General features: G+C 38.8%; 2 protein-coding genes across 7 annotated transcripts; one reads left to right on the top strand and one right to left on the bottom strand.

Moving 5' to 3' along the window:
• Window positions 1-11,335: 11,335 nt before the first annotated feature.
• Window positions 11,336-14,388, bottom strand: LOC137945945 (F-box protein At5g39450-like). Of its 2 annotated transcripts, XM_068792056.1 has the most exons (3): window positions 12,501-14,388; window positions 12,389-12,425; window positions 11,336-11,542 (listed from the first exon to the last, which is right to left on the bottom strand). In XM_068792056.1, exons 1-3 carry the CDS (start codon window positions 14,239-14,241, stop codon window positions 11,509-11,511), a joined length of 1,812 nt encoding a protein of 603 aa, XP_068648157.1. In that variant the 5' UTR covers window positions 14,242-14,388; the 3' UTR covers window positions 11,336-11,508. The 2 variants fall into 2 exon arrangements, with proteins under 2 accessions (XP_068648157.1, XP_068648156.1); XM_068792055.1 differs by having other exon boundaries at window positions 12,389-14,387.
• Window positions 14,389-43,244: 28,856 nt separating this feature from the next.
• Window positions 43,245-137,365, top strand: LOC137945905 (uncharacterized). Of its 5 annotated transcripts, none has more exons than XR_011111036.1 (21): window positions 43,245-43,528; window positions 43,617-43,659; window positions 44,867-44,988; window positions 45,844-45,951; window positions 51,220-51,364; window positions 51,490-51,581; window positions 72,659-72,752; window positions 72,869-73,313; window positions 73,429-73,571; window positions 89,554-89,885; window positions 98,387-98,551; window positions 104,153-104,443; window positions 113,729-113,909; window positions 114,163-114,230; window positions 114,330-114,365; window positions 114,457-114,548; window positions 126,602-126,686; window positions 126,819-126,892; window positions 136,688-136,769; window positions 136,863-137,057; window positions 137,184-137,365. XR_011111036.1 is itself a non-coding variant. In XM_068791987.1 (20 exons), exons 1-20 carry the CDS (start codon window positions 43,349-43,351, stop codon window positions 136,941-136,943), a joined length of 2,847 nt encoding a protein of 948 aa, XP_068648088.1. In that variant the 5' UTR covers window positions 43,245-43,348; the 3' UTR covers window positions 136,944-137,365. The 5 variants fall into 5 exon arrangements, 3 of the variants coding, with proteins under 3 accessions (XP_068648088.1, XP_068648087.1, XP_068648086.1); XR_011111035.1 differs by having other exon boundaries at window positions 137,178-137,365; XM_068791987.1 differs by having other exon boundaries at window positions 114,175-114,230; window positions 136,863-137,365.
• Window positions 137,366-144,179: the final 6,814 nt, after the last annotated feature.

The raw sequence follows: 144,179 nt of genomic DNA, 5'->3' as shown, positions 1-144,179 counted from the left end.
ACAATTCCATGTGTAAAGTCAATTTAATAATTAAACATGCATGCACAAGCATTTATGTCCACAAAGAACACAAATTTTATAGTGGTTCACAATCTTATCTTGGATTATTGGTCCACTCCCAAAGAGTTTTGTACCATGGAATTCTACTATATTAGGGTTGCCAAGAGACACTAACATCATGTAACCACTAAGGTCAATTACAACACTACCCATACAAGGATTTATGTCACTCAACTAGCCATAAAAACCAATTCACAATGCACACCCTCACATAGATTTGTAGCACATTGGGCATATAGCCTAGAGCCATAAAGGGATTTTCAATAGCTAACTAGGCAATCCAGCCTAGACCCACAATGGGATTTACAACAGTAGTTCACTAAGCACACAAAGCTTAGACCCACAATGTAATTTTTAGCAATAGACTCTAGGCAATCTAGCCTAGACCCAACAAATAGATTTTTACCAACCTCTGCCTTCACAAAGACTTATATCTCATAGCAGTGGCAAACATGGTCTACCAGCATCTTCCCATTACTAGAATAGCTTTCCTTAATTCTCTTGAGGTGGGGAAGAGTCTTGCCTTACCAAGGTGCAACCAAGTACACAAGGGTTACTTGCTTACTATTGAGCCCAAAGAAAATGCCTCATAGGAAGATTTCACAATTCATATGACGGATAAGCACACTATTCCTAAGTACATATTCAATACAAATTGAAACTCAAAGATCCTTAATTGAGTAGATTTTAAAATATAAGCTCAGTAAAATAGATTGGTTTTCGATTTGGGGTATTTCAAACAAAGCTACTCAACTCAAATGCGATTTAACAATATAAGCACAGGGATCTTAATTTTAGTATTCAGATTTTCTAGGCCAATACCATTCAAAATTTCAAAGTATAGCCCCTAGATCTTAGATATCATGCAATAGCCCCTTTTCAAAAGCCCAAACAATTAAATATTCTAGAAAGATATGATTAAAAGTATATGAGCAAAAATTCTAGCTTAAAGGATGCAAAGCAAACATTGATTTCAAAATATAAGCCAATAAATATTTTGCTTTTTTTTAAGATGCCCAATTTCAAAAGCCAAATTGATCTCAAAATTTGATTTTAAAGTGAGAGAGCACTTTGGAGTCATCTAGAGGCCTTAGGAGATGAGAAATGATACTGAGGCATGTCCGACTTAAATAAATAAGTCCTCAGTGCTCATGTTTTATAATGTTGGGCTTAGAAAATGAACTTTTCTCTTTTTTAAAACTCAATGAAATCTCGACTAAAATACATGAGGGAGTTCCCAAAGACATAAACAACTGCCTTACAGATTTTGGTGACCTACCTTGGACGAATCACATCTAAGAAGCATTTTCATATTTTTGTCTTCAAGCAAGTCCTCCAATTGATATTAGTTCATCTATTTGGCTTTTGTAATTGCTTCTATTTTCTTCAAGTCATCTGGTTGATTTAGTGAACAAATTGCAACAAAGGCTTTTCAAGATCCAATCGCTTGTTGGTCATTCGGTCGATATGCTAAACAAATTGCAATAGAAGCTTTTCTAGCTCTGGTTGTTTGCCTAGTTGTGCAGTCGATATGCCAAATGAGTTGCAATAGAGAGCTTTATGTTCCACGCCATCCAATTGATTTGGGGTCGTCCAATTGACCTTCATAAGTGCTACTGGCCAATGTTGTATGGGTTTGTTAATTGATTTAAATCATTCGATTGACCTTTATTATTCATGTATTATCTTCTTCTCTTCTTTCCTTTTTCCTATTTTCTCTATCACTATGGATTTTCTTTCTTTTGTCGGATTAGACAACCTTCCTAGGCCATGTGTTTAATTTCTTCTATAACTTTTCTTTCCTTTCCCTTTTTCCTATCTCCTGGCGCTTTCCTTGTTTGTTGTGATGAACACTCTAGCTTGGCCAAACAGTGTTGCTAGGCCAGTTGGTATACTTTCTATAGTGTGCTACTTACTTCCCTTTATTGTATGGGTCATTCAATTGGTCTTGTGCCGCTCAAACGAGAATGGTGCCAAAAATTTCCTTCGGGAGCTACGAGGCATTCTCAATGCATATCATTAGTAACTCAATTGTTTTTTTTTTTTATCTCAATGGGGATATTGAGCCAAACACATAAGTCCTCAACCCAATGATGGTTGCCTATGGTCTAAGTGATTATCTTATGTTAGCATGAGCCTTATAAATGTGCAAAGACCATAGAATATGTTGAAGTGAAGATATAAAAGGCTCTAGCATGACTCTCATAGGAAGAAATCTCACATAGCCAGAATTAATATGGTGGAGTCTTATAGGAGTCTCACAGAAGATTCTCAGTTTAAAGGTGTTTTAGTTATGTTAGTCTTCTATTTATGTTCAGTTGTTTAATTTTGTTAGGACTTATCTTTAAGTGTTAGACTTTGGGTGTAATTTGGACAAGGGTAGTTTAATTATAATTGGACTCTACTATTTTCGTCTATTATAAATAGGGGCTCATGTACTCAAATTAAAGTAAGTCAATAAAGTTTTTCTTTTTTTCATAAATTCAACATGGTTTCAGAGCAGGTTTTATGATGGTCAACCCACAAAGATAATGTGATCCTTTTCTGATCTATCATTTCTAGTAGTTTAGGTTTGTATTCTATTTTGTTTTCTCTTTTTAGTTCCAATACCCTTTGTTTTCTTGACGTTCACACCTCCACACTGAGATTTTAATACTACAAATTATATATTGATTAAAAAATATTCAAGTTTTTTTTTCTGGGCAAAAAGAATTTTGGAATTTGGAATTTTCTACAAAGAGAAATAGATATTTGAAGCAACCAAGATCATACTACAAGAGAGGTTTGAGCAGTAGCAGAAACCTTCAACTTTCGAGTCATTTTATGCTATCAAGAACGAGAATTTATATGGAGAATTATATATCAAAAGAAATATATGTAAGTCTATTTTCTTAAATATTCAACTAATTCTCTATCTGAGTTATTTATATGAAGATATTGATCGTGGAAGAGTCAATGGTCATACTAACAAAAGGAGGAGTACTTAGTTCAACTAGATTATAGAGACCGAAATCTATCAGATTATTTATCTCAAAATAAGTATATTTTATGACTAAAAGTTATACTTGGATGAAAGGTATCTAATTATAGTTTCATAAGGAGAATTTTATGCCAATCTGATCTATATTTAAGGATATATTCGCATTTGAAAAATCAAAGGTCATGCAGGTATCCTCTTCCAATCAAAAATTCGAATTTAAGCCATTTTTTTTGCATCACTTTTTGTGTTGCTGTAATTGATCAGCAATATCATGAAAATATCTCGCATACCCCTTTTTGTCAGTTACCTTCCTCCTACCATCCTTTTTTTACTTTTACATACCCCTTTGGGCTAACCTCTTCTACGTTGCTTCGATTTTTTTTTTTATATGTACATATGGGTGTTTTAAGTCCATTGAGATTTTTTAATGAGTACCCTTAAGTGGATTTTTATCATCGCCCTTTGAGTGATAGACGATATCCTTTTTAGTGATTATTATCACTACTTTTGTTTGGAATCCTATGAGGTGTGTTTCAAACTTTTTTATACATACATCACCCATTTTACTTTTTGAGAGTCTTTGTCCAATTGAGTTCTTATCCTCCGGACACCTTGATGAAAGAGATAATAAATACAGTAATATTTTTGTTTCAAACTCGGAATACACTGATACCTTCCCACTTGAGGGGGAGAAGTAGAAGAAGAAGTACAAGAAAGAGGTATTATATTCAATATATTGTGGTAATTTTTATGTGACAAAAATATTCTAGAAAGGGGGAGCACAAAAGATGAAATTTTTGCAGTAAAGAAAATTGAATACCAAAAATATTTTTCATTGCAAGTTGAAGTTATAAACTCCATCTTGAGGGGGAATGTTGAAGTGAAGATATAGAAGGCTCTTACATGATTCTCACATGAAGAAATCTCACAGAGCCAGAATTAATATGGAGTCTTACATGAGTCTCACAAAAGGAGGTCTTATAGAAGATTCTCAATTTAAAGGTGTTTTAGTTATGCTATTCTTCTGTTTATGTTCAATTGTTTAATTATGTTAGGATTTATCTTTAAGTGTTAGACTTTGGGTGTAATTGGGACAAGGGTAGTTTAATTGTAATTGGACTCTACTATTTTCTTTTATTATAAATAGGGGCTCATGTATTCAAATTACAACAAGTCTATAAAGTTTTTTTCTTTTCCAAAAATTCAATAGAATGTATGCAAATTGTCAAATTGATAAAAAAACAATATGGGAATCAACCTATGGTCAAAAAAACCTTCATTTAATGGTGTATGTGCTACTATGCTTCAGATTCCAGTTAAGGAATCTAACAATCAGCCAGAACTAGTGGAATGTTCAGCTATTTTCTCCCAAGGAAGGAGGAATAATGGTTATGGTAGAGGTAGAGAAAGAGGAGTAAAATCATAATGTACAGAAAGAGGAAGTGGAGAGAGTGCTCCTACCTGAAATTCTAAGTGTACTTTTTGTGGGCTCAACAATCACCTAATTAAGTGTTGAAACCTACATGGAAACCATAATATTTCAAATCTAATCAAGCATGAACATCTACCACATTCGTCACTAGTGACGTGCCCTTAGATTCTTCTAAGGGAAGAATGACACTCTAAGAAAAATATCATGAAGTGTTTTAGAAATTTAAAAGGATGATGGTTTCCCCCAACAATAATCATTCAACCACAATTTCTACAACAGGTACATATTGTTTCTCTTCATGTTTCAACACTTTACCTTGGATCATTGATTCCGGAGCTGTCTGAACATCTCATGAGTAAAATTGAAAAATTGCTTTTTGTGACACTATGCACTTTTAACCGATTTGTATCCATTACATATAGGTCCCAAACAAAGGTTCGGGGTACCCACACATCCACCATTTCACCATTTTTTTTACTTTCTAGTGTTTTGTTTGTTCCTCAAATTCCATTGAGAATTGAATTGTTTTGTTACCTTTTATTTATTGTCATGAGTTTTTCAAGATATCAAGAGGAAATAGGTGATTGATGGCGGCCATGGGAGAGGGGACATTTACTATATGGATCCTACAATTTTGACAAGAGTAGCAACCACCACAAAAGAGGAGGCATTACAATGGCATATTCAATTTGGCCATTGACAAACAAAAATTTATTAGTTCTTTTCCTTAATTCTATTTCACAATTGTCATGTGAAATTTGTGAGTTTGAAAAACCACTAAGATGTTTGGGGACCTATTAATGTCCCAAATATTTCTTAGTCTAGGTATTTATTTATATTTTTGGATGACCATATGAGAGTTGCATGGTTATACTTGATGAAAGATAAGGGTAAAGTACTCACCATTTTCACTTCTTTTTGTGTCGTGGTGGAAAATTAGTTCAAAACCAAGGTCAAAATATTTCAGTCTGATAATGCAAAAGAATATTTTTCCTCCCAATTTTAATTTTTTTCCCAACAAAATGGCATTATTCACCAATCATCTTGTGTTTATACACAACAACAAAATGGTTTATCTAAAAGGAAAAATAGACATCTTCTAGAAGTTGACCGTATTATCATGTTTTCGATGAATATCCTTCAATATTATTAGCCATATGCAGTTCTCACAACATGCTTTTTATTAACAGTATGTCCTCTAGTGTGTTAAAAGGTGAAACAACTTTTTCTAAAATGTTCTCTGATTCAACTACTTTCCCTTTGCCATCGTTTTTTACTACACCTCTTTTGTTCATAACTCAAGTCCCCATCTAAGTAACTGTATTTTCCTAGGGTAATCTAAAAACAAAAAGGGAAGTGTGTATTATTCACCAACTTTGAAAAAAATGTTTATCTCGGCAGATGTCTCCTTTGAGGATCAACCATATTTTTCAGCTAGCTCTCCACCTAGTTTTATACCATCTGTAAGGATGCCTTAGCCAATTATTTCGGTGGACCAGCCACCACAGGACTCTGTCTCACCACCTGTTGATCAGTCACCTATGGAGTCTTTAGATGATCCTGAGGTATGTTTTCCTCCTTCCTCTCTGATAGTCGATGGACCACCTTATAACACTAGACCTATTGCTCTTCATAAAAAAGCATGTACCACTACTCTTAAACCTTCATCATTCCTCATCCCATCTCCCACTATATGTCCATTCATCAATTGTCTCCAAGTTGTATTTCCTTTTATTTTTCGCAATGCATCTTCCTCTATTCCAACCAGCAATGGAGAAGCTTTAACTGATCCATGGTGGAAAACTGTCATGGATGAAGTAATCTAAGCCATGTATCAACCTTCCACTTGGTATTTGACATCTCTTCCTCACAACAAAAAGGTAGTTGGGTGCAAGTGGGTATTCTCCCTCAAGAATAATCCAGGTGGCACTATATCAAGGCACAAGGCTTTGTTGGTTGATAAGGATTAATACACAATCATATGGTATTGATTATGTTGAAACATTTTCACCCGTTGCTAAAATGAATTTTGTAAAGGTACTTATTTCTCTCGCAACAAATTTTAAGTGGGAGTTACATCAATTAGATGTGAAGAATGCATTGCTAAATGGTAATCTCTTTGAAGAAGTCTATATGAGCCAACTACCTTGTTATGTGGTTCTAGGGGAGAAGGTATGTTGACTGTACAAGGAAATGTATGGACTAAAACAATCTCCTCAAGTTTGGTTTAATAAATTTACCACTGACATAGCTTGGGTTCAAAATGTGTGAAAGTGATCACTCAGTCTTTATAAAAACCACCACTACAGGAAACATCCTTATAGTTTTATATGTTGATAACATTGTTATTAGTGGCAATGACATTAGTGGCATTCAGCAAGTTAAGAAGAACCTAAGTAAGGAGTTTCAAACAAAATACCTAGGACTTCTCAAATACTTCTTGGGTATTGAAGTCCATGACATAATTCAATCACAAAAGAACCATGTACTTGATCTCTTGAGGGAAACCAACATACTTGGATGTAAGCCAACTGCTATACCTATGGAACCTAATGTTAGGTTGTGCTCTAGAACTGGCTATGATGTTGATGTTGGCCACTTCCAACAGTATATTGGAAAGTTGATCTATCTCCTAGTCACAAGACCAAATATATCCTATTCAGTCAGTATTATCAGCCAATATATGCATCAACCACAACAATCGCATTGGGCAGCATTGGAGAGAATTATTTGGTACTTAAAGAAAAGTCTAGTCAAAGATTATTGTACAAATGCCATAGCCAAATTTAGATTTAAGGATTTGCTGATACAAACTGGGTAGGGTGTCCTTATAAGAGAAAGTCCTCCTCTAGTTACTGGACAAGTGTTGGGGGCAATTTCCTCACTTGGAGGAGCAAGAAATAAAATATTGTAGCCAGATCAAGTCAAGAAGTTGAATATCATGTTATGGCACTTACAATTAGTGAATTGTTATGGCTAAGTTCCCTCATGGCCGAAGTTGAGTTCCATATAACCAAACCTATGCAAATTCACTGTGACAATCAGACAACCATTCATATTGCAACCAACCCAGTATTTCATAAAAGAACCAAGCGTATCAAGATAGACTGCCATTTCATTCAAGAGAAACTTCAAGTTGAGATAATATCTATGCAGAATGTACCTTCAAAGAGTCAATTAGCTAACATCTTCAAGAAGGCCATTGTTGTAAGGTCATTCACATATACTTGATCCAAGTTGGGAATTTTTTATGTTTTTTCACCCTCTTGAGGGGGAGTATTGAAGAAGTTCAAGTGGCATCTTATGTAATTGTGAGGATGAGTGGCATAAATTGTGATTAGTTGAATGCTTGAGTATTTTTTCTTTCATATATATTAGGGCATTCAAACTGCACTTACATAAATAAGAAAGAGAGAGGGAGGAGGCTCATACACGAGCTCACTCCAAACCCTAAGTTTTACTCTCTCAACTCGTGCTCTAAACTTCTCTCTTCTCACATTCTCTTCTCTTCTTCTTCTTCCTTCTTCTTTTCCTTCAAACTAAGTTTCCTATGGGTTAAACCCTAGAATCTAACACATTCAATATAGACACTTCAAGACTCTTCTACTCTCCTTACATGGCTTTGTTGGAGAGAAGTCTCCTCCTCGAGTCTTACAAGTTGCACACCCTACTTAAATTGAAACACTAACTTACTATAAAAGATACTTTCTGAAAAAAAAATACTAGACTCAATCTTATTGGGCCCATGTAGGGGCAAACCTGCCTTATTCTTCCAACCGACCTCCATAGCTAGCCCAAGTTCTCCAAGATTATCTTGGGGTTCATAATAGATACTCTCTCTAGTTAGACTACTACTGCACTAGATTTTACTAAGGGATTGCATTTGTCAAACAAAAAACGGTCATCCTTGTGGCGGTTAATCGATTTAGCTGATATGCCTATTTTTTTGCCACCCATACACTTCGAAGATGGTGGCTGAATTAATTGTTGGTCATATGGCCAACCTGCATGGCACATCCCAAAGCATTGTTTTTGTCCAATACACCACTTTTTTAAGTATTTTTGCAATAATTCTTTCATCTACAAGGTATGATTCTTTCCAAGAGCAACACTTTCCATCGTTAAAAAGATGGGTAGATAAAGGTATTGAATTGTTCTCTTAAAAGTTACTAATGCTGCTTTGTCGGGCAAAAACCGACAACAAAGGCTTATCAAACACTACCTATGTGAAAGAATTCTTGCAATACTCCTAAAATATATCATTGATCACTCAATCAACAAACACTGCCTATGGGAAGTGCTATATGGCAGACCGCCAACTAACATACCATCTAATGTGGTCAATACAACTCATGTAGAAGACTAAGAGCAATAATTGCTGAAGTGTAATTAAACATTACAATGACTCAAATATCACCTTAAACACAGCCAAAACAGAATGAATCAACAATAAGACAAACACCGAAATGATAAAGAGTTTATTTTTTATGGTTGGGTCTACTTGAAGCAACAACAGTATCATCAAAATTCCATTGCAAGCTATGGAAATCAAACTTGCACCCCTTCCCTGTAGATTATTCAAAATCCTTATGTATTGCTTGCATTTATCATATTCTTCATGTATTACAACTTAAGCTCAAAATGGGAGACCAACACTCTTGTTCCCCTATCCTTCCTATTTCTTGGAGGATGGAGATGTCTCTCCTATGCCCAACACTTCCAAAGGAAAATGTCAAATTCGTGTAGGAAGCCAACTATAGATAGAAACCCTCATGCAATCGTGCCCCAAAGAAGCCACTTGGGAATAAGAAGACGAATTCCCATCTTGGTTTCTTGATTTTGAATATAGAGAACAACGTTCATTAGATGGGGGAAGGAATACTAAGAGAAATCGAAGGTATTTTAGGAATTACGAGAGATAACAAGTTCAAGGGTAATTTAAGTAATAGTAGAGATTTCCAAAAGGAGGATTCGTCCAATTATGGGAAGTACGGAGTTGGTAAGAGTGAAACTTCCTAGATGGAGAAGAGTAGTTTCCAAATAGATTAGTTGTTTATCAAGTGATCTCATAAAAGTTGTGTTTGAGCTTTTGCACAAAGGCTTTTTCTTGGCTATCCTAATTAACCATAATTTTTTCTTTAAATAGTGTTAAGAAATAATCCCACATGGATTAGTGGATACAAAAATCTTGAGTTTATTAGCAAGTAAAAACGTTTCCTAAGTGGTTAGTCATTTTAGGATAAGGCCTTGGACCCAATTTAACAAATAGATTATTACAACTTTAAGCTAGCCCTAATTCTCATTTAATGACCATACTACCCTTAAGTGTAAAGTAATTCCCTTTATGTTCTACTTACAACCAAATTACATCAATTCTTTATGAAAAAAAATTCTCTACTACCTAAAATAGTGTCTAACATTCAAACCCCTACAAGAGCCTCATCCTAGTTGTTTGGCAATGATAAATGCAGCTTATCAACCATTGTCCTAACATCCTAGAGCTTTTGGAGATGTCTCAACTAGCACTTGAGTAATAGGCCACAGGGAGTTCGAAAGAAGAGATGTCAAGAAAACCTCATGGTCACCTCCATCAGGTGAGAAGTGAATCTCAAGCACAAGTACTTTAGAAGCACCTCAATCAACCCTTTGCTAAAGGGAAGACAGTTTCAGTCCCCAAGTGTGCAAATTAGCCAGGAGTTATTTCACAATTTTAAAAAATGATAACTGGCACATTGAGAATGTTACTCCTAAATGCTGTAACTAAACTACTTCATTTCACAAAAATGCATATAATCTTAACCTCATTGGTAATATGAATTCAAACAGAAACCAACACTCACTTCTAAAAAGCTCTGAGAAGAAAGAAAATATATGAAGACTGCAGAGATGAACAAAAAGGAAATATAACTGAAAATCTTCAAAGCCATGACTGGTCCCATATGATCTTAGCAGATCCATGCTGCAAAATCTATCTTGCACAAAAAAAACAAGCTAACAGACATGCACCCCTGTTCTTACCTCCCTAGCTAGACATGAATTAGTGCAAAACAATTTCGTAAAAGACACCTCTTTTAGTTGATCTTGAAAATCGATCTAACTCTTGAGGCTTTACAGAAGGGAAAAACAAAATAATGGAAGATAACAAAGACCAAATTTTACCGACTTGGTAACCACTTAAGATGTTCAACACTTTTGTGATACAAAACCACTTTCTAACATCTGAACCGTATGATTTTATAATGATTTGCTATGCTTGTTAGTAATAAGGGAATCTCTGGTTTGCCACCCAGCATACACCACAAAACAAAGTTTTTCTATGAGGTGTGTTGCACTTAAAGCAAGTTAGATAGATAGAGAACCAGAAAGCTTCCATGGGCCAAAATTTCGAAGACTTCTAAGCTTTTCAGTGTAGTAGCAGCATCCAGATAAGAGGAATGCTTAATCAAAACCCCGAAGAATGAAGAAACTACAGATTACACAGAAACAAACTGGAAAGACAAACGGAATGTTGTTAAAAACCTGTAGACCTCGTTAGCCAATTAACTTCAGTGACAAAACCACCTATAGTAGGTGGTGAGTCAATGTCCTAAATTGCAGCAAATGAATTGATTATACCAACCAGTATGGAGAGAGAAATGACATAAGTAATGAAAAAACAGCTAAGAAAACCTGTAACTTCTGACCTCAACTAGATCAAAGCAAAAAGACACTGCGTAGACAAGTCCAGGTAATCAACCCACTATACAGTGAGCACATTAACCATGAAATAGGTCTACCAAACTGAGAAACCACCACTAAAACGGTTCAAATCTCAGCCACGTTAACTAACTTTTTAAAGTCAGAGGGTATTGTAGTGTGATCTAGGCACCAAATTTTCGTTAGATAATATTAATAATAAATAAATAAAAACTCCAAGTTCAAGCCAATGACACAATTGATGACCACAGCTACCATAACAAGGACCCACCAAAACATAAAGAGCTCAAAGTACATGTTTAGTTTCTGCATCAAAGATGCCCATGACAAGATCTTCCACTCACTGCTTCCCTGGGTACCTGTACATGTTGCACCTACATGACAAGATTAAATAATCTTAACAATGACATATCTTGAGAGGAGTAGACTGCACAATAGTCGTCAATAGAAGCTCAGTAGTGTCATGAGTGCAAAAATCAACTAAAGGCACAATGACATATATGAAAAGTTGTGGCATGTCACATAAATTTTGTATAGTTCCTATTACTAATGATTCTTCTACATTTGCTCCCTCTCAATGGTTAACAAGTCTTTGCCCCGTCTCAGGCAATCCTTCTTTGGAATCCATTGTGACTAATAAAGTACCCAATTAATGTTTCAAAGATTCTCTTTCAGGTGGAGCAGAACATACGAAGTGCCTATTAAGTTTAACATAGTCCCAATCAACTTCAAGAGATCTGCCTCCCTTGTTTATATTTTTATGGAATATGATCAATCTAGGTAGGAAGAGACAGGGAAGAGGGATATTACTCTGCATCTTACCAATTGGAAAAAGGAAATTAACATATCTACAGACCAATACTACCATTCCAAGATTCGCCATTTCATGGAAGTATAATAGAGAACGCTTTGCAGCTTGATATTGAGATACTCACATACCAACATCAAATAGATATCCTTCCATTTGTTTCATGTTTTTAATGGTATTTAAACTATCTCTGGGAAAAGAAAAGGACAGTGGACAACTAGAACTTTTACAATTTTAAAAGAAAAAAACCTATTACACAACCATTGCCAAAGTCAACAATCAAATAAATTTGATGAAATTATAATGACTTGGCCAACATCTAACAAATACACATCCTCGCACAGATCAGATATTAAACAACAAACGTAGAGAAGTGCCAAATTTAATAATATCAAAGACTTTGGTAAATCACCTTGAAGAAGCCAAATAACTAGTAGTGCTCCAGAAGCCTGTGAAAACATTAGAAAAGGACTTTGTCAAATACACAAAATTGGCAATTGGGGGTAAAGCCTGCACTCTTTCACCTTTCCTCAAGAGCTCCTCCAAATGTAATCTTTGCAAGGTTAGAACAGTTTGAGATTCCTTCCATACAAAAATCAGAAGCCCACATTGAGTTACAAATAATGAACCAGGCTTTGAGCCAGGATACCTAAAACCATACCCATTAGCTATTCCTTCCCCATTATAAGCACATTTTATCTCCATACCAGCTGAATTCGAGCCAGTACTCCAAGGAAATTGATCCCATGAAGGTTCATCCACCTTCACAATGAACATTGCAGAGCCATTTGGATGAAGAACGTAGTGTGTCCCTTCTAATATTTTAGTCCCTATAAGATTTACGTGCCCATCAGACTCATCGTAGGAAAGCAAGAGAAGGAACAAGGCTTTGCCAGGTTTATCTTCGTTGTGCTGCCCTGGAGGCCACCCAAAAGTCCCACCCCACAATCCTGCATACTCTCGGCCTGGTGAAGGATTCTGCAATGGCAATTTATACAACGCAAACTTATTGTCAACCATATTAGGCCACGCCCTGTAGGTTGTCAATTTCACCTTTGAAGCCTGTAAACTTAACCCGACTGTATCACCTAATTTAAGAAACTGACCAAGCTGGTGTTTATTATCACTACTCGATGCACCATTCTTAAGGAAAGAACTGCTACTGCTGGTGTTACTGCAACTAGTACCACCAACACTGCGACTATTATCATTCGTGAAGCTAGTTCCTCCAAGAATTTGCTTCAAACCATTTCTAAAGTACCTAGCTAAACCTCTACTCTTGGAACACTTTAAGCTCCCACTTTCCTCCCTAATCCAATTATCTGGCTGATCTAGAACCTTTTTCGTGTTGGATTCATCCAAGCCCAATTCCAGATCAATGCGAGCGAACCTACACTTGTTATGCATCTCGATAAGGGCCAACCTGCGCTCCGATAATCTGGTCACGTCTTCACTCAGCATTTCACCAGGAAACAGTGGACCAGTGAAACAACTGGGGACTTCGAAATGTACCCGACTAGCGACGATTTCTAGAAGCTTCCGGCGGTCGACGAATCCCAGCTTTCCGAAGGAAGCATCCAAGCGTGACTCAGCCATGCGGGGAATCATGGTCTCGGAGCGACGGATCGTCCGTGACTGGGGGAACCGTCCGGAATCGAACTGAATCAGGCTCGTAGTATGCAACAACCGGGCCGCCTCCTTCATTGGCTCCACCTCCAAGAGGAGGATATTACAGTTGGGATGGACGGATTTAACGGAACCTGGGTACAGGTATTCAAAGTCCTTCTCACCCCCATGGAGGAACAATAGAGGGGAGCCGTCGGAACCCGCGACGATCTCAAAGACCGGGGCCCAAAGGAGAGCACCTCCGTCGATCCCGGCAGGAGTGAGCTCCTGGGGGATGATGCGGCAGGCAGTGACAGAAGCGAAGCCAAGTAGTGCGTAGACGACGTTGCCAAGCTCGGGGTTCTGGTGGACCCAAAGACCGAGAAGGGGACGGACGAGACGGAGGAACTTGCAGACGGATTTGAAGGAGGGAAGGGCCGCGGCATGCCAGGCGAGGAGGTGCTCTCGGACACGGCCGTGGTCTGCGAGGAGACGCTCGCACTGAGGCAGCCACAGCTTGTCAGAGAAGGCGAGGGAACGGAGCTCACGGCACGCGAGGGCAAGGTTGCAGAGGTCAACCGGCGTGAGCGCCAGGGATATTAGGGCCAGCACGTCATCCGGCAGCGTCAGCAGGAAGCGCGAGCCGTCGGCGATCGCCATTGTTGCCTCTGCTAAAGGAAGATTTGTTTTTTATTTTTTTCTTTATAATCTGAAAGCTTTCTTGCCAATCAAATTTCCAAACTAGCGCAGCCGATTAAAGAAAAATTGTTCCAGTTTCGACAATCTTATTCCATCTCGATCAGCAACGAGGAAAAATCGACCGGAAAATTGACCTCTACCGTGACGTTTCAGTAACCACTCTGACACCCCCACCTATATCGTACCGCTCAGGCTGGCGAACGAAAAGAGCCTCCTTATTTTCGAGTTCGGTTTTATTTAAATATTTTAAAATTAAGCTCAAACTCATGAATTTTAACCTAGTTGAGTTCTAATTCCTGACCTGAATTTAAAACTTTGCATAAAATACATCTCAATAATTTTAACCTACTTTGCATAAAATACATTTCAATAATTTTAACCTAGTTTGAGTTGAGTTTGAGCTCCAACTGCATTTAAAATTTTGCATAAAATACATGTCAAATATATCTATAAAATGATACTCTCGAGCCTAAAATTGTAATCAAGCTCGAGTCTAATAATTTTAACCTAGTTCGAGTTCGAACTCCAACCTGTATTTAAAACTTTACATAAAATATATATCAAATATATATATATATATATATAATTATATATAATTTTTATACAAAATTGGGTACGACCTTTACATAAAATTAAGAATATCCAAGTGATAATCTTAATCTTTAAGCTTAAGTATGAGATCAATGTCAAATTTCCAAACAACAGTACACTCATATCTCATTCAACAAATAAAGATTTTGTATGCATTCATTCTCCCAAAATACTGACTCAAAACAAGTAAAATTTTGGACAAATTACAAAGATAACTATATGGAATATATCAATGACAATAAGGAGAGTGATTCCAATTGAATAACAACGGCACAAATAAGACAGCTGCAAGTTGAAATCCAAATATTTGACAAAAGCAACTGCTCTAAAAAATGTTTAATAGAAGAATAAAATCTCAAAGAAATCTTAGTCTTTGAAGTGATTAACTTAATAATAATTCAGAAATTTAATATTAGGTTTTTTGAAAACCAATATTTCTACATAAAATCGGGCTTACCTCTCTTTGACTATTCTGTCACTTTCGTCGGCGATGAAAACCAAACAATACCAACAGATAAAGATCTTACCTTTGTTTCACCACTTCCATCGGCGTTGCTCGGTTATAACGATCGATGGCAGAAGATCGGAGAAAAGAAAATAGGAGAGGAAGAAGATCAAAGAGAAATATCAAAGAAAAAGAAATTGAAATTGAAGAAAAAACCGAAACTTACAGTAGATGGCAGTTCGATTTTTTCTTGCCATCAACCCATTTTTTCCCCATCTTCTTGAGGTTCAAATCCTCATTTCCAAGATTCCTCGAAGTCCCAAACTCATGCCCCAAGTTGCCGAATCCCAACTTATACAAACTTTGAACCCTCGGGCCCTCGTTAAGTAACAAGCCAGTTTGTGATTGAACCGAACTATGGTTCGCTCAAGCTTGAGCGGGAACCGAGCCAAGATCGAGCCAATTGTGAACCGGCTCAGCTTGGTGCCACCCCTAGACGTTAGTCCATTTTCAAAGTAAAATGCAAAAAGAAAAGTGAAAGTAAAAGTAATTTTTTATTTTTTTGTGTTAATATTTTCGATGAAATGTAAAATATTTTTTTGTGTCAATACGTAGAATAGAAAATATAGTGGAAAGTAGAGAATAGGTTTTTAATAAAATGGTCTAATAAATTTAATTTTATTAATATATTTTATTTAACTTTTTAATTAATAAAATAAGATAAATACTTTAAAATTTTAATATAATATTAATTTAATTAAATATAAAAAATAATATACCTAAACAAACATGGTTACGTTTATAATGTCAAGATACTTAATCAATTCAAACAGTGACGCAAAATAAAGGGTAGAAATTCGGACTTTTCAATACAAAAGAATACCAACATGACTTTTGATTCTTCCAATGAGAATATATCTTTAAATATATATCAGATTGATATATAATTTTCTAATTCTGAAACTAGACTTAAATAAATTTCATCCAAGTATAATATCTCTTCATAAAATATAATTATCAGAACATAAATAATCTGATAGATTTCGGTCTCTGTCATGAGGCCGAACTAAGCACTGTTTTTCCTTTTTATCCAACATGACCATTGACTCTTCCAAGATTAATATCTCCTTAAAAAGAACTCAAATCTCGAATTTATTGAATAGGTAAGAAAATAGACTAACATATATTTATTTTTATATATAATTCTCCATATAAAATTTTGCATAGAATACATCTCAATAATTTTAACCTAGTTCGAGTTCGAGTTCGAGTTCCAACCTGTATTTAAAATTTTGCATAAAATACATGTCAAATATATATATAAAATTATACTCTCGAGCCTAAATTGTAATCAAATTTGAGTCTAATAATTTTAACCTAGTTCGAGTTCGAACTCCAACCTGCATTTAAAACTTTACATAAAATATATATCAAATATATATATATATATAATTATATATAATTATATATAATTTTAACACAAAAATGGGTACGACCTCTACATAAAATTGGGAATATCCAAGTGATAATCTTGCTCTTTAAGCTTAAGTACGAGATCAATGTCAAATTTCCAAAAAATAGTACACTCATATCTCAATCAACAAATAAAGATTTTGTATGCATTCATTCTCCCAAAATACTGACTCAAAACAAGTAAAATTTTGGACAAATTACAAAGATAACTATATGGAATATATCAGTGGAATCAAACTATCTTTTGGTGGAATCTCATTGTGCAAATTACTATGCATTCAAGGTTTGAATCTCAATCAAAATTTACCACAGACTAACTAGAGACATGGTGTAAAAGGAAGGTAACTTCAGAATTTACTAGAGATAAAACCAGTTTTAAGAAAATGATATGTAGAACTAAATGTAAGTCTTTAAAATGCTCATAAGTATAATAAATTAATGATTTTTTTTCTTTTCTTTGATGCTATGAAAAGGTAACTTCCAATTGCTCATGTGACAATAAGGAGAGTGATTCCAATTGAATAACAACAGCCCAAATAAAACAACTGTAAGTTGGAATCCAAATATTTGACAAAAGCAACTGCTCTAAAAAATGTCTAATAGAAGAATAAAATCTCAAAGAAATCTTAATATTTGAAGTGATTAATTGAATAATAATTCAGAAATTTAATTTTAGGTTTTTTAAAAAGTAATATTTCTACATAAAATCAGGCTTACCTCTGTTCAACTATTCCGTCATTTCCGTCGGAGATTAAAACAAAACAATGCCAGCAGATAAAGATCTTACCTTTATTTTGCCAGTTCCATCGGCGATGCTCGGTTATAAAAATCGTTGGACGAAGATCGGAGAAAAGAAAATAGGAGAGGAAGAAGATCAAAGAGAAAAATTGAAGAAAAAGAAGCTGAAATTGAAGAAAAAACTGAAACTTACAGTAGATTGCAGTCCAATTTTTTCTTGCCATCAACCCATTTTTTCCCGATCTTCTTGAGGTTCAAATCCTCATTTCCAAGATTCCCCGGAGTCCTAAACTCATGCCCCAAGTTGCCGAATCCCAACTTATACAAACTCTGAACCCTCGGGCCCTCGTTAAGTAACAAGCCAGCTCGTGAGCTTTTGAACCGAACTGAGCGAGAACCGAGCCAAGATTGAGTCAATCGTGAACCGGCTCAGTTTGGTGCCACCCCTAGACGTTAGTCCATTTTCAAAGTAAAATGCAAAAAGAAAAGTGAAAGTAAAAGTAAATTTTTATTTTTTTTGTGTTAATATTTTCGATGAAATGTAAAATATTGTTTTGTGTCAATAAGTAGAATAGAAAATATAGTGGAAAGTAGAGAATAGGTTTTTTAATAAAATGGTCTAATAAATTTAACTTTATTAATATAGTTTTATTTAACTTTTTAATTAATAAAATAAGATAGATACTTTAAAATTTTAATATAATATTAATTTAATTAAATATAAAAAATAATATACCTAAACAAACATGGTTACATTTATAATGTCAAGATACTTAATCAAATTCTTACTTTTACAATTTCTTATTATCACTATTAAATTAATTATTTAATACAATATTAAAAGTCATAAATATAATAAATTAATAAATAAAATATTTGATTAATAAAATAAGATATATTTTAGTTTACTCCAAATTAGTAAAATAATTACAAAGTAAAATAAATTATTTTTTAATTAATTATAAAAAAATAAAAATAATTAATTATAATATAATAAAAATAAAAAACAAATTGCTCATCTATCAAAACAGATTAATGCCTATATACTTTCATAATCCAATACACTTTATAGCATGAACTCTATAATTTAACATCACTTTAGAAGAAAAAATTAAAAATGAATTATTATGAATAAAAGAGAAATAAAAGAGAGATAGATAAGGAAAAAAGAAAGCAATAACTTGAAAACGAATGAGTAGGAGAGACAGAGAAAAAGAGGAAACCTTTTCTTTTGTCGATGTGTTCAAATTTCAGAAACAGAAGCTTCCTCTGGCCAAACAGCTGAATCTTCAGCCAAGACAAGTGGAAGTCTGGTTCCAAAACTGAAGAGCGAGGTTGGTTTTTTCTTCCTTTTTATATAAATCTGTCCATTTTCTTACTAGAATAATAAATATCTGAGAACATTATCGAGGTTGTAGTCTTATTTCACAAACAAACATCAGAAACTCGTCTTCCTTAAACATCAAAAACGAACTTGAATGGTTTCACTGATGTCAAACGAAAACCTCTACAGAAGTGAGTTGAAGCAGATGGAGGTGGACTGCGAGTACCTAAAAAGATGTTGCGAGACGTTAAAGGAAGAAATCGGAGACTGCAAAAGGAGTTGCAGAAGCTCCGCGCCTTAAAAACAGCCCACCCCTTCTACATGCAGCTTCCAGCGACAACCCTCACCATGCCCCCTTCTTGAGAGCGAGTCACCAAAACCACCACCAAAGCCACCAGCCATATTTGTAGATTGACGAAGGTGGGTGAAACTGGGAGATAGTGATGTAAGACTTAAATATATATATATGAATTTCTAACGTCATGAATTCATCATATAAATGTAAACGGAAGCAAAGATCATACCTTCCTCCATACGCTTCAGATTCCGTAAGTCTCTGTTCTCTCTGTTTGGCGCTTCCAATATCTGAACACTCTCGGTGATTGCTAAACTGAAGGGGAATTGAATGACGAATAGGGGACCAAAACTATATCAAAAACCTTAACTTTTCCAACCTTCCATCAATGTATTAATGACATCGTGTTACCGAGGCAACTAGAAGCAGTTTGAGACCACCCTTATGAGAAACCGTTTCTCATGATAAAACGGTTAACATTCTTCCACTTCGTCCAAACTTCTAATATAATCTTAAACTCATCGATAATCTGAATTTAAGTAATAAATACATGAATCATGGCAATATGTCCTCTAATGACGAGTATTATCTTCCATGTATTACTATATATTTATTTTTTATACTTTATGAATAAACCCTATGTTTACTCTTGGTCCAACATAGATGAATTTTCTCAAAATTAAGGTGCACATAAATATGAGAAAAACATCACAATAATTAAGAATTTCATTGAAATAACATTGTTCATACAATGAAAAATTTACATAATGGAACCAAGTCTCATATTCACAACATGATCCTTAAATTTAAACGGTGGCATGCCCTTAGTCAAAAGATTTGATGTCATTAATTCAGTGCTTATATACTCAATGGCCACTTTCTTTTCTTTAACAAGTTCTCTTATGGCCAAATACTTTATGTCAATGTGTTTCGACTTCCACTATTATTGTTCTTGGCCATAAAAACAACAACTGAATTGTTGCAATATATTCTCAATGGCCTAGAGATAGGATCCATAATTCTAAGCCCAGAAATGAAACTCTTAAGCCATACACCATGTAAAGTAGCCTCAAAACAGGAAACTAATTCGGCTTCCATAGTGGGCGTGGCAGTCAAAGTCTATTTGACACTCCTCCATGATATAGCTCCACTGGCCATCAAGAAAATGTATCCTGATGTTGATTTTCATGAATCAATACACCCAACAAAGTCATAATTTGAGTAGCCAATTACTTCTAAATTGTCCGTCCGTCTATATATTAGCATGTAGTCTTTAGTTCCTTGAAGGTACTTCATTACTTTCTTTGCAGCTCACCAGTGATCTAACCTTGGATTACTCTGATATCGTCCCAATATTCCTACAGCAAATGCAATGTCAGGTCTTGTGCAGACTTGAACATACATTAGGCTTCCGACAGTAGAAGCATATGGAATGTCCTTCATTTGTTCCCTTTCAAGGTTGTTCTTCGGGCATTGGTTCAAATCGAACTTATCACCCTTCACAATGGGAGCTACACTTGGTGAACAATCCTTCATCCGAAATCTCTTTAAAACTTAATTAATAAAGGTTTCCTGAGACAGACCTATGATACCTCGAAATCTGTCTCTATGAATCTTAATGCCAATGACATAAGATGCATCACCCATATCCTTCATATCGAAATTTTTAGAGAGAAATTGTTTCACCTCATGCAGAAAACCCTTATCATTGGTTGCTAGCAAAATATCATCCACATGTAAAACAAGAAAATAGATTTTACTCCCACTGACCTTCTGGTATATGCATTGATCCATAATATTTTCTACAAAACCGAATGAAGAAATTATATTATGGAATTTCAAATACCATTGGCAGGATGCTTGTTTTAATCTATATATGAATTTTTTTTAGCTTGCAAACCAATTGCTCACCATCACTAGAGGGGAATCCTTCAGGTTGTTTCATGTAAACTTCCTCCTCTAGACCTCCATTGAGAAATGTCGTTTTCACATCCATTTGTTGCAATTCTATGTCAAAATGGGCTACTAATGCCAAAATAATGCATAAGGAATCTTTCTTAGATACAGGAGAATTGATTCCTTCTTTCTGGGTGAATCCCTTAGCAACGAGTCTTGCCTTGTATCTCTCAATGTTGCCTAATGAATTTTTCTGTCTTAAAGACCCATTTGCATCCAATGGCTTTAAATCCACTAGGCAACTCAACAACATCCCAGACTCCATTACTCTTCATAGAATTCATCTATTCCTTCATGGCATTATACCATAATTTCAATTTTTTTTCAAATCATGGCTTGTGAAAAGAACTTGGGATCATTTTCAGGCCCAATGTTATAGTCAGATTCATGTAGATACACAACATAATCATCAGGAATTGTTGATTTCTTTAATCTAGTAGATCTTTTTAATGTTGTGCCATCAGATTCTTGAGAAATATGTGGTTCAACTAGTTGTTCAAAAGTGTGTGGCAACTCTTGAAGTACCTGATCTACTGGAATGTCGTCAGCATTTTGTGGAACTTCAATGATTGGTTGTTCAACACCAGTTTGTACTTGAGGGGTGCTGTGAACAATAATCAATCTATCACTTGAGGTGGAAGGTTGAGATTCTGAATGATCCTTCTCAAAAACTATGTTCCGAGTTGGATGCCTCCACTGATCAAGTCATTTTCAAGAAATTTTGCATTTCTTGATTCCGCAATCCTAGTGTTGTAAGACAGACAATAAAATCTATAACCTTTGGACCTTTCAGCATATCTAATGAAATACCCACTAATGGTCCTTGGGTCCAGCTTCTTCTCTTGTGGATTATAAATTCTTACTTCAGACGGGCATCCCCAAACGTGCATATGTCGCAAACTCGGTTTCCAACCTTTCCATAATTCAAATAACGTTTTTGGAACAACCTTGGTTGGAACTCGGTTTAATATAGACAATGTCGTCTCAAGTGCTTCAGGCCACAAGGATCTAGGAAGATTGGAGTTGATAAGCATACTCCGCACCATGCTTAACAATATTCGATTTCTTCTTTCTGCTACACCATTTTGGTCTGGTGAACCAGGCATGGTATATTGGGTAACAATCTCATGTTCATGAAGACAATTTGCAAATGGCCCAAGTGCTTGTCCATTCTCTGTGTATCTACCATAGTATTTTCCACCTCTATCTGATCTCACGATCTTAATTTGCTTACCGCAATGTGTCTCTACTTCAGCCTTGAAGATCTTAAAGGCATCTAATGCTTCATTCTTGTTATAAAGCATGTAGAGATACATGTATCGTGAATAATCATCTATAAAAGAGATGAAGTATTTTTGACCATGTGAGTCCATGTCTGGACTACATATATCAGTATGTGTGATCTCTAATATGGTTGAACTCCTATTGGCACCTTTCTTTGACTTGTTAGTCTGTTTTCCCTTAATTCAGTCTACACAAGTCTCAAAATAAGTAAAATCCAGAGTATTAAGTACCCTTTCATTCACTCATTTCTTAATTCTATCTATGGAGATATGACCTAATCTCCGGTGCCATAATGTAGAGGAATCCTCATTAATAACACCTCTTTTGTTACCAGTGTGAACATGCATTGAATCGCAAGTGGCATTGTTTTGTAAATTAATGTTATAAAGACCATTAGACAATGTACCATTCCCAATACAATCAGACTTATAATATAAACTGAAAGATGAGTCTAAAAAATTAAAGGAATATTCATAAGGTACAAGCCTTGAGACTGAAATCAAGTTTCTAGAGAAACTTGGAACATAAAAGCTCTTGTCTAATTTTAAAACAAAGCCACTACTTAAAATTAAATAGCAAGTTCCTATAGCTTCCACATGTGAGCTCATCTTGTCTCCTGTAAAGATGCTTTGCTCACTTCCCACTAGCTTCCTTAGGTTTTGCAAACCTTGCAAGGAATTCGAGATGTGGATTGTTGATCTAGAATCAATCCACCAAGTGTTAATATTGATATTAACCATATTAGATTCATAACAAACAAATGAGGTTGGATTACCTTTGTCCTTTCCATGTGTTGCCAACATTGAAGTTCTCCTTGTTGCATTACTAGTCTCCCTTCCTCTTGAACACACATGGTCAAAAGTTCATTAACTGACCATGTATCTATATGTGTGTTGTACGAGATTTTGAAGGGTCCATATTGGTGCGGAAGGGAATTCAGGATGTAATGCACCACAAAAAATTCTGACATGTCAACCTCGAAATTTTTTAATTGAGCCGCAATATCCCTATTTTGCATGATGTGCTTGTGCACACCTCTCATACTAGTGTGCTTTAGGGATGAGAACTTCATGATTAGGGTGTTTGCTAATGCCTTATCTGAAGTGACAAATTGTTCTTCAATGGCTTTCAGCAAGTCTTTGACACTTTCATACTGCTCAACAGAACCACGAATACCAGCAACAATTTTAGTCTTAATGAACATTACATTGAGGCGATTAGATCGCTCCCATCATTCATAAAGTGTGATTTCAACTGCAATGCTGGTATTAGTAATTACTAGTGGTTCGTCTTTCCTAATAGCATAGTCTATGTCGATCCACCCTAAATGAAGAAATATTATCTCTTTCTAGACCTTATAGTTATCTCCCTTAAGATCAGGGATATCACAAAGAATATCAGAGAAATGTCCAAGTTGTACAACTGCATAAAATTACAAATTACATGCATATGTTAAAACTGAGGCTTGAATAAAATATCATGCTTTACCAATGTAAATCATGCTTAAAAATTGAATCTATTGACATAAAAAACATTGTCTGTGGGCTAAATATTTTTTAATTCAAGCAGATTCAATATTCTTTATGAGTAAAATTTATGATAAAACTATCAAATTATTTATGAATTCATAATTCTTGTGGGTAAATTATGAATAATTTGATATTTTATCCTAATTAATATACTCAAATATAATAAAAATTCATGTGGGATAAAATTTATTATATTAAGTATAAGTAATTACAATTAATATCTACTTTTTCAATATGATAAAACTATCAAATTATTTATAAATTCATAATTCTTGAGGGTAAATTATGCATAACTTGATATTTTATCCTAACTAATAAACTCAAATATAATAAAAATTCCTATGGGATAAAATTTATTATATCGAGTAAAATTAGTTAAAATTAATGTCTAATATTCTTTATGTGATCCTAATCATAATATAATTGTTTTATTAAATTAAAGATGTTGTGGCTACTCTCTAATTAATAAAAATTATATGGATCACTAGACATTAAATCGCATAAATGCAAAATTAACATGAGAATAGCATGTATTGCATAATCATAACTAACACTAACATGTTATTATTATGAAAAAAATATTCTCATAATATATGCATAATTAAAAAACTATAATATTATGCGTAACTATAATTTCATGCATTTACATATATGCCAAAAAAATGCATAAAATTGTAACAGGAAATATCTATAAAAGTTTCAATATATTATAGATGACGGCCAGTGGCCTAATGGTCATTGGCGCTGAAGATCTTGCCAGGGCGAGGGTTTGAAACCCGCTGGTGCAAAATCAAATTTTAGTTCCGAGTCGGCTCTGTCCTCACTCGGGTGAGTCGTCCCGTAGCTCGGGCCAACTCAACTCGTCCGAGTCGTCCCAGATTTTTTTTTCACCGAGTCACCCTGGCCTTAAACGTGGTTCCAACGCGCCCGATATTTACAAAAATACCTTATGAATTTAATTTCATTTTTGCGCGCTGGAGGTCATCTTCAACCTCCAGCCGCCTGCAGAGACAAAGGTTCATCGTCATTCCGTCGGCGTTCCTAAGCCACGTCGACGCCGGTGAACCCTTCGGAATGGTTGTTGGTGTCGACTCTGATGCTTCTCGCTGTCGGCCATCGTGCGGAGTGAGCGCTCAGCGGAGCTGATCAGCTTTCTGGCCGAGTGTCGCCGATGGTTTGTGACAGCTGAGAGTCGTCGGGATGTTTTACATCGAATTTCCCGACGACTCTCCAACCAAAAAAAGTACTTCTATCATAAAAATGACACTCGCCAAACAGAAACATTTAATGGCCCAATTGGAATCGAAACATAGGATCAAAGGTCCTCTCTGATAGCAACTGTAAGACTTAAATATATATATATATATATATATATATGAATTTCTAACATCATGAATTCATCATATAAATGTAAACATAAGCAAAGATCATACCTCCCTCCATACGCTTTAGATTTCGTAAGTCTCTGTTCTCTCTGTTTGGCGCTTCCAGTCTTTGAACACTCTCGGCGATGGCTAAACTGAAGGGGAATTGAGTGACAAGACAGGGGACCAAAACTGTATCAAAAACCTTAACTTTGACAACCTTCCATCAAAGTATTAATGACATCATGTTACCGAGGCTGTTGCAGTTGCAACTGGTAGCACAACTGGTAGTAGTTTGAGACCACCCTTATCAGAAACCGTTTCTCATGATAAAACGGTCAACAAGTGAATGGCGGAATCCAATCAAGTACAGTGGAAATCATTCCGGAAATGTGTACAGATGTGCTCCTCGAATGCAAACGGAAGTAAATAATTTGAAATTGGGGTGGATGGAGACAGAAATGGGGAGAGAGAACCAGTGTTGAGAGGGAAACAGAGAGGAGCGATCGAGGAAGAGGGTCTATCAAGAAGAAGTTGAGCATCAAGAGAGAGTGAGTCAAAGTGAAATCCCAGTTTACACAGTTAATTTATTTTCACTTTCACTCATCAACAATGGCTAAGACAACAATCGTGGAATCTCTAGAGGTCTTGATAGCAACACTGACAGCAAATGAGAGACGACTTGACATCCCACTAATTTTTTCATCAAAATAAGAGTTAAATTTGACTTGGAACAAAAGCAGCTCTTGGACAGAACGACCAACAAAATCATTGGTACCAGAAAAGCTTGTCTTGCATCTTGTTTACTACATTAAGACGGATGCCATGAAGGAATTACTAAAATAAATAACAAAGTCAACTCAAGTGAATGACATTATTGGGAACAAAAATGCAAAATATTCAAATTTACCCCATACAAGTCATTATAGTATGTAAGTGATTTAGTTTAGATCTTTAGTATTTTCTAAAATTTTAGATAATGATTTGACCGACTTTTGCAAAATGAGAAAGTGTTATATATAGGAAATTTTAAATTTATTTGCTCTTACAGTTTTTATGCATTTTTTGGCTTATATGTAAATGCATGAAATTAAAGTTATGCATAATATTATAGTTTTTAATTATGCATATCTTATGAGCATATTTGATGCATAATGATAACATGTTAGTGTAAGTTACAATTATGCAATTCATGCTATTCTCATATATTTATGAGATTTAATGTCTAGTGATCCATATAATTTTTATTAATTAGAGAGTAGCCACAACATCTTTAACTTAATAAACATTATATATTATGATTAGGATCACATAAAGAATATTAGACATTAATTATAACTAATTTTATTTGATATAATAAATTTTATCCCACAGGAATTTTTATTATATTTGAGTTTATTAGTTAGGATAAAATATCAAGTTATTCATAATTTACCCACAGAGATTATGAATTCATAATAATTTGATAGTTTTATCATAAATAAAAATTAGAAATTAATTTTAATTAATTATACTTAATATAATAAATTTTATCCCACAAGAATTTTTTATTATATTTGAGTATATTAATTAGGATAAAATATCAAATTATTCATAATTTACCCACAGGAATTATGAATTCATAAATAATTTGATAGTTTTATCATCAAGTTTACTCATAAAGAATCTTGAATCTACTTGAATTAAAAAATATTTAGCCCACAGGCAATGTTTTTTATGTCAGTTGATTTGAATTTTAAGCATGATTTACATTGGTAAACCATGATATTTTATTTAGGCCTCAATTTTAACATCGGCATGTAATTTGTAATTTTATGCAGTTGTATAACCTGCACATTTCTCTGATTTTCGTTGTGATATCCCTGATCTTAAGGGAGATAACTATAAGGTCTGAAAAGAGAGAATACTTCTTCATTTAGGGTGGATGGACATAGATTATGCCATTAGGAAAGACGAACCACCCGTAATTACTGATACCAGCACTGCAGCTGCAATTACACTTTATGAACGATGGGAGCGATCTAATCGCCTCAGTGTAATGTTCATTAAGACAAAAATTGCTGCTGGTATTCGTGGTTTTGTTGAGCAGTATGAAAATGTCAAAGACTTGCTGAAAGCTATTGATGCTCAATTTGTCACTTCAAATAAGGCATTAGCAAGCACCCTAATCATGATGTTCTCATCCCTAAAACACACTAGTATGGGAGGTGTGCGTGAGCACATCATGCAAATGAGGGATATTGCGGCTCAATTAAAAAATCTTGAGGTTGATATGTCAGAATCTTTCGTGGTGCATTACATTCTGAATTCCCTTCCGCACCAATATGGACCCTTCAAAATCTCGTACAACACACATAAAGATAAATGGTCAGTTAATGAACTTTTGACCATGTGTGTTCAAGAGGAAGGGAGACTGGTGATGGAACAAGGAGAAAATGTCCTGATGGCAACACATGGAAAGGGCAAGTATCAAGCCAAACAAAAAGGGAAGTGTAAAATATCCCCCCAAGCTGGTATTAAGAAAGATTCCAAGTGTTTTTTCTATAAAAAGAAGGGACACATGAAGAAGGATTGTGCCAAGTTTCAGAAATGGCTTGCTGACAAAGGTGCACCAACCTCATTTGTTTGTTATGAATCTAATATGGTTAATGTCAATAATTACACTTGGTGGATTGATTCTGGATCAACAATCCACATCTCGAATTCCTTGCAGGGTTTACAAAACCTAAGGAAACCAGTGGGAAGTGAGCATCACATTTTCTTAGGAGATCAGATGAGCTCACATGTGGAAGCTATAGGAACTTGCTATTTAACTTTAAGTAGTGGCTTTGTTTTAAAATTAGAAAAGACTTTTTATGTTCCAAGTTTCTCCAGAAACTTGATTTCAGTTTCAAGGCTTGTACCTTATGGATATTCTTTTAACTTTTCAGACTCATCTTTCAGTTTATATTATAAGTCTGATAGTGTTGGGAATGGTACATTGTCTGATGGTCTTTATAGCATTAATTTACAAAACAATGCCACTTACGGTTCAATGCATGTTCACATTGGTAATAAAAGAAGTTTTATTAATGAGGATTCCTCTATATTATGGCACCGGAGATTAGGTCATATCTCCATATATAGAATTAAAAGATTAGTGAATGAAGGGGTACTTAATACTCTGGATTTTACTGATTTTGAGACTTGTGTCGACTGCATTAAGGGAAAGCAAACTAACAAGTCAAAGAAAGGTGCCAATAGGAGTTCAACCATATTAGAGATCATACATACTGATATATGTAGTCCAGACATGGACTCACATGGTCAGAAATACTTCATCTCTTTTATAGATGATTCCTCACGATACATGTATCTCTACATGCTTTATAACAAGAATGAAGCTTTAGATGCCTTTAAGATCTTTAAGGCTGAAGTAAAGACACAATGCGGTAAGCAAATTAAGATCGTGAGATCAGATAGAGGTGGAGAATACTATGGTAGATACACTGAGAATGGACAAGCACCTGGGCCATTTGCAAAGTTTCTTCAGGAACATGGGATTGTTGCCCAATATACCATGCCTGGTTCTCCGGACCAAAATGGTGTAGCAGAAAGAAGAAACCGAACATTATTAGGCATGGTGCGGAGTATGCTTAGCAACTCCAATCTTCCTAGATCCTTGTGGCCTGAAGCACTTAAGACGGCAGTGTATATATTAAACCGAGTACCAACCAAGGTTGTTCCAAAAACGCCATTTGAATTATGGAAAGGTTGGAAACCGAGTTTGTGACATATGCGCGTTTGGGGATGCCCGTCTGAAGTGAGAATTTATAATCCACAAGAGAAGAAGTTGGACCCAAGGACCATTAGTGGGTATTTCATTGGATATGCTGAAAAGTCTAAAGGTTACAGATTTTATTGTCCATCACACAACACTAGGATTGTGGAATCACGAAATGCAAAATTTCTTGAAAATGACTTGATCAGTGGGAGGAATCCAACTCGAAACATAGTTTTTGAGAAAGATTATTCAGAATCTCAACCTTCCACCTCAAGTGATAGATTGGTTATTGTTCACAACACCCCTCAAGTACAAACTAGTGTTGAACAACCAATCATTGAAGTTCCACAAATTGCTGACAACATTCCAGTAGATCAAGTTCTTCAAGAGTTGCCAAGCACTTTTGAACAACTAGTTGAACCACTTAATTCTCAGGAAAATGATGGTTCTACATTAAGAAGATCTACTAGACTCAGGAGATCAGCAATTCCTGATGATTATATTGTGTATCTCCAAGAATCTGACATTGGAACCGCAAATGATCCCATGTATTTTTCAGAAGCCATGAGTTGCAAAGAATCAGAATTATGGTACAATGCCATGAAGGAAGAGATGAATTCTATGAAGAGTAATGACGTCTGGGATCTTGTTGAGTTGCCTAGTGGATTTAAAACCATTGGATGTAAATGGGTCTTTAAAACAAAGAAAGACTCATTAGGCAACATTGAGCGATACAAGGCAAGACTCGTTGCTAAGGGATTCACTCAGAAAGAAGGAATCGATTACAAGGAAACTTTTTCTCCTGTATCTAAGAAAGATTCTTTGCGCATTATTTTGGCATTAGTAGCCCATTTTGACTTAGAGTTGCAACAAATGGATGTGAAAATGGCATTTCTCAATGGAGATCTAGAGGAGGAGGTTTACATGAAACAACCTGAAGGATTCCCCTCTAGTGATGGTGACCAATTGGTTTGTAAGTTAAAAAAGTCAATATATGGATTAAAACAAGCATCCCGCCAATGGTATTTGAAATTTCATAATGTAATTTCTTCATTCGGGTTTGTAGAAAACATTATGGATCAATGTATATACCAGAAGATCAGTGGGAGTAAAATCTGTTTTCTTGTTTTATATGTGGATGACATTTTGCTAGCAACCAATGATAAGGGTTTTCTACATGAGGTGAAACAATTTCTCTCTAACAATTTTGATACGAAGGATATGAGTGAAGCATCTTATGTCATTGGCATTAAGATTCATAGAGACAGATTTCGAGGTATCTTAGGTCTGTCTCAAGCAACCTGTATTAATACAGTGTTAGAGAGATTTCAGATGAAAAGTTGTTCACCAAGTGTAGCTCCCATTGTGAAGGGTGATAAGTTCAATTTGAACCAATGCCGAAGAACGACCTTGGAAGGGAACAAATGAAGGACATTCCATATGTTTCTACTGTTGGAAGCCTAATATATGTTCAAGTCTGTACAAGACCTGATATTGCATTTGCTGTTGGGATGTTGGGGCGATATCAGAGTAATCCCGGGTTAGACCACTGGAGAGCTGCAAAGGAAGTCATGAGGTACCTTCAAGGAACCAAAGACTACATGTTGATGTATAGGCGAACGTACAATTTAGAAGTCATTGGTTACTCAGATTCTGACTTTGCTGGCTGTGTTGATTCCCGCAAATCAACATCAGGATACATTTTCTTGTTGGCCAGTGGAGCAATATCATGGAGGAGTGCCAAACAGACTTTGACCGCCACGTCGACTATGGAAGCCGAGTTAGTTTCCTATTTTGAGGCTACTTCACATGGTGTATGGCTTAAGAGTTTCATTTCTGGGCTTAGAATTATGGATTCTATCTCTAGGCCATTAAGAGTATATTGCGATAATTCAGCTGCTGTTTTTATGGCCAAGAACAACAAAAGTGGAAGTCGAAGTAAACACATCGACATAAAGTATTTGGCCATACGAGAACGTGTTAAAGAAAAGAAAGTGGTCATTGAGCACGTTAGCACTGACTTAATGATCGCAGATCCTTTGACTAAGGGCATGCCACCATTTAAATTCAAGGATCATGTTGTGAATATGGGACTTGGTTCCATTATGTAAATTTTTTCATCGTATGAACAATGTTATTTCAGTGAAATTCTTAATTAATGTGATGTTTTTCTCATATTTATGTGCACTTTAATTGTGAGAAAATTCATCTGTGTTGGACCAAGAGTAAACATAGGGTTTATTCATAAAGTATAAGTAATACATACATAGTAATACATGGAAGATAATACTCGTCATTAGAGGACCTATCGCCATGATTCATGTATTTATTACTTAAATTCAGATTATCGATGGGTTTAAGATTATATTAGAAGTTTGGACCAAAAGGGAGAATGTAAACCGTTTTTATGAGAAACAGTTTTCTCATTAACGTGGTCTCAAACTTCTGGCAGTTGCAACTCCCTCGGTAACACGAAGCCATGAATAACCTTGATGGGAGGTTGGCTTCGGTTAAGATATGTTTTTCGGTCCCCTGTCTCATCACTCTTATTCCCCTTCAGTTGAGCCATCGTCGTGAGTGCTCAGAGATCGAAAGCGCCGAGAAAACAGAGAGAAGGAATTTGAAGCGTATGGAAGGAGGTACGATTTATCTTCCGATTAATTTATAATGAATTTCATTTTGATATTAGAAATTCATGTTTAAGACTTACAGTTTCAGACCTCTCAATTTTGTTTGAATTTCTATGTCACAACTCAACTCATTTGGTTGGATTCAATCCATCAAGATGTTTTTCCTATTTTAGCTCTTGGGATATACTAGTTTGGCTCATTGTCTATTATTTAGTTATGTCAAACTACTACTTTCATAACTCACTATTTCACTTCATTCAACTCATCATTCGCCCAATCATTTAATTGATGTGTTTTGATGTCGACATAACTTGTTTGGACAATATGTTCTAGCAAATATTTTCTTGTTTTGCCTTTGTCTAATTTTAATTGTTGGGTCATTTGTGAGCCTATGGGTGACTAAGGACATGTGCCAATTATGTTCTTAACCTATTTTGGAGGATTTTTTCTGCCTTCCTATGTTCCCATTTTCAATTTCAAAGGAGATTTACATTCCTTCTTGTTCATCTAGAAAGTCTTCACTTTAATAATTTGGAAAATTTTACATTTCATGTTCAGCAGCCAAATTTACCATGACGCTTTGACTCTCTTCTCTAGAACAGATTCACTCTCAATCCTTGACCTCTTGATTTTCACATGGATGAGTCCAATACTGAAGGATAGGATATATTTTGATACATCTTGTTGTCTCACTAATTTAAACACTTAGAGGAGTAACTTAATACATTCAAGCAAGCACAACTTCAATACACCAAGACATCTCATAGCACACAACAGAATTTCACATCAAGGTTCAACAATTAATGAAATTCAATGATAGCTGCCATTAGCCGTTTGACTTATTTTTGCCCAATTCTCTGGTGGGGTAGGATATTGATCCTAACTCTACAGTTGCCAATGTCTAATACTCATGTTTGATTCAAATTCATATCTAATGTATTTTTTGCTCATTTTTTTATTTTTTAATTCTTTGGATTTTTGTGGGAATTGTCTATATGTTTCAAAACTCAATAAATAAGCTAGAGTGAACTGTATTTGCAATAATCTCCAATCAAGCACATTTTGACTTCATAGTTTAAGGCTCAAGTCTTTGTTTTCATTTTAAGGTCATCAAGTCTTGACTTAGACCACGTGTGCTTTGTGAAGATCTTTATACATGTGCCTATGTTAAGACCTTCTGTGGCTCAATGAATAAGTAACTACTTGATTTTCCTTTTCTATTTATGTTAAATTTATGGAAAAGAGAAATACTTCATTAACTTCATTAACTTATTATAATCAGAGTACATGAACTTCTATTTGTAATAGAGGAAGGTAGTAGAGTCCAATTACAATAAAACTACCTTTGTCCTAATTATACTCAAACTCTAACACTTAAAGATAAGTCCTAACATAATTAAATAACTCAATATATATAAAAGAAAAACATAACTCAAAGTAGAACTCTTATAGGACGTGACCATAAGATAAAGTTGTATTTATGAATCCTTCTTGATCTTCCAACTTATGTGAAAAGGATGTCAAGTCGTGGTAATCATGGTGGGTCCTACTTCTTATGTGCTTGGGCTTATCTTGTGGGCCTTCCTTGGTCGTGTGGGTTTGGGCCTATCTTCCAACACTCTCCCTCAAGCTGGGGGTGAGAGAACAACATGAACTCTCAGCTTGCTGTAAATGATGTATAAAATATTTTTGTATAAAATGGCACATCTTCCAATATGTCTTCATCTTCCAACATTCCCCCTCATACTATTGTATCCTTCCATGAGGCCTTGCTGGCATAATATAAATGAGAGTAAAAATCACTCCTAGCGGTAAGACATTGCTCCATACTCCAATCCTAATGTTGGATGTAGGGCACACTCCGTCTTCTATAGGTAGTGTGTCTATCAGCATTGCTCTGAAGTGTCCACCACCGTGTCCATTCATAGGACAATGACTCTCAAGTGGGTGGAGTAATAAAAGCCATTACAAGGGGGTAGTGGGTTTATTTAAAATGGTGTCCCAATCTGGACATTGACTCTCATGGTATCCCAACCGTGATATTTTTTAGAGTTAAATTTATCATGGTGTCCCAATCCGGGCACCAACTCTCATGGTGTCCCAACCGTGATATTTTTAAAAGTCAAATAAATTATGGTATGAAAAAAGGTACTGAGGCCACCTCTTCTTCAATAATAATGTCTCAGCCAAAGAGACATAATAGCAGTAGCTGTAATGCAACACGACTATCTTCCAACACATATAACACTAACCAAAATAATAAACCTTTTAGAAGGACCCATGAAATAATCATAATCTGATATAAATATTTTTCTTAGATGCATAAACTTCATCTTTTGAGCTCCCTCTTTCTTGAATATTTTGTTCACATTGTTGAATTTATGGAAAAGTGAAATACTTCATTGACATCAATAACTTGTTGTAATCAAAGCACGTGAACCTCTATTTATAATAGAGGAAGGTAGTAGAGTCCAATTACAATAAAATTACCCTTGTCCCAATTACACCCAAACTTTAACACTTAAAGATAAGTCCTAACATAATTAAATAACTCAATATAGATAAAAGACAAACATAACTCAAACTAGAACTCTTCTTTGACATGACCATAAGATAAGATACTTTTGTGAGTCCTTCTTGTTCTTCCAACTTATGTAATAAGGATGCCAGCTCATGGTAATCATTGTCGGTCCTATTTCTTATGGGCTTAGGCCCATCTTGTGGGCCTTCCTTGGTCGTGTGGCCCATCTTATAATACTCTTAGATATGTGGGCCTTCCTTGGTCATGTAGTTTTGATTCTATCTTCCAATACACATAAACTTATCCACAACATATGGAATAAAATACCTCTTTCTTGTACTTCTTCTACTTCTCCCCCTCAAACTGGGAGGTCATGGCAGTGATCCCAGCTTGAACTAAATATCATAGATGCAGCAATAAGCCAAAATAACATAGATGTAGTAATAAGCCCTTAAGCTAGGGAGAAGTGAGATATTTTTCTGATATAGCAATTCAAACAGTGACGCAAAACAAAAGGCAGAAATTTGGATTTTTCAATACAAAAGAATACTAGCATGACCTTTGATTCTTCCAATGAGAATATATCTTTAAATATATATTAGATTAATATAAAATTTTATAATTCTGAAACTAGACTTAAATAAATTTCATCCAAGTATAATATCTCTTCATAAAATATAATTATCAGAAGATAAATAATCTGATAAATTTTGGTCTCTGTCAAGAGGCCGAACTAAGCATTGTTTCTCCTTTTTTTCCAGCATGACCATTGACTCTTCCAAGATTAATATCTCCTTAAAAAGAACTCAGATATCAAATTTATTGAATAGGTAAGAAAATAGACTAACATATATTTATTTTTATATATAATTCTCCATATAAATTCTCGTTCTTGATAACATAAAATACCTCGAAAGTTGAAGCTTTCTGATGTTGCTCAAACCTTTTTTTCAATATGACCTTCGCTGCTAAAAATATCGATTTATATTTGTAGATAAATCTGATTGAAAATCGGTTGAAAATTTAAGAGAATAGACTTACATATGTTTCTTTATATATATCAATATAAAGTCTCATTCTTGATAGCATAAAATACCTCTGAAGTTGAAGCTTTCTGCTGTTGCACGAACCTCTTTCACAATCTGACCTTTGCTCATTCAAATATCGATTTGTTTTTATAGATAACTCTAATTAGAAAAAAACAACTTTTTTCCTTAGAAAGTAGACTCAAATATCTTTCCGTCAATATATATTTTTCAATATTAAAATCTTTGTATAGAGGTGAAAAATGCAAAGAAATCTATAGGTGTAGGGACTAAAAAAATAACTACGAACCTAGACTTAGGGTTTAGGGTTTAGAGAAAAGGATCTCATTATCTCTGTGGTTTGACCAAGTTAACTCACAGAACCTGCTTTGATACCATTTTGAATTTATAGAAAAGAGAAATACTTCATTAACTTCATTAACTTATTATAATCAGAGTACATGAATCTCTATTTATAATAAAGGAAAGTAGTAGAGTCCAATTACAATAAAACTACTTTTGTCCCAATTACACCCAAACTCTAACACTTAAAGATAAGTCCTAGCATAATTAAATAACTCAATATAGATAAAATAAAAACATAACTCAAACTAGAACTCTTCTAGGATGTGACCATAAGATAAAGATGCATTTGTGAATCCTTCTTGATCTTCCAACTTATGTGATAAGGATGCTAGCTCATGGTAATCATGGTGGGTCCTACTTCTTATGTGCTTGGGCCCATCTTGTGGGTCTTCCTTGATCGTGTGGTCCATTTTATAATACTCTGTGTGGGCATAAGTGTAAGCAGATTACCATTATATTAGATTTGATCAAGTTTTTTGTGGTGTAGTTGAGTTGGTGAAAATCCCATGAGTAACTTTAGACTTGGAAGTCTAGTTGGTTGCTAAAAAACCCTTTGTGGGCCTAAGCTGGAGAGTTTAGTTAGTTGCTAAAAAATTCTTTGTGAGACTAGGAAAGAGTGCTTAATTTGTTGTTGAAAATTTGACATGTGGATCTAAGCTACAAGTCATAGTGTGTTGTTATCGAATTAGCATCTTTGTATTTAAAATGAAAGAATCAAACACTGGTGTTTCATTTCCCTATGAGTTGATCAGGTCAACCCCAATACCTATATGATTTTGATACCATGTTGAAATTTTAGGAGGGAAAATAAGTTATTAATGGTCTATACAAGTAGTACATTCAGTCGCTATTTATAATAGAGAGAATACATCAAATCAAAGTAAAATTGAACTACCCATGTCTTTCGTTAAACCTATAATAAAACTCCTAATAAGAAACAAATTAAGCACCTATTAAAGTGAACCAATATTGTTAAAAGACCTCTTTATGTGAGACTCGTATAAGCCTCCTCCATATTAATTTGTTTTCTACGGGATTTCCTCACCATGATAGTCATGTAAGACTTCTATAATCATCTCTTCAACAACAAAGCATTTAAGCAATCAAAAGACCACTTGACAACAAGAAGGGGTGCAAAGGCACTCAGTCCGAACAACTCTGAAGTCAATTGTTTAAATGACAAGGAAAGAGAAAACTCTCTATAAGGCTTAGTTACCCAAATGTCTAAATAGTCAATCCAAAGAAGAACAAAAGACAAAATTGCATTGACATGCATCATCCACCAAAACATCTAAATGATCAAGAGAGAAAAAGGCTTTGTGGAAAGTTATCAAACCCATAGTATGAATGACTGAAGAAAAAGAAAAAGGGTCGATAATTGAAGACCATCCAAGTGTACCATAAGCATTTAAAAAACGCTCTCCAAATTAGTTATGGAAGGGTATTTGAAGCTTTGAACCAGCCACTAGCCCTAAAATTTATAAGTGACCTACCTATGTGATTAGTGGCACAATAAATTTTTTAAAGTATTTTGTCATAATTTTTAGTTGTGATTTCATCATGTTTTGCAAAAGGAAAAAATGTTCTTTTTGAGGTCAATGGTCCAATTTTTAACGTTAAGAATGTTATGACCTCGCTCTTTTATTGGAGTTATAAAGGCTAGAGCAATAGGATGAGGACCTTTAACTTTGGTTTCAAGTGGGGAGTGAGGATAGAACTCTGACTAGTTGGGCAAGATTTAGAATCAAGTAATGAATTAAGAATGGAACTCAAATGACAAAGATGGAACGACTCATTTAAAGATGGGGAAACTTGTGGAGATTCTTTCACACTGGGGCTATGGAGCTACTAGACTTGGGGCTATAATTCTGGGAAGGGTGATTGGACTAATGGAAAGAAAAGGCTAATAATTAAATGAAATAAAAATAGTAGCAAGGATTCTTACCTCTGCCAAGGGCTATCCTCCTTGGTGAACACTTGAATTTTCAAGACTCCTACATTAGCTAGAAACCAGGGAATTGAAGTGAGACACTGTGTTACCTTTTTATCATAAGATTAGACACCTATGGGTTGGTCAAAGTCAATAATGGGTTATGTATTGATTGAATGAAGCACAAGACTCATACAATTTACAATTTATAAATTAAGGATTGGAGCTACTTCTTCTTCCTAAGTGTGACTAAGAGCTAGACATCCCCTCCCTTCTGCTCTAAGCTACCTTTTCTCTAACGTTTTTACCCGTGGTTGGGTTAGTGCCCCTTTCTAAAACATTCTTTGACATTCTTGCCTGTCTTTAGTCAGTGCCACCTTTTGGAGACTTTTCTTGAACATTTCTACAACCAATAAGTTGGTGCACCCTCTTCTAGAGTCTTTCTTGATGTTTTTGCCCCACCGTGCTAGCACCATATTCTACGACAATTTCTTACCATTTTTCCCTCTTCTTTGGTGCCATTATCTTCTCCTCACTTGCCATTTGCTCTACCTTGGACTCTTCTATTTGGCATCAATAACATCCTAAAGACTTCTAAATAAATACTTGATATACTAGGCCTACAAAAAGGCATAAGTTTCTTATTCGCCAACATGGTCTCTTTATATATGCATTAAGTTGGGTTATAACAAAGGGTCATCTATTTAAGTTGTTTTTGTTGGCCTAGGTGGCTTCAAAAGAGGGTGGGGTTATGTTGGGTAATTACAAAGACTCATCTATTTAAGTTATTTTTGTTGGCCCAGGTGGCTTCTCAAGAGAGGGTGGGAGGTGGGCGAACTAAGTTTTTTAAGTTTTAAAACTTAAGGTGTGCATGAATCAAATCAAATAAACATGCAAAAAAGGGCAGAAATTTGCACACCACAATTTGAACACCAAATTATTATCGGTGTTCCCTTATTGGTATTCACTACCCAGGAACCTGTGCTTGTAAAATTCCACCAATAATCACTTTGCTAGCTTGAAATTAGAACATAAAAGAAGATTATAGCTCTCCTTGAAGTCACGTGTATGTTCAAATACACAATTACAACTTAATCTCTCAAAGATATTAGCTAGATTCTAGCTCTAGTAGGCCATTTCTACCTAGATTTATCAAGGTTCTAGATGAACTTATCAAAAAAGGAAAAATTACAAAAAAAGGGTAAAACTTACACCCTTGTAATTGGAGAGCTACCCTTCTCATTTGAGAGTTCTAAGCTCTCAGCCTTTGATGCACAATGGAGAACGTAGGAGCTTGACTAATGTGAATGCAAGGAGATGGAATGAGATAGGAATACAAAGATTTTGCAAGTGTAACTCTCTCCTTTTCAAAATAGCACTAATTATTTCCAAATGTTTGAGAATAAATGCAAGTAGGTATGCCAAAATAGCTTACGAACTTTTCAATGGGAGGTTTGGTGGGGTATTTATAAGTTCCTAAGCAAACTAGTCATTTTTTGCCCATTTACAAAAAGTTAATTTTATAATGATCGATCTGTGTAAAGTAATTGATCGATCAATCGTGTGTAACGACTAATTTTTGTTTGAATGTGACTTATTAATCAATTGTATGATCGATCAATATCTTCCTGTTGGGTCTAACATTTTAAACTGATCGATCAATTTACATGGTATGATCGATCAATCAAACTCTCACTGGCTGTGTATAACAAGTATATTGATCAATGACTTTGCTATAATTGATCATGCATTATGTCCCTCATTGGCAAAGTTCAATTTGATTGATCAGTCACTAAGGTTGATTAGTCAATCAAAATGAATTTGCTTTGCCTAGACAATATTGATCAATTTTTCCAATTGGGTTGATCAATCATGCTTTATAACTTAGTTTGACCATGTTTTGGATGATAGATCAATCGACCTTGGTTGATCAATTATGCTTCACATTTTGGCATGTGCACTTATGGTTGATCAAATCATTGCAATGCAAGTTCACTACATGAATTTTTAAAGCATGAGAATTTATGATCCTCAATGATTCTAACATATATGAAATGTGTGTAAGTATTTTTAAAAATATGTTTGATTACAATGTCCAAAAGCTCCAAAATTTGCATTGTACCTCAAATTTTGGAAGAATTGGGTCCTAATTTTTTACTTATCTTAATACATCCTAAACTTTAGTCTTCAAATTTTCTTCTTATTTTTGAGGGTGCTTCTTCAAGAGTGCTTTGACATTCCATGTACCTTGAGGTCTTTGAGAATCTTGTGTCGATTCAATGCTTATACTTTTGAATTTTGTGTCTCTTATAGGAAATGTATATGAAATACTAGAAATGCAATAGTTAGCTCAATTAAGTTTTGTTATCATCAAAATCAAGGAGAAAGCCAACACTTGATCAACAGTTTTTCCCCCCAAACAATGGATCTCCCAATTTCTAAGACTCCACTAGCACTCCTAAGCACCCTCATACTTTGAAGTTGAATTAGTCTTTAAAAAACCAACCTCTAAGGAGCTATGTACATCTACTCTATTATTTTGAAATATTTGTTTACTTAGCTTTTTCCTTGTTAGAATCATTGCGTCTTTACTTCAATGTCATGTTATTCATTATAGAAAAATAAAATAAAAAATATTGAAGTGGCATTCTTAGCATTGATGATTTGGGGATAAATTTCTAAATCTAAGTTTAGACATGCACTTATGTTGAGAAGTTTTATTTGAACTTAGTTGAGTATAATTGAATTAGCATCTTTGTATTTTAAAATTAATTTTCAAGTTCAGTTTACTTCTCATGCATTAGAATTTTGAAGTCAAACATTGCATTGAGTTGCTTTTGAGTGTTCCTTATTTAAAAACCAATCTGGAATTTGCTTTGAACTTTGAATTTTGAAATGAAGTTAGTTAAGGACTTATGAACTACTCCTATATAGATAGGGCACATAGGATTTGTCTTGTATTTTCCTTGATATTGTGATTTTGAAACCAATCTATTGAGAGTCATTCTATGTGGCATAAGTGTAAGCAAATTACCATTATATTAGATTTGATCAAGTTTTTTTGTGGTTTTAGTTGAGTTGGTGAAAATCCCAGGTGTAACTTTAGACTTGGAAGTCTAGTTGGTTGCTGAAAAACCCTTTGTGGGCCTTAGCTGGAGAGTTTAGTTAGTTGCTAAAAAATTCTTTGTGAGACTAGGAAAGAGTGCTTAATTTGTTGTTGAAAATTTGAAATGTGGATCTAAGCTACAAGTCATAGTGTGTTGTTATCGAGAAAGTATGAGTTGTGTAAATTGAATATTGTGGTTAATTTAGTAGTGAATAGTCAAATAGTGAATTCACTTGTTATAGATTTCATTTAGCTGATAAACATATTGAATTAACTCTGAGGTACAAATACTTTAGGAGTGAATTAATAATCCAGGACACGATTATGAACCTTCATAAAAAATTAGAATATCCTTTTTGTGACGCATAATAATTTTTTGTTCGTTTTACATAAGATTCTAGTTTTGCATAAATTTGCAAATGCATCAACTCTTTAGAGAAAAATTAAGGTTAGTATCAAGAGGTTAAAGCTGAAAATAATATACATAAACTTATTCAACCCCTTCTAGATGTATACCATCAAGACCTAATAGATGATGTCAAATTGGTTCAAATGTCAATCAAACCCGAATGAAAAAAATTAAACCAGACCCGAACCTATTCAATTTCTTTTAGGCATGTACCCTCGAGACCTAATAGATGATGTCTCATTGGGTCAAATGTCAATCAAACATGAAAGAATCAAGTTGCATGAGACTTGAGTTCCTTAGTAAGTTGGTGACCAAATGAACTTTTATAACATTGAAAAATTGTTTCTTAGGGTGGATTCAATTGCATATTTGTTAAACTTTCTTACATTTACTCTATACCCATTGTTCGAGGGTGGGCACGGGTTAGAATGGGATCAAGTTACAATCAAACATAATGAATCAAATTTCACCAGACTTGAGTTCCTTAGTAGGTTAGTGACCAAATGAACTTTTATAACATTGAAAAACTGTTTCTTAGGGTGGATTCAATTGCATATTTGTTAAACTTTCTTACCTTTACTCTATACCCATTGTTCGGGGGTGGGCACAGGTTAGATTGGGATCAAGTTTCAATCAAACATAATGAATCAAATTGCACCAGACTTGAGCTCCTTAGTAGGTTAGTGACCAAATGAACTTTTATAACATTGAAAAACTGTTCATAGGGTGGGTTTCAATTGCATATTTGTTAAACTTTCTTACCTTTACTCTATACCCATTGTGTTAGATCGGGATCAAGTTTCAATCAAACATAATGAATCAAGTTGCACCAGACTTGAGTTCCTTAGTAGGTTAGTGACCAAATGAACTTTTATAACATTGAAAAACTGTTTCATAGGGTGGGTTCAGTTGCATAGTTGTTAAACTTTCTTACCTTTACTCTATACCCATTGTTAGGGGGTGGGCACGGGTTAGATTGGGATCAAGTTTCAATCAAACATAATGAATCAAGTTGCACCAGACATGACTTCCTTAGTAGGTTAATGACCAAATGAACTTTTATAACATTGAAAAATTGTTTCATAGGGTGGGTTCAGTTGCATATTTGTTAAACTTTCTTACCTTTACTCTATACCCATTGTTAGGGGGTGGGCACGGGTTAGATCGGGATCAAGTTTCAATCAAACATAATGAATCAAGTTGCACCAGACTTGAATTCCTTAGTAGGTTAGTGACCAAATGAACTTTTATAACATTGAAAAACTGCTTCATAGGGTGGGTTCAATTGCATATTTGTTAAACTTTCTTACCTTTACTCTATACCCATTGTTAGGGGGTGGGCACGGGTTAGATGGAGATCAAGTTTCAATCAAACATAATGAATCAAGTTGCACCAGACTTGAGTTCCTTAGTAGGTTAATGACCAAATGAACTTTTATAACATTGAAAAACTGTTTCATAGTGTGGGTTCAGTTTCATATGTGTTAAACTTTCTTACCTTTACTCTATACCCATTGTTAGGGGGTGGGCACGGGTCAGATTGGGATCAAGTTTCAATCAAACATAATGAATCAAGTTGCACCAGACTTGAGTTCCTTAGTAGGTTAGTAACCAAATGAACTTTTATAACATTGAAAAACTGTTTCATTGGGTGCGTTCAGTTGCATATTTGTTAAACTTTCTTACCTTTACTCCATACCCATTGTTAGGGGTGGGCACGGGTTAGATGGGGATCAGGTTTACTAAAACCCAAACTTGATTCCCAACCCTTGTCCCAAACCTTGAACCAAAAAAACCCAAAACCTCAAACCTGACCTTGACGAGATCCCCATCCGTGCAACCTGACCTCACCCCATCCCGGGCCCATCCCCAACCCATCCCTATAACCCAATTCATTCCTGCTTTGTCCCCATAAATATGACTTAAACCAACCCATCCCTGCTCAGTTTCTACCCCATTTCGTATCCCTACCTCGTCATCAACCTGAAACCTAATAGATTTTTTCCTTGTATTATATCTGACCACTTGGGATGAAACCTGAAACTCGAACATGGGCTTTTCGGGTTGGTTTGAATCGGGTTAGCCAAAACCCGAACGAATGCCCCAGAGGAGCCGTGGGTGAACAGCCGGTCAGCCGTCAGCCGTCAGCCGTCAGCTATCCATTAAAGCGGTTTAGTCATCCTCACCGTACAATTTTTGGAGAGAAGGGGTTTAGCAGTGTAGCATAGAATCCAAGAATCAGCAGTATACAACTCTTCAAGCTTCGGAACCGTGAGAAGCAAACTAAGATATGCGACGTAGTAGAAGTTCGCGATTCTGATGGCGACGAGTCCAGTTTTCAATGGCACTAGCATTTTTCTTTCGAGGAGCCTCGTCCCGCCTGAGCTCTTCGACGCTCTCCATGACGCTCTCAGGCTCAATGGCGCGCAAATCTTCCTGTGCTGTGACCCCTCCCGTGCCGGGCCTCATGATTATCACGTCATTTCTTCTATGGACCATGTGACGCTTTCTCTCTCTCTCTCTCTCTCTCTCTCTGCGCTTCACTTTTTTTTTTTTAATTAACGAAAACCATCGTTGGTATTTTCAGGAAAAGTTTGAGGACCTCAGGGCGAAAGGCTGTAGTCTAGTTGGTATGGTGTTTTGCTATTTCTCAATAGTACACTATTTCCAGTTTGTTCTTTTTAATTTCTCTGTGTGCTGCAACCTTTTACCGGTGATATTAATGATTCGAATTCTTATTTCAACTTTGTTGTGTAGAGTTTCCTCTTGTTTTATTTCTTCATTTATACCTCTGAGATGTTTCCTTCATTGTTTTCTAAATTCTTTCAATTTTTGTACATCATATTCGATTTGTTGCTTTTGACAGTACTAGACGATCCACTGGGAATATGGTGGCCTCGATTTATTTAATAAGTGGAAGTATTGATAGATGGGTTTGAAGCCTTAATGCTCCTAGATGGAGTTTCATTTAGGAGGACCAAAAATTGTTGAAGTGGTCACGGTTGAATGGGATCCTTCAAACTTTTAAAATTATTGTGGAGTGCTTTATTTTGATTTTTAAGGCTCACTAAACAGTGAAAGATTTTTGGTGTCTCAGCTTTAGCATTTGTCAATCAGAAAATTTGAGGCAACAGCTGAATTATTGAATCTTTAGTTAGTAATAAATCAAAACAGTTCCTCTAGGATGATAGTCTGTGAGGTTATGGTAGATGGAGATTTATGTAATGCAAGAATTGAAATAGGATGCTTGCACTGAAATGGCTGTAGAACGTAAATCTTATTTGAGTTTGTTTACCCTCTGGGTGAGTCTCCTCAGAACATAAATCTTTCTCATAGATCATGAATAAACAAGCTCTGGAAGCATCCATGTGTATAAATCTTGGGATCATGCAGCATCAATACAAATAATGGATACCACATTTTTTTAAGTCTATTTACATCAGCCTCACATGTTGTCAAGGACATTGCTGCTCAGCAGCGTACTTTTTTTTTTTAACCTCGTTTCCTGAAATAGTGAAGGGGACGAGACAGCTCTAGAGTGTGTTGGTTGTGAGTATTTTATTTGGTCTATATGAAATTGACTGTTGTTAGGTGCGTATGAAATCTTCTTGGTTGGAGATGAAGTGTATTAGGTCCGGATGTTTTCTCTGGGTAATTACTTCATCTCAAGGGTAGCTTTTTTTTTTTTTTTTAATTTGTTTACATTCTAAACGTAGCAGTCTTTAATTTTTTCCCAGTCTCATGATCCCTAATACTGACAGGTTTACTTTCTTTTTCTTTTTGAAACACAACATTGTTGGTAAAAAGAAGGTGATTTCTGTTTCTGTTATTTGGCAGGCCCACAGTGTATATTTTCCTGTGCTAAAGAGCATAGAAGCTTACCTAAACAAGGCTATACTTGTTGCCTTGCAATGGATGGGGCTAAAGTACTTGCTTCAGGGTTTGAAAAAGATGAAAAGGTGTGATAACTGCTCACTGTATCTGATGTATTTCTCTTTTAAATATGATGGTATATGGACTTCTCCATTTTTTTGTTTTTGTGTTAAATTGACCCTGATATTTAATTGGATCACATCTAAGCCTTTTTATGCGTAAATATGAAGGTATTAAAAATATTAGCATAATTAGGGGAGGTATTAGCATAGAAAGACGTAGATGCTGATCTATGCATGGCTGGCTAGATCAGAAATCCAGTTTTGAATGGTCAGGCTTTCATTTATGCTTGTTCCAAATGAAAGGGATCAATTTAGTAATCAAATGTGTAGCCTTCTGATTTGGCATATTTCACTTTCAATTGGTAAAACTTTTTGGTTTTGCTAGTCAAATCTGTGAAAGCTGTAGGTGATGGCTCATACAATGGGGTTCAATTTTCAAGATCTTTATCTTGTCATGAGAAAGCCCAAAGCCTTTTGTGGCCCAAAGAGGGAAGTGGGGGTCAAAAAGAAAAGAGAACAGGGAGAAGGAAGAAGGAGAAGATCCATACTGAAGTAGATCTTAATTCCTTCTTGTTTATTTATAGTTTTACTTTTCAAATTAAAGTACATAATACCTTTGTTTGTTTTTTTTTATCTAGTCCTAATACTTTTCGTAGTAGTAATGTGAAGTCTTGTCCATGAAACAGGAGGTTAGTGCAACATACTAGACCAAACATTTTCCTCATCTTACTAAAAGTAGAATTCTTTTAGTAGAAAACATGGTTGCCTCATATTTCTTAATTCTTTCATACACAATGCTTCAGGAGTCGTAATTTCCAGCAAAACTCATATTTCTAATGCTCAAATCACAATTAGTGCATATTCTTGTCATTTTTTCAGGTTCAGATTGAGAAACTTGTGAATGCAATGGGTGGAGTGTTGCATCCCAAGGCATCCTTGGAAGTTACCTTTGTCATTGCAAAGAGTGTTCTAGCTGCCAAGTATAAGGTGTAATATCTCTGTGAGTTTCTAAAAGGAATCAGTCATGTAAAATGCTATCAGTTTTATCTTATGTGACTACCTTTTGGGTGCAATCAATATTCTCACATGCTATGCTTTTTTACGGTGTCATAATTATTTGTATTAAAGATAATAGAAAAGGATTTGATATAAAATTCAAGTTCTACCATTCCAAAAAAAAAAAAAATCAAGTTCTCTGCTTTTCTTTGAAAACTAAAGTCTTTGGCTGTTTTTTTTTTTTTATTGTTTCTGAGTGACGGTAAAATAATTACGGAAAGATTTTATGCCAGGACAAGTTATATGTGTGTATGTTACAATTTCTATTACTTTTAGTGGTGTCCAGCATCAAGGGCAAACCTGTAAAATTTCCATTGTAAGCTGGATGCAAAACCCCTTGGTACAGCCTTTAGGAAGAACAGAAAATAGTACTATGAAGTACGCACGTGGAACTGTTGAAACAATTTATAATCTGTTTTCACTTGATTTTTACCTTGATCTTGGATAAGAATAAAGAAAACAAAAAATCACTTAAAATGATCGCAAAACAAAATAAGATGTTCTATCTAGGGTTGGTGAGAGGGCGCACATGGGAGAGCTCGTTTCTCTTTAGTTGCCAGTAGGAATACTTGAGTTTTAGTTTTTAATTAAAAGGGTCCCACAAAGATAACTTTTTAAGAAAAACCGTTGACTTATAAGGTTGAACAAAAGGCCTCCTAAGTGGCTAGTCATTTTAGGATGGAACTAAGCTCAATCTTAATCCAATCTGTGCCATATGGCATATGTGTTCCTTATGTTTTGTCCATGTCTTTGGTGTGCTATCCGCATGTGTTAGCTTGGATTTGAGGGAAAGTATTAGTGGAAATAGTCCCATGTAGATGAATGCTAAGAAATTGTTGTTTTATGAGGTTGAGAAATAGCCTCCTAAGTGGCTTGTCATTTTGGGTTAGAACTAGATCAAACTTAACATGGTATCAGAGTAGGACGTTTGCCTGAACTTTTACCCAGTTTGTGCCCTGTTGAGTATTTGTACATAAGTCTATACTCACAAAGGGATTGTATAGTGGCTTAACTAGGGTACACAAACCTAGAATCACAAAAGGATTTTTAGTAGATCAACCACAACCACAACCACAACCACAAAGGCTTGCCAACTGATGTGGGCTGAGAATTTGGTTTAGTATACACAAGGTTTGGCCCAGAATAATGCAAGATTTGCTTGCTAACAATTTTTAGCATAGACAAATCCTCTTCAATAGGCTAGTTTTACAATGAAAAGCTCAAACAAAAATACACCCTACCTATGTGCTCTCTACAGTAGTAATAACTCGAAGGTTATGCTAATTCTTTTGATTTTAACTCGAGACTAATTTGCTAACCCCATCAAATATTTTAAAATACAACCCAAATGAAAACTGCCACAATGAAGTAATTGATTTCATTATAATAGGCCAAGTGAATTGCTGAACTCAACTAATGATTTTAAAGTTAAAGGTACAAGTTCAGCTAGAAATCACCAAGTGCACTTAAGGATTTGAAAATAAGAGTTGTATGATACTTGAGTTGCTAAAATTCAGCTCAAACAAATAGAGGATTTGAAATTTAAAGCTCCAGAATAATTGTTGAACTGATACAAATGATTTACAAATTCTAGAGCATTTAATTCCAGCTCTAGTTTCAAGCTAATGCAACCAAGGATACGAAAATGAAGGGCACTCCAAATGAAACGTTTGCTTTTGTTGCGTGAAAGTTTCCAAGACCTAGCAGCTGTGTAAGGAGGAGTGCTGGTAGAGCATTAGGAGGCGTAACAAGTTGCTACAGAAAATGTTTCATGGCTGTCCGGCCACCAGACAGTCTCATCAGCATTGTTGATCTTGAAGGATGTAGTAGTATTCATCTGTTCCAATAGGAGACTGGCTTACATAGCTTCATCATCATGAAGGATCTGCCGAAAATGATGACTCTAGTCGATCTCACGAAGCGAGCCATGAATGGCGAGCTTGTCAATGGTTGCCTCAGGAGGCCAGGTTGAATAGGAGAGGACTCTGGTCTGTTAAGTGATCATTAAACCAGAGGTCATACTAGAAATGAATATGAGAGCGAAGAATCTAACATGGGAGGCAATATGGGGGAATCTCTTGTAAATATGCTTCCCGACTGGAGATAACTGGGTAGGATTGCTGCTGTTGAGAGTCCAATGACTCAATTGTCTTCCCATCTTCAAAACTAAAGGGATCCAAGGAAGGTTCCATTGTGTGTTGATACGCCAACACCATTTAGAGAGGAAAGCAAAATTTCCTACTTTGATTTCCTGATTTCTGGTTCCCCTTGTTTCTTCTCCATACAAGCATCATTCCATCGGACAAGGTGATGTTTGAAGCTATTGCTAGTGCCTTTCCGAAGGAAGTTTTTTGCTGGGCAGTGTAAGAAAGAGAGGTAGTAAGCTGGTATGCCAGCTAGACAAGCCTTGATAAGAGTTAATCTCCTTGCCATAGAAATCAAACACCCCTTCCAAATAAACAGTCTGATGTGTAATTTTCGATGACTGGATTCCTGAGAGCACGATCGATTCTCCCATTAAAGAGCGGAAGTCCCAAGTATGTTTCGTGTCTCTATAGGCGTCCAAACCGAGAGGCGAGTACACTCAATTCTTCTGGATTCAAATTGAACTCATTGATTTCCCCCAATTGATATTTTGACCAGAAATAATTGCAAATATACGCAAGAGGGCCTTTATGCGAGTTACTTGTTCCAGGGATCCTTCCCAAGGATAATTGTATCATCAACATATTGGATTATGGGCGCTTTGAGACAATCATTCGAAAATAAGGAATTGAGCCAGTTTGAATCTTGAGCAAGTTTGAAAAGGCCAGTGAGCTCCTCTGCCACTGAGGGGCAACAATGTTGAAGAGGGAAGGGGAGATCGGTTCCTTTTGTCTGACCCCTTGTACTCTTCAAATAGCCATAACACTGCCATTGATGAGTATCGGATATTGGGTAGAAGAGATACAATTGAATATCCATTTGCATCATTTGTCGCCTAACCCCAAGTATGCCATCATTGAGTCTAAAAACTGCTAGCTAACATGGTTGAAAGCTTTCTCAAAGTTCAACTTCAAAATTACCTTTGGCTGATTGCATTTTCTGAAGCAATCAATAACTTTCGTGTACATTCATTGCTACATCAAGAATGATCCTCTCTTTCTTGAAAGCACACTGCTTCTTGGTAATGATGTGTGGTATAATAGCTTGAGGACGTGAGATAAGCTTATATGGAGAGATCAACTTATAATATGGACTTGAAATCAAGCTAATGGTCAGAGGTCGCTTTTCTAGCAGTGTAGGCCGAGGTTCCCGAGTAAGTTAGGAGCCGGTCATTGGTGGCAAGAAAACGATCCAGTTTCGATTGAATTGGATGTCTCTGCTGCTTCATGTAAAGATTTCTATTATTGGGGATCTCAACCAAACCGTAAGCACCAATGAAGTCACAAAATTTCCTCATAGAGGATGTGGTACGAGGGGCTGGGGATGACTTCTCGTTGCAAAATCTAATCATGTTGAAATCGCCAACTAGTGACCATGGTTGATTCTAGTCATCCAAGCAACGAGACAACTTGTCCCAAAATGAACATCGACGCCTATAGAGACACGACCTGTATATACCACCAAGACACCAAGATGTGCCCGTCACCACCCGTATATACCACCAAGACACCAAGATGTGCCCGTCACCACCTGTATATACCACCAAGACACCAAGGGTAAATTTTTACTAATTTACCCTTTATTCAACAAAAGCTTATAAAATTAGAGTAGTTACAACTTTGCCCTTATTGTCATATCTCTTGACACCCCCCCTCAAGTTGGAGTGTAGATATCATGGTGTAGCTTGTGACATGGAATAGTAAATTCTTACTTTGGGAGAGCTTTGGTGAATAAGTCTTCGTGTTGTTCAAATGATCTCACATGGGGGAGTCACAATCTCACTAGGAATAACTGCATCTTTTTTTTTTTTTTTTAGGAGGAAATAACTGCATCTCTAAAAAAATAAAGTTGTTCAAATGATCTCACATGGGGAGTTAGAATCGAGTCACAATCTTACTAGACATAATTACATCTCTAATAAAATGACAATGCACCTCTATATGTTTAGTCCTCTCATGGAATATAGAGTTGTTAGCTATAAATATAGTAGCTTGAGTATCACATAACATCTCCATGGGTACTCATTAAAACCAAATTCAGCCATAAGTGCCTTCACCGACATCAACTCACATTCAGTGTGTGCCATATCCCGGTACGCGGCTTTTGCACTTGATCTAGCTACTACATTTTGGTTCTTACTTTTCCAAGTAACGGGATTTCCACCAACAAATATGCTCGCCACTAGTTGATCTTCTATCTTCCTTAGAATTTGCATAATCCACATTTGAATACCCAACTATGTTGAGATTTTTATGCGCCACATAATATAAGCCTTGACCTAGAGATCCCTTTTGATACTTCAACATGTGCTCCATGCATCAAAGTGAACTCATCCAGACTCTTCCATAAATTGACTAACCACTCCAATTGTAAAAGATATTTTTGGACGTGTTACAGTTGCATAAAACAATTTATCCATCAATCTTCTACATTTAGTCTTATCTTTCAACTATGGACTGTCCATAATATGTAAATCTTTGTCCAACATCCATCGGAGTTTCTACTGACTTTGCTGTTATAAGTTTCTGATATACTTTCTACAGGCTTTATTCTTTTCTTTTCATTTCTTAGTTTGTTTTTGATTTGTATATTAGTGGTATGTTTCGCACTTTTGTACATCTTTTCTCCTTTCAATGAATTTCTCATATTTTTCAAAAAAAATTACATAAAATTTCTTAGGACATAAGGGGGACAATTTACTACAAGACCCATGAGTAAAATACTAAAATACCTTTCAAGGTTTCATCATCCAACAATAATAAATCGATAAGTAATCTGACTAGAATACTCCTATATTTTTCAATTAATCTAGATAACTGCTCATTTGTTCCTACATTTTCCCCTTCCCCCAGCCTTGGGCTTTTATTGGTTGTCTCTGTTATATGTTTTATTTTATTTTCTTAATATAGCCGTGCCACCATTCAAAACTAAAATTGTCTTCTTCTCCTTACCTTCGGAAAGCTGTGGTTTTCATTTACTAATACATGTTGTACTTCCTTCAATTTTACTAGTATATGTGAATAACCTTGGCAATATCTATTCTTCTTGAGGCAGTGGGCCCTTAATACTCTCAGAAAACCAGTTGTTACTATTCAATGGTTACATCAATGCTGGAATGAGCATCGCCTTGTGCCCCAGGAGCCATTCAGGATTCTTCCTTTTACTGGTTTGATCATTAGTATTACCAGAATTCCAGCAGGTATAAATGCTATTACTTGTTTCGTTTCTTTCATTTGTTAGACAGTCCTAAGTATTGCAAGTACTTGTTTTATTTATTTATTAATAAATGTCTATTTAAGCATGCTGTGTTAAGTCTCCTTGCAGATGAGCGGAAAGAGATGGAAAGGTTGATCATCCTGAATGGTGGCAAGTATTCTCCAGATCTTACGAAGAAGTGCACACATTTAGTTTCTGATATATCCTTTTACAATGTTCTTGCTTTGTCTCACTTTCTTCTTCTCTATTATTTTGAAACTCTCTCTCTCTCCACCCCCCTCTTTTTTCTTCTCTTTAAGCTTTTGTATAATTCTGTTTAATTTACCTTACTATTAGTCCATAACTACCTACTCTATCAAATAAGTAACCGCTTAATGGTTTATTTTTACTTACTTTTAGGGCCTTCGAAAACCATGATTTTTCTAATTTGTTTTAGATACTGTGTATTGGGTACCGAAAATCCTATATGGATGGCATGGTTTAGGACCTAGTATCCTGTATCGGTCAATACATCCCTTATTGAAAATCTCACAGTTTGATACATATGATTTGACAAGTGATATATTTCAGTGATATGGAAAATCATGCATATGATAGGATTGTATCTTCAGAAGTGTGAAATCTGCAGGGCTGTAGTTAAGAGAGAAAGTACAGAGAAGAAAGAGAGAAGAAAGAGAGAGAGAGACAATATTTCATGTGAAATTCTGATGGGAGAGATTAGGGTTTGGAAAATCCATCTCTCCTATGTACAACTTAAACTATCTATAAAATTACAATAATGCCTTGCTACCCCTTACACCCTAGGAAATAAAATTTATAAGAAAATACCTACCTAGAAAACTCAGAAAACTAAATAAACCCAAATTACATCTTCTACCACTCCCCGTCAAATTTGTATAAAATAGTTTCAACTTGTTACAAAATAAGTAACATTGTTCCCCATTCTAAGCATAAGGGAAATGATCACTCTACTAGTCTTTAAAATGCACAACTAGATTCCTGACCTGCCATTGTTGTGTGGATTTAACTTGCTCTACACCATCTCATAAAACATTGTGAAGTTGATTCTTGGCCATGAATGGCCACTTGAGCTTGCACTTGTAGGATGGTTTTTTGGACTAAACTTCATCACCACCAACATACTTGTGCTGTATTTTTCCGCTCAAGCTGCTAGTACATACCATGGAAACTCAGCTTGGACACTATATAAGTTAGCCACACTAGGAAGTCACAGATCTCTCTTATTACTTCAACTCTCCTTTGTCTCCCTGATTGGCACACCATCTCATAAAGTCCAAGTGGACAAAACACAAAAACAAAAATTAACAAAGCCAAATACTCTTATAACCATGACTAAGGGGCACAACCCTAACTGGAAGGCTGAACACATGAAAACGGGAAGTTCTGTTTTATGCTGTTTGTGAAGGAGAGGAATTCAAGGGCTTTTCATGGTATTCAGCACTCGGTGGGAGGAAAGGTTGAGATGTCTATTCATCCGATTTTCTCATGGGTTCATTCTTTTGGGTGTTTGTTTTTTATCCCAATTCTATTATTAAGAGACAATGGTAATTTGCAACTTTTCACTCATATTCTTCTCTTTGTGTGGTTAGTTGGGAGCCTCCTCCAAGGATAGGCTTTTGTAGGAATCCTGGACCTGCTAGTGCTGGAGGGGTAATCAAAGCAATTCTAGTGCAGGTAAATTTACTTTTTCAGGTCCTCTTGGTCGATGTGATGTTATAGAAGCAGAAATTAAAAGATTTTGCTTGAAGACATTCAAATTTATGTTCAGCGTTTTTCTTAACCTCTTATTGTTGAAGGAGACTGTAACAATACATCCTGTTATGCTGGTGCCTTTATTCCTTCTTGGTAGCGTTGGCATTATTTTGCTGAAATTATGCACATTTGTTCTTGTCGTACTGTTTGTTGGAGCCATATTCCTGGATCAGTGGCCGATAGTCTTGCAAAGTCTGGTATAACAAGAACATGTATTTCTGTTGGAGCTTTAGGGTTTTCTATCCTCTCATTCATGTAATCTTGTTTCATCTTCCACCCTTGTTGACCAAATCATGGACTCCAGCCCTTCCAGAAGCACAAAGCCTCATCTTGGAAACAGAAATTAGAAGATTTTGCTTCTTGGCATTCCGCTTTTTGTTAAGTGTTTTTCTTAGCTTCTTATTGTTGAAGGAGACTGTAACTGTAACTGTTGCATCCTGGTGTTCCGGTGCCTTTATTCCTTCTTGGTGGCTTTGGCATTATTTTGATGAAATTATGCATTGTTGTTCTGGTCTTACTGTTTGTTGGAGCCATTTTCCTGGATCAGTTAATCATATGGCTGATAGTCTTGCAGAGTCTTATGTAACAAGAACATGTATTTCTGTTGGAGCTTCATGGTTTTCTCTCCCCTCATTCTTGTAATCTGGGTTCATCTTCCACCTTTGTGTTAGGAATTAGACGCCCTAATTCCAAACTAATAAGAGCAATAATAATAATCGCAGAAGAAAGGAAAAACAAGCACAAAAAAAAACACAAGATTTATACATGTTCGCCTCAAGGTGAGACTACGTCCTGTTTTCCGCCGTTGTAGTAATCTATTAGGAATTAGACGCCTTAATTCCAAATTAACAAGAGCAATAATAATAATCACGGAAGAAAGGAAAAACAAGCACGAAAAACAACAAGATTTATATAGGTTCGCCTCAAGGTGAGACTATGTTCTGTCTTTTGCTGCTGCAGTAATCCACTATAAAGATGAAAATAGTTTTCAAGAGAAATCACACACACTTACAAGTGTTTTCTCTAACCTTCTCGGTGATGATAAAACCCTAATAGCGGTGCCCCAAACTGCCTTAATGAAATAACAGTTAATATATCGTAGATCCGCGTATCGACTCAGCGTAGGGCGTTGATTAGGCTCTACAACTTAACAATCTCCCACTTGGAGACTAATCCATCATCAATATCTCCTCTGCAGTGACAACGACTTCTCAATCCTCAGAGAGAAGTCCAACTGAAGTTGCACACAACTTTAGTTTCTCAATCGTAACAGTCTTTGTCAACATATCAGCCGGATTCTGACTTCCTTGAATCTTGTAGAATTTAGGATCCTATGAGAAAAACTTTAGATCAACGAGGAAGAAGAAGAAGAAGAATGTAGGAAGAGAGATTTTGGACTAAGAGAAGAAGGGCTTGCGTCAAATAAGAAAGAGGAAGGCTGGACAAATTTGGGGAAGAAGAGGAGAGGGCTTCAATACTCTACCTCTTAGCCAATGCCTTTATTTATAGTTTTACAATGCCCTTAGGGCTACAACTTGATAAAACAAAAGACATAAATGGAACACATATTTACACCTCTATGCCATCTTTATGGAAAGTGCCATATTTTACACATGCCACTCCTTTGACGTGTGCGCTTCTTGTCTTGAGCTTGTCGCTTGAGCCCATCTTCCAACACTCCCCCTCAAGCTGGAGGAGAAAAAACATCATAAATACCCAACTTGCCACATATAAAAGATAGGATTTTAGGTGTAACGGGTTTAGTGAGAATATCAACTACTTGCTCTTGAGATGAAACATGTTTGAGGGAGATTATTCCTGTTTGAAACTTGTCCCGTATAAAGTGACAATCCACCTCAATATGTTTAGTTCTTTCATGGAAAACTAGATTTGAAGTAATATGAATGGTTGCTTGGTTATCACAATGCAGACCCATGGAACCTCTTTTATAAAATCCTAATTCGGTAAGAAGAGTCCTAATCCATAAGAGTTCACTAACTATATGGGCCATAACTCTGTATTCTGCTTCGACACTAGATCTTGCAACCACATTTTGCGTTTTACTTTTACTTTTCCATGTAACCAAGTTCCCTCCAACAAAAGTACAATATCCCGATGTAAATTTTTTATCATCAGGTGATGTAGCCCAATTTGCATTTGAGAAGCCTTTTATGTTGAAGTGCCCATGTTTTTTATACAACAATCCTCTTCCTAGAGCTCCTTTTAGGTATCATAATATTCTCTCTAAGGCATGCCAGTGGGTAATTTATGGTTTGTGCATGAATTGACTCACCACAGTTACAACATATGATATGTCCGGCCTAGTTACTGTGAGATAAATCAGTTTTCCCACGAGTCTTTGATATTTGCCAATATCAATATCTTCTCCAATCGTGGCACACAATTTTACATTTGTATCCATTGGTGTGTCAACTGGTCGACAACCGTTCATTCCTGTTTCTTCAAGGAGATCCAAGATATATTTCCGCTAAGACAATATTATCCCATGCTTGAATTGAATAACTTCTATGCCCAAAAAATATTTAAGCATACCCAAATCTTGAGTCTTGAATTCCTGGCATATCATATTCTTCACTTCTTGTATGCTCTAAGCATCATCATCGGTTAAGATAATATCATCAACATATACAACCAATAATATTTTCCCTTTGACAGTATCTTTAAAATATACTGAATGATCGACTGAGCACCGATGAAAACCAAACCATAGAAGTGTTTGACTAAATTTATCAAACCAAGCCCGAAGGGACTGTTTAAGCCCATATAAAGATTTTTTTAACCGGCATACCGACTCCCCCTCAACCACATAACCAGGTGGTTGAACCATATAACTTTCCTCACGTATATCACCATTCAAAATAAAATAAAATAAAAAGGCGTTTTTGACATCCAATTGATATACGGGCCATGATGAGTTAGCAACAATAAATAAGATGATACGCACCGAATTCAATTTGGCAACAGGAAAGAAGGTCTCTTCATAATCTATCCCATAACACTGAGTATAACCTTTAGCAACGAGTCGAGCTTTAAGGCGAGCAACTGATCTATCCGGGTTATGTTTCACCAAAAACACCCATCTACAACCAACCGGTCTTTTACCTTTCGGAGTGATGCTAAGGACCAGGTTTGATTTTCATATAAGATTGAAATAAATGGATCTCAAGTGCTAAGACTCCATCCATTAGAGCCGATATGATGAAGTGATAACACACCTGTATGTGCTTTGTTCACGTATGATAAACGAGATTTTTTGCTAAATGAATAGCACTCTGACTCTCAAAATACAACACATTCTTCCCATGCTTGAGACCTAATTCTTCCTAGAAAGACTGCAATCATACTATCTCTTTGCTGGTTTCGGTCACAACAACATATTCTACGTCAATAGTGGAAAGAACAACTATCTTCTGCAACTTAGAGACCCAACTAATTGCTGTACCACCCAATGTGTATACATATCCAGTGGTACTCTTCTTGCCATCAATGTTACCAATCATGTCAGCATCTACATAACTGTAATCTCAATTCTAACTTTCTAAAACATAAGGCTGAGTCTGCAGTGCCTCTTAAATACCTGAGAATCCACCTCACTGCTTCCCAATGTTGTTTACCCGGATTACTCATATATCTGCTGACAACTCCCACTGTATGAGCAATGTCTGGTCTAGTACACACCATGACATACATGAGACTGCCAATAGCAGAAGTATAAGGTACATTGGCCATGTTGGCTCGCTCCTGCTCTGTAGAAGGTGATTGCTCCTTAGATAGCCTAAAGTGACTAGCCAAAGGAGTACTTACTGGTTTTGCATCATTCATGTTGAATTTGCTTAGCACCTTCTTCACATATTCTTCTTGTGATAGTTTCCAGACATCAATGTCCCTAGTAATCCTCATCCCAAGGATTTGTTTTGCAGCACCCAAATCCTTCATTGCAAACTTCTTGGACAACTCCCTTTTCAACTTATCTATTACCTGTTTGCAAGTACTTGCTATCAACATGTCATCAACATGCAGATCCTCCTCGAGCCCCGTCAAGCCCCTCCTCTCCATCCCTATCTATATCGGATCCCAACAACTTTTCAAACTCCACCTGGGACTTTGATCCCCCAAATCACTCCCCAACCACTTTATATATCCATTCTCCCCCCATCCTCTGCCCCACCCCCCTTCAAATACTCAAACCATTCTTTGACACCATGGAGACCTCAAGTCCCAAAACAAAATCCCCTACCACCACTCCGCAGACAAAATCTGAAAGAAAGTATGCCACAACTCCCTACACTTACACTTACTCCAAGAAGAAAAAAACGGGAAAGGCAAAGTTAAAGCTACCACCCCTCTCCTTCTCCCACTTTAAGCTCCCCTCTAGTCCTCTCCATGGAAATCCCTCCTGATTGGTTTGAACTTCCTCCAGCCTTCGCCTCTGGAACCCCCCCTACTTGGTTCGACCTCCCACCAACTTTAAATCCAAACCCCAACCCAACCATGGCCATTCCAGCCAGTCCGCGGGATGATCTTCTCCTGTTTCTGCTGGAACAAGAACAAAACTTCCCAAGGGAGGATTTCTCGGAAATGACGGAACTGGCCACAATCTTCTGTTCAGGCTACCTGGAAGCTGGTAAGACGACACATAATATCACCACCCTCCGTTCTCCATGATTGAATTGTCTTGGAATGTTAGAGGTCTTTGTTCTCTGTCAAAACGAGCCCTCATCAAAGCAGCTCTTTTTGATGTTAAGCCAAAAATAGCAATACTTCTTGAAACAAAGCTGCTGTCTTCTGACTACTCTCTTGTCTGTGACTTATGGTATGACTTTGATCCTGCGTGGGTCAATGTTGATGCGATTGGACATTCCAGTGACATCGTTGTCATCTGGGATCCAAAAGCATTTGATGCAATTTCCGTTGTGCCGGGTCATTTCTCAATCGGCCTCCGTTTTCTTGATGACAACCTTGGAACTTCATGGGCGCTAGCTGGAATTTATGGGCCTACATGACACCGAGACCGGGCACCCTTCTAGGAGGAAGTCTTCCAACTCGTCCAATTATGGGACATCCCATGGCTACTAGGAGGAGACTTTAATGTGACACTTCTCTGCTCAGACAAAAACCCTCTTGCAACCAGAACCTCATCATCGATGAGAGCCTTTTCTGACTTCATTAGCAATTTAGGTCTCTCTGAGATCCCCCTCTCAGGGAAAAAAATCACCTGGACAAATTGTCAGACCCCCCCTATTTTGTCTAAGTTGGATCGGTTTTTTGTCAACAATGAATGAAACCAACTTTTCCCTAATATCTCTGGTCAAGTCCTAAATAAAATCGGATCCGATCATTGGCCTATTCAAATCAACACTCGTCCAGTCACATGGGAACGATCCCCTTTTCGCTTTGAGAATGCCTGGATATTGGCCGATTCTTTCATTCCTTCTTTCAAAAACTGGTAGATTGAGTAGAAAAATCATCCGAACCCGTGATGGGCTCTCCCTTTGAAACTCAAAGCCGTCATGGCAAATATCAGATTATGGGAAAAAAATCACCGAATATCTGTTGCTTCCCGGAAAGAATCGATTCACTGCTGCATTTTTGAGCTGGACTTACTTGAAGAACAAAGGTCAATCTCTCCTTCTGATTTACTTGTTAGAAATCATTTAAATTTAGAATATTTGAACTTTTTTTGCTCAGAGTTTGTTCGTTGGAAACAACGTTCTAGATTTCGATGGATGGCCGAAGGAGATGGAAACACAAAGTTTTTTCATTCCATCGCTTCGGCTAGGAGGACTAACCATATCACTTCACTCCGTCATGATGACCAAGTGATAACAGATAGTGCCTCCATTTCTAACCTTTTGGTGAAGTACTTCACAGACCTGTATTCAGAAGAATGTTTCAGAAGACCGAAACTCCAGCAGCTCGAATTCCAGCGTATCTCTTCTGACGACGCAGTAGAACTGGAGAAGCCTTTCTCATCAATGGAAATTGAACGAGCTGTCCTCGGCCTGCCTAAAGATGAAGCTCTGGGACTAGATGGTTTTAATGGTGAATTTTACCATTGTTTTTAGGACTTGTTAAAAAACGATATCTGTGCTTTCATTCACAATTTCCACCAAGTTGGAATAACTCACAGAGGGATCGATGCGTCTTTTATTGCTTTTGTTCCAAAAAAGTCAAGTACTGAGCTACCTGAAGACTTTCGTCCCATTAGCCTCACCTCCAGTTCATATAAAATCATTGGCCGCCTCTTGGCAAATCGGCTCAAAGCCATTCTTTCAAAGGTAATTAATCCTTGTCAAAGTGCTTTTATCTGAGATCGGAATATCCTTGACTCTTCTCTTACTGCTTATGAACTTTTACATTCTTTTAAAAAATCTTCTCTGCCAAGGTTTGTTCTGAAAATAGATTTTGAGAAAGCTTTTGACCGGGTTGACTGGAAACTTGTTGACTATCTTTTTGACTGAATGGGTTTTGGCACAAGGTGGATATTTTGGATGAGAAGTTTTATATCTTCTCCTTCTTATTCTGTCCTTGTAAATGGAAAACCACATGGTTATTTCCAAGCTTCCAGGGGGATTAGACAAGGAGACCCTCTATCTTCATTCATATTTACTCTGATTGGTGAGTACCTTGTCTCAATGATCCATTTTGTTAAATGTTCGGGATGGTTAAAACCTGTCTCTGAAGATCCGAACCAAGACATTCATATTCTACAATATGCTAATGATACAATACTTTTTGGAGAAGGGTCCAGGAGACAAGTTGCTCACATGAAAGCAATGTTGAACATTTTTGAATTAACAATTGGTCAAAAGGTAAGTTGGGCAAAAACTTCAATCTTTGGATTTAATATTGAATCTTCTGTTCTAAATTCGATGGCGAGTTATTTGGGGTGTAAGGTTGCGTCTCTCCCGGGCACTTATCTGGGCTTGCCTCTGACTCCGGTATTGCCTACAAAGAACGCCTGGTTCCCTGTTGTTGAATGTCTTGAAAATCGTCTGGCATCTTGGAAAGGGTAATATTTATCCAAAGCTGGTAAGTTGGTTCTTATCAAGTCCTGCCTACATGGAATTTCGTCTTACTTTTTATCTTTGTACCATTGTCCTGCTTCTATTCGGGACAGAATAGAGCTTTTAAAAAGAAGATTCTTATGGGATGGGCCAAATGGGGAAAAAAAGTATAATCTTGTAAAATGGGATGATGTTTGTAAACCTATTATTATGTGGTGGCTCGGGATTCGGGACATTGCAACAACGAACAAGGCCTTGCTCTTGAAGTGGATATGGAAATACAATATGCAACCCAATTTGTTATGGCGCGAAATGGTAAAAATTAAATCTGGGAAAGACAATGGGTGGTGGATGGATGGAGGGAGACTTTACAGTTTTCTCCCGTTTGGAAGAAAATCGCCCAACTCCCTATTTTCAAGTATGCGGTCAAATGCTTTATCGGTTGCGGTAGTAAAATTTTGTTTTGGACGGACTGGTGGCTTGGCTCAAGCTGCCTCAAGGGTAGCCATGATCGTGTTCATCAACTGTCAAGAACTCAGAATGTGATGATTTCAGACGAGCGTTGAATGACATCGAAGCTCTGGAAGCAACTAACCTGGTCAAAAAGCTCTCTACAATGAAAATAAAAAATTCATCCGATACACTCATTTGGACGCCGAACAAGCAAGGTATGTTTTCTACTACTTCTGCGTATCACCATATGATCTCCTGCCAAACACCCCAAGCAACACATCCAATTGCCTTTGCATGGTCTTTACATATTCCTCCTCACGTAAAGTTCTTTATCTGGACCATTTGCCGTAAGAAAGTTCTAACTTTCAATCGCTTTACAAAGACGAGGGACTAATGCTCCCAATCCTCTGTGCCCGTTTTGCAACACGTCTCCTGAAACCGCAGATCACACCTTGTTGCATTGTGAATACGCACATTTGGTCTGGACTGAACTTATGAACAAAATAGGAATACTATATTGCCCATCGCAAGTCTTACACAACAAAATCCTCACTTTGGTCAACATTTGTCTCCCTAAATTAGGGAAAATATTAATATCTTGTTGTGTAGGGCACATTGCGTGGAACTTATGGAAAGAAAGGAACAATAGAAAATTTAATCAGAAGTCTCTCCCATGGAAAATTCTATGTGAACGAATTATCGGGCAAGTATCCTCTTGAGTTCTCTTACGAAAGGAGTATTGCCATTTACAAGGGTCAAACTTGCGTGGAAATTGGCGAACTATTGCAGAAATGTCATCTCCGACAAAAAATCCAGAAATGGTTATATGGTCAAAACCTCCAGCTGGCCACTTCAAATTAAATTTTGATGGTAGCGCTTTAGGATGTCCGGGACCGGTTGGATATGGTGGGGTAATTCATGATGAAAATGCAAATCTTCTTTTCTCATATGCGGGTCCAATTGGCATTTATGATTCAACTTGTGATGAGTTACATGGGCTGTACAACTGGTTGAAACTATTCAAGCAAAAAATGGAGGGTGTCCTCTTAGTTGAAGGTGATTCCAAAGTTATTATCGGTTGGTGCATGAAGCCTTCCAAAACTCCTTGGCGTCATTGGGAGCTATTTAATGAAGTTTGTAAGTTAATTTCTGAATTATAGTGTAAGTGGAATCATGTTCCAAGATCGGCAAATCATTTAGCCGACGCTCAAGCGAACAAGGGCATTTCCCTCCAACATCTAGCTAAAAAAGGTTTTTGTATCCTTTCTCTTCTTAGTAAAATACATTTACACATTTTTCTCAAAAAAAAAAAAAAAACATGTCATCAACATATAGCAGTGGAATGATATAGGAGTCATCAAGCTTCTTCACATAACAACAATGATTTGCCTGACACCTCAAAAAACCATTACTACCCATAAAAAGTGTCAAACTTCTTATACCACTGCCTTGGAACTTGTTTAAGATCATACAAGCTCTTTTGAAGTTTACACACCATTTTCTCCTTTCCTTGTGCTTTGAAACCCTGTGCATTATGTAAATTTCTTCCTCCAGATCACCATGAAGAAAGGCTGTCTTTACATCCAATGCTCTAAGTGCAAGTCTTCATTTGCCACTAGTAGCAGTCAATTTTACTACTGGAGAGAAAATCTCAGTGTAGTCAATGCCTTCTTTTTGTTGAAAGCCTTTCACCACCAGTCTTGCCTTGTACCGCTTGCTGCCATCATGTTCGTCTTTTATTCGGTGCACCCATTTATTCTCCTTCTTCCCTTTTGGTAACTCAGTCAGCTACCATCTCTGATTGGATAACAGTGAATCCATGTCGTCCTTCATGGCCAACTCCCACTTGGTTGATTCATCAACTTGCATGGCTTCCTCATAACTTTTTATTTTTTTATAAAGATGTATTTATATTAACAAGAGAAAATTTACAAAAGGAGGAGGGAGCAAATCTGCTGCCGAATTTGCAGATCTTAGAATGATAGACCAAATACAAGAGAGTAGTGATGTAATATCTAAAATCTCTCGAAAGATGTCCCAATGGCGCCACGACGGAGGGGAAGCACACTCACACCATCCAATGACCACCTTCGAGTCCCCTTCAACGTGAAGAGGATCACTGCAATTGTCTCTGAAAACGCGAAGCCCATTGAGGAGGCCATAGAGTTCAGCCGACTTTGAATTGGAAATGCCTAATGGGCTGGCATAAGAGAAACACTGATTGCCGGATGGATCCGAAATACCTCCCCCAAAACTAGCGTTCCTAGGATTGTCGAGAGAAGAGCCATCAAAATTCAACTTTAGGTAACCAACTTTTGGGGGACTCCACTCTTGCATGACTTGAACCTTGGTCCCAAAGTGCATATTTGCTAAATTGCTCTAACTATCACGGATAGAGGTACCCTTGAAGGAGGAAAATGACTTTTTAGTCAGAAGTTAGGTGCAAATTTGCACTGACACCCGCTTCTTCATAATTCTTTGGTTCACCTTTATTAATCAATAAAATATAATTCAGTGCAGGGGAATACCTCTGTGGTGGTCTGGTAGTTCTGGTAGATCTCCTGAGTTCAGTCACATGAATGTCCTGATTTACTTCTGGGGGTATGTTTTCTTGGTCTTCCTGAGTGATATTCTCCATCTCAATAACTGGAAGATCTCTTAATTGAATCACTTCAGACTTCTTGGCTTCATCACTTGTGTTCTCAGACTCTGTTCTCAACCTGTCTTTATACATGGCACCTTCATTGAAAATCACGTCTTTGCTCCTGATAACCTTACGACTTTGGTCATCCTAGAAGCGATAACCAAACTCGGTACCACCATAGCCAATGAAGAAATATATTTTAAATTTCGCATCAAGTTTATTTCTAATAGCAGAATCAATATGAATATCAGAAACACAACCAAAAACTTTCAAGAAAGAAAGGTTTACCTCTTTGCCGCTCCAGACCTCTTCTAGTATTTTGCAATCCAATGGTGTTGAGAGACTTTTGTTGATCAAATAGGCAGTGGTGCTAATGGCCTCAGACCAGAACATCTTTAGTAATCCCGCATGTAATCTCAAGCTCTTAGCATGCTCTTTCAAATATCTGTTCATCCTTCGAGCCACACCATTCTATTGAGGTTTTCCAAGAATGATCTTCTTCATCTTGATTCCGTTATTAGCACAGTACCGCTTGAAATCATCATCTATGTATTCTCCCCCATTATCTGACTACAAATACTTCACCTTCAAATCCGTCTCATTCTCAACCATTGCTCTTAATTCCAAACTAACCAGAACAATAATAATAATCAAGGAAGAAAGGAAAAACAAGCACGAAAAACAACAAGATTTATACAGCTTCACCTCAAGGTGAGAGTACGTCCTGTCTTCTGTTGCTGCAGTAATCTACTATAAAAATGAAAATAATTTACAAGAGAAATCGCACACATTTATAGGTGTTTTCTCTAACCTCTCTCGGGCTACAACTCTAGCACCTTCTCGGTGATGATAAAACCCTAATAACGGCGCCCCTCAATTATAAAAAGAAAATTAGGGCCACCGCGATATAAAGTGAAATAGTTTATAAGAGAAATCGCACACACTTATAGGTGTTTTCTCTAACCTCTCTCAGGCTACAACTCCAGCACCTTCTCGGTCATGATAAAACCCTAATAACGGCACCCCTCAATTATAAAGAGAAAATTAGGGCCACCATGATATAAGGTTGATCTGTGCACTAACTCAGTGTAGGGCGTTGATTAGGCTCCTCAACTTAATATAATCCACTAGGAAGATAAAATAGTTTACAAAGACAAATCGCACACACTTATAAGTGTTTTTCTCTAACCTCTCTCTGGCCGCAACTCAAGATTCTCCTCGATGATGATAAAACCCTTATAGTGACGCCCCCAAATATAAAGGAAAAATTAGGGCAACCGCAATACAAGAGTAAAATCCCCAAATTGCTTTTAATGAAACAACAATCAATATATCGTGGACCTTTCGGGGGCTCCGCACCCCTTCCAACCCCCATGGCGACCTTACCGCGAAGGTCGATCTGCGTACTGACTCAACGTAGGGCGTTGATTAGGCTCCACAACTTAACACTTTGTTCATTAAATCATGGACTCCAGCCCTTCCAAAAGCACAAAACCTCATCCCTAACTGACCCTAAACCAGTAAACATTTTTGCATAGAAAGCCAAATTCAAAAGCTTATCCTTCCAAAGTCAGCTAAACGAGGACTTTGGGAAAAGCCAATAATTTTGAAGTCCAAAAACCTCCCAAACCTCACCTCAATGACCCGAATATCCACAGAAGCAAAGGATACATGTTTAACCACAAAAATCCTTGTAGGGGCATATGCTTGTTATCTGATTCCATCCGAAGCCAGAAAGAAAAATTTGATGAAGAAACTTGGAGTAGAATGGTGGACCTTGCTGATCGACTGCAACAGAAAATACACTTTGGCATTGCTACTCAAGGAGTTTGCTCCTTTGATTATGTGTTTTGCTTTCTTTCTTAATAAAATCATCGTTTCTCATAAAAAAAATGTTTCTCAAGGAGTTGCAAAGAACAAAAAGGTCAAGAAATGATTATCATTACTTGGAGTTTCAGAGGAGTGGGTAGATGGATGAAGAGGGCTTCCATCCATGCCCTCCTAGTAGCCAAAAAGGCCCATCTTATCGTCCTCCAAGAAACCAAATTCAGCACAGATTCGGACGTCATTGTCAGGGATTTATTCGCCATCCCACAGCTTGGGTGGCTAGCTCTCCTGGCTTGCAGAACAGCTGGTGGTGTTCTTGTCATTTGGGACCATAGGGTTTTAGGCCTTCAAGACCAAATAATTGGCGAATGACAGTCCTAGGAAAAAAAAGAATTACAACAATAAAATTATACCAAAGATATGCATTCTTTTTCTATGTAAAAAATTACAACAATGTCGCGAGAATCCATAAACCCTAGGAACTATTTTTTACAGGGAATGACATTCTTAGAAAATTAACTAAACTAAACATATTCTTATTTTACCTTCCAAAAATATACATTTTTGTAATAGTCTATTTAAGATTGGACATATGGTCAAACTTTAACAAAAAAGGGTGATTCCACGATGCTGCCAAAATACTTCTAGGTCGGTGCCAAAATAGCATGAAATTTTCTACTTTGTAAAGAGGCCAGGGCAGATTATTGGAACCTTATGGGTGACAACTTTAAAGGTGATGGAAATGCAAAAAGGAAAAAAAAAAAAAAGCTGAGACAATAAAACTAGTCTAGTAACATAGGATAGGGCCCCCTCTCCGAGGATTTCCTGGGGCTCTCTAGGGTGGCGAGGGACCTCTCTTGCTCAATGGCTGATTCTTGGAGAGATCGCTCATGGAGTCTCACGTTTCGCCGAGGATTAAATGATGAGGAAACTACTGCTTTTTGCTCTCTTCTCTCCAGACTCAGCAGCACTACTATTCGTGAGTATGCAGTTGATAAACTGACATGGAAGCCCAACATTAATGGCCGATTCACAATTGCATCCGCCTACTCTCACATTCGAAAACAATATTATAGCATGCATGAACACAAGGCAAACCTGGCATGGAAGCTCTCAGCGCCTAGTAAAATCAAATTCTTCGTGTGGACGACCATCAGGGAACAGATCCTCACCTCTGACAACCTCCATAAAAGAGGTTACTATGCCCCCGATCGCACTTGTCCCCTTTGTGGTGTGTGTGACGAGACAGTCCAGCATGTTCACTTACATTGTGACTTTTCTTGGCAAGTTTGGATGAAGTTATTTCAGAAGATTGGTCCCTAATGGGGCTACATCAGGACCTTTTTGGAACCTTTGAGCAAGATAATTCTCTTGGCATGTCTTGCGCATTTCCCATGGTGTATATGGCTCGAGTGGAACAACCGGAGATTCAGCTCCAAGGCTAACAAACTGGACAATATAGCTTCTCAGGCAGTGGGCCTTATCTCGAGTTGGCTTCATTCTAGGAAGGAGTTTGCTTCTCTATCGGGCATCTCCCTTCGAGAAAATTGGGGCATGGTCGCTCACATGGCGGGCCCCTGTAGGAATCCGGTTATGGCCACCTGGGATACTTTCCCTTACGGCTGCACCAAACTCAATTTTGATGGCAGTGCTTTAGGCTGTCCTAGGCCGGCTGGAGTTGGTGGTGTTTTCAAAGACAGCAGTGGAGACCCTATTCTATCCTATGCAAAGCCGGTGGGTATTGCTGATTCAAATACTGCTGAAGTGTGTGCTCTTCTATTCAGCCTCCAAATCTTTAAAGGGCGGTTTCAAGGCAAGCTGATTATCGAAGGCGACTCAAGGACTGTCATTAGCTAGTGTTCAAAAGATAGCTCCCCTCCTTGGTGCCACTGGCCAATCACTGATTGTATTGCTGTCATTGTGTCATCCATTCATTGTAATTTGAACTTGTTCCTAGATCAGCCAATTATTTGGCTAATAAATTGGCAAAATTCGGAACCTCCCTGCAATCTCTCATTTTTTGGAAAGACTTCCCCTCTTGTAATCTGCTCGTTTGACCTCTCATAATAAAATTCAGCATCATTTAAAAAAAAAAACCCAACTTGCGTGGATCTTCAACTCTTACTACCACGAGGCTTCTCGCCAACGGGAGAAGGAACTCAACCTACCCGTTTCTAAATGATCATCATGTCATGGAATGTTAGAGGAATCGGCTCACAGTCTAAGCGAGCTATCATCAAAACAACCCTTTTGGAGTGTGAGCCAAAAATTGTAATTCTTGTTGTAACGAAGCTGCAAGATTTTGATTACTCTATTGCTCGTGATTTATGGTATGGGTTGGACCCTGCGTGGGCAACGGTCGATGCTATTGGGCATTTGGGTGGTATTCTTGTCATCCAGGACCCAGCAGCAGTAGATGCTAGTCTCTGCCGGCTGGGACAATACTCCATTGGCATTCGCTTCCACGATTACTCTTTGGGCACTTCGTGGGCTTTGGCTGGTGTATATGGTCCGACTAGGTCTATAGATCGTGCCTCTTTCTGGGAGGAATTATTTCAACTAATCCATCTCTAAGATCTGCCTTGGCTTTTGGCCAGTGTCTTTAATTCTATTCTTCTCTGCTCTGAAAAAAGCCCTCCTGCGCCCAAAACTACTTCTACAATGAGAGCTTTCTCTGATCTCATTGGTGGTCTTGAGCTTTCAGAAATTTTTCTATCCGGGAAAAAATACACATGGTCAAATGGCAATCCTCTCCAATCCTTTCCAAGTTGGACCGTTTTTTTGCAAACAATGAATGACTCCCATCTTTTCCCAAACACATCTGGCCAAATCCTCAATAAAGTCGGTTCTGATCATTGACCTATTCAAATTAATACCATCCCCCTTGCCTTGGGGCGCTCTCCTTTCCGTTTCGAAAATTCTTGGACTCTTCTAGAGGTTTTCAACTCTTCCGTTCTGATATGGTGGCAAGAATTGGAGCATCACCCTAACCCAGGCTGGGAGCTTCCCCTTAAATTGAAAGCTTTGTAGTTGAAGATTCGTTTGTGGTCCTTTTCTCATCGTGTTGCTGTTGCTTCTCGGAAGGACACGGTTCGTCGTTGCATCTTGGAGCTCAACCTACTCGAAGAGCAAAGGTCTATTTCTCCCTCTGATTTACTTCTTAGAAGTCAATTAAATTCAGAACTTTCAAATCTGCTTCGTTGTGAAACTGTCCACTGGAAACAATGTGCAAGATTTCACTGGATGGCTGAGGGGGATGGAAATATGAAGTTTTTCCATGCTATTGCCTCGGCCAGAAGGAGGGTTAACCGTATCACTTCTCTCTGTCACGGAGACCAAGTGATTACGGATAGCCCCTATATCTCTAATATTTTTGTGAAGTTTTTCTCAGAGTTGTATTCTGAAGGGCGTTTTAATCAGCCAAAGCTGCCCCAACTCGACTATCCGCGAGTCTCTTCGTGAGAGGCATCTGATCTAAAAAAGCCTTTCAGCATAGAAGAAATAGATTCGGCAGCCTGGGGGCTTCCGAAAGATAAAACTCTTGGGCCGGATGGTTTCAATGGTGAGTTTTACCACAAATTTTGGGATACCATCAAATCAGATGTATATGCATTTGTCCAAAATTTTCACCAAGTCGGCATCACCCATAAGGCAGTAGGGGCTTCTTTTATTGCTCTGATACCAAAACAATCATCCGCCAACCTCCACAAGACTTTAGACCAATCAGTCTCACTACTAGTTATTATAAAATCATTGCCCGTCTGCTTGCTAAACGTCTTCGGATCCACCTCTCCAAAATCATAAGTCCTTGCCAAAGTGTTTTTATCCGGGATAGGAATATTCTAGACTCCTCCATTGCTGCCCTTGAACTCCTAGCACCTTCAAAAAATCAAATCGGCCCAGATTCGTCCTAAAAATTGATTTTGAAAAGGCTTTTGACCGAGCAAATTGGAAGCTAACTGATTACCTTCTAGATAGAATGGGTTTTGGGACTCAGTGGAAATTTTGGATGAGAAGTTGTATCTCTACTGCATCATATTCTGTCCTAGTAAATGAGAAGCCCTGCGGTTACTTCGAAGCTACAAGAGGAATCAGACAAGGTGACCCACTGTCCCTTTTCCTCTTCACTCTCATTGGGAAACATCTTGCGTCTATGGTCTGGTTTGCCAAAAGAACGGGTTGGCTTAATCTTGTCTCAAATGACCAAAGCCAAGATATTCCGTTATTGCTGTATGCTGATGATACTATTTTCTTTAGAGAAGGTACCTTGAGTCAGATCTCCCACCTGAAAGCTCTGCTCAACTTTTTTGAGCTGTCTTCTAGACAAAAGGTAAGCTGGGCTAAATCATCTATTTTGGGTTTCAATATTGATCCTTAGGTACTAAATTCCATGGCTAATTATTTGGGTTGTAAAGTTGCCTCCCCTCCGGGCACGTATTTGGGACTTCCTCTTTCCCATGTCTTACCTTCAAAATCTGCTTGGCACCTAGTCATTGAGCGTCTTGAAGGTAGACTTACCTCCTGGAGAGGAAAGTTTTTGTCCAAAGCCGGTGAACTTACTCTTATTAAGTCTTGTCTTCATGGTATACCGTCTTATTTTTTGTCTTTGTACCGGTGCCCTGCCTCTGTCAGAAATAGAATTGAATTATTAAAAAGAAGATTTTTATGGGGTGGGCAAAATGGTAAAAGAAAATACTGCCTAGTGAAATGGGTTGATGTCTGTAAACCTCTTGTTGAGGGTGGTCTTGGGATTCGGGACACTGCAGCAACAAATTTTGCTTTGCTTATGAAGTGGATATGGAAATTTAATATGCACCCGTCTCTGATTTGGCGGAACATAGTGACGACAAAAGCAGATAAGTTTTCTGGATGGTGGACATAAGGAGGAAGGTATAATAGATTATCTCCTGTTTGGAAAATGATAGCACTTTTCTTGCCTGTTTTCAAAAAAGCCGTCAAGTGCTTCATTAGATTTGGCAGTCGGACAAAATTTTGGACAGATTGGTGGGTGGGCTCAGCTAGTTTCAATTCTAGCTATGGTCAAATATTCTCTCTTCCCAGATCAAAGAGGCGATTATTTTTGCGGTCGGGCAGAATTCTTGTGAGTGGAACTTAAACCTTCGAAGAGCGCTGGCGGAAGTGGAAACCCTAGAAGCCGTCGATCTTGTCACAAGATTATTGTCGGTTCATATCAGAAATGCTCCAGACACCCTGATATGGACTTCATGTCCCAAAGGCGCGTTTTCTACTTCTACTGCCTATAACTTTCTTCTCTCCCCTCCTTCTACTCAATCCTGTCACCCATCTGCTATTGCGTGGTCATTACTCGTGCCTCTGAGAGCAAAGTTTTTTATTTGGACAGCATGCCAGAACAAAATCCTGACTTCTGATTCGTTAATGCGCCGGGGAACACATGTTCTGGATCCCCTGTGCCCGTTTTGCCGGACCTCTCCTGAAACTGCGGACCATATATTATTGCATTGTAATTATGCTCACTCTGTCTGGACCAGACTCATCAGCAAAATTGGTCTGCAATATTATTCCTCCCAAAATCTCATATCTACTATTTATACGGTCACAAACGCCCACCTCCCCAAGCATTGAAAGTTATTAATCTCATGTTGCATCGGTCACATCGTTTGGGCCCAATGGAAAGAACGAAATAATAGGAAGTTCAATAGAAAATCTCTTCCCGAAAATATTTTAAGCAACAGAATTGTTGGGCAAGTTACATTCTGGATTCTTATGCGAAAAGAATTTAAAAATCTTGAAGGAGTAAACTTACGAGGAAATTGGCATCTTGTTGTTAAAATGTCGCACCATCCCCATCCTCAGGTTATGGAAACTTGGTCTCTTCCTCCGGTAGGACAGTCCAAACTGAATTTTGATAGAAGCGCATTGGGCTGTCCTGGCCCTGCTGGATATGGAGGGGTTATCCATGATGATAAAGGGAACCTTTTTCTCTCTTTTTCCGGGCCAATTGGTGAATCGGATTCAACAATAGCCGAGTTTTCTGGTTTGTTTAATGGCCTAAATCTTTTTCATCAACGGATGGTAGGCCCTCTTTATGTCGAAGGAGATTCAAAAGTTGTCATCAACTGGTGTAAGAAGTCATGCCAACCTCCTTGGCGGCACTGGGGTCTTTTTGAGGATATATGTAATTTAATTTCTCAACTACAATGTAGTTGGAATTATATTCCTAGATTTGCTAATCACTTAGCAGATAATCAGGCTAAACTAGGTGTATACCTTCAACATCTTGTTGTGGAGGAAGACTCTGTACAGTAAGGTATGTATATTTTCTCTCAATAATACATTCACACATTTTTATAAAAAATAATACATTCACACCATTTTTCTCAAAAAAAAAAAAAGAAACAAAAAAAAGACATAGATACCCATTATCTTCTCATTACTGATTGACGAGAAGCTAAAACCAAAGCTTGCTGAAAGAAATGTCTTCTGGAGAATCTTAAGAATGCTGATCAACCTCCTATTGCCTAGTGTTCACCTAAGTGAACGAAAATCCTAGTTCAGCTCTTTCTTTTGTGAAGGAAGCAATCGATAACAAAGAACAAGCCTAGGAAGATTTTTGGGAGGGCACAGAGCATGTGTTCTAAAAACAGAGATAGCGAGAGTTAGTCAGTGGGTGTTCATCTTCACATGATGTCTTAACTGTGGGTTTGGTTTACAAATCAACAGAAACTTGGAAAAGAAGATAACGACCAATAACAAAAATTGGGCAAAACATATTCTCTGTGGGTTGATGTGATTAAAAAACGGAGCTTACTCGTTTTGCTCTGAGACCATGTTGGAATTTGCAGGATAAAAGAAGATGAGAGAGATTAGGGTTGACAACCCTTCTCCTCTATTTATAGCTTAAACAATATGGAAATTTACAATCATGTTCCTGTAGCCTATAAACCCTAGGAAACTTCTTTGTATAAGAAATGATTTCCCTAGAAAACAAAGTAAACTAAGTAAACCAAATTATACTTTCCAATAGTACCAGTGGTTCAATGGCTCTAACGCTCTAGTAACACAAGAATTGACCACCGGTATCAAAGTAGACCATTCGAGATGGTTACTGAAGCATCAGATCTGTCAATTAGAGATAAGAACGACTACCAACAAGAAAAGCAAAAGAGCAAGAAAAAACACACTGTAAAACTGATCACTTTTTTTCTTCTCCTTGTTCTTCTCCATTGCAAAGTCATTGCTTTGATGCATGTGGAATTTACGGCTGTGTGAGTAGAAAGAAAGCACGGAGAAGAAAAAGAGAGAATGAGAGAGGGAGAGAGACAAACAAGATTTTATATAAAATTTTGTATGGGGGAGTTTAGGGTTTGGAAGACCCAACTCTCCTATTTATAAATAAAACTATAGTATAAAATATTAACAAATCCCTTATTGCCTTTACACCCTAGGAATTAGATTCCACAAGAAAATGACTTCATAGAAAACTAAGAGAACTAGATAAACCTATATTATATCTTCGAATCAGAAGCTAACACTGATTTGCATTTGAACTTTAATCCTTAACTTTGTGTACGCTCCTGAAGGTGACAAATATCTTGTTGCCCGGAGATGGGGTCACATCAATATTGTTACTCCAAAATGGATAGATCAATCAATTGCTCGAAAAGGTAAGCTGCAGTTTCTTAGTATACTAATTTACTTTCATCATTTCATTTTGAGGGTGCTTATTTCTTTATACGGTTCAAGTTATGGATCTTAATTGTTTGATTGATGTTTGAGATAGGTTGCATGGATGAGGAGCTTTTCCGTGTTTGTGGGACCTCAATTTTGTCACAAGATGTCAAGAAAGGTAGTCTCAAAAGAATACTGGGCCAAGATAAGAGTGTCACTGGTTCACAGTCAGTCCAATCAACTGAGGTGGAGGGGCCAGAAATTGGACAGTCCCAGAGCACATGTTCAGCATTTTCAAACGGGCCTTTGGCCACCAATGAGGCTGAAGCACCTGAGATTTTACAAGTCAAAGATGCACCAACAGATATTGATGGTTGTGTTGCTGAGGACTCGGAGGACAATGATCTGTACTTGTCAGATTGCCGAATTTTTTTGATTGGTTTTTCCGCTGACCGAATGCGCAGACTAGTGGGCATGCTTCGTAAAGGTGGGGCAACTCGCCACATGTCACTCAGTGAAAAGCTGACCCACATTATTGTGGGGTCACCTTTAGAGATGTGGGTATCTTATCTTCCACTGATCAAAGCAATTGGTTCTCTAACTTCTCTGCTCATTAAACAGGTTCTATCATTTACTTTCTTAGTCTGATTGAATTTTTTTGGTATATTCCAGTGAATGGAAAGAGGTTAGGTCTTATGCTGCTTGGGGTGTCATTAAGGCGGTGAAAGCAGTCTGGTTGGAGGATTGTAATCGAGAAAAAAAAGAAATTCCTGTATCAGAAAAGTACATTGTTCATGACTTACTTGGTGACAAAGGTATGTAGGCAATTCTACCATAGGAATTTTGAGTATACTTTTAGGTTTTGTTGTTCTTCATTAGCTCAAGCATCTAAATTTATCTTATTTTTTATTTTTTGAAAATGTGCACAATATAAGCCAAATGGCAAAAAACAAACAACCATCAAGAAAGGGAATCTGTAATAATAATTGATTGAAAGGAGATCCCCTCTTTAGCAAAAGAATCAGCTAAGCTATTAGCTGATCTAGAAACATGACTTCATTTACATACAAAAAAATAGAGATCTTGGATCTCATAAAAATAATGCCAAAGACGTCAAGGAGGAAGCTTCTTTCCTTCACACAAGCAGATCACACTCCTAGAATCTCCTTCAACATGAAACAACCCCTGAAATTTCTCTTGAAAAATTTAAGACCTTGGCGTAGAGCAAGAAGTTCAGCTAATATTTTTTTTTTGATAAAGTGAAGTTCAGCTAATGTAGGTTTTGCAATGCCAATAGGATTGGAGAAGGATGTTAAAATATCACCCAATGAATTTCTGAAAGTGCCTCCAAATGCCTGAAGGTCCTGGATTACCAATAAATGATCCATCAAAATTGAGTTTTATGATAAATGGATTGGGAGGAGACCATTCAACATGCTTAGGAGGATTTATAAAGTGAAGGTTAGCTACTGCATCCCAATTACTTCTTAGCAATTTAGCAGGAATGTCACTGAACAAGTCCAATGATTTCAACCGTTGAATGATCTTGGACAAAATCAATTTCACTTGTTGCATCCATGAAGAAGAATTTTGCTGAAAGATCCTATAGTTCCTCTCAGTCCATATGAGCCAAGAGATTAGAACAATGAATGCATGTGGCACTATTCTACCGAGGACAGGTAAATGAGTCCCATAACAGCTTGATATGAATTCTGTAAAGGAGGCTGGAAAACATCTTGAAATATTGAATCAGCTGAAAAAGTTGTTCCAAATTCGCCAAGAAAATTTTCAATGAAGTACTAAATGATTGATAGATTTCTCTTCCATTCCACATAACACGCAAAGAGGATTTTCAATATTTGATATGGTGAATCAGATTGTCACAGGTGAGAATATCTCCATGTAAGGTGCTCCATAAGAAAAGTTGAGCTTTTGGAGGACCTGTGAATTTCCATGCAGTAGCAGCAGGATTAATGGAGGGTGCGTTAGAAGCAATAAGATTGTAGCAAGAAGATACAGTGAATTACCCATCAAATTCAGAATACCATATGAGTTTATCCGGCTTAGAGGTTTTAAGACATTTGCTGTCCACATTTGTCCTCCACTATAAATAACCATCCCTCTCCTATTTTCTGTCTAACCCCACTTGCTGCCATGAAGCCCAAATACAATCCCAAGGCTGATGCCTCCGATGCTGAGTCCTCCAACAACCCCTCTACCACCCCCTTCCAGTATACTTACTCTCAGCGCCGGAACAAGCGCAAGGAGAAGGACTTGCTTCTATGGAATCAAGTGAATCCACGAGCATTCCTTCCCCTCCCAGACCCTACAGTCAGCCGAAGCTGTCTCACAGCGAACACACCCAGAACTTCATCAAGGCCATGTAACCAGAGGGCTGGAAATACTCACCGAATGAGTGGGAGATGATGAAGGAGCTCGCTTGGGACTTTTGTAAAGACTACGATGGGTGTTTGTGCTACCTGGAGGAGAAATTCACCCCCTTTCCCGTGATATGATCGTGCTTTCTTGGAATGTCAGGGGAATTTATTTGCGTTCCAAGCGCTCTGTTGTCAAAGCTGTTTTTCTTGAGTTAAAGCCTACTATTGTAATTTTGCAAGAAACTAAACTCTGTCATGCTGATGGTTATTAGTCAAAAACAAAGTTCTTTTATAAAAGGAAGGGTCATTCTTGATACTGCTATGGCCATTCATGAAATGTTGGATTGCTTTGAAAGAGAGGGTCAACCTGGTATCTTTGAAAATTGATATTGAAAAACGTTTGATTGTGTGTGCTAGAAATTCTTGGACTTTATGCTCTAAAGGGTTTGGTCGTAAATGAGAAGTTGCATTTTTTTTTGAATGAGGATGTATAAACTATTAAGAGGGGAAAAGAGTACAATACCTAGCTAAAAGGGCCTTCCTCCACAACAAGGAGTTGGAGTGAAACACCCAATTTAGCTCGAGTGTCAGTTAGATGATTAGCTGATCTAGGAATGTGCTTCCAATTACAATTCAGAAAAGAAATTAAATTACATATATAAAAAACATATCCCAATGCGTCCAAGGGGGAGGGGTCGACTTCGCACACTAATTAATGACTACTTTAGAATCGCCTTCAATGCAGAGGGGTCCCACAAAATGGTGATGGAAGAACTACAACCCATTAAGTAAACTGGAGTGTTCAGCAGTGGTAGAATCAGAGATTCCAATTGGCCCAGCGAAGGCAAAAAGTAGACTACCATTACAATCATGGATCACTCCACCAAAACCAGTAGGACCGGGGCAATCAAAAGTGCTTCCATCAAAATTTAATTTGTAGTGGCCTGTTGGAGGGGGAGACCAAATTTCCATAGTCAGGGCACGGGAAGGATATGTCATACCAGCAATCAGCTGCCAGTTCCCTCTGAGTTTGGAGTTGCTAAGGCTTTGGAATTCCTTACGCATCGGAAGCCATGTTGAAACTTGGCCGACAATATTTTCTATCAGTATTTCAATAGGGATAGATTTTAAGTTGAATTTTTGGTTGTTTCTTTCCTTCTATAAGGTCCAAATGATATGACCAACACAACATGAAATGAGTAGTTTCCCAAGCTTTGGGAGGTTAGCACCGGTAACAGAAAGAATATTGGATGTAAGATATTGAGAGGGGCAGTACTGGAAACTGATTTTATTGAGGAGGCTAGTCTAAACAGAATGGGCAAAGTGGCAGAGTAAAAGGACATGGGTGGCTGTTTTGAGAGAAGTTTGATAGAAAGGGACAGTAGGGGTCATGGACAGGGGTTCCACGACGAATTAAGGAGTCAAACGTGAGGATTTTGTTCAACATGCGTTCCAGATAAAGAATTTAGCACGGGGAGGGGTAAGTAGAGTCCAGGGATTGGCAGTAGGAGGATCAGTTTGAGGGGGGTTAGGGCTGCTGACGAATTTATAAGCCGAGGCAGTGGAGAAATAGCCTTTTGAGCAAGGGGTCCATAGGAGAGTATCAGGCACATTCCGGGGTGTTACTGAGGTGAGACTGGTGAGGAGATTGGATGCCAATAAAGCCTTAAAGTCCGAAAGAGCTCTTCGGAGATTCAAATTCCATCCTCTAGATTCGGTCCATTGATCAGAGATGGAAGCATCGATATTCTTGGCCAAGTTTGAAATCAAACCATGGCTGATATTGAAACAGCTCGTACCCATCCACCTATCCGACAAAAAAATTGTGAGATTTCCCATGCTAGCATAGCATTTTCGGCCTTCTTGAAATCAAGTAATAACATTAAATTTTTTTCCAGATAGGGGACAACCGATTATGCCTCCCACCCTCTGTCCACCAGCAGATAACTTGTTTGCTTTAGCAACGACTAAAGATCTCCAAATCAAAGCAATGTATAGATTAAATTTCCAAAGCGCTCCCTTTCTCCAGTAAGGAAATTGAAAAAGCTGCATTGGGTCTTCCTTTGGATCGTGCTCCGGGTCCGGATGGTTTCAATGGGGAATTCCATCGCCGATGTTGGCCCTTCATCAGAGATGACATTGCCTGCATGGTCCACTCGGTCTATCAGCATGGCATCAGATATAGGAGCATCGAAACTTCATTTATTGCCCTCATCCCTAAAAAAGAAGGGGCAGAAATTCCATTTGACTTTCGGCCGATCAGCCTCGCCGATCAGCCTCACCGCCAGTGCTTACAAGGTGCTTGTGCGCCTCCTTGCCAATCGCCTTAGGGCGGTTCTCCCTATTGCAATCCATCATGGCCAAAATGCTTTTATCTAGGGAAGAAATATATTAGACTCGGCCATGGCATGTCACGAGCTCATCCACCATTTTTAGACTTTAAAGCTTCCTAGATTATTCCTGAAGCTTGATTTTGAGAAAGCCTTTGATAGAGTTAATTGGAAGTTTCTGGACACTCTCCTGGGGAAGATGGGATTCGGGAAAAAATGGCACTTCTGGATTCATAGTTGCATCTCCTCTGCAAGCTACTCCATTCTTCTCAACGGAACGGCTTGCGGTTATTTTAGGGGATCCAGGGGAATCAGGCAGGGAGACCCCCTTTCCCCTTTGCTCTTCAATGTGGTAGCGGAATACCTAATATCTTTGATCTATTCGGCCAAAAACCTGGGTTGGATCCTCCCCACGACGGACTGTGCAGCCTTTGATGTGCCGATCCTTCAGTTTTCAGACGATACAATTTGCTTTAGGGTTGGTACAATGGATCAGATTCGAAAATTATGTGCTGTATTGGGACTGTTTGAATTGGCTTCTGGGCAAAACATTAACTGGAAGAAAACCACCGTCCATGGCTATCATATTGACTCTCCTGTGCTTCAGGGAATGGCTGAATATTTGGAGTGTTCAGTGGGAAATTTGCCAGCTACATATCTTGGACTACCACTTTTTTACTCTCGGCCTTCGGCGACGCTGTGGTCCCCACTTATTGAGAAATTTGAGAAGAGACTAGCTACTTGGAGGGGCAAGCTTTTATCTACAGCTGGGTGGCTCACTCTTCTCAAGTCTTATTTGGCAGGATTGCCAAACTATTTATTATCATTCATGCACTGTTCGGCCTCAGTTTGCAACAGGATTGATGCCATCCGTCGACGCTTTCTCTGGAGAGAATCAGAGGACACTTTCAAATACCATTTGATGAGTTGGAAGGATATTTGCATGCCCCGAAATCAGGGTGGTTTAGGCATACGGCCTACGAAGGAGATGAACAATGCCTTTTTGCTCAAATGGATCTGGAACTTCAACATCAAGCATAACAGCCTATGGGGTAATATGGTCAGGTTCTATCTTCAACCTTTGGGTGCCTGGTGGAGGGAGGATGGCGCTACTCGGCTCTTATCCCCGATATGGAAATCAATTCAAAAGCTCCTCCCAATATTTAGAGATGCAACTTTCTTTCACACAGGAAATGGAAGGACCCTCCTCTTTTGGTCAGATGAATGGTGTGGCCCCTGCCCCCTCTTTGAGGATTTCCGGGGTTCTCTAGGGTGGCGAGAGATCTCTCTTGCTCAGTGGCGGATTCTTGGAGAGATCGCTCATGGAGTCTTACATTTCGCCGGGGATTAAATGACGAGGAAACTACTGTTTTTTGCTCTCTCCTCTCATGGCTCAGTAGCACTACTATTCATGAGCATGCAGTTGATAGACTGATATGGAAGCCCAACATTAATAGCCGATTCACAATTGCATCCGCCTACTCCCACATTAGAAAACAAGATTACAGCATGCATGAGCACAAGGCAAACCTGGCATGGAAGTTCTCAGCGCCTAATAAAATCAAATTCTTTGTGTGGTCGGCCATCAGAGAACAAATCCTCACCTCTGACAACCTCCATAAAAGAGGTTACACCGCCCCTGATCGCACTTGTCCCCTTTGTGGTGTGTGCGATGAGATAGTCCAACATGTTCTCTTACATTGTGACTTTTCATGGCAAGTCTGGATGAAGATATTTCAGAAGATTGGTCTCCAAATGGGGCTACATCAGGACCTTGTTGGCACCTTTGAGATGGTTATGGGGATGCGCCTTCCTAAGCTGGGCAAGATAATTTTCTTGGCATGCCTTGCGCATGTCCCATGGTGTATATGGCTAGAGCGAAACAACCGGAGATTCAATTCCAAGGCTAGCAACCCGGATAATATAGCGTCTCAGGCAGTGGGCCTTATTTCGAGTTGGCTACATTCTAGGAAGGAGTTTGCTTCTCTATCGGGCGTCTCCCTTCGAGAAAATTGGGGTTTGATAGCGCACATGGCGGGCCCTCTTAGGAATCCGATTATGGCCACCTGGGATCCTCCCCCTTACGACTGCATCAAACTCAATTTTGATGGCAGTGCTTTAAGCTGTCCTGGGCCGGCTGGAGCTGGTGGTGTTTTTAGAGATAGCAGTGGAGACCCTATTTTATCCTATGCAAGGCCGGTGGGTATCGCTGATTCAAATACTGCTGAAGTGAGTGCTTTTCTGTTCGGCCTCCAAATATTTAAAGAGCGGCTCCATGGCAAGCTGATTATTGAAGGCGATTCAAAGACTGTCATCAGCTAGTGTTCAAAAGAAAGCTCCCCTCCTTGGCGCCATTGGCCAATCATTGATTGTATTGCTGACATTGTGTAATCCATTTATTATAATTGGAACCTCGTTCCTAGATCAGCCAATTCTTTGGGTGATAAATTGGCAAAATTTGGAACCTCCCAGCAATCTCTCATTGTTTGGGAAGGCTTCCTCTCGTGTAATCAGCTCGTTTGAGCTCTCATAATAAAATTCAGCATCATTTCCCAAAAAAAAAAAAAAAAAAAAAAATTCAAAATCCATTTTAAGAGCAAAGCAGAATTAGTTGTAGCAGTATCACTTATCCTGAGACCTCTAAGAAATTGGTTTTGCACACATCAGCCCACTTCACGAGATTATACTTTCTTTCACTGTTTGGACCTCCCCAAAGAAACCTCCTTTTGATGAATTCAATTCTATTTTGGATTGGGGCTGGGCATCGAAATAAGGAAAGAAAGTAAGAGGGATTCCGTGAAGGTAGGATTTAATAAGAACAAACTTACCCGCTTTGGAGAGAAATTTTCCTTTCCAGGAAGCCAAACAACCCTCCAGACGCTCAATAACAGGATGCCAAGAGCTTTTGGAAGGCAAAACCGAGGACAGGGAAAGGCCCAAATAGGTGCAGGGTAAGGTAGCAATTTTGCATCCCAGATAACTAGCCATAGAGTTCAGAACATTTGGATCAATATTGAAGCCAGTGATGGAGGACTTTATCCAGCTGACTTTTTGGCCCGATGAGATTTCAAATAAATTGTGCAGAGCTTTAATATAAGAGATTTGGTTCATTGTACCTTCACCAAAGAGAATGGTGTCATCTGCATACTGAAGCAGATCTTGAGTGGGGTCAGCAGAGATGGTATTGAGCCAGCCAGAGTTTTAGCAAGGCGGACCATAGATGCCAAATGTTCTACAATGAGGGTGAAGAGGAAAGGTGATAAAGGGTCCCCTTGCCGAATGCCTCTGGTTCCATTAAAAAAGCCATAGGGTTTGCCGTTGACAAGTACAAAGTATGTCAGTAGAAATACAACTTCTCATCTAGAATTTCCAACGGGTACCAAAGCCCATTCGGTGAAAAAGATGGTTAATTAATTTCCAATTGACACGATCAAAGGCTTTTTCAAAGTCAAGTTTTAGGACAAATCTAGGCAAATTGGATTTTTTGAAGGAGTCAAAAAGTTCATAGGCAGCCATTGCTGAGTCAAGGATATTTCGACCTCGAATAAAAACACTTTGACAGGGGTTTATGATTTGGGGAAGGAGGGGTTTGAGGCAGTTAGCAAGAATACGACCTATGATTTGGTAAAAGTTAGTGGTGAGGTTGATAGGTCTGAAGTCATGAGGAAGGGTTGAGTTGGCTTTTTTTTTAGAATTAGAACAATGAAAGAGGCTCTGACGGATTTATGGGTGATGCCAACTTGGTGGAAATTTTTAACAAAGGCATGCACATCTTTCTTGATAACTCCCCAGAAATTGTGGTAGAACTCACCATTGAAACCATCTGGACCAGGGGCTCGGTCCTTAGGCAGGCCTAGAGTAGCCAAATCAATTTCCTCAAGAGAGAAAGGGCACTCTAGATCATCCGTGTCTAAAGTGGAGATACACTTATATTCGAGTTGATATAGATTAGGACGGTTGAAGCATTTCTTTGAATAAAGATCTGAAAAAAACTTCACAAGGAGGTTAGATACTGAGAAACTATCCATGATCACCTGATCTCCATGATAGAGAGAGGTGATACGGTTAGCTCTCCTTCTGGCTGAGGCAACATCATGGAAAATTTTGGTATTTCCATCCCCCTCAGTCAGCTAGCGGAATCTTGCTCGCTGTTTCCAGTGAATAGTTTCATTTATGAGAAGATTTGAAAGATCATGATTTAAATGATTTCGGAGAAGTAATTCAGGAAAAGAAAGGGACCTTTGCTCTTTGAGGAGATCAATCTCAGATATGCGGTGGCGGCAAGAATCTTTTTGAGAGGCAGCAACAATGCGATGGTTGGAGGACCAAGAGCGGATCTTCACCTTCAGGGTTCTGAGTTTAAGGGGGAGCTATCAACCTGGGTTGGGGTGATGAGCTAGACCATGCCACCAGACACCAAGTTCTGAGGTGAAGGATCCATCAAGGAGCCAGGAGTTCTCAAAGCAGAATGGAGACCGACCCCAAGCAGGAGGGTGAGTATTGATTTGAATCGGCTAATGATCTGATCCAATTTTATTGAGGACGTGGCTCGACGAATTGGTAAAAAGCTGAAGCCAATCGTTATTTGCAAGGAATCTATCAAAGCCTGGAGAGGATTGGGGAATTTTGGCCATTAGACCAAGTGAGAGAACAATCATTGAGGGGGGCAGGGGGTGAGTTTTCCTTCGGGTTGTGGTGGCTGTCGTGGTAGTACTTGCAGAATTCCCAGGCTAACTTTGTCATCTCCTCGAACTCCTGCGCAGGGTAATTGTCCTCCTGAGCTTTGAGGTATCGGATGAAATCGTTGACAACCTCATTTTCAGTGATCAGAAAGAAATTTTCTAGATAATCAGGTTTTGGAGGGGAGGGAGGGGGTGGAGGACTTTTGGGAATGTAGGGTTTTGGCGGGCTAGGCTCTTTGCCCTTGCTCTTCTTCTTCCTTTTGGAGTAGGTGAAAGCAAAAGGAGTAGCGGGAGGCTTTTTTGAAGTTCTTTTGGAGTATTTGAAAGCAGAAGGAGTGATGGGTGGTTTGCTGGAAGATGCAGCACTAAAAGCCTCCATTGAATTTTTTGATTTGGGGGCTTAATGTTCGCTAGGGGGGTTGGACAAAGAACGTGGGAGAAATGGGTATTTAAACAGGATGGCAAATGGTTATTTGGTGGGGTGGAGTAGTTGTGCCATTTAATAAGTTTTGGACTTTCATTGGAGTTTGAGTCCCGCCGATCTCCTTCCTCTAGAAAGAATCCAGGTTTTGATCTATTGTCAGCTAGGGAATCATTAATCTGGGGGGACGGCGGAAGGGTGGGGGGTTGCCATCATATTTGGGGAGCTGTGGTAAAAGACTATTTGGGGAGCTGTGGTTTTGGCTGCTCGATGTGGTGGAGGGAGTGGAGAAGTTTCGAAAGGGGGATTGCATGAGATGATATGCAGAAGATCTCACTGTTAGGGGTGGGACAATCGAGACAATCTCTCGTCTTGCGATAGTACAAGAGCTAGAAGGATCGGGAAGGTTAAGATCACAAAAAATTGGGTGGGTATTTTGAGGCTTTTTTCTGACTGGATGGCGGTGGGGAAGGAGTTGCTGGTTTGGGAATGATGTGTGTGCTTTCCGAGGTTGGGAGGGGGGTAATTTGGGTTTTTGGGGGGTGGTGAGGCATTTTTTGGGAAGGGGCGCAACACTTGAGTGGGTTAAGTCACATAGGGAAGAGGGGGAAAGGTCTTTTTAGTAATCGAGGTGGGGGGGAGGGGGCGTGGTGATCAACGGGAAGGGGCTAAGATCTCTCGAGATCAGGACTGTGGTAGGTGGTGGAAGAAGAGAAGTTTGTCTAATTGAGGAGGTGGGGAGGACAGTTCTCGAGGTGGATGATGTTATCTGAGTAGGTGAAGTTCTTGCAGTTAGATAATGAGGGAGAATACATAGATGATGATTTCAAGCAGTACTATGGTGATAATGGAATCAAGATGAAAAATTCTATTCCTAGAAAACCTCAACAGCATGGTGTAGCAGAGAGGATGAATAGGACCTTGAACAAGCGTGCCCTAAAGCTCGATCTGGAAAAAGCTTTCGATAGAGTTAATTGGATCTTGCTTGATGACATAAAGAAAAAAATGGGTTTTAGCGAAAAATGGAGATTTTGATCAGAAGTTGCATGGGCTCGGCCTCCTACTCTCTCATCCTCAATGGCTCAGTCTGTGGGTATTTCAAAGGGACCAGGGGGATTAGACAGGGTGACCCGCTCTCTCCGCTCTTATTCAACTTGGTAGCAGAATTCCTCTCCTCCATGTTTTATTTGGCCATTAATCTTGGATGGCTCCCCCCCACTATTCCCCGTAGGCTGTTAATATTCCCATACTTCAGTATGCGGATGATACCATCATATTTGGAATCAGAAATATAGAAGGAGCTAGAAGGATCAAAGTTGTTTTAGGCCTTTTTGAATTAGCCTCTAGGTAGAAAGTTAATTGGGGGAAAACTTCTCTCATGGGATTCAATGTTGGCCTGGAGCTCCTTACAGAGATGGCAAATATATTTGGCTGTACAACAACTGGCCTCCTAGCAACTTACCTTGGCCTCCCCCTATTCAATGGCCGCATATCCCAACGTCTATGGATATCAGTGGTTGAAAAGATTGAGTCACGATTAGCAACTTGGAAAGGGCATTTACTTAGCAAAGCTAGAAGGCTCATCCTCCTTAAGTCTTGTATTGTGGGCATCCCGAATTATGCTTTATCCTTTATGCCTTGCCCCTCAGTATGTAAAATCATGGATAAGCTCAAAAGAAGGTTCCTCTAGAGGAGATTGATTGATGCATTTAAATATCACTTGGTCAGATGGATGAAGTTTGTAAGCCAAAGAGATTGGGGGGGGGGGGGGGGGGGGGGGGGGGGGGTCTGCTGGGAAGTAAGAAATCAAAGGAAATGAACCAAACTCTGCTCTTAAAATGGATATGGAAATTCAACACAATTTCTTCTAACCTTTGGAAGGAAATGGATCATGTCAAGCTTGGTTGGAATTCTACATGGTGGATGTCAAGTGGTAATCAGATAAGCCTATTTTCAATATGGAGATCACTATACTAACTTCTTCACAAATTTTCCTTTGCCAAAAGATTTTTTGTTAGAAACGGTAGATCCCTTAAATTTTGGGATGATTGGTGGATGTGGCAGGAACCTTTATAGATCTCTTTTAGAAATCTATTCATCCTCTCTACACGTAGGGAAATATCAGTAGTTGATGCTTTTGAGAGGGTGGTCTGAGCCTACACCCCAGAAGGGGTCTCTTCGACACGGAGGCTTTGGAAGCTAGCCGCTTGTTGGATTCTTTAAATCCTGTCAGAATTTGACCTTCTGAGGCAAACAAACTCACTTAATGGCCTGACAAAAGCGGGACCTTCTCAGTTTCATCTGCATACAGACATTAATGGCTGGGATTCGACTCAAAGGGAGCATGAGATATACTTTGTTTGGCGTCTCTGTGCATCGCTTTTTGCAACACTTGAGGTTGAAACTACCAATCATATTCTGCTATAGTGCTCCTTCTTGTGGAATGTGTGGACTTCCATTCTTTGCAAGTTGGGGCTGCAATCATGTATGTTAGCTGATCTGATCTCTTTCAGCAAGTTGCTCATGGGCTATCCCCTTCCTGGTCTCGAAAAAGTGATGATCTCCGCCTGTGCTAGTTTCGTTCCGTGAGGGCTTTGGAATAAATGGAACCAAAGGCTGTTTGATGCAAAAAGTGAATCAGCAGTAAGAGTCGCAGATAGGGTGTCGGGTCAAATCTCCGCTTGGCTTATGACTAAGAAGTCCTTTTTCTCCTTCAAGGGTACCTCTATATGTGAAAACTAGAGCAATTTGGCAATGATGCACATTGGGACTAAGGTCCAAGTCATGCGGGAGTGGACTCCCCCTGGAGTTGGTTACCTAAAGTTAAATTTTGATGGCTCTTCTCTTGGCAATCTTGGGATCGCTGGTTTTGGGGAATTATTTTGGATCCATCCGGTAATCAGTGTTTCTCTTATACCGGCTCATTAGGCATTTTTGACTCAACGTCGACTGAGCTCCATGGCCTCCTCAATGGGCTTCGCATTTTCAGAGACAATTGCAGTGGTCCCCTACACATCGAAGGGGACTCGAAGGTGGTCATTGGCTGGTGCGAGTGTGCTTCCCCTCCCTAGTGGCACCATTGGGACATCTTTCAGGAGATTCTAGAAATCGCCTCACTATTCTCTTGTATTTGGTCTCACATCCTGAGATTCACGAATTTGGTAGTTGATGTACTTGCCAAGCAAGGAGCGGCCCTGCAATCTCTAATTGATAGGGATTTGCTCCTCTTCCTTTGTAATTTTTCTCTTGTAAATATAGTTACATCGTTTAAAAAAAAAAAAAACTTCAAAAGAGCTTGTATGGTCTTAAACAGGCTCCAAGGCAGATATAAGAAGTTTGACATCCTCATGAGTAGTATTGGTTTCTTGAAGTGCCAGGTGGATCATTGTTGTTATGTGAAGAAGTTTGATGACTCCTACATCATTCTACTGCTATATGTTATCATGCCAGAATAAAGCACATACAGGTGCGTTATCACTTCATCAGATCTACTCTGGAGGATGGAGTCTTAGCACTTGAGAAGATTCAAGGAAGTCAGAATCCGACTGATATGTTGACAAAGATTGTTACGATTGGGAAACTGAAGTTGTGTACAACTTTAGTTGGACTTCTCTTTGAGAATTGAAAAGTTGTTACCGCTGCCGAGGAGATATTATTATTGTTCTCGTTAGTTTGGAATTAGGGCATCTAATTCCTTACAGTCAGCCCAACGGACAGGTGGCGGTGTAGGGGAGGGCGGTCTGACTAAGGAGAGTGGGGGGACATTCGATGTGGTTGGTTTGGTAGGAGAGGAGGCTGTTGTGACAGGTGAAAGGTTCGGGTCAGATGAAAGGATGGTTTGAGTGTGCAGGTGAGGTGTCAGAGCGAGGCAGGGGGTGGCTTCGAGGTTTTTTGGTGTTTGAAATTTGAATTTGGGTTTGGGATAGCTGTCCTTGTGGTTTCTTTAGATGAGTCCTTGCTTATCTGATTCCGGTTTAACTCGGAGCTAGCCAGGTCCTGAGCTATCTCAAGACTCTTCTGAGCTGACCCAGGCTGAGTTGGACTTAGCGAGAGACAGTGCGAGTCGGAAACCATGGAGGGGAGGACAACTAGGTTTTCGAAATCTAGAATGATCCAGGCAGTGATATCACTGAAAATAATATTAAAGTAGTGCGTTCCAGTTACCGGAATTTTTGGCCAGAGGAGAAATCTCTCCCAGTGGAGGAGCACTGGCTGATCTTCTGCCTAGATGAGTTCACCAAAGATGCCAGCAAGGCATTCCAGGGTGTGTTGGCACCGAAGCTCCACGGGAATGCCCCGAGTGACCACCTAGTGGCTCGAAAGTTGGGTTGTGAGGTCAGAAGTCTAGTCCACCATGTTCAGAATTGGAGATCCCACTTCGTTCTTGAAATTATGAAGATTTTGTCGGTCTTCTACAGAGTTGAAAGCTAGCAGCCACCGTCTGTCCCGGATCTGAGTAGTGGCTTGAACTTCAATCGTTGGGGCTACTCCACGAATCCAGTCTCTTATTTGTTGGCATGAGTTGCAGGCGGGGCTGATAGAAATGACTGCAGCCGCGGATAGTCGACGTACTCCCTCGGTCAGAGCTTGGGCTGGGAGGGTAAGTGAAAAGTGTTTTTCATATTGAAGAATCTGGGGGGGAGGGGGTTGAGTGGAAAATTTTCCATCCAAGGCCAGATTTAGAACTTTGGGGTAAGAACACCATACCGCAACGCTGTGTGATGGCGCATTCGAGGTTGCCTCCATAGTATTGGGTATGGAGTTGAAACTCCAGGTCACCAGTGAACAGTGACCTTCCGGAACTTCTACCCGTCTTTGTGCCAGAACGGGAGAGGATGTGGATGACATCCCCATTCTTCTCGTGTTCTCTGGAAGGAGACAGATGCACTACCATTTTGGAAATCGAACACGGAGAAATCATCTAACCTTATCCTTCGCCTCGAGGTGTGGCTGACAATGGTTTGCCAACCCGGGTCGCTGTCTTTCCTTCGTACTCGATTTTCATCTTCTTCCGATTCATGTCTTTGTTGTTGTTGTTGTTGCTGCTGCTGACGGAAAAGTTCAACCCTGCAATCTGAAGCATGTCCCACCCGAAGAGGTGGGGCAGAGACTAGAGGGTGGGCTGTTCGCAAGGAGAGAGTGGCGCCGTGCCCCTTGTGGGTGCTGTGCGCTCTGTCCTCCAAGGCGATGTGGGGCCATCGATTAGTTTTTATCTATCCCGAGAAGTTGCATTTCCTCAGCCATTTTTTCCAATTCTTATTAATGGAAGTGCTTTTTTGGATATTTTAGAAGCTCAAGAGTTCTTCGACAAGGTTATCCAATTTCTCCTAACATTGTTGGCGAAGGTCTGACCATTGTATTCAGATATGCTGGTAGTATTAGCTGGTTCACCCCTGTTGGCGCTTGAAAAATCACATCATCCAACTTGATTGCAATGATGTTTGGATCAAGGCTTCCTTCTTTTTGGCGAATTATGATCAAGACTTGCTTGGCGTTTATTGCTTGGGACATAGGGTGGGAAAGGAATCAGCGCTGTTTCATCAAGCTTCCTTGTCATGGTGGGTTGCTGCTGATTCTGGGAAAGGAATCAGCGCTGTTTCATCAAGCTTCCTTGTCATGGTGGGTTGCTGCTGATTCTATTATGTCAATTCACTAAAATTAGTGGAGATCAAATTCATTCAAATTAGTTAATGTGGCTAATTTATCTGAAAGGAGGATGTTAATCATGGAATGGTCTCCCTCAGGCACCTGGTGTGTTAAAGTTGAGTGTTTTTTTTTTTTTTTTTTTTTTTTTGAAATGATGCTGAATTTTATTAAGAGAGCTTGAACAAGCAGATTACAAGAGGGGAAACCTTCCCAAACAATGAGAGATTGCTGGGAGGTTCCGAATTTTGCCAATTTATCAGCCAAAGAATTGACTGATCTAGGAATGAGGTTCCAATTACAATGAATGGATGATACAATGTCAGTAATACAATCAGTGATTGGCTAGTGACGCCAAGGGGGGGGAGCAATATTTTGAACACCAGCTGATGACAACCTTTGAGTCTCCGTCGATAAGCAGGTTGCCATGAAGCTGCTCTTTGAAGATTTGGAGGCCGAACAGAAGAGCACTCTAGCAGTATTTGAATCAGTAATACCCACCGGCCCAGCAATGCCCAGTGCTAAAGTTGAATGTTGATAGATTTCTTTGGGTAATGCAGGCTCTGCTGGGTTCAGTGGTGTATTAAAAACAGGCTAATGGTGAACTCTCTCCCCTTTGTGGGTCCAGCTGGACTGGCTGATTCTGTCACTGCTGAGTTATTTTGTTGTTCTTCATGGCCTTCGTCTTTTCCATAGTACTTATCACGATTCTCTTAATGTGGAAGGGGGATTCTAAAAGTGTCATTAGCTGATGCTTGAGGAAAAAAAAAACTTCTCCATGGGTCATTGGCAGACTTTTTTTGAAATTTAGGATCTTTGTTTTATTTATGTTTGTAACTGATCCATATTCTTAGTTTAACTAATGTTGTTACTGATCCATATCAAATCCCTTGTTGTAAGGGTTCCCTCTCTTGATTGTATTCTTTTTGCTTTTGGACTTTGAAATGTTTTGCTCTTTTTCTCAAAAAAATAAAAAAAATAAAAAAAATAAAAAACGTTGCTTCTCTTCAGTAAAGGATCTCTGTGGTGTTTGTTTACTATGTACGACAAGTTTTGTGACCTATCCAGATCTTAGAAGATTTCTTGGGCTTGCGAAGTGCTAATGGCATGATCGATACCTTAGCTTACTTCATGGCAGTTAGTTACTGGAGATTTATTTCCTATTGTTGTTTCTTGTGTTTTGCTGTTTTCTTTAATTTTATTTCATTCATCATGTTGTATTATTTGTTGTATTCCTTTTGTATTCCTTCTTCTTTCTCTTAATAAATTTCTTACGATTCTCCAGTAAAAAAAATTACTTTCATTTTTAGCAAATTTTTACATGCTTTTACTTTTTTTTGCAGTGACCAATGTTGTTTCTGAGAAAGTTAAAAACTTCAGTAATCTTTCAAACAAACCAGCCTGTCAATCACTGGCAAACACAGGGGCTGAAGCCGGGCCATCATCAGAGAAAGATGGAGAGGAAGCTAGGCCTAACACAAGCATTAATTTAGGTAGCTTGCTTGAAGCACCTGGAAATTTGGATCAGGGAAAAAGATTTTCTGCAGTTAATAGCCATGAGGTTAAATACAAAAATCAACATAGTTCAAGCACCAAGGACATTCCAGATAGAAGATCATCTGACATTTTCAAGGGTCAAATATTTTGTTTTTCAAGCTCTTTTCCTGAAGATAGGGTAAGTTTTGCCTTCTCTCTTCTAGTTGTTTCTTCTTGCTACTACTATTCTTCTAACATTAATTCACCAGTTCTAGTCCAAGTAAAACATGTATAACATGTAAAAAAAGAAATCAATTTTCAATATATGAAGCTGTATGAATAGGGGTAATTTCTGTCCTGGGAACGTGTGGAATTCAGCTTATGCTGCCGCTGGTAGACCTGTAAAGGTTTTCGAGACTGCTGGAGAAGAGGAACCATTGAATCATCTATCACAAACTTAGTGAAGGAACAGTAGCAGAAGGCTCAAGAGAGAGAGAGAGGACTCGTAAGTCGAGGAGAAACGTGGGGTTTGCTCAAAACTAACTCCTCCTGAAATATAAAACTTTTTCCCTATTGGATCATAGCATTTGTGTCCTTTTTTTTATGAGAATAACCCAATAAAATACACTTGACTGCTTCCTCTCCACGTCCCATACCCTCTTGGCATCCTCATCCAATTGGTTCTTTTCAACTGAACTTTGATGAAAGCTCTTTAGACATTCAGGACTGTCTGGTGTGGCGGGGGGTCATTCGTGATCATGATGGTTTGATTTAGTTGGCTTATTCCTGCCCTATTGGAGAAGGGAATGTCATGGCGGTTGAGGTTAAAGTACTTCAAGGCTTACATCTCGTCACTCTGAGTTTTACTGGTTCTCTGAGTGTGGAAGGGGATCTTTTGCTGTTATTTGTTAAAATACCAGTCCAGGGGTTTCTTGGTCATTTCCCACATCACATTTTTGTCTTAGAGTATGACTATTAGATAGACAATGTTTTACTTTATCACTGGTTCAATTTCCATTCAATTTAGACATGTATTTTAGGGGAGATGTATTTTTGAGTATTGAGGAACATTTTTGTCCTTTTGTAAAATTGCACTTAAAACCCTGATTATAACAGAGGAGGACGTGCTGTTTTGACACTATCTCCAAGGAAGCAAGGCTGCTATCTTCCAGGCTACTTTTTCTCCTATTTTCTTTTCTATTTTCTCCCCAAATCACATATTTTTCATGGTATTAGATAAGCAATGCAAGTCTTGTGCAGATTTCTTTCAATTTTGTGGATTTTCTCTCCATTTTCAGTAATCTCCTTGAAGGATTTTCCTAGATTTTTGGACTGGTAGGTTAAAAATTCCAATTTTTCCCTTTTTTCTGTCTATCTTAGCCTATTGGCTAATGATTATTGCTTCTATTTGATTGATTGTTGGGATTTAGATGTGTTTGATGATCCCAATTTGAAAAAAGTCCTCAAATCTGCCTACGTCATCAACCTAATACTTGCGTCATCCTGGTGTCTTGCAATTAAGTCATTTTTTCATCGATTTATGGCTTAATTGCTGAACTTGATCACTATTGGTTTGAGATTGAGTGAATTGGGTGTTAAATTGTCCTAATTGAATTTGCTATGGAGCCCACTTGACTGTGCAAGCATAGAATCCTTTGGTTCATTAATGGCTGATTATAGCACACAAGTTGCTATGCAAAGGACTGTTGAGAGCTGAAATGTGAAATTCTCTTAGCCTATTCAGATAACTACGATCTGGTTGAATAGATAGAATTATGTAAACTGGTCCAGATCAGTTTTGATGTATTTGAGGGCCAGAAGAATGGTAACGTATATAATAGATGATCCCCTGTTGCCTATTAATGAAGATTGGGTGATAGAAGATAATTTAGTAATGACATGGTTGGTCAACACAACATCATTTAAAAAAAAAAATAACAGAATGGAGTCCTGATTTAGTGAGTTTTTTTTTTTTTTTTTTGAAATGAGACCAGATTTTGAGTTGCTGTATTACTAAGGCAATGTGGAATACATTGGCTTCCGTTTTGTCTCAAGAAAGTAATTTGTCAAGGATCTATGAGTTATATGTGAAGTATTTTAATATGAAGCTTGGAGGTAGATCTATGACAAATTATTTCACTAAGATGAGGGGTGTACTACATGAGATTAGTACATTCTATCCTTTTACTATGAATGTTGAAGACATTCATAAGAAAGAAAATCAGATTCAAGTGGTCCGGTTTTTGGATGATTTGGGGCATGAGTATGATGCAACTCAAGCCCAGCTGTTGGCCAATGAGGATGTGACCGCCCTTGAGCAAGCCTTTAACGGAGTTTTTCGAGCTGAAGGTGCAGTGGTAAAAAAGAATGAGTTAGGTGGTGCTCTCTCGAAAGCAGATGTTCTTAACCTTCAATCTTCTATTGGTAAGCCAATGGTCAGTTTCGTGATGGTCATAATAAAGGCAGATGTTGCTTTTCATCTACCTTGCTGTGGCCGAAATGATCGTGGGATCGAAAATGTGTTCATTGTGGTAGGACAAATTATATTTCTGAGAAATGTTGGGAAATTTTTAATAAACCTACCTGGGCCAATTCTATAGTCATGGATAAGGATGCCTCTTCACACATTGGATCCTATGAAGAAATAAAGCAGTTAGTACAACGAATTTCCCGCATTTTCCACATTATATTTTTGTCTTATTGTATAGCTATTAGATAGACAATGTTTTACTTTATCATTGGTTCAATTTCCATTCAATTTAGACAAGTATTTTTGAGTATCGTGGGGCATTTTTGTCATTTTGTAAAATTTCACTTAAAACCCTGTTAGGCAGCAAGGCTGCTGTTCTTCTAGGCCACTTTTTCTCCTCGATTTTATCCTCAAATAACATATATTTCATTATTCAATCCATTGGGAATCAATCCTAGACAACACATTGTCATCTACATACACTACAAGAATCACACTCCCAGATGACCAATGTAAAACAAACATGGAATGTTCACAGTGGCTCTTAACATACCCAAATACTGTAGCAACCTTAAGGAACATATCAAACCAGGCCTGAGGATTCTATGTCAACCTATAAATAGATTTACACAACTTGCTAACTTTGTCGTTCTTCCCTTGCGCAATATATCCAAGAGGTGGTTCCATATACACTTCCTCTTGAAGATTACCATAGAGAAAAACATTTTTGATATCTGGCTAAAACAAGGATCATCTATTAGCTACAACAACGAAAATTAAAATCTGGATTGTAGTCAAACGAGCTACTAGAAAAAAAGTATTAAATTCGTTTACATTGTATGTTTACGCGTAACTCTTAGCCATTAGCCTTGCATTATATTTTCAACTGTCTCATCAACATTATATTTGATATTATATGACCAATGACAACCCGCAATGGTAGCATATGTAGGAGGTTCAACCAAAGTCTAGGTATTCCTAATCAATAAGGCATGCATCTCATCATCTAAAGTTCTCGTCCACTCAGGCGAACACAAGGCATCCTGCACTTTAGTAGGAATAGAAACACTAGATAGCGAAGCAACAAAAGACCGAAATGAAGGAAACAAATTATGTAAAGAAACATACTTTGAAATAGGATGATGAGTACCTTTTCTATTTTTTTGAGAAAATGATGATTTTATTAAACAAAGAAGCAAAACAACAAACTAGGGAGGCATCCCCTTACAAGAAGGGAATGGAGAGAGGCTCCCTGCTTAGCAAAAATATCAACAACAAAATTTGTAGATCTAGGTACATGGGACCAAATACAAGTATGGTAGGGAGGAATGTCTAAAACAAAACATCCCAATGATGCCACTACGAAGAAGAGGGAGAGGAGAACCATCCAACTATAATCTCAAAATCTCCCTCAATGAGGAGCAGACCAGAGAAGTGCTCGCGGAAGATGATGAGACCTTTGAAGGGGCCTGAAGCATCACAAAAGTGGAGTAAAAAATACCCATAGGTCCAAAATAGGACATGAGTTGGTTGCCACCCGAATCGTTAAAGACACCACTATAGCCCATACCAGGATTGCCAAGAGAGCTACCATCAAAATTCAGCTTGATGAAGCCCGATTGAGGAGGTTGCCATTCTTGCATAGAGGGAGGTTTCGTCGGGGCACCCGTCTGAGCAATGATAATCCAGTTATCCCTGAGCGAGAGCCTAGAGAGAGCGGAAAACTCCTTCTTGGAATGAAGCCACGAAGAGATGAGGCCAATGATGGAGGTGGTGACCTGATCCTAAGAACGATGCTTGTCGCTGAAGTTCCTATTGTTGCGTTCCATCCAAATACCTTCGGGGATGAAGTCAACACAAGCTGAAATGATCATCCTGCCCAATTTAGGAAATGGAACTCCGAGGAGCAAGCGCACTACTGAGAGGAGGTCATTTAGCAAACATAATTGAAGCCCAAACCGATTGAGAATGCTCATCCTAATGGACCAAGAAAAGGTGCAAGAAACAAGGAGGTTGTAGATAGTCTCCTCTTCAAGACCACACATAGGGCAAGAAGTGCACATGCTAATATTACCACAACGATGGAGGTTGATTGTAGTGAGAATTCTATTAAGCTTGACACTCCATAGGAAGGGTGCACTAAGATGCCAAATAAGAGCCACATCATAGTTTTGGGTTGTTGTTGATGAGGGAGTAGACGGAGAAGACAAAAAACATACCACTAACCTCCAACCACCAAACCATCGATTCATCCAAAGCAACACGAGGCCTAGAGGAGGAAATCACCTCCAAAAGGCGAGAAGCAAGAAGGGCATCCACATCATCAAGACCACGGCGACGCTAGAGGTCCCAAGCTCCCGAACTCCAAGCATTCGCACCCGACAGACAACACTGTGTGGAGGCTTGCCAAATGCTATTGAAAGAAGCCTTCAGAGGCTAAGAGCTAACCCACCAATCCTCCCAGAACCGAATTGAACCACCATTATGAGCGTGGAGTGTGGAATTCTCCTCCCTCCCGAGGTCCACCATGACTCATGCCAGTTAAGCTTGAAAGTGACCATCGGTCTCCAAAGGTTGTTGCCAGCAATGTTGAATTTCCAGATCCACTTGAGGAGGAGGGTCATATTCATATCATTGGTGAGCCAAACACCCAAACTCCCCCTAGATTTGGAAGTGCAAACATTCTTCCAACCCACCAGATGGTTCTTAAAACCTGTAAAGGTACCATGCCAAAGGAATCTCCTCATCAAACCCTCAATTTGATGGCAAATTGAAGCAGGACAATGCATGAATGAGAGAAAATAATTTGGGATACCAACCAAACACGATTGAGAAGAGTAAGCTTCCCAGCCTTTGAGTGGAGAGGACTCCTCCAAGTCGCCAAACAAGACTCCCACCTCTCAATAATTGGGTTTCATAGGTCCTTGTTGATATGAGAGGTGAAACCATGGATTGAAGGTCCTCCGAGTTGGTGTTAAATCCCAATAATGTAGTCTTCTGCTAGTTAACTTTTTGCCCCAAAATAATTTCAAAAAGTCCCAGCAAAACCTTGACCTTCATAATATAATCCAGAGATCTAACCCCAAATAAAAGTGTATCATTTGCATATTGAAGGAGGGGAACATTGAAAGCCTCAATGTTGCTGATTGGCTCTAGCCAACCAACCTCCTTCGCCTTGTAGGTCATAGCTGAGAGGAACTAAGCCATGATATTGAATAAAAAGGGGGATAGCAGATCCCCCTGTCATATTCCCTGTGTTCCCTTAAAAAAGCTGCAAACAGTCCCATTAATAAGGAGGGAGAAGGAGGCTGAAGAAATGCAGGTTCTAATCCAAAGCCGCCAACAGTCACCAAACCCCATCAGGCCCAAAAGATCATTCAAGAGAACCCAATTAACACGATCAAAAGCCTTCTCAAGATCCAGCTTCAAAGCAAAACGAGGGGTGCCGGAGCGGGAGTAATGATCAAAAAGTTCATGTGCTGCCATGGAGGAATAGAATATTTCTCCCTCTTAAGGAAAACACTTTGACTATGTTGAATGACCAATGGAAGGAAGGTCTTCAACCGACGAGCGAGGAGCCGAGTAATAATTTTGTAAGAGTTGGAGAAGAGACTGATGGGGCGGAAGTCACCAGACTGTTCAACATTAGCCTTCTTCTGGACCAAGGCAATAAAGGGGGCCCCCATGCTTTTGAATGTAAACATTTCCCTGTGAAAGCTCCCGAACCACATTAGAGATGTCATGCTTAATAATGAGCCAAGCTCTACGGTAGAAGTCGCCATTAAAACCATCGGGGCCTGGCACATAGTCACAGGCCAGGCCCAGGACAGCCTTCTCAATCTCCATATCTGAGAAAGGAAGCTCTAGGAATGAAGCAGCAAAAACGGAGATATTGGCAAAGTAGAGGTGTTGTAATCTAGGTCGACGAGGGCACTCCTTAGTGTAAAGATCTGCATAAAATTTGATCAAAGCATCAGTGATGGAGGATCTAATCGAGGTAACCTCATTGTCAATACATAATGAGGTAACTCAGTTAGTCCTCCGCCTCATCGAGGCGACAACATGAAAAAATTTCATGTTGGCATCCTCTTCCATTAACCATTGGAAACGGGCATGTTGCTTCCATTGCACTTTCTCCAAGTGAAGAATAGCTTGGAGACGAGTCTGAAGCACAAAGTGAGAAGAGAATCCAGCATTCGAGAGGTGCCTTTGTTCTTCAGTCTGGTCCAAGATATCAATTTGGGAGAGGAGGAAGAATTTATCAGCATAAAGGGAGGAGATCAGATTAGAAGTCCATGATTTCAATTTGCCTTTGAGGAGTTTCAGCTTCTGAGGGAGGGGCTAGTCGGGTCGGTCACACCAATAAAACTAGACCACCATTCAGCCAAAAGATGATCAAAATCCATATTTAACAACCATGAGTTTTCAAAACGGAATGGAGCCGGTCCCCATCTTCCAAAAGAGGTGGATAAGAGGATTGGCCAATGGTAAGATCCCACATGATTAAGAACCTTGCCAGATGAATTTCGTAAAGCTGAAGCCAATCAGAACTTGCAAGAAATCAGTCGAGCTTTGAAAGGATGGGTTGCCTTTGCCCATTCGACCAAGTGAAGGTCTTTCCAGACAACGAAATCTTCACAAGTTCAGAACTTCCAATGAAATCTGCAAACTTTCACATGGAAGAGGAGATATGGGTGGCAGGTGGGCATTTCTTGTTGCAAAATCTGATCGCGTTAAAACCCCCCGCGACAAGCTAAGGCACAGACTAGAGTTGGAGATGATTGTGAAGCTCCTCCCAAAAGGATCTACGCTCCTGGTATCTGGTAGGCCCGTAGACCCTAGCCAGCCCCCAGATCCAACCCGAGCAGTTGTCACGAAACCGCATCCCAATCGAGAACTGACCAAGGCAGAGATCAGTGAGGTCAACCGTGCTGGAGTTCCAGAGGGCAATTGGACCACCCGAGTGGCCAGCGGGAACCACGTGTTGAAATGGGGGGTTTTTGGGTAGTTGGGAGTTGGCAATCGGGTGGTGCTGTCCAAGACTGGGGAGTGGTTAAAGTTTGTAGAAAGGAGAAAGTTGAAGTACTGGGGGGGTTAGGAAAGAGAGGTGGAGCCGACGAGGGTTTGCTTGAGAGAGTAATGGTGGCAGCAATGGTAGGTTGTGGCAGGGGGTTTGGCTCAGGTGGGTCTAACTGGAGGGTAACGTCGGTGATAGGGCTAGCTGTCATAGGACAAGGTGGCCACACACCAGGTTGAGGAACAGGACCTGGTCTGGCGATGATTCGGTCACTCTGAGTCGGCGGGGAGAAATGTTGTAGTGAGGGACTCCGTTCCCCTAGCCGGTGCTCAACGCTGTTAATAGTAGACAAATCATCAAAGACAACCTTTGTTCAGAAGCATTCTTTGCCAACCAAAAGTCTAAGATATTGGAACCCTGTCCAATGCTGCTTTGGATGACAAATAGTCTTGCCATGTCCATGTGAGATAGCAAGGCAGATTCTTGCGCTTGATAGAGAAGCCTTCCAAAAGAGGTCACAATCCGAAGAAGAGAGTCATCTGATCAGAGCTCGACCAAGATACCCCAAATGGAGAACTGTTGCTCATATTGAGTGATAGGAGTCGATGGGTCCCAATTGTTGAATCTGGCAAGCGGCACTTGACGGCAAGATAAAGTGGTTAAAGCATTGGCTTTGTCGTCGCTGGAGGTGAATGAGATCAGCTAAACCAGCAATCCAAGGTAGGAGGCTCTCAGAAGGTAATCCAGACGCTGTCGAGCACGGAACCAGCTCGCGAGGTTAGTGGAGCTCCAATGGCAGATTCATTGTCTAGGATTGTTGTTTCTCTACAATAGCTTGCTGAGAGTAATGCTTTTTCTATTGATACTAAATGACGAGAAGTGGTGAGATTTTTTTATTTTTTTTATTTTTTTGTATTTTGGAAAATTTTAATGGTCTTGTTTACGTATTCTATAATTTTTATTTTTCTGCTGTATTTTGATGGTTGACTTGCTTCGTGTAACAAAACTCACAATTCTAAAATAAAAAAAATGCAGATGAAGTTATGTTTCTACTATCCATAAACATGAACTGTATCAAGTTCCCTACAGTATGAACTAAGCAATGGCTGTCAATGGCAGCTACACTGAATTAAAAAAACACTGTTTAAAGTCTATTTTCAGTATCTGTCTGCTGAATAGTTATATCATGTTTGTTGGCACCTTTTGTTGTCAGAGAGCTGAAATCATTGACTGGGTTGCCCAAGGTGGAGGATTGACAGTGGATGATCAAGGAAGGCAAAATAGTCATTTCATAGTGGAACGTCATGGTGTGGTATCAGGTCCAAATTTTTCACAGGCCACTATTGTTTCCAGTCACTGGATTCGATCCTGTTTGGAGGTACCCCTACTGTTTACTGTATTCAGATACCTTCTAAGTGAATTTTCTGCAGTTTATTTCTTTTTTTTTTAAATGACTCTCTCAGTAATTTATTGTTATTATAGATTATTTTTTTTGGGTGAACCTTTTTTATGTTTTTCTTTTGAGGTATCCAAATGTACTGATCATGTTGCTCTTGCTCACCCAAGGATTGATCTCATGGTTTGATGAGAAAAATATAGTAACCTGTGGTTCTACTAAAAGTTTGAATAAGTGTATCTAGACACAACCTTTTATAAACTCAAAAATTTGGTCACAAGCCTGCTCAAGAAAGAGTAAGCCTTAAATTAAGTCTGAAGATTGAAAGACCAAGCCACAAGTTAAAAAGAAGTATGGTTGTTGAGAAGAAGTCAAAGCAAGAGGATACCGGGCTCCAAGAGTTGGATTGTCAAATTTATTTGAGTCTAGGTATTAGTTTTGTTTCCAAGGCTAAATAAGCATGTTCTTTAAGGATGAGAGAGAAAATCCTATTTGAGAACTTATGTTAAAGTGATTTATATTGTCTCAAGACTTGTGTGAGCAAGGTTTTAGAAATTCAAAAAACTGTTCTCTTGTAGGGTTAACAATCAACTCTAGTCCCTGCTATTCCTTCCGCATCTGTTCCTTAGAATGATGAAAGTCAACTTTTTTTTTTTTTTTTTATGAAAAGTGTGAATTTATAAAGAGAGAAAAATACAACCTAGGGGTGGGGGTGCTCCCACCACGTCAAGAACTTGGAGGGATGTGCCTCGTTTAGCTTGAGCATCCGCAAGATGATTAGCAGATCTAGGAACATGATTCCAATTACAATCTAGGGAGTTGGATTTATTACAAATATCCAGAAAGATGTCCCAATGGGGCCAGGGGGGAGACTTTGATTTGGTGCACCAGTCAATGGCTACTTTAGAGTCTCCTTCAATGTTGAGGGGCCTAGAGAAGTGATCTCGGAAGGATATCAACCCATGATGTAAACCAGCAACCTCCGCCGAGGTGGAGTCAGAGATGCCAAGGGGGCCAGCATAGGAGAGAAGGAGGTTACTGCGGTCATCATGAATGACACCACCAAAGCCTGTATGCCCAGGGCACCCAAAGGTGTTGTCGTCAAAGTTAAGTTTAAGGTAGCCAAAGGTGGAGGTTTCCAGGCCACCATAGTAAGGGGGCGGTAGGCCCCGGTCATAGCAGCAAAAAGACTCCAATTTCCCCGGAGGTGGGAGCTTCTGAGGTGGAGGAAGTCTTTCTTCGTAAGGAGCCAAGAAGTGACCTGACCTGCAATAGACTCAACAAGTTTAGAGGCAGTGGAGGCCTTAAAGCTGGAATTTCCGTTTATTCCCCTCCTTTCAAAACGGCCAAGGAATATGGCCCACACAGCTAGAAATGAGGAGTTTGCCAAGCTTGGGGAGCTGAGAGCCAATAAGAGAATGGATCATCGAAGGGAGATCACGGGCGATGCAGTGATAGATCCCAATTCTATTCAGGAGACTGGTCCAAACTGATTGGGTGACGCTGTAGTGGAGGAGAACATCGGTAGCGCTCTCCAATGAGTTGTGGTAGAACGGGCAGGACGGGTCGACAACAGAAGTTCCATGGTGAAGCAAGACATGGCAGTTTGAGCGGCACGAAAGAGCGTGGTAGGATTCCAGCAGCCCTTGCTTCCCAGCCATCAATCCGACCAAAATTTGGTGTTGAGACCATTTTCGGGGAAGCACTTGAATGCATCTGAGAAGTGAGGGAGGAGAGCATACATTTTCTTTCAGATAGGTGAGAGCCTATGGCGACGTCCCCCCTCCAGCCACCAGTCGTAGTGCTTATCTGCATTGGCAGCCACCAACGAGCACCATATCAGCCAAGGGGAGGTGTTGAAGCGCTAGAGCCATTTGATGAAATAAGCAGAATTGGTGCCTTCAATGTTCCTGATTCCAAGATCGCCAAAGGCAACAAGTTTACAGATGTCAGCCCAATTAACTAGATGATACTTCCACTCCCCATTGGGACCATCCCAAAGGAAGCGCCTCTTGAGAAATTCCATTCTGCTGGTCATAGAAGCGAAGCGAGAGGTAATAACTTGGCACGCCATGAAGGCAAGACTTAATAAGAGTGAGCTTGCCGGTTTGAGAGAGGAATTTTCCTCTCCAGGTAGTCAGCCTACTCTCCATCCAATCAATAACAGGCTGCCAACACTTCTTACCCGGGTTGCCATCAATTAGAGAGAGATTGAGGTAGGTGTTGTGGAGGGTAGTGACTCTGCATCCAAGGTAATCAGCCATACAGTTGAGCGTGGCTTGCTCAATATTATATCCCGAGGTAGAGGACTTAGCCCAACTGACTTTCTAACCCTATGAGAGCTCGAAAAGATTTAGTACTGCCTTGAATCGGATAATCTGATCCATTGAACCTACGCCAAAAAGAATGGTATCGCCAAAAAGAATGGTATCGTCTGCATATTGAAGGATGGAGATGTCTTGGCTAGGTTGGTCGGAGATGGGAGAGCGCCAGCCAATGTCTTTAGCATGGCGAATCATGATAGGCAAATACTCAGCAATGATGGTGAAGAGGAAGCGCCTAGATGGATCCCACGAGTGTCTTGAAATTTTCCACACGGTGTGCCCTTGATTAGGATGGAATAAGACGTAGAGGAGATGCAGCTGCACATCCAAAACCTCCAATGGTTATCGAACCCCATATATGTGTTAAAAATATAAGATCAAGGGTATTTTGGTCATTTCTTATATTTTCAATATTACATTTTTCTCTTATAGTATGGCTATGAGATAGAGGATGTCTTATTTTATCTCTAGTTAAATTTTCATTCAATTTAGACTGTCTTTTAGGAGATATTGAGTATTGAGGGGTATTTTTGTCTTTTTGTAAATTTTCACTTAAACCCTGATTATAAAGATGCAGTAAAGGCCTTTCTGGCTCGGATTCCAAGGCAGCAAAGCTGCCTCTTTTTCCAGAAATCATTTTTCTCTTCTATTTTCTCCCCAAATCACCTATTTTTCATAGTATCATAGCAGTAACGCAAGTTTTGGGCAAGTTTCTTTGGATTTTGTGTATCTTCTCTCCATTTTCAGCAATCTCCTTGAAGGTTTTTCCCAGATTTCTGGACTAGTAGGGTAAAATTTTCATTTTTCCCTTTTTCTGCCTATCTTAGCCTATTGGCTAATGATTACCCCTTCTATTTGACTGAATGTGGGAATTAAGAAGTGCTTGATGATCCCAATTTGAGGAAATTTCTCAAATCTGCCTGCGTCATCAACCTAATGCTTTCGTCATCATCCATATAGGTTATGCCATCTTGATTTCTTGCAATTAGGTCATTTTTCATTGATTTATGGCCTCAATTACTGAAATTGATCACTATTGGTTTTAAATTGAATGAATTGGGTGTTGCATTGCCCAAATTGAATTCGGTGTGGGGCCCACTTGACTACGCAAATATTGAAATTTGGGGAGAGTGCTTCCCATGGGTTAATTGACGCTCTAGTATACTGAATTGTGGGGTTTGGTGATATTTAATGGCTGATTCCAGTACACGGGTTGCTGTCCAAAGGATTGTTGAGAGCTCAGATGTGAAATTCTCTCAATCTACTCAGATAACTACGATCTAGTTGAATGGATCGAATCATGTAAACTGGTCTAGATCATTTTTGATGTATTTGAGGGCCAGAAGAATGGCAAAATATATAAATGATGATCCCCCAGTACTTGTTACTGAAGATTGGGTGGCAGAAGATAATTTAGTATTGACTTGGTTGGTCAATAGAATAGAATCCAAATTTAGTGATCAGATTTTGAGTTGCAGTACTACTAAGGCAATGTGGAATATATTGGCTTCCATTTTGTCTCAAGAAAGTAATTTATCAAGGATCTATGAGTTATATGTGAAGTTATTTAATATGAAGTGTGGAGGTAGATCAGTGACAGATTATTTCACTGAAATGAGGCTCCTACAGGAGATTAGTACATTCCATCCTTTTACCATGAATGTTGAAGACACCCGTAAGAAAGGAAATCATATTCAAGTAGCCCGGTTTTTGAATGGTTTGGGGCATGAGTATGATGCTATTAGAGCCCAGTTGTTGGTCAATGAGAATGTGACCACTCTTGAGCAAACTTTTAATAGAGTTCTTCAAGCTGAAGGTGCAGTTGTAAATAAGAATGAGTCAGGTGGAGCCTCTCAGAAGCAGCAACTGCTCTTAACCTTTAATCTTCTACAGGTAAGCCTGATGGTCAATTTCATGGTGGTAATAATAGAGGTAGAGGTCACTCTTACACAACCCGTGGTTGTGGTCGAAATGATCGAGGAGATCGGAAATGTGTTTATTGTGGTAAGACTAATCATATTTCTGAGAAATGTTGGGACAAATTTGGTAAACCTACCTGGGCCAACTCTATAGTAACAGATAAGGACGCGTCCTAACACACTGGATCCTATGAGGAAATTCAGCAGTTATTAAAGGCTCTCATAGTGGAGGTGGTCTTCCTGCCATGGGGGGAATTTTCATGGCAATATCGGGTAGCATTGAAATCTCCGGCTAGGATCCAGGGAAGGATGTCTTGAGGTGTGCTATTCAAGGGGAGATGAACAAAGTTGTGTTTTCTATAATGTTCAAGCTGCCAATCTATGGCATGTGCTCCCCAGCTGGAGGGGGACAAAGAGTACTTAATAATGCTGATGCTAATGAAGCTTAGTCCGAGGAGCTTCCTACAAGTGCAAGCTTAAGTGTTAAAGCCACATCAAATGACAAGCTACAGAGTGTTGTTCAAGTTGAAGCCACATAGCAATGATGAACTACAGATTTTGAAGACCAATTTATCGTATTTTTTCTGATGTTTAGAATAAGGATTAGTTGGAGGCATATTCTGTAACAAACTGAAGGTATGGTGCAACTTGTGGGGGAGTGTTAGAAGATATAATTTGATTTATTTAGTATTCTTTATTTTTCTAGGAAAGTGTTTTCTTGCAGGAACTAGATTCTGAAAGTCCAAGGGGAACAGGGACATTATTGTAATTTTTAGTACTGTTAAAGTTTTAATAGGGGGGCTAAATTCGGAAACTCCCAACAATTTCTCATTGTTTGGGAAGACTTCCCCTCTTGTAATCTGCTCGTTTGAGCTCTCATAATAAAATTCAGCATCATTTAAAAAAAAAAAAGTTTTAAATAGGGGAGGAGGGTCTCTAAACCTTAATTGTCTCCCATACCTGTTTTCTGAAAATTTCACATTCTCTCCAATTCATGAGAAAAATTTGAGGTTTTGACTGTATGCTTCATCACAGCTTTGGGATTTTATTATTGTTTGAATAAAATAAGAATTATAGCTTCACTGTTATCTTTCATTACAAGTGGGAGATTCCGTTATATTCTTGAGAAAAATAATCCTTATTTTGGTAAGCAAGGAAAAACTTTTTTCTATTTTGACAATCATGATTGGATGCATAGTGCGTTCTTGTTCTATTTTATTCCATATGTCCGAGATAGGGAGTTGTGAATTATCATTTATTTCATCTTTCTATATATGGTTTCACGATTAGTTAAGATAAAATAACTGGCTGCGCTCTGTGTCTGGATTTGTTTCTTGCAGGATGGCCACAGGCCAGATGTTGGAGATCACATCCTTTACTCTCCATTACCTTGCAGAGTACCTCTGCCTGGCTTTGAGCTTTGTCGGTTTTGTGTGTCCCAGTATGGTGAGAAAGAGAGGCTGCTGTTAAGAAACCTCTGTTTTGTTCTTGGAGCAAAATTCACAGAAAAGTTAAGTCGGAGAGTCACCCATTTAATCTGTAAGTTCAGTAGTGGAACTAAATATGAAGCTGCTTGCAAATGGGGGATAAAATCAGTGACTGCTGAATGGATAAATGAATGCATAAAACAGGTACTTCCAGGTGCTTTCGTTTTTTATTTTTCTTCTCTTTTGTCCTTTTGCAAGTTTCAAATATATCATTCTGTTCTTCTTTTTTCTTACATAGATTTCAAATATATTTCATGACGAAACCATATACTTGATTTCTTCAAAGGTTGATGACTGAACTTATCAAAATAATACACTAAGTCTCTTGAAAATATATCTTTTGAGATTTTAAGAATTTGAACATGGTTGCTGTTACTTAAGGACAGATCTGGAATTTTGAATGTATTTAAACAATTTTATGTAGAAATAACAGTTTAATTTTCCTCTTATATTAACGTGTTACGTTATGACAATGCAAAAGAGTATTTAAGTACTTGATTCCAATCGCTTTCTGCATTGGATGGTATTATTCGCCAAACTTCTTGTGCTTATACTCCACAACATAACAGAGTTTGTAAAAGGTTAAAATAGACATTTACTTGATGTCTTTTTCCTGAAAAATAAGTAAAACCTAATTCAACCTTTCAACACTCTCCCTCAAGATGGACAACATAACTTTAGTTTGTTACAAAATCTGTCTCACAATCTCAATAAGCATTAAAAAAAATACAAATTTGGTCTAAAAAATTTGTTGTGCTCTTGCTCTGGAATCTTCAATCTTCTTCTGTCTTCAATACCTTTACCTATAAATTCTTTATTTAACTACCTAATCTTTGATATACAAATCAGAACCAAATCAAAATCTAATCCCTACAAATCAGGAATTAAAATCACTAGAGAAAGTCAAATTTTCATTACTGTACACGGACTGTATTTTTCCACATGCTGCATTCACAGCTATACATGGACTGGATTTTCCCACATGCTGCATATACTGTTTTCACAGCTGTATACGGACTGTATTTTCCCACATGCTGTGCACGGTTTCCTTATACTGGAAAACTGTATTGTGGTGATCTTCACGAGGAAGTATGTGTAGGTTGAAGGAAACTATTTATAAATCGAAGTAAAGCCTACATGCATAGTTTGAGAAGATTAGTAGAATTGTGAGTTTGCGTTTACCAGAAGTCCTTCTAATCTAGGTGTTTGTGTGTAAGAGGGAACTGGGAATGCTATCTTGATAGTCTATGGGAATGATATTTGTTTAGGAATAGTCACACTTGGATTACTAAGTATAAAGATCTTGAGTTTATTAGTTCGGAAAGAGGCTTCCTCAATTGGCTAATCATTTTGGGATGGGCCTTAGACCCAACTCAACATGGTATGAGAGCGGGCAATGATTTGAGGTGTAAAAGGAGAAGAAGATGGAGAAAAAAGGGAACAAGAAGAAGAAGAAGAAAAATAAAAATAAAAAAAGGAGTTTCTCGTTTTTACTTGAGTCTTATTTCCCAATTTCTTTATTTCATTGGATGTTTCACTCTTTTACCGTATTTTTCATATTTTAAATTATATACTGTTAGAAAGATATTTGAGTCTAGTTTCCAAATATAAAAGAATAATTGAAATCAAATTTTTCTAAAAAGAGAAATCGACATTTGAAGCAACAAAGGTAAAGTAGCAGAAAAGTTTCAAGCAGTAGTTGAAAACTTTAACTTTCGAGCTGTTTTATGTCATCAAGAATGAGACTTTATAAAGACAATTATATATCACAAGAAAGATCTATAAGTCTATTTTCTTGCCTATTCAACCATTTCTCATTCCGAGTTATTTAGATGGAGATATCAATCTCAGAAAAGTCAATGGTCATGCTGGCCAAATAGGAAAGAGTGTTCCTCAGTTGGCGAGTTATTCTGGGATGGGCCTTGGACCCAACTTCACATGGTATCAGAGCAGGTATTCATTTCTCTGGGCTTCCACCCAAATTATCCATATGTAGAGCCACAAAAGAGGGCCTACATGTGAGAGGGAGTGTTAAAGAATAGTCACACAGTGATTACTGAGTACAAAGATCTTGAGTTTATTAGTTCAAAAAGTGGTTTCCTCAGTTGGCTAGTCATTCTAGAATGGACCTTGGACCCAACTTCACAATATTGTTATCTCAGTAGCTGATGTTAAGGGTATTAAGGATACAAAGTTCCATTTAAAAAAAATATTTTCTTACTAAGGATTTGGGAAAATTAAAATATTTTCTTGGCATAGAAGTGCTTAAAGTAGAGAGGAAGTAATACTTACTCTGAGGAAATATATTCTTGATCTATTGATAGAAATGGTTTGATGGGGGATAAACTAGTATAATCCCTATAGATGCAAGTTTGGAGTTGCATGGTGTAGATAGTACCAAATTGTAAGATAAGACTGTGCACAAGAGATTGGTTAAGAAATTATTATATGCTACTATGACTCGTCCAAACTTTTCATATGATGCAATTGGAGGGATCTTGTTTTTTTTTTTTTTTTGAAATGATGCTGAATTTTGTTATGAGAACTCAAACAAGCTGATTACACGAAGGAAAGCCTTCCCAAACAATGAGAGATTGCTGGGAGGTTCCAAATTTTGCCAATTTATCAGCCAAAGAATTGGCAGATCTAGGAACGAGGATCTTGAAATACTTGAAGAGTGCTCTAGAAACGGTAAAATTTGTAGGCTATCAGCATCTGGATATAGCGGGCACTAAGATGTGTTGGAAGATAGGCTCAAGCCCACGAGCTAAAGACAAGAAGCCCACACGTCAAAGGAGTGACATATGTGTAAAATATGGTACTTTCCATAAAGATGGCATAGAAGTGTAAATATGTGTTCCTTTTATGTCTTTTGTTTTATCAAGTTGTAGACCTAAGGGCATTGTAAAAATATAAATAAAGGCATTGGCTAAGAGGTAGGGCATGGAAGTAGTCTCCTCTCTTTCCACAAATTCGTCCAGCCCTCATTTTTCTTTTTGATGCAACCCTCTTCTCCCTTGATCCAAACTCTCTCCTTCCACGTTCTTCTTCTTTTCTTCTTCTTCTCTCTTCTTCTTCTTCTTCTTTCTTGTTGATCTAAACTTCCTTTCATGAGATCCTAAATTCTACATGGTATCAGAGCAAGGAGTTTAGGATCTCTCTTCATGGAGTTATTATGAAATCTGTTCAAGAAATTGTAAAAAGAGTTCAGTCATGAAGAGATAAGTTCATGTTCTTCTTATTTACATTCTTTTTTTGTTTCCTTTTCTTATTTACATACTCTTTTTTACTGTTTTTCTTTACTTCTTGAATTTTGAGTCACATCAAGTCAAGATAAATCTTTATATGTTGTAAAGATTTATTTCTATGACTAAATTGATGTTATAATCTTGACTCCTTGTAAATCAATTACAAGAATGATCAAGATCATTTGCTGTTTGCATCTTATTAAGATTGATGGGTGAAATTCAATTAACTTTATGTAATTTGGATCCATTTCATTTGAGGTAGAATTCCAGCACATGTTGCTGTATTTTCTCCTACTTAAGGTTGCTCATGGGTTTGTGTTATGTTGTTGGATGCCCATTATATGTTTGATGAAATTCCAGCAGTCATTTACCCTTTGTAGTTCCCTTTTTTTTTAACTTCAACAATTGAATTTTTGTTTATGTTGAAGTCTCCCATGAGCTAAAGATAAATCTCTTCCAAGTGTCTTGGTTTGCCGTTAAATCTTCTCTTAATTTTTGTTTATTGCTCGTTTGGATTAAGGCCTAATCGGTTGCATATACTTTCTTCTCTTTATTCTTATGAATACAAGAGAAGTTGGGTGATGGCTGGATGTTATTATCAATTTCTAAAGGCACAAATTTGTTGATAATTTGGTGCTTGCCCTCCTGAAAGAAATTGGTTCTTGTTCTCTTTTGTTGGTGATTGATTTGGTCTACGGGTTCTTCAAATTATATTGAGTAATTGTTCTTTGAAGAAGGCATTTTCCCTTGACCTCCATATTTTACTTGCCTCATCATGGAGATTGGATACAATAGTAATAATAGTGATATACTCCGTATTACTACAATTCCACTGAGAGGTCTCTCCAATTATATGAGCTGGTCACAATCGGTTCGAAGGGTTCTTATTACTCGTGACCTTTTGAGCCACGTTGTTAACTTTCCTCCTCGATTGATGAAGAAGATGCGTCCTACCGTAAGTGGGTTAAGGATGATGACATGGTGATAAGTTGGCTCATTAATAGCATGGAAGAGCAAGTGGCCAACAATGTGGTCCACTTGGAAACCGCCAAGAACATATGGGACACTTATGCCAAGCTTTACTCAAACACTGCTTCATTACAAAAAATATATGATGTCTTAAAAAACATGGAGATAATATTCACAAATTTTTGGCACGGTTTCGAGGTCTTCTTCAAGAATGGAAACTAGCTCAGCCATATTCCACTGATATTGCCGTTTAAGAACGACAAAGAGAAGCTTTGGCTGCATCCATTTGCTTATCGAATATTAAACCATACCTTGAGGTGGCCAAAACTCAGCTTCTAAGTTCTTCTGCTCTTCCATCCTTCGATGATATTAGTGCTACATTACTTCGGATACCGGATCCATCCCCTCCTTCTCCTATTGATGCTTCATCGGCGTTGTTCTCTGGCAATCTGGGAACATCTTCCTCATCCCGAGGACGGGGCAGAAATATGAGAGGGGCTGAAAATAGAGGTGGTAGAACGGGTCAGAATTCTTTTCGTACTGAGCCTCAACTTTGCACTTATTGTGGCCATTAGAACCACCTTGTGGCATCATGCTTGAAACTTCATGGCAAGCCTGATTGGGCCACAGCTAATCCAGTCTCGGTTAACGTTGAGAAAAATGAAGATAAGGCTGAATCATCATCCGGAAATTTGACTCTTACGACTGAGGACTATGCTGCATTTCAGAAAATGAAGTCCTTCATGGAATCATCTATTCCCTCATCATCTACTGCTGCCACTACTATTGCCTCAGGTATGCTTTCTTCCTCTTCTTCCTCGTCCTCTTGGATCATCGACTCCGGGGCCTCCAAACATCTATCAGGTAACAAACACTTGTTGCAGTCCTTATCTCTTTGTTATCCTCATAAATTCGTTACTATTGCTGATGGAACCCAAACCAAGGTCCTTGGCAAAGGTTCCTCCTCTCTTACTTCATATATTCCCCTTCAAGATGTTTTGTTTGTTCCTCAATTTCCTTTAAATTTGCTCTCGGTTAGTCAATTGACCAAACAATTAAATTGCTCTATCACCTTCTCACCGTCTTCTTGTGTCTTTCAGGATCTCACTACGAAGCGGGTGATTGGTGGCGGCCATGAAAAGGGGGGTTTGTACTACTTCACTCTTCCACCATTAGCTGCATTATCGTCCACCACATCTGAGGCCCAACTTTGGCACAACCAACTTGGTCATCCGTCTACCCCTTCACTTCGTTCTTTGGTTCCATCTTTAAAAGGACTTTCTAATTTCAGTTGTGAGGTTTGTCAATTAAGTAAACATGTCAGGAGTACATATTCTCCTTGTCTTACAACTACAAGTACTGCTTCGTTTGAGCTAATACATTCTGATGTATGGGGGCCCTTTATGTGTCTCAAATATTTCCCAAGTTAAATATTTTGTCATTTTTGTTGATGATTTTACTCGAGTGACTTGGTTATATCTATTTAAAGAGCGTTCCGAAATTCTTCCTTTGTTTAAAAATTTTCTTGCTATGGTCTTGACACAATTTGGGAAGAAAATTCAAACCCTTAGATCTGATAATGCTAAGGAATACATGTCTCATGACTTCAAATCATTTTGTGAGAGTAATAGGCTTATTCATCAAACATCATGTGCCTATACTCCTCAACAAAATGGTGTTGCTGAAAGAAAGAATCGTCATCTTCTTAAAGTTGCTCGGGGCCTCCTCTACTCCATGAAGGTACCCTATTTATATTGGCCTCATGCTATACTTACAACATGTTTTCTAATTAATAGGTTACCTTCATCAGTCCTTCATCATAAAACTCCTTACTCTGTGTTATTTAATGATGAAGATCCTTTTTCTCTTCCTTTGAAAGTGTTTGGATGTACATGTTTTGTTCATGTTACATTCCCACATAAAAATAAATTTGATCCTCGGTCTATGAGGTGCATGTTTTTGGGGTACTCTCGTACCCAGAAAGGTTATGTCTGTTATAATCCTACCCTTCGGAGGATGTTTATCTCTAGGGATGTGACTTTCTTTGAGGACACCCCCTTCTACTCCTCCCATGATGCTCCTCCAAGATGGACTTGTCCTTCTACTACTCCTTGTCCGCTTGTGCCGTTCAATCTTGAAGTGGAACCATCCCCTGATGCACCGATCGTACCTTCACCTGTGGAGTTGTCGGATCCACCCGAGGTAAGTCCTTCTCCTCCTATGTATGGGCCTGAATTTGATACTCGGCCTATTGCTTTAAGAAAAGAACGTCGCTCCTGTACTACTTCGCATCCTATCTCAAATTTTATGTCTCACCATCGCTTGTCTTCCGAGTGTTTTCAGTTTCTTGCATCCTTTTCTTCTACCATTCCATAGTCGTATCAAGTGGCCCTGAGACATCCAGGATGGAAGGCGGCTATGGATGAAGAAATGCACGCCTTATACGAAAACCAAACCTGGTACTTAACATCACTCCCTAAAGGTAAAAGACCGGTTGGTTGTCGATGGGTTTTTTTGGTGAAACATAATCCGGATGGATCGGTTGCTCGTTTTAAAGCTCGACTTGTTGCTAAGGGCTATACGCAGTGCTATGGGATAGATGATGAGGAGACCTTCTCTCCTGTTTCAAAATTGAATTCGGTACGCATCATCTTATCTATTGCTGCTAACTCCTCATGGCCCGTCTATCAGTTAGATGTTAAAAATGCTTTTTTAAATGGTGATATCAGTGAGGAAATTTATATGGTTCAACCACCTGGTTATGTGGTTGAGGGGGAGTCAGTATGCCGGTTAAAAAAGTCTTTATATGGGCTTAAGCAGTCCCCTCGGGCTTGGTTTGATAAATTTAGTCAAACACTCCTACGGTTTGGTTTTCATCGGTGCTTAGTTGATCATTCCGTATATTATAAAGATACGGTCAAAGGGAAAATATTATTGGCCGTATACGTGGATGATATTATCTTAACCGGTGATGATGCTTTGAGCATACAAGAGGTGAAGCAGATGATATGTCAGGAATTCAAGACTAAAGACCTTGGTATGCTTAAATATTTTTTGGGTATAGAAGTTCTTCAATCCAAACATGGGATAATATTGTCTCAAAGGAAATATGTCTTGGATCTCCTTGAAGAAACAGGAATGAAGGGTTGTAGACCAGTTGACACACCTATGGATACAAATGTAAAATTATGTGCCACAAATGAAGAAGATATTGATATTGGCAAATATCAAGACTCGTAGGAAAACTGATTTCTCTCACGGTAACTAGGCCAGACATATCATATGTTGTAAGTGTGGTGAGTCAATTCATGCACAAACCACAAATTACCCATTGCCAGGCTTTAGAGAGAATATTACGTTATCTAAAAGGAGCTCCAGGAAGAGGATTGCTGTATAAAAAACATGGGCACTTCAACATAGAAGGCTTCTCAAATGCAGATTGGGCTGGATCTCCTGATGATAGAAAATCTACATCAGGATATTGTACTCTAGTTGGGGGAAACTTGGTTACATGGAAAAGTAAGAAGCAAAATGTGGTTGCAAGATCTAGCGCCGAAGCAGAATACAGAGTTATGGCCCATACCGTTAGTGAACTTCTATGGGTCAGGACCCTTCTTACCGAACTAGGTTTTTATAAAAAGGGGTCCATGAATCTGCATTGTGATAATCAAGCAGCCATTCATATCACTTCAAATCCAGTTTTTCATGAAAGAGCTAAACATATTGAGGTGGATTGTCATTTTATACGAGAGAAGTTTCAAGCAAGAATAATCTCTCTCAAACATGTGTCATCTCAAGAGCAAGTAGCTGATATTCTCACTAAACCCGTTACATCTAAAATCCTATCGTTTATATGTGGCAAGTTGGGTATTTATGATGTCTTTTCTCCTCCAGCTTGAGGGGGAGTGTTGGAAGATGGGCTCAAGCCCACGAGCTAAAGACAAGAAGCCCACACGTCAAAGGAGTGGCATATGTGTAAAATATGGTACTTTCTATAAAGATGGCATAGAAGTGTAAATATGTGTTCCTTTTATGTCTTTTGTTTTATCAAGTTGTAGCCCTAAGGGCATTGTAAAACTATAAATAAAGGCATTGGCTAAGAGGTAGGGCATTGAAGCACTCTCCTCTCTTTCTACAAATTCGTCCAGCCCTCATTTTTCTTTTTGACGCAACCCTCTTCTCCCTTAATCTAAACTCTCTCCTTCCACGTTCTTCTTCTTCTCTTCTTCTTCTCTCTTCTTCTTCTTCTTCTTTCTTGTTGATCTAAACTTCCTTTCATGAGATCCTAAATTCTACAAGATGCTAACTATTTAGGGTCAAAACTTATTTGATATTTGCCACTAGCATCTAGACATTTGTGGATGGCAATCTAATTACATGGAAGAGCAAACTGGAATAGCACAATCAAGTGTAGAAGTGGAGTACAGAGTTATGATCAATACAACATGTGAGTTGATGTGGGTTAAAAGTCTTATAGCAGACTTTGTTTTTCCAATTCAGAAACCGATGGAGATGTCTTTTGACAATAGAGCTGCAATTTCCATTGTCAGCAACCCTATCTTCCATTAACACACTATGAGTATAGAAATGGATAGTCATTTCATAAAGCATACTGTGATAAATGGATCCATATCTACTTTTCATGTTAAGTCATCTAACCAACTTGCTGATATCTTTACCAAGGTACTTCCTCAGAGAAAAAATGTTATGATGTTATGTAACAAGCTAGGGGTTATTTGATATTAATGCCCAGTTTGAAGGGGAGTTTTCAATGGCATAAGTCTGGCATACTTGTAATTGTAGCTGAGCTTGTGCTGTTTATTTATATGTGTTTCATGAAGAGTAGATTAGTCAGACCACTTGAAGGATAGTTGCTTTGTTTTATAAGGGCAATACTGTCTTTTAATCTTTATGATTGTTCGTTAGTGGGAAGGGTCATTTTTAGACCTAATCCTGTGATATATGATGATTGGAAGTTCCTGCTCATCTTGCTCTCTCGATTGTCGTCAAGCCTGGTCTTTTACCACTTTATACTGCATTGTGCTGCCAGTGGATAAAATGATTTTTCCTTGAATTTCTTATCTTCTTACTACAATTGCATCCTCTCTCATTCCTTTCTCTTATAGAGACTAAATTTTCACTGCAGTGTCATGTTGTAATGATTGTAGGATCTATTAAGTCACTGATGCCTTTATTGCTTGACATACTCCAGGATAAAGTGGTTGAACTGGATCAGTTTCAGCCCAGGCCGGCAACTGATCTTGATATAGTGACAGGATTTTGCAGCACCACCCAATATCCTACACAGGCAGCACATTTGATATCAGAAGATGTTCCATCTCAGCTGCCGACCCAATGGCGGGATCCAGCTAAATTACCTAAAGAATCTCATGGTAATTGATTGCATTTTTTATTACTTTAATGTAATGGATTGTTTTGTTTCTTAAGTTGTTTGTGTATTAGCATTGAACCCATAATCCTGTACTAGAAGAAAAGGCTAATATAGTTTTGAGACACCATGCATTTTATAGCCATTGCGAAGCATTTTCTTTGTCGTGCACCTTAAGCGAAACTTTCAAGATTTACATTCTTCAGTACTGCCAGTTTATGTCGATAAGATTAACCCCATGGAAAGTTCATTGAAAGATATTGGTACAGATGAAATGGATCCCAACTTAGCAGCCATTGAAGACTATTTGGAGCTATCGAGTAAGGTAATACATAATTAACCACGATTTCAGTTTTTTTCATTACTTTTGTGGTTTGTCCTTTAATGAGCTAATGTTTGCAAAAATTTTGGTTTATGTGGCAAGATTGGAGACATGAAGCCACCTGTTTGTCATCAATCAGTATCCTTTCTCTCTTCTTACCCATGCTTGTAAGGCAATACTTACTGGTTATAGCTTGGAGAGATGAAACAAGTTATCTTTAACCAAAAAGCTACAGAGTTTCTCACCAGATAGATCTATTCCTGCTCAAGATCACACAGATTCCCTCCCTGCCCATGGGGCTAGAAGGGTTTGGTTAAACAGGTATCATTTAGTCATTTATAGTGGAAACTTTTATACTGTTATTGATTTTTTATTTTTTATGGCGAAGCATCTCCTGAAAAATGGTGATTAAGAGCACAGTTGGTTAGATCTTGCTTGTAATGATAATGAAAAATGTTATTTCCTTCAAAGATTAGGGCATACATGAAAGAAGATGGTCTACTTATAGATGGGAATATGAATAGGAACTAAACATTTGGTTGGTTGTCATTCCCTGCTTACAACCAGGTTATTAAGTTGCAGGTGTACCTCCTGGATACAGTGGTCACTTGACGACCGAATATCTTCACACTGGGATGACTGTAAGCTGGTTGTACTACGCAAGCTGTTGAGCTGCCTGCATGTCCAATTTAGACACCACCTTATTTATACGGACGGTTATACTTTTAATGTAGTTTAGATTAGGATGGTAATTTCTATTGTGATCGATAGTAGTCTTTTAATGTCATATGGCAAAATGGGATAATTTTGTCATACGAGAAAAGAGGGCATGCGAAGGGTGTGGAGGAAGTGCTGTGACAAGGGAGTTTCTGTTTTGCAAGAGATTCAGTTACAGAGTTTGCTGATCTTGGTACATGGAACCAAAAAAAAAGAAAAAATAGAGGAAATATCCTTAATGCCATATGGAAAGTCATCCAATGGCACCAAGGGTGCTCAACAAAGGACGACGGGCACCAATTTATCATCACTTTGGAGTTGCCTTCAATGATAAGGGGGCCAGAAAAGTGATTATGAAAAAAAAAATGAGGCTTGATGGAGTGCCATGAGCTCAGTAGAAGTGAAGTTTGAAGCCCCCAGCGGTCTAGAGTATGAGATTAGAATGGAGCCAATAGAATCCTGGATGACCCCACCAAAGCTGAGAGGTCCGGAGTTGCCAAGAGCACTTCCATCGAAGTTGAGTTTGAGGTCATTTGCGGGTGGAGGTTGCCAATCTTGCAAAGTGGGACCACGGGAGGAGGCAGACATTTGAGCAATGTCTTACCAATTATTGCAGAGAGGGACCTCACCAAGGTATTGGAATTCCTTCCTTGAATGAATCCAAGTAGTGACCTGGCCAATTATACCACTAGAGATGTCATCAAAATTGGCGAATTTGGAGTTAAGCCCCAAGGTACATCACAAAGCAAGCCGAGAGGAGTAGCTTGCCCAACTGAGGGAGGGGAGAGCCGAGCAGCAAGTGATAGGTGGCGGAGAAGTTGCTAGGATGGTAAACATGGATCCCTATCATGTTGATCAGCTGAGTCCAAACTCTCCAGGCGTAAGGGCAATGGAGTAGGAGGTGGGAGATCGTCTCATCATCAACATTACAAAGGGGACATTGAATGGAGGGGCCCAATTTGCCTCTTCTTCGGAGATTGTCCACGGTCAAGATTTTGTTGTGGAGAACACTCCAGATAGGGGGAAGGGGGTGTGGGGGGAAGAGACGCCAGGCAATGGCAGCATGATGAGTCACACGATCAATGGTCTGGCTCGAAAAGTAGAGAGGTTGAGGCAGTTGAGAATGAACCACTATTAGCAGGTTTCCAAACAAGTCTATCCTTAAGATTGCTTCTGATTTTGATCGTATTCAGATCAATAAGGAGGTTATAAACATTTTGGGCCTCTGAGTCATTTAGGCCGCAACAAAAGTGGAGGTTCCAATAACCACCAGGATCCCAAAAATCAGCCATTGAGATTGAGTCCATGTAAGGCAGGGTAAGAGGCATGAGTGGTCTCAAACCTCTCCACCAATCACTCCAAACTTCCGTGCAGTCCCCATTGCCAACATAGAATCTGATAGCCAAAGAGAGATCGCCAAAGAGGGGAGAGATTGTGAAGCAAGCCTCTGAAGATCCACAATGTTAGTTCCGGTCTGAGCTTATAAGCAATCATGAGCCTCCAAATGGTTTTCAGAGAGCTATTGAATTTCCTCAACCGACTAAGAAGGGGAAGAGAATTCATGTCTTTGATGAGTCTATTCCCCAACCACCAAGGGCCTTTGGCTTGCCGATGTTCTTCTAGTTTACAAGATGGCCTTTAAAACCATCGTCAGCCCCCCACCAAAGGAAGTGCTTCTTGATGCTTTCAATTTGCTTGTAGAGAGAGGTTGGGCAAGGAAGGAAAGAGAAAAAGAATTGGAAGACCAGCGATGCAGGAGTTCATGAGGCTGAGACGATCAGCTATGGTGAGTAGTCTTCCATGCCAGGTGGCAAGACGACGATTCATCCTCTCGATCAAAGGTGACAAAGGTGTTTGTGTGGGCAATTGTCAAATAACGGGAGCCCCAAATATGTTGTGGGGAGAGTGGCAAGGGGGCAACCAAGATAGGCGACCATGGCATGGACTTCTTTGTAATTGGAATCTCATTCCTAGATCAGCCAACTCTTTGACTGATAAATTGGCAAAATTTGGAACTTCCCAGCAATCTTTTATTGTTTGGGAAGGCTTCCCTCCTTTGTAATTTGCTCTTTTGAGCTTTTGTCTTAATAAAAATCAGCATCATTTAAATAAAGTAACGGTGGCCCCAAAGATGTTGTGGGGAGAGTGGCAAGGGGGCAACCAAGATAGGCGGCCATGGCATGGACTTCCTCCTCGTCAATGTTTAAGCCCGTTAAGTGTGGTTTTGCTCCAATTGATTTTTTGGCTAGAGGTAACTTCAAAGAGGCCAATGAGTGCCTTAATTCGCTTGATCTGGTCCAAGGTGTTGTCGGCAAACCAAAGGGTGTCATCGGCAAATTGAAGAAGAGGGACGTCAAATTTCATTATCAGAAACTGGTGAGATTTCTTTGTCGAGTAAATCATAGATAAGAGATACTAATCTTTGAAGCTGAAGGGGAGAGGGGATCCCCCTGTCGGATACCACGACTTCCCTTGAAATAACCACAAGAGTGCCATTGATAAGGATGGAGTATATACCTGAGGAGATGTAGTTGTTCATCCAGAACCGACATCACGTCCCATAGCCAATACGCTCAAGAATGTCGTCAGGAAGTTGCTAGCTGACACAGTTGAAGGCTTTCTCAAGATCAAGCTTAATAATGACCTTGGGCTTTTTGGATCTCTTAAAGTCGTCGACCATCTCGTGTGCTGTCATCATGGAGCCAAGAATGTTGTGCCCCTTAATGAAGGCACTCTGCCCCTAGTGGATGACTGTAGGGAGAGTGCCTTTAAGCATGTGGACAAGTAGTATGGCGATGATTTTGTAGGGGCTGGAGACGAGATTGATAGGTCGGAAATCTTGCGAGTGCTCCACTACAACTTTCTTGGACATGAGTGCAATAGAGGCAGCCAAAGCTCGGTAGGTGATTCCTTTGTGGAAGAAGCTTTGGATCATGCTGAGGATGTCATCTTTTATGATCGGCCAGCATCCAACATCTATGGTAGAATTCACCATTGAATCCATCCGGACCAGGGGCACGATCAGATGACATACTCAGGACAGCGGCTTCAATCTCTTTGGTGGAGAAGGGAAGCTCGAAATGGGATGTGACACAAGAGGAAATTCTGGAGAATCTGATGTGTTGGATTGAAGGGCGAATGGAGCATTCTTAGTATATAAATCTTCAAAAAAGGCTGATATTAGCGTTAGTAATGAAACTCCTGTCCAAAGTTACTTCATTGTTGATGGACAATGGAGCTCCTGTTAGAAGTTCATTTTTTTATGGATAATAAAGTAATTCGGTTGGATCTCTGTTTGACTGAGGCAATGGCGTGGAAGAAGGTGGTGTTTCCATAACCCTCAGCTAGCCATCAGGCCCTTTGCTTCCGCTGAATGCGCTCAAGGTGGGATATTGATGTAGGACTGGATAACGATTATCCTGTACGCAAATCAAACTGAGAATCACGGGAGGAACGCAAGAAATCCGCCCTGAAATCGTAGAGAAATCTTCTCTAAATCAATTCAAAATAGCAATATCATTCAACAACCCCCATCCCTAAACCCTAAACAGCCTTTTAAACAAACTCAATGCCCCCGACAAGCCCGGGCTGCAGCTCAAAATAAAACAAACCCAAACCCTAAGAATTATGGTCCAACCCGGGTTCAATACAAAAGATCCAATTAAGGATCCGACTACTTACCCCGGATCCGATTAAGGATCCGAATTTTTACCCGCATCAGATATTCTAGCCTGCATCAGTCTCCTCGGGTTGGAAAGAACTCGCCCTCGAGTTCATAATAGCTTCAGCGGAACCCAAAAAATAAGGACACAAGGGTGGGACATGAAAAACATCAAAAGTCCTCAAATGACGCGCGGGAATGGCCAGCTTCGCCTGCTTAGGCGGCAGTCCAGGAGGAGGATCCTCCGTGACATCTCCATGCTCGACGAAAAACCTGGACAGTGAAAGCAGGTTAGTAATACCAGCTATCGGAGTAGGAGTGGGTCTTGCCTGACGAGGTGCCGACACGATCTCCTTCCCGTTGATGCTAAGGGAAAAGGTATTCTTCCGCCCATCATGAATAACACGGCGATCATACTGCCAAGGGCGGCCTAACAATATATGACACGCTTCCATAGAGACAACATCACACCAAACATTATCAAAATATTTCATGCCGATGGAAAAAGATACGAGGCATCGCTGATCGACTGTTACCTCATTGCCTTTAGTCAACCATGCCAACTTGTAGGATTGGGGATGACGATCTGTCTTCAACTGCAATTTCTGGACAGTTTCTTCAGACACGACATTCTCACAACTGCCACTGTTAATGATCATCGTGCAAACTTTATCGGCAACTGTGCAGGTCGTGTGGAAAATATTGGTCCGCAACCAATCATCCCCTAAATCCACCTTGGGAGTCAACAAACTCTGACGAACAACCAGAGTCGCATGGCCATCACCATACAACACATCTCCATCTTCATCATCATCATACACAGGCTCACCAAGCTCCGCATTTTCATCTACCACGTCTTCCTCAATCAAAAGATTTTTGCCCTTCTGACTAGCAGGGTTCCTACACTCAGTGGCCTTATGGCCCTGTTCACCACATCGAAAACATATAATACATGAAGTAGAAGTACCTTGTGTAGGCTACTGGGCAGGAATGGATTCTGTAGGATGAGCTGGTGAGCTGCTTTGATGGCTTCTGATCATGGGCCTCCGGTTTAGCTGTTGTTCCACAACCAATGCACACTGGAAGGCTTCAGAAATGGTCCACAATGAGTGAAGACAGAGGACATCTTGCAGGGGCTGTCGTAACCCCACCCAAATATCGTGCCACCATCTACTCTTTTGTCTCAGATAAGTCATTCCGGGCAATCAACTAATAGAACTCCTCCGTGTAATCATCCACTGATCTCGAGCCTTGCCGCAACAAATGAAGTCGCTGAAACAAGGTTTGGGTGTAGCCGAAAGGAAGGAATTAACCCTTCATCTTCTTCTTCATCTTCTCCCAATCAGTGATTTTAGCCTTGCCCTGTCAGTCTCGTGATCGCCTCGTGATGCAGGACTGGATAACGATTATCCTGTACGCAAATCAAGCTAAGAATCACAGGAGGAACGCAAGAAACCCGCCCTGAAATCATAGAGAAATCTTCTCTAAATCGATTCAAAATATCAATATCATTCAACAACCCCCATCCCTAAACCCTAAACAGCCTTTTAAACAAACTCAATACCCCCGACAAGCCCGGGCTGCAGCTCAAAATAAAACAAACCCGAACCCTAAGAATTATGGTCCAACCCGGGTTCAATACAAAAGATCCAATTAAGGATCCGACTCCGACTAAATATCCGACTCTTTACATCGGATCCGATTACTTACCCGGATCCGATTAAGGATCCGAATTTGTAACCGCGTCAGATATGGACTTGAATTTGTTGTGGAAGGAGATGTGGCAGGAGAAATATGTGGGACCGAGGGGATTTTATTCTTCCAATTCATCAAGACAAGCGATTTGGGACATGAGAAACATCTTCTCAGCAATGTTTGTAGCATGACGACATGTTGACCAAGTTTTTAGATTTCCCTTCAGGCTTGGAAATGAGGAGCGTTGGAAAGGTGCCTAGACTTAAAAGGGGTAATGCTAAGGGGTGCTTTTTCTATGGAGTCACAGCAAACTGCCAATCAATTTCTCACACGCCTATCAAGGACCGCACTTTAGGTCATTTGCCTAACGACACCTCAAAGGTTGGTGAGTGAGGTAGGCACATTCCAGCAGTTGTTGGGTTGACTGGCAAAGTCTTGGAGTGAGGGTTCGCCTGGAATCTTCTAGTTCAAGTTGAATTGGGTACGTGGCAGTGTGCGACAGGTGGGGGAAATGGGTGTTTCTAGTAGGCTTTTCTAGGGATTTTTAGCTGTTGGCTGGCTTGCCTAAGTTTTGTCAGCATGGTCGGCTGGGTAGGTGGTGGTCCGTCAACAGGTTGGTAGGTTGGGATTTGAATTTGAATTCGAGTGGATGGATGGGCAGGAGGTGGGTGAGTTATTGGTCTCCGTATCTGAGTCATGGCTGTGGTTGACTCAGTTGTTAGCTGGTTGGACTCAGTGTTGTCATCTCCAACAATCAGATCTCAGCAACGATTGGAATAGGGCAGAATTCCTCAAAAGTGATCTTGACCTAGAAAAAGATATTACCAATGACAATCTTCAGCAGCTTATGGCCAGCTCAATGCTGATCTGTTGAAAGGAAATGGTCATCAGTCAAGAAATGGCCAGCTCAATGAGATGGTTGGTGGGTGTTTTAGTGGGATCAGAAGCAGGGATATTATTGGGAGCGGGGATGGGTAGTGGTAGCATGTTACGGTCCCGGATCTCACACGGTGATTCATAGTGAAGAAGAAGAGAAGAAAAGAATCAAGCCGAAGGGAAGCTTGAAAACCCTAGGTTCGTTAAGGAGAACGCACACCCCTGAGCTCGTTTAGGAGAACACAAAACCCTTGTTTACTCTAAATCAATACTTACCCTTTCTCATTTCTTTCACCCCTTAAAGTAAGGTTGACGTTAACAAGGTTCAAGATAAAATATTATGATAATGCCCCTGTGGCATATTAACTCTTCAACTTAAATAAAAATGAAGTAAAAGTAAATTAAAGAAACCCTTTTAGCAAGACCATGACAGGCTAAGAAGACGTTCCACCAGAATCTGCTGAACCCCATGTGAGAATAAACCCACCATTGCTGCAAGACATCCATGAAGACAGTGTCCCCCCCATTATTGCGTGCCAACAAATTAAATTCCTCTATGAGATTTGGTCCAAAAACTCTGCCAGTATCATCCACCTGAAGTGCCTTGACAGGCATGTCATGAAATTGGGTGGCATCATCATACACCATACATACCAATGGATGGGCAATTTCAATTTGAGACACAACTCTGAGTTTTGAAATCCTAACATTAATTAGTACTGCTGTCTGCTCAATTTCTTCCAGTGTACCCTCACTTTTCTGTGCAGAAACTGCTGCTCTTGGATCACTCAGCATATCCTTTTGAACTTCACAAGCAGCCGCGGCAGTACTGGTTTACAGCCCTGACGAATTCTGTGGATAGAAATCCAATATCTGGGACACGAGCAACTCCCAGACTTGGACCGAGTTCAATTAGCTAGTTCATGCAGACCCTGTTGTGTAAATCGAACTCAAACTCTTTCATGGTTCCATAGTGCCATGTCAACGTAACTAGCATTTGAACAACCACGAAGAAGATGAGAAACCCTGCACCTGCATGAAGATTTTGCACACAAGCTGAAAAATACGTAGCTGCTATGGCTTCACAAAAATTCCAACAAGGCAGAGATCAGTATTTTCTTCTTGTCCCTTTGATAAAAGATTGAGCGAGCACTGGTAAGGTTTCCCAATTGGCAGTAATCAGCAATGAGAGAATTCGATGCTGGTAGAACTTGCTGGTCCCTGCTATCAAAAACAGAATGAGCATCTTTGGTTTCTGTATATTTGGCATACATGGCAACCAAGGTCACTATTAAATTGCTACTCATAGGAATATTGTTTCTATGAACCAAGTCATGAATCCTCAGACCACTATCTAAGTCTTCCAACTGAGCAGAAGCTGAGAGTACTGAAATAACAGCAACACCCTCAAGCTTAACACCTGCAGACATAAATTTTTTTGAAGAACCCATGAGCCTCTTCAGGTGGCCTGTTAGGTGCATACCCAGCAATCATACTAGTCCACATCTTTGGTTTGGTGGGAGAGGTTGGAGGGAACTGATCACTAAGCTCAAGCGCCTCATGGAACTGACCTGCTCTACTGAGAATAGCCACCCTGCAGACATAGTTTTCAGTCATTGGAGCCAGTCCATGTTCATCAAATAGCCCCTCATTCTGTACTAAAATTCCAGGAGCACAAGCACTGATCAGACCCAGGTAAGTTACCTCTTCTAGTCCAACGGCATGAGTTTTCATTTTACCAAACAGTTCTATTGAATCTCTGCATAACCCATGTGCTGCAAAACCAGCAGGTTCCTCTATGGATCCACACATAGGGTACATATCAATCATGGAGTTTCTCAAGGCCAAACACAACTCCAAGACATTGTGGACAGCAGATTGGTGCGTCTTTATCCCTTGCTCCAGAGCACCACGGTGAGCACAACGATTAGCCATGCTCCAGAATTGTGCAAACTTGGGGCTGCTGTCATACATAGTCAACTCTTTTGGAGGCATTTCAGCAAGTATAAGATCAGCCCACTGCAAGAAAATTTCTTTCTGGGCATGTAATGCCACTGGCTGTGAAGTAGCTCTAAACTTCTTAGGCTGTGTAAGAGACACATCGCTGCTAAGGGTCTCAATCAGAAAATGTAGTTTTCTGGCAGATTGACCTTCAATACTGCTAAGTATCAAAGGTTGGGTTTTTGACCCATGCATTATTGAACCTAAAGGGAGGGGGGGCCCAACTGCCGAAGTGAGTGTCCACCATGATCAGCCAGTGATCCGAAACTACGGTGCCGAGAACTTTCCCGGTTGTATTGTTGTACAGCTGAAGCCAATCCTCGTTGGCGAGGAAGCGGTCTAGCTTGGACATAACCGAGCGTTGGACCAAGTAAAGGTCTTTCTGGATAATGCGATCTCATCAAGGTCCCAACTACCAATGAAATCAGTGAAGAGTCTCATGGAGGTAGAAATTCTACAAGACAGTAGTGACTTCTCATGGCGCATTAAAGTCTCTAACAAGCAGCAAAGGAATAGGCCATCTCTGACAGACTGTCAGGAGATCATCCCAAAATAGGTGTCTCTCATTGTGTCTAGTAGGACCATAAACTCCCACCAAATACCAAATGTTTTCAGAGCTCTTATCCCGCAACTTGAGCCTAAGGGAGAAACTTCCCCGAATGTTGTCCATCACCTCAATAGTATCGGGGTCCCAAATAAGGAGAATACCTCACGTCGAGCCGACGACGTCCACAATAATCTAGTCGGGCTCCATTAGGGGCCAAATACCCCTAACAAAACTGAGAGGGAGCAAAGCAAACTTGGTCTCTTGGAGCGCCACAATGCTCGCTTTTGTAGAGGCGGGGAGGCTTCAAATAGACGCTCGGCGACGCGACGACCCAATTCCATAAACATTCCATGAAAGCACAATCATTGATCATTCTTTTTTTTCTTTGACTTTTCAGTGGGGTGATTATCTCCCGGTAGTGGCATCGTGATGACAGTACCCATCACTCTGGCGAGCTCCATCATCTGCACCTAGGTTTTCGGCTCAAATTTGTGTTGTTTAGATTGCAAGGCCTCTACAAAGCGTTGGGATCTTTCCTTGGCTTTGGAAAAATGTATAGTAGACCTATTTCGGGTCGCGCGGAAATCGGCTTTGGGTATTGGGTTCTCCCTAAATCAATTGCCTGGGTTGGCCTCTATTCCGACGCTGGTATGTGGCTAGGGGGGCTGGGGAATGGTCTCGAGGACGACCTTGTTCCGTGGTCATCGGGACTGCAGAATTACACATCGCCAGGGAGACTATTCTAGCCAGGATATACGTGCCAGAGAGAACAAACACCGATTTCGGTTGGAAGAGGATGACGGAGGTCTTGCAAAGCTTCACTCCAGCGCTGACGCCGTGGACTACCCCCAATTTCGAAAATGACCTCGCATTTCCCCCTATACGCCCTAAGCCCCGCCAACATCAGCCTCACCGAGAAGAAGAAAGCAACGTTTCCTACCCATTGCTCGAAAGTCTTGCCCTTCGCCTCTTTGATGCTGCACTTGAACTGGTGGATGAACGTCGATATGGCTATTAGAGGCACATAGACGAAAGACATTTTCATCCCGCTCGCCGAACTGATTCGGATGATAGGTCCAGACGAGCAGGTGGTTTTTTCGACTATTACTGTGCTTCTGCTGTATGGGAAGCGGAAGAGGGATTGTTGCCTCCAACGGCGCGAAAAAGTGGTCCATTTCGTATTGTTTCCTTCCATCATGAGGTTTCAATGCTTTCTGGCAGGGTCTCCCAAAAGATTTGACCTCTGTCCTGGTTCCTGGTCGTCACTAGAGGAGACGGTCTTCATTCTTCTGGGCGACGCTCGGAGCACAGGCTTGGAGCGTCGATGGTCGGCACTGGAGTTGCTGTCGGCGGGATTGCCGTCGGTGTGGTGTCCGCTAGGGTGGGTTCTGGTGGGGCCGGTGGCCAGCAGGGCCACCTCCGTACTCGGGCACTCACCAGCGCACTCGGGTGTGCTCGCAAGCATTTTGAAACATGATTTTTCTCTCTTACAATGGATACCTTTTCTTATGAGAAAACATAAGAATGATGAAAATTGTTACTTGATTATCACATTTCAACACCATTGATTTATTTGACATTGGATTGAACTCTTTCAACACAAATTTCATTCACATGCTCTCACTCATGAGCTATAGCTTGGTCTTCAGCCTCAGCACTCAACCTTGCCACAATATTCTGCTTCTTATTCTTCCAACTTCCACTATTACCACTAAAAAACACACAATTTTACTACTATGCAACAATAGTTTGTAAAAGGAAAATGGAGCGTAGATCTAAGTTCATTTAACGTTAAGTGCACCCATTTTTCTTCTTCTTCTTTTTTTTTTTTTTTTTTTTTTAAGAGTGATAATTTTATTAAGCAAGAGAAACAAACAACAAACTCGGGAAGCACACTCCTTACAACAAGGGATTGGAGGGAGACTTGCACCCATTTTTCAATTTAGCCATCAAATATTGAAGTAAATTATTTAAATATTTATTTTGTCTATATTGATTTATTATCCCACTCATTCTTATTTCTGTTCATTTTTTAGATTTTTCTTATTTTATCAATTTTAAATAATAAAATGGAGACAATGGCATTATTGTTAATATAATGAAATAATGCTGCTCTTGTGAACAAAGTGACTTTTCTAAGGAAGAGAAAGATGAGTGCGGTCAAGGTTAGCTGGACTTCAGCCTCTCTCCCTCTTTCTAAAATTATTTAGTGCTTTAAATTTTGTAACAATACTATTCTTTTTTAATTTGATGATTTAAAGGCTTAATGGATTCTACAAATTTATTAGTTCTCCAGTTAAATTAACTACATTAGACAGGTTTTTGGTGTTATAAAAAAAAAAAATGCTAGGCTTTAGCAGATACGATCTGGTCTTTCAGTCTGGTTCAATCAGTTTCAACTTTTTTTTGAAAAACAGTTTCAACTTTCTAGGTCAAACTGGTTTGTGCAACAGTACCTTGCGTCATATCAAATAAAAAAACAATAAAAACTAACACTTCTACTGATACTTAATTGGTGTCTTGGGCCTTATAAAGAGGCTATTGACCAAATACTCGAACCCTGTAACAAGTCACCTCTATGCCTGTGGACTGATGATAAAATATCATGAAGATGAACTGTATCATAAATCACCCCTGCACAAAAGGAGGTCAACACAATTTTTTTTGTATAAAGAGGTTGAAATACAGCTGTTCCTTTCAGCCTGGAGCTACTGATATTTGAAAGGAAAAGTTTCTTTTTTATTTGGTGCTGGTTTTATGTAGATATTGACCTGAGAATATTTATTTTTCGTTTTTCTTCTGTTAACTTCTATCTTATTCAAAAAAAAAAAAAAAACTTACTTCTATCTTATTTAACTTTTTTCACATTCTCTTCAGGACCGAGAAGAGTTGTAGCTCGATAAGACTGAAACGAAATCGATGCTTGTATGATGACCCCCATGAGAGTGAAAGTGGACCTGAGGTCTTTATTCTTTCCATTAGCCAACTCTTGGATGGGCGCATTTTCTGTCAATGTTTTCTTTATACTCTTTTTAGCTAATCTTTTCTTGGTATTTGATGTTATTTGGGAATATACATTCTATTTCTGCTACAGATTGTCCCACCTAATCATTCAATTCGAGGTCCAGATCAAGCAGATTCTCACTGTTTCAGTGGCCAGTCAAGCAGGTATCTTCAATTATTCACTTACATAGAACATGTCTATAGACACTAATAGAAATTAAGGTGATGGCGGATATATGGGATGCTTGACAGTTGTTACTAGAGAAAACAATAAAATGAGTGGAGTTCCTGCATGTTTAGCCCCAAAGTGGTCATGTCTTAGAAGTGTATAATTTGTATATTTTCTCTTTATTCTAGTCTCTTATCGGCTATTTAGCTTGCATAAGTCATTAAGGTAATCTGGTCATTATATGTAATTGTTGACTTAATTGATTATAAAAGACATCGGAGGTTGAGCTTTTGCTCCAATGAGACTGGCGTTGGGTAGCAGTTCCTCTCTTCTCTTCTTCTCTTGCTTCTTTTTCTTCTCCCTTTCTTGCAACTTTCTCTTACCTTTTTTTTTTTTTTTTGATGAAATGTGATTTTATTGAAGAGGGCAAAGAGGTGGAGCTAACTCCTAACAATAAGAGATTGCAAGGAGGCTCCTTGCTTGCCTAAAGCATCAACCACATAATTTGCTGATCTCGGAATGAGAGACAAAAAACAGTCAAAAAGATTAACAATATCCAAAATTTCAAAAAAGGCATCCCAATGGCGCCACAGAGGCGTAGAGACATTCTCACACCAATCGATCACCACCTTGAAGTCTCCCTCGATTAGGATGGGCCCGAAGCAATGGTCTCGAAAAACACGGAGCCCATTAAGAAGGCTTTGAAGCTCGACCGTCGTGGAGTTTGCAATACCAAGAGGGCCAAAGAAGGAGACGATCTGGTTCCCAAGAGAATCACGAATCATGCCGCCGAAACCCGCTAAGCCAGGGTTACTGAAAGAAGGTCCGTCAAAATTCAACTTAAGGACATCAGCAGGTGGTGGGGTCCACTCACAAATAACGGGGGGCTTCGAAGAAGTGTGAAGCTGGGCAAGACACCTCCAATTATTTTTTATGGAAGATCTTGAGAAGGGGGCGAAGGTTGTTCGATAGTGAAGCTATGTAGCCATATTGCCTAAGATGGTTTCAATAACTCTATCTTAAGTACTGAATTTGGCATTGAATCTCCTTTGATTGTACTCTAGCCAAAGACCCCAGGGGATGAATTTGGAGAGGGCAGAGATCATCAATTTTCCAAGACCGGGGACAGGAGTCCCTGCAAGCATTCGATAGGTGGCGGCCAAGTCTTCAGGGAAACAGAGATGGAGCCCGATTCTGCTAATAATAGACTTCCAAATCCCCCAAGAGAAAGGGCACAAGAGAAGCAGGGGGCTAACAGTTCCTTCATTTGCATGGCAGAAAGGGCAAATGGGGTCAACTCTGAGCTAGCCACGAATTCTGAGATTATCGGCTGAGAGAATCTTGTTACGCCAAGTACTCCACATGAAAATTTTTATTCTTGGGGGACGCTGAGACCCTATGTAAACTCCACTGCATGCTTTGGACCGCGAGTAATCCCGCCTTGAATAACAAGGTAAGCGGAGGAGACTGAGAAGGAGCCACTTTTATTTGGCCACCAGATTAATTTATCTGATTTGTTAGCTTGAATTTTGGTTGACTATAAAGCATCCAAAAGGCGACTTGCTTCAAGATCTTCAAGCTCAGATAGACCACGACGAGGTTGAATGTTCCATCCTCCATTATCAATGACTTCAGCAATGGTAATATTCTCTTGATATTCTGAAGAGGCTAGGGAAGGTGTTCTGAAGAGGCATATCACCCAACTACCAGTCTTCCCAGAATCTGATATGATGACCATCACCCACATAGAATCGAACTGTCGATGAGAAAGTTGGAGTAAGGAGATAGAGAGACCCTCCATATAGGAGATAATTTCCTTTTGTTTCCCCCTTTGGTCCACCAATTCGAGGAAATGCCGCTTTGAAAGCACCATATTTTTCCAGAGGTTTGGAGCAGATGAGTTGAGTCTCCAAATCCATTTACGGAGCAAGGCTTGGTTCAAGTCTTTGGAAAGCGGGATTCTGAGACCTCCGAGGCTCTTCGGGAGGCAGATTCCCTCCCAACAGACCAAGTGGTACTTGGAATTAGGGTTGTTTCCTCTCCAGAGAACACGCTTCTTCATCTTATCCAGATGTTGACAAACAAAGGCTGGGCAAGGCATGAAGGATAAATAATGGTTTGGAATGCCAACAATACATAATTTAAAAAAGAGTCAACCTTCCAACCTTGCTAAGCAACCGACCCTTCCATGAAGCAAGCCGCAATTCCATCTTCTCAATAACTGGAGTCCAAAGATCTTTGCAAATACGACCCGTGAACAGAGGAAGACCGAGGTAAATACAGGGGGTGGATGAGATTGAGCAACCAAGCACTTCCGCCATTTTTGAGAGGGAGTTTGGGTTGATATTGAACCCAATCAAGGAAGTTTTACTCCAATTTATTTTTTGACCGGAGCAGATTTCGAAGAGTCCCAAAACCACCTTTACTTTTCTGATGTTGGCCATTATTCCTGCTCCGAAGATCAAAGTGTCATCTGCATATTGAAGGACAGGAATATTGAAAGCCGAGGAGCTACTGGTTGGATGAAGTCATCCACATTCTTTGGCCGAAAATAGCATAGCAAAGAGAAATTCCGCCACAATGTTGAAGAGGAGAAGGGAGAGAGGATCTCCCAGTCTTAATCCCTTTGAGCCATTGAAACATCCACAAGTTGTACCATTCAAAACAAGAGAGTATGTAGCGGAGGACAGGCAGCTTCTAATCCAATATCTCCAACGATCTCCAAATCCCATCCGGACCATGATGTCATCCTAAAGTACTCAGTTTACCCGATTGAAAGCCTTTTCTAAATCTAGTTTAAGTGTAAAAATTGATCTTTCGAACGGGAAAAATGGTCAAACAACTCATGTGCCGCCATAGCGGAGTCCAAAATGTTTCTACCTTTCAAGAAAGCACTCTGGCCATGGCTGATAACAAGAAGGAAAACTGTTTTGAGCCTGTTTGCAAGGAGTTTAGGAATAATCTTGGAAGAACTCGAGATCAGACTGATAGGACGAAAGTCACCAGGTGTTTGGTATTGTACATGGTAAGGGAGTGGTAAAGGACCAAACCAGGAGTTCTCTACGAGTTCTTTCTCTTTCTTCACTTGTGAGTTCTTAAAATAAGGTTAACTTTTGTTGAGTAACATGAGCATAAGAGGCAATCTTGTAATTTCTGTCACTGTTGTTGGTGTCTTTATTATATCCAATAAATCAAGGGTAGTTTAGTCAGATCAATTAAAGCTTTTTTATTTTCCCCATATGTAGATGGGCTTTAATGACTTTTAGCTCTGGACTTGTACTTAAGCAAGAGGGGTAGATTTCTGCGGTAATCAATCATATTCAAATTAACGCAGGTTACTTTCCTGCATCTCTCTTCAACATCTGTCTTCTTCCACCAATAATCTGTTGATTCCAGATGGTAATGAGAGCTCCGATGATCCAATTAAGTGTGATCTTAATCGATTTCTCTTCCCCTTTCTTCTTCTGTTCATTCTTTCTCTCTTAGCCTGTGACCTTTCCAACTCTTCTATTTTGTCTATGGTAACTTCCAAGTTGCCTATTTTTGGGCTATTACGTTAGGGTAATAGCTCAAGTGAGTGCCGACATATCAAGTGTCATATCTGTGCCTTCGTATTGTCTTTATGAATATTAAGTGCTTTTGAGAGAGTTTTCTAATCTAAAGCTGTATCCTTTTAACTTGTTTACTTGTAACTGCTTGCCTCAGTCATATTGGTGGCTGATGTGTTGTTTTCTCGGGCAATCTGGTGTTATAATGTGTAATTTGGTTGTTTAAGGATCTTGTGGCTACTAGTTCATGTGGTGTGTCTTTTTTTTAGTACTAGTTCTGAACATACTTCTGAAGTGAGATTGTGTATGCTATGGCTGATTCAAGTGATATGAAACATCCCAAAATTGATTAGTAAGGACAACAACTTTACACAAATTCCCCTTGTGCTCTCGTCACTCAACAACTTTAACTATCTTTGCTGATTGGCTAGATCAAATGTCTCCTTTTTTTCATGCCTTAACCATATGGTCAATGGTTTGTGTTGCTATTTAAGCAGTTACTATGTGTTTTTATGCCCTTATTAGTTTTCTATCACTAGAAGGTCTAGACTTAGTCCTCTACCTACTTTGATAGTTAAGGTATCATATGTGATGTCTTTTGGGTTGTTGCAATTGTTATTGCATGTGTTTGTCTTAGTTTTGTTGTTGGAAGTTGAAATTGTTTGTGCCCCAGGTGTATTCTCAGTTACTCATAAGGTCTTAGATAGTTATGAGTCTAAGGATTCTAGCTCAATTCAGATTACTTTTGTCAATTATGTTGAAGAGCGGGTATGGAAGAGTCTTATATGACTCTCATAGTAAGAAGTCCACAGAGCCAAAATTAATATGGTGGAGTCTAAGAAGAGTCTCATGGAAGGAGCTCTCACAAAAGAGTCTCAATTAAAGGTGTTTTAGTTATGTTAGTCTTCTATTTATGTTCAGTTGTTCAATTGTTTTAGGACTTGTCTTTTAGTGTTTAATTTTGGGTGTAACCGAGATAAGGGTAGTTTAATTGTGATTGGATTCTACTTGTTTCCTCTATTATAAATACAAGCACATTGTACTCAAATTACAATAAGTCAATGAAGTATTTTTTTTTCCAGAAATTCAACATGGTATCAGAGCGGGTTTTGTGAGTTGACTTAGTCAACTCAGAGATAATATGATCCTTTTCTGATCTATCATCTCTAGTAGTTTAGGTTCGTATTCTATCTTTTTTCTTTCCTTCTTGTCCTGGTACCCCTTGTTTTCTTAGCGTTCCCACCTCCATATTGAACTTTTCATATTGCAAAATGTATATTGACAGAAAGATCTCCGAGTCAACTTTCCAATGCAAAACGAATTTTGGAAAAAACAAATTTCTAAAAAAAGAAATCGATATTTGAAGCAGCAAAGGTCAGACTGCAAGAGAGATTTGAGCAGCAACAAAAAAAATTCAAATTTTGAGCCACTTTATACCATAAAAAATGAGACTTTATATGGAGAATTATATATCAAAAGAAATATCTATAAGTCTATTTTCTTACCTATCCAACTAATTCTCAATCTGAGTTTTCTAGAGGGAGATATCGACCTCGGAAGAGTCAATGGTCATGCTGGCCAAAAAAAAAAGAGTACTCAGTTCGACCAGATTAAAGAGTCTGAAATCTATTAGACCCTTTCTTTCAAAAGAAGTATATTTTATGAAGAAAATTTATACTTGGATGAAATGTATCGAAGTCTAGTTTCACAAGGCAAAAATTTCATGTCAATCTGATCTATATGTAAGGAGATATTCGCATTGGAGTCTGTAACCGTTAAGCTACAGAATGAAGAAAATAAAGAGGTTATAAAAGATTCAAGAACAAAGGTTTTTATATTTTATTCCTTTTTTTTCTCAACGTGCTCTCTCTCCCTCTCCTTGGTCATCTCTTTTCTTTTTCCTTTTACTTCTCCTTTCTTCTATCCATTGCATAACAATGTGATCTTTGAAATCCTGAAAATCAACATGGTATAAGAGCACTGATTTTCAGGATTCTAATTATTTTTCTTTGCTGGATTATGCGTCATGAAGACGTTATTTTTATGAAATCCGACGGAGTCTAATTCTGAGAATCATCTTCTTCTTTGTTTTGTTTATTGCCGCTCGGTGGATGATCAACATAATGATCAATCTATCTGTTTTTTTCTGTCTTTGCTCCCCTGGCGGTTTGGTTTATGGATCTTGGTTTCCAGTAACCTTTTTTTTTATCGTCGTGAATAAAAAAAATATTTTCTGCTGCATCATGGTATATTTTCTGCTGTTGACATTGCTATGTTTATCATCGGCCGTATCTTGGTGTAGGCTTTGGATTTGGAAATCACTTTGTTCCTCTTTATTTGCCTGGATAAAGTCAGGAGAGTAAAGGAGGACTTTGCAGCAGCCATCTGGGAGTGCTAGCTCTTCCAGCCTTAGAAATTATTACACGAGCCTTTGAGATTATCTTCTTTCTGTTGTCGTTGCTGCTATCTGCTGTTTACCGCAATGATTATCTTCTTGCCGTTGGCGTTGCTACAATCTGCTGCTTACAGCAGTGATCTTCTTCTTGCTGCTGGCGCCAATTATCATCTCTTGTTGGAGAAGTATTTGCAGAAGTTATTTTGATTCTGTATCGTCGCTCAATCAGTGCAAAACTATCTTCAGAAGGTTTTTTTTTTTCGGTTGATCTTACTACAGATTGTTTTTGGAAGAAGTCACTCTTCTCTGCTCGAGCTTGTCTCTTCTCTGTTTTTGAGACATAATTGCAGTAAATATATTTACAGCAGTTGTTGAACTTTGGCTCCCCTCTTCCTTATCTGACCAACGTAGAGAACTCCATGAAGAGGTCTTCATATCTCTGTTTTTTATCGATCCATCAGAGGAAGAGGGAGTGTTTAGCAGCTCTTTTATTGGTAGTGATCTTCTTTGTTTTGTAGCAGTATTGGGAGCAGAAACAAAAGCAACAGTCACACTCTAGGTTGGCATTCAGCAACAGCAGAAACAGCAATACGTTGCTACTATAGTCTAATTCTTCTTTCAACCATTATATTACTACAAAGTTCCTTCTCTGTTAATCAACACGTTGCTGCTATTCTGGAATTCTTCTAACAGGCTATAACACGTTGCAGGCTATAACACGTTGCAGAACTCTAGTCACCTACTTTGATGAGAAGCAGTTGCTGCCTTCTCTGCTCTCTTAAATTCCAACACTTGGTCTCATTGTTGCTCATGTGCAATCCTGGTGTTTTAATGAATCATACACTTGGTGATGAGATAATTGGGTGACATTGCTGCTGTTGTTTTGTTTTATTTAGTTGGTGAATCAGCAGGTAGTTGAGTTTCAAGTGTTCTAGAATCTATATCATCTAGCAGGTCACGTTGCAGCCTCTTTTTTGAATTCCTGCAAGATGGTAGTTTTATCTAGTTGGTGAGTCAGCTGCTGTAATCAGCAATGGGTTTAATAACCCTGCTTTGATTTATTGCTGAAACATATCACCGTGGCTGTTTTTATCAAGCTGGTGAATCAGCTGCTGTAATCAGCACCTTCCCATCTTCTGTTTGAATCTAGCTGGTCAATATTTAATCTCCATGGGGTATCATGGATGAACACTTGAGTTCAGCATAGTCCTCTTAAGGATTTGATTTTCTCACTCTTATGCTGATTATCATATGTTGTTATCTAGTATATGTATCTGCATTTTTTTATGTATTGATTATCGGCAGACATAATTCTGGTTATTATTGAAGTCTCTTGCTGTCCAAGAGGCTGCTGGTGTTTATTGGTGGTAATAAACTTGCATTTTGTTACATTGATGATATATTGTCGATATACAGATGTTTGCTGCTGGTGGGGGGATATAAAGCCTGTCAAATTTGGACTATTTATATCAGATGGTCAACAAGTGTTTTGTGAATGTTGTTTGGATAATAGAAATTGAAGATTACTGAATTGGATTACCATTGAAGAATCCAAGTTTCATGTTGTTGCTTATTTGCAGCAAATCACTGGTTCAACAATTATCATATGGCGTTGTGTGCTTTGTTTCATAACCTGTTTAGTTCTGGAGTTATGCCTCAGCTTATTATTTGGTTCAACTTATTATTGGCTAGTTATTTTGGGACAGGCCTTGGACCCAACTTTATACGGTATCAGAGCAAGTACTCATATGTGGGCCTACACTTAAACTATCCATTTGTAGAGCCACAAAAAAGGTCTACACCTAAACTATCCACTTGTAGAGCCACAAAAGAGGGCATGCACCTAAACTATCCACTTGTAGAGCCACAAAAAAGTGCCTACTCCTAAAATTATCTACTTGTAGAGCCACAAAAAGAGGGATTACACCTAAATTATAGACTTGTAGAGCCACAAAAGAGGGTCTACATGTGAGGGGGAGTGTTAAGGAATAGTCCCACATGGATTAGTGAGTACAAAGATCTTGAGTTTATTAGCTGGGAAAGAAATTCCCTAAGTTGGCTAGTCATTTTGGCCTTTGGACCGAACTTCACAATGTTGATTTAGGTATTAATTTAAATCTCTTTGAGTCCCATTTCTTGAGCAACAAACCGTTTGTGATTCTGAACTATATATTTGGAGATATGGATATCAGAAGTTTCAAAGGTCAGTTCTGTCGAAAATTTCTTCTTTTTCCTATTTTCTCCTATTATCTCTCCAAGCATTGATGTGAATTGAGTTTCTTTTTTCTCCTAGAAACTTAGTTTTTACCCAAATTACTCTTCTAATCAAAGAGTTTTTTCTCGATGATGTGCACGTTCAAGGTATGCAAAAATTTCCTACTTCGATGTTGTTTTCAAGTTTTGCATTTTTGTTACTTGGTTGTGTATCTTATGCATTGTCAACTCCGAAAACTGTGGTTACCCTCCAAAAAAGGTAATACTAGGTAAAATTTATTAAGTTCTGCCATTTTATTGTTTTTTTTTTTTTTTTTTGAGAAGATTTTATTAAGTAAGCAAAAACAAAAGACTACAACAGCTCAAGAGAGCGAACCCGAAACAACAAGAGAAAGGAGGGATGTTCCCTGCTTAACACGGGCATCGGCTATAGAATTAACGGATCTCGAAATGTGAGACCAAGTACAATAAAAAAAAGAAACTAAATCCATAATCTCAAAGAAAATATCCCAATGGTGGAGGGGGGAGCGGAAGAACGAATACACCAGCCAATCACAACTTTGGAGTCCCCTTCAATCTGAAGAGGACCATGATAATGATCACGAAAAATGCGGAGGTGGTGGAGAAGACCAGAAAGCTCAGCTGTCGTCGAATCTACAATTCCAAGGAGGCCAACAAAGGATATGATTTGGATACCAGAAGAGTCTCGAATGACACCCGCAAAACCAACCATTCTTGGATTGCCAAGAGAAGAGCCATCAAAATTAAGCTTGAGAACTCCGGTATGAGGAGGTAGTTTCAGCCAGCTGGAGTGAGCAGCAGTCACAAACTAACCCAACATGGGTGACAGAAGTATTATACATGGCCTTAAAAAGCCACCTGACACCATCAACCTACTGGTTTTGTCACAAAGAGGAAAAGAAACCCTTACAAAGTCCAATCAAATAAAAGAGTTCCGATTCTTACCTATATATGCTTGACACAGGATGGAAGAAAAAGAGAAGAAAATCAGATCGATCTTACCCAAATGGTTGAGATCCATTCTAATACCATATAGAAAAGGTTAAAGTGCTTGAGAAGAGAGATTGAGAGGGCAAAGAGAAGAATTGCCAAGTGGCAGCTTGACCCCCTATCTATCTCATAATTCACCCAATGAAGAGAAGAATTGAGAAGTGGCAGAATTGGATAGAAGAGGTTGGGTTCAAGATTGACCCCCTATCTATCTTATAATTCACCTAAGTGAATAATTAGTATAATGAAAACAAGACCCCTCCCCCTGCTACTGAATAGTCTAACATCTTTCAGGTACATAACAGTGGTTGTACTATACAATAAAACTAAACCGACTCATAGGGAGAAAAACTATAAGACCAAACTACCTAAGAGTGTAAATGACTACAACAACCCTGATTCTCAACAGTAAGATGTGTAAATATTAAAATTGTTATTGTGTATACTAGTAGGATGAGGAGATGATACAATGATGCAATGATACGGTAGTTGATATTCTTTTGTCATTCACAAATCAATGCATAATTAGTGCAAAACTGACTTAGTTGCCTCATTGACTTTCAAGTGCATAGAGCTTAGTATTTTAGTGTTTTTTATGGTCATTGTGCTTGCATATGCTTCAGAACTGCTACTGGTCATTCTCCTGGGCGGGATGGAACTAAATGCCCTTATGATGGTTTCAGTGAAACACAGACAGAATCTCAGGTTGTCAAATCTAGTAGCCTTTTTGCTTCACTTTTTCTGTACTGTTAAGTTTGATTGAAAATGATACATTTTTGTCAAATTCATTTATTGCAGATTGTTGGGTACGAGGAAGATTTGCAGGGCATACAAATGATAATTGATAAAGCCCACGCAAAGGTTAAAGATGCAGGCTAGAGCTGACTAATGATGAGTAATAAAGACTCATACAGAAAGGTTATAGGTGCAGGGATCCTAGTGACAAACAATTAAACCAGAGCACTTCAGAAAAAAATTTCCAGAACCCTAGAGGTAAGATCTTTGAATGTCCTAAAAACTGTGAAAATAGTTTTTATTTGTTTTCCTGGCTTGTATATGTTGCAGCTTTTCATTACTACCCCAAGTAAATCAGTTTGTCTTACGAAATGTAAGATATAGGGTCAGGCTTTGGTGACTCCTCCAATACATGCAACCGTTTTACATAATAATATATGTTATGTACATAATGGTGTACAAATAGTAAAACCTTTGTACAAATGGCTGTAGTTGCTTTTTGTTTATTGAGACAATCTTTTGGGTTAAGTGTAGTTGCTAAAGGAATCATCCCCTTCGAATATTGATCTTCTTACGCACTTCTACTGGTTTCCAAAGTCTATTAGTCTCGTATCATCTATTTCTCACCAACAGACATTTCGCCTGTCAAAAGGTCACTCTGCCTTGTCATGAAATTAAAATTTTTTAGTGTTGTTTCCTTGTTTAGATTCAAAAGGAAATTCACAGATTATTATTTCAATTGGTTAAATTCTGCCCTTTAATCTCACGGTATAAAACATGTCTGTAATTTGGCTTTTATCTACTAAAAATGTGGATCAAACTAGCCTTCAAACATAGATGCATGATATCAAATTCAGAATTTTGACTGCTATTTAGTATTGGTAATGGGTTTGAAAAAGGACTTAAAAGGTTGAAATTTAGATATGACACCATGGCATATAAGCTTGGAAGGAATTCCATTTTCAGAGACTTGAAAAAGTACTAATAGAAAGGTTCTATGCACTTGTCATTTTTAATGCATTTCTTTAGACAGTGACACCGCTTTTTCCTCATTTCTAACTAATAAATATTTCTCAGTACATGGAGATTGAATCAAACCCATGTTTGAATTGAAATTAAGATGCTAATGCAAGTTCTTCCTTTCTCAATCAAATAGATTCATCTATGAAAGAGGCTCACATTAAGTTCCTTAAAATTTGACTATTTGTTCTGCTATTATAGATATTACATAAATATATGGGATCAAGATTGGAAAATGAAAAGATTTGAACGAATTATATGTTTCCATTATTGAGCAAGAGTCCACTTCTATCCATATTTTGATGATAACAAAATTAAATCAAACTAATAATTGTAAATTTAGCATTTCAGAGGTTTTTCCTTCATAATAAACAAAAATTGAGGTTTGTGCAAAAGAATTGGCATATGCATCTCAAGACCTTGAGTTTCATCAGTGTGTCAAGTCATCTTGAAAAAACACCCATAATTGAAGAAATGAAAAATAGAATTTTACAATCCAATTTATCTAGAAAATCTTAATAACTCTGTCCATATAAGAGAGCCGTCCAAATCTTTAAAATTGAGGTACAAATGAGATTTTTTGGGCTATAGTATATTTGCATTTATAACATGTTTTTAGGACTCCATTACTGGCAGATCTTCAAGGCTGAGAGAACAAAAAGGAGAAGAAAGAAGGAGAAGAAAAGATATGGAGAATAGAGAAAGAAGGAGAGAGGATGGCTGAGAGAGAAAGAAGAGGACGAGAGAGAGAGCGAGAGAGAGAGAGAGGAGAGAACGAGTGGGGGCAGAATTAGGGCTATGGAACTTATCCAAACCCTCCCCCCTGAGCTTTATTTATAGAAGATAAAAGTATCAATATTATAAGTATACCCTAAGATTGCCTATATCTTGTAACACTCCCCCTCAAGCTAGTGGTGAAAAGACATCGTATATCCCCGTCTTGGTACATGTAGTGGAGAGAACCTTGGAGTTAACTGACTTTGTGAAAATATCAACAAGTTGTCTATGAGTTGAAATATGTTTAAGACATAATCCCTCCTTGTAACTTTTCTCTCACAAAATGACAGTCTCATGGAAGGTTGGGTTAGAGGCAATATGGATCACAACTTGACTGTCACAATAAAGCTCTTTCAGGCCTTCTTTGTGGAATCCTAGCTTGCTAGAAGAGGTTTAATCCATTAAAGCTCGCTCACAACATGTGTCATGGCTCTGTATTCTGTTTCTGTATTGGACCTTGCATTTTGTTTTTTACCCCTTCATGTAACAAGATTGCCTCTAACTAGAGTACATTATCCTAAAGTAGATTTTCTATCATCTGGTGATCCATCCCAATCCACATCGGCAAAACTTTCAACCTTGAAATGACCATGACACTTATATAGAAGCCCTTGTCATGGTGCCTTTTTCAAGTACCTGAGAATCTTCTCTAATGCTTGCCAATGAGACATTTAAGGCTTATGCATATATTGACTGACTACATTGACTGCAAAATAAATATTTGGTCTAGTCACAATGAGACAAATAAGATTTCCAACTAGTCTCTAGTACTTGCCCACATCAACTTCTTCTCCCGAGCCAGCACATAATTTAGTATTTGTCTCAATAGGGGTATCAGTAGGGTGATATCTCATCATTCTTATTTCTTTAAGCAAGTCAATAACATATTTTTTCTATGATAAGATAATATCATGCCTAGATTAAAGAACCTCAATACCAAGAAAGTACTTAAGGAGTCCCAAGTCTTTTGTCTAAAATTCATTGCATATCTTATGTTTGACTTGACTAATGTTATCGGTATCACTTCCGATCAAAATAATATCATCGACATACATAGCAAGTAGTACCAAACCTTTCTTAGTATGTTTGACAAATACAAAACGGTCCAGCACCGTGTGAACCCGAATCAAAGCATTGTTTGACTAAACTTGTCAAACCAGGCCAGCGGAGATTGCTTCAGACCATATAATTATTTTTTCAGGCGGCATACCAACTCCCCCTCAACCACATATCTAGGTGGTTGTTGCGTATAAATCTCCTCCTTAATATCACCATTGATGAAGGCATTCTTCACATCTAGCTTAAAAATAGGCCAGTGAGAGTTAGTACAAGAGATATTAATAGACGTACTGAGTTGAGCTTATTGACAGGAGAAAAAGTTTCTCATAATCAATACCATAACACTGAGTATAGCCTTTAGCCACTAGTAAGACTTTAAGGCGGACTACAGAACCATCCAGAATTTGTTTTACAATGAATACCCATTTACAGCCCACCGGGTTTTTTTTCCAGATGGTAGAGAAACAAGTGCCACGTCTGATTCTCATGAAGGGCTACCATCTCTTCTACCATTGTTGCTTCCTGTCTTGGATGTTGTAGGGCATCCTGATAAGGCTGAGGAATAGCAATAGAAGATGGAGACAAGAAACTGACAGCAAGACGGGGATAACCGATTGGTAGAAAAAGAATTAGCAATGGGGTGAGAGGTAGATGCTCGTGTGCATGCCCTAGGCTCTTTCCAAAGAGCAGTCGGTCGAGTATCAAACGGAGGTCCAAAAATAGGAGGTGACTATGGAGAACTTACCTCAGAGGGGTCTAAAGACTCCACGAGTGTAGTGTCAGCCAATGCTTCAGGGGGCAGAGCAAGTACATCATCACGACCATGAGTTGTTGAGTCATCAATTGGCTCAATAGGCATATGAAACTCATTTGGTGTAGAAAAACTAGGTGGGGCAACAGTGGAGGAGTAGAAGGGTTGTTGTTCAAAGAAGGCCACATCACTAGAGAAACAGTTTTTTTAGAGAAACAAGTACACCCAAAAACTCTCAAAGGAATAGAAAAAGGCTCATCACTGGAAAAGAGATTAGAGTATGGTGTCTTATTGCCAAACACCGGAGAAGGTAACATATTTATAAGATAACAGGTTGTAAGGATGGCATGTAGCCAGTAGAAATGAAGTACATGCATATGATGTACTAGAGCACGGGCAACCTAATGGTGTCTGTTTTTTTTTTTTTTTCAGCCACACCATTTTGCTACGGTGTGTGACACATGAAGTTTGGTGAATGATGCCTTTACTTTTGAAGAACGATTGGAAGTTTGCTGACATATATTCCTTGGCATTATTCAATCGAAGGATCTGAAAAGGTTGTGTTAAACTGAGTAGACACCATGGCACAAAAATACATAAAGAGGGGTAAGACCTCCAATCTTTCTTTTAACAAGAACAACCATGTAACTCAAGAGAAATCATCAACAAATGTAACATAGTACTTGGAACGGGAAACATTAGAGATGTTCATGGGTCCCCACACATCAGTATGAACTCAAGGAAATGGAGCAACACCTTTGCTTTCACCTCGAGGAGAATAAGTATTGTGCTAGTGTTTACTTACTTGACAATCTTCACAGTTCAGACTGGAAAGGGAATGTAAGGAAGGAATCTTCTGTGTAGGGATGGATGGCCTAACTTGTTGTGTCATTGAAGAGTCGTATGTTAAGCACTAGATGTGGCTATGAGTGTTGGCGAATCAAGATAATAGAGCCCCCCTCATTCACGGCCTCCACCAATAACATGTTTTGTCTTCAAATCTTGAAGAACACACAAAGTATGGGAAAAAGTAATGGAACAATTAAATTTCTTTTTTAGTTGACTGACGTATAAAAGATTTAAGGGAAACTGAGGAATAAAAAGGACATCTTTCATATAAAGGGTAGTGTAACAAATGTGGAACCCCACCCCCACACACCTTGATTTGGGGTCTATCTGCTATAGAAACAAACTTGTCAATCAAGCAAGGAAATATAGAACTCAAGAGGGTACTATTACCTGTCAAGTACTCAGAGGCCCCAGAGTCAATAATCCAGCATGGAGTAGCTGAAACCATACCTTGTGTAGTAGTAGCAGCAATACAAGAAGCATCGTTTAGGGAGGCCTGGTTGATGGTAGTTGCCATCATATATTTTATCTTTTGAAGTAATTCAAACTCTTATGTAGAGATGGTCTTCTTGCCTTTGGTGTTTTTAGGAGCCATCATAGAGCTGAATTCTTGAACAAATTGAACCGTTGAAAAATTTTATATCAAGCAATACCCAATTGAGGGTAATCAACCGAGTACTGTCTCAATCAAAGAAACACAATAGCAATCTTGGTAAAGAGCTAGTAGCACATATCATAGTTGTTGTTATATAGCAACAAATGTCAATGAAATAATAAAGGTCCTTTTAGTGTAAAAAGGACACATGAAATAATTTTCAGTAAGTCCAACCGTAAATAAGGAGGATGTACACCAAGTAATAAGTTGTAACTGAGTAAGAAGCAACCAATAATAATTTGAATCAAGAGTTCATTAATCTTCCAAAAAAAAACCTGAACTCAATGTTGCCGAGTACGAGAGTTGATGCAAGGATTCCTCAAACTAGAGAAGGAGACAAGGTGTCTAGTTGTTGCTGCTATGAACAAGCACTCGAGTCAAGATAAAAAAATCTTTTGCCACTCAATGGATGCGTAATTATCTCTCAAAAGGAAACCAAAGTGGAAAGTAAGCTCTGAAGCTGAGCCACTTCGTTAGATTTAATATGTAGTAGATCCCATTTAAATCAAGAAAGGTTACTGAAAAAATGATAGATCCCATTTAAATCAAGAAAGGTTACTGAAAAAATGATAGATCCCATTTAAATCAAGAAAGGTTACTGAAAAAATGATGAGAAGTAAGGTAACTTTCTATCTTGAGAATTTTTATTGAGGCAAGATAACTTTTAATCTTGGAACTTGCCTATTTCAAAACTGCAATCATGGAAGATCAAACCAACAATAGAAATATGTTTCCTAAATTATTGCAAATTGGAAATCGACATCTAGGTAAGGTTTTGGATTCAGAACTCAAAAAACCGATGCACCAAAGGCAAGCAATAGACGAAACATAGACAAGCAAGGGGGATCATTCTTCTACTGCCCTTTCTCCTCTTGTTTCTAACGCAAATTTCAGAGAACAAACCAGTGTTTGCTATTTTGTTTGAATGCAACAAACTGGAGTAAATTCATCATCAACGCTCCAAAATTCCATGTACATCAATTCATCATATACATGGGCCATTATATAGTGAGAAATACCAGCATAACATCTTCTTTGAGATAAACAATCTGATAGATTTTAGACCGCCGAACTGAGTACTCTTTCTTCTTTGGCCAGCATGACCATTGACTCTTCCGAGATCGATATCTCCGTCAAGAAAACTCAGATTGAGAATTGGTTGAATAAGTAAGAAAATATACTTACATATCTTTCTTTTGATATATATTTCTCCATATAAATTCTCATTCTTGATGGCATAAAATGGTTCAAAAGTTAAAGTTTTCTGCTGCTACTCGAACCTCTTGTGTCGTCCGATATTTTCTTCTTCAAATATTGATTTCTCTTTGTAGAAAACTTCGATTTCCAAAATTAATTTTGTGTTGGAAATTAGACTCAAAGATATTTCCTTCAATATACAATTTCAATATGAAAATTACAGTATGAAGGTGCAAACAACAAGAAAATAATGGGTATTGGAACTCTTGGGCTACTGCTGATTCATCATGGCGACAAGTAATCCACCGAGCACAAGAATGAGATTCACATGGAGTCCTAAAAATGTAGCTCCGATACCATGTTGTTTTTAGGACTCCACCACTAGCAAGTCTTCAAGGTTGAGAGAACAAAGAGGAGAAAAAAGGAGAAGAAGAGAGGAGGAGGAGAAGAGAGAAAGAAGGAGAGAGGACGATTGAGAAAAAGAGGAGAGGACGGCTGAGAGAGAGAAAGACAGAGAGAGAGAGAGAGGACAAGTGGGGGGAGAATTAGGGTTATAGAACTTATCCAAACCCTCCCCCTTAAGATTTACTTATAGAGGATAAAATTATCAATATTATAAGTTTACCCTTCACCCTAGTAGGAGTGAGGAGGAGAAAAAATATAAGATAACTATGACAATAACACCCAAGCTTGCCTATATCTTGTAACATACCAATGCATACCTAACTTTCAAACATGTTAGAATCATTTAGGAAAAACTTTTTTTATGCTGTGAAGCCTAGATTAGAAACTGGCTTTGGCATGATTGATCATTGTCTTCCAATGATCGATCATCCAAAGTGGCAATGGTAGTAAATATAAAGCATGATCAATCAATCAGGGTGATAAATTGATCAGACAAAATTTGTCCAAAATGTGCTATAAAGCATGATTGATCAATCCCCTTGGATTGATTGATAGATCTTGTCCAGACATTGACAAATTATAAAGTATGATCGATCATACCAATTGTATCGATTGATCATAATAAAGCATGACTATGAGGGACACTATGCATGATCGATAAAACACA

The sequence above is a fragment of the Aristolochia californica genome, unplaced genomic scaffold (assembly GCF_029961685.1).
Source record: "Aristolochia californica isolate CCGP_79_NKW_82.1479 unplaced genomic scaffold, dmAriCali1.0.hap1 SCAF_12, whole genome shotgun sequence".
NCBI classification, from domain to species: Eukaryota; Viridiplantae; Streptophyta; class Magnoliopsida; order Piperales; family Aristolochiaceae; genus Aristolochia; species Aristolochia californica.
Note: the sequence above shows the minus strand (reverse complement) of the source record. Positions and strands in the feature narration are given on the sequence as shown.

Bases quoted from the DNA above. Each gene is read 5' to 3' on its own strand.
- LOC137945905 (XM_068791985.1), top strand. From the start codon at position 43,349: ATGGCGACGAGTCCAGTTTTCAATGGCACTAGCATTTTTCTTTCGAGG. The intron at 98,552-104,152 runs GTACCCCTACTG...TGTTTCTTGCAG, and splicing joins GGATTCGATCCTGTTTGGAG to GATGGCCACAGGCCAGATGT. The intron at 114,549-126,601 runs GTATCATTTAGT...CATTCTCTTCAG, and splicing joins AGAAGGGTTTGGTTAAACAG to GACCGAGAAGAGTTGTAGCT.
- LOC137945945 (XM_068792055.1), bottom strand. From the start codon at position 14,241: ATGGCGATCGCCGACGGCTCGCGCTTCCTGCTGACGCTGCCGGATGAC. The intron at 11,543-12,388 runs GTGATTTACCAA...CTTGTCATGTAG, and splicing joins AGTTATTTGGCTTCTTCAAG to GTGCAACATGTACAGGTACC.